Source organism: Silene latifolia, chromosome 4, assembly GCF_048544455.1.
Source record: "Silene latifolia isolate original U9 population chromosome 4, ASM4854445v1, whole genome shotgun sequence".
NCBI lineage: Eukaryota > Viridiplantae > Streptophyta > Magnoliopsida > Caryophyllales > Caryophyllaceae > Silene > Silene latifolia.
Window position 1 is genome coordinate 1,898,452 of NC_133529.1, and position 143,803 is coordinate 2,042,254.

The 143,803-nt window shown below is 38.9% G+C and overlaps 17 protein-coding genes and 2 long non-coding RNA genes across 20 annotated transcripts in view; 8 read left to right on the forward strand and 11 right to left on the reverse strand.

Annotated features, from left to right (window-relative positions):
• Window positions 1-16,793: 16,793 nt before the first annotated feature.
• Window positions 16,794-18,350, reverse strand: LOC141653890 (cytochrome P450 94A2-like). The gene has a single exon (XM_074461757.1). The coding sequence runs from the start codon at window positions 18,348-18,350 to the stop codon at window positions 16,794-16,796; it is 1,557 nt and encodes a 518-aa protein (XP_074317858.1).
• Window positions 18,351-23,638: 5,288 nt separating this feature from the next.
• On the reverse strand, window positions 23,639-24,532 carry LOC141653891 (cytochrome P450 94A1-like). Its single transcript, XM_074461758.1, has one exon. It carries the CDS (start codon window positions 24,530-24,532, stop codon window positions 23,639-23,641), a length of 894 nt encoding a protein of 297 aa, XP_074317859.1.
• Window positions 24,533-27,840: 3,308 nt separating this feature from the next.
• On the forward strand, window positions 27,841-29,709 carry LOC141652509 (cytochrome P450 94A1-like). The gene has a single exon (XM_074460024.1). It carries the CDS (start codon window positions 28,081-28,083, stop codon window positions 29,653-29,655), a length of 1,575 nt encoding a protein of 524 aa, XP_074316125.1. The 5' UTR covers window positions 27,841-28,080; the 3' UTR covers window positions 29,656-29,709.
• Window positions 29,710-30,401: 692 nt separating this feature from the next.
• Window positions 30,402-31,793, reverse strand: LOC141653892 (putative acetyltransferase At3g50280). Its single transcript, XM_074461759.1, has one exon. The coding sequence runs from the start codon at window positions 31,791-31,793 to the stop codon at window positions 30,402-30,404; it is 1,392 nt and encodes a 463-aa protein (XP_074317860.1).
• A 1,532-nt stretch (window positions 31,794-33,325) lies between these two features.
• Window positions 33,326-34,072, reverse strand: LOC141653893 (putative acetyltransferase At3g50280). The gene has a single exon (XM_074461760.1). The coding sequence runs from the start codon at window positions 34,070-34,072 to the stop codon at window positions 33,326-33,328; it is 747 nt and encodes a 248-aa protein (XP_074317861.1).
• Window positions 34,073-53,009: 18,937 nt separating this feature from the next.
• LOC141653894 (putative acetyltransferase At3g50280) lies at window positions 53,010-54,392 on the reverse strand. Its single transcript, XM_074461761.1, has one exon. It carries the CDS (start codon window positions 54,390-54,392, stop codon window positions 53,010-53,012), a length of 1,383 nt encoding a protein of 460 aa, XP_074317862.1.
• Window positions 54,393-56,050: 1,658 nt separating this feature from the next.
• On the forward strand, window positions 56,051-56,803 carry LOC141653895 (uncharacterized). Its single transcript, XM_074461762.1, has one exon. It carries the CDS (start codon window positions 56,051-56,053, stop codon window positions 56,801-56,803), a length of 753 nt encoding a protein of 250 aa, XP_074317863.1.
• A 705-nt stretch (window positions 56,804-57,508) lies between these two features.
• Window positions 57,509-61,477, forward strand: LOC141653896 (uncharacterized). The gene has a single exon (XM_074461763.1). It carries the CDS (start codon window positions 57,509-57,511, stop codon window positions 61,475-61,477), a length of 3,969 nt encoding a protein of 1,322 aa, XP_074317864.1.
• Window positions 61,478-73,053: 11,576 nt separating this feature from the next.
• On the reverse strand, window positions 73,054-74,439 carry LOC141653897 (putative acetyltransferase At3g50280). Its single transcript, XM_074461764.1, has one exon. It carries the CDS (start codon window positions 74,437-74,439, stop codon window positions 73,054-73,056), a length of 1,386 nt encoding a protein of 461 aa, XP_074317865.1.
• Window positions 74,440-75,274: 835 nt separating this feature from the next.
• LOC141653899 (putative acetyltransferase At3g50280) lies at window positions 75,275-76,519 on the reverse strand. Its single transcript, XM_074461765.1, has one exon. It carries the CDS (start codon window positions 76,517-76,519, stop codon window positions 75,275-75,277), a length of 1,245 nt encoding a protein of 414 aa, XP_074317866.1.
• A 2,491-nt stretch (window positions 76,520-79,010) lies between these two features.
• On the forward strand, window positions 79,011-79,537 carry LOC141651973 (uncharacterized). Its single transcript, XR_012546918.1, has 3 exons — window positions 79,011-79,055; window positions 79,171-79,300; window positions 79,449-79,537. It is a non-coding gene; the product is annotated as an uncharacterized LOC141651973 (long non-coding RNA).
• Window positions 79,538-79,669: 132 nt separating this feature from the next.
• On the forward strand, window positions 79,670-86,078 carry LOC141651974 (uncharacterized). Of its 2 annotated transcripts, XR_012546919.1 has the most exons (6): window positions 79,670-80,245; window positions 80,316-80,459; window positions 80,606-80,786; window positions 81,602-81,673; window positions 85,098-85,153; window positions 85,890-86,078. XR_012546919.1 is itself a non-coding variant. In XM_074459658.1 (5 exons), the coding sequence occupies exons 3-5, from the start codon at window positions 80,657-80,659 to the stop codon at window positions 86,010-86,012; spliced, it is 309 nt and encodes a 102-aa protein (XP_074315759.1). In that variant the 5' UTR covers window positions 79,670-80,245; window positions 80,316-80,459; window positions 80,606-80,656; the 3' UTR covers window positions 86,013-86,078. The 2 variants fall into 2 exon arrangements, 1 of the variants encoding a protein (XP_074315759.1); XM_074459658.1 differs by lacking the exon at window positions 81,602-81,673.
• Window positions 86,079-92,612: 6,534 nt separating this feature from the next.
• On the reverse strand, window positions 92,613-93,020 carry LOC141653900 (spermidine hydroxycinnamoyl transferase-like). Its single transcript, XM_074461766.1, has one exon. It carries the CDS (start codon window positions 93,018-93,020, stop codon window positions 92,613-92,615), a length of 408 nt encoding a protein of 135 aa, XP_074317867.1.
• A 1,993-nt stretch (window positions 93,021-95,013) lies between these two features.
• Window positions 95,014-96,393, reverse strand: LOC141653901 (putative acetyltransferase At3g50280). The gene has a single exon (XM_074461767.1). It carries the CDS (start codon window positions 96,391-96,393, stop codon window positions 95,014-95,016), a length of 1,380 nt encoding a protein of 459 aa, XP_074317868.1.
• A 12,327-nt stretch (window positions 96,394-108,720) lies between these two features.
• On the forward strand, window positions 108,721-118,392 carry LOC141652512 (uncharacterized). The gene is made up of 5 exons (XM_074460028.1): window positions 108,721-109,267; window positions 114,068-114,318; window positions 114,812-115,103; window positions 115,294-115,446; window positions 117,299-118,392. Exons 1-5 carry the CDS (start codon window positions 108,881-108,883, stop codon window positions 117,692-117,694), a joined length of 1,479 nt encoding a protein of 492 aa, XP_074316129.1. The 5' UTR covers window positions 108,721-108,880; the 3' UTR covers window positions 117,695-118,392.
• Window positions 118,393-125,633: 7,241 nt separating this feature from the next.
• LOC141652513 (uncharacterized) lies at window positions 125,634-129,133 on the forward strand. Its single transcript, XM_074460029.1, has 3 exons — window positions 125,634-125,886; window positions 126,079-126,148; window positions 126,606-129,133. Exon 3 carries the CDS (start codon window positions 126,655-126,657, stop codon window positions 128,935-128,937), a length of 2,283 nt encoding a protein of 760 aa, XP_074316130.1. The 5' UTR covers window positions 125,634-125,886; window positions 126,079-126,148; window positions 126,606-126,654; the 3' UTR covers window positions 128,938-129,133.
• A 5,578-nt stretch (window positions 129,134-134,711) lies between these two features.
• On the reverse strand, window positions 134,712-142,263 carry LOC141652517 (uncharacterized). Its single transcript, XR_012547215.1, has 7 exons — window positions 142,136-142,263; window positions 141,184-141,260; window positions 137,590-140,697; window positions 136,994-137,544; window positions 136,052-136,125; window positions 135,025-135,315; window positions 134,712-134,822 (listed from the first exon to the last, which is right to left on the reverse strand). It is a non-coding gene; the product is annotated as an uncharacterized LOC141652517 (long non-coding RNA).
• On the forward strand, window positions 135,323-141,003 carry LOC141652514 (calmodulin calcium-dependent NAD kinase). Its single transcript, XM_074460030.1, has 8 exons — window positions 135,323-135,949; window positions 136,083-136,306; window positions 136,411-136,475; window positions 136,940-137,173; window positions 137,658-137,784; window positions 138,716-139,038; window positions 139,797-139,941; window positions 140,373-141,003. The coding sequence occupies exons 1-8, from the start codon at window positions 135,697-135,699 to the stop codon at window positions 140,607-140,609; spliced, it is 1,608 nt and encodes a 535-aa protein (XP_074316131.1). The 5' UTR covers window positions 135,323-135,696; the 3' UTR covers window positions 140,610-141,003.
• A 121-nt stretch (window positions 142,264-142,384) lies between the features above and the next one.
• Window positions 142,385-143,803, reverse strand: part of LOC141652516 (uncharacterized) — a 1,521-nt gene continuing 102 nt past the window's right edge. The window contains exons 1-2 of the mRNA XM_074460031.1: window positions 143,499-143,803; window positions 142,385-143,245 (exon numbers count right to left, since the gene is read on the reverse strand). The exon at window positions 143,499-143,803 is cut by the window's right edge and continues 102 nt beyond it. Of these exons, the coding sequence (XP_074316132.1) occupies window positions 142,595-143,245; window positions 143,499-143,696 (849 nt within the window). The 5' untranslated portion in view covers window positions 143,697-143,803 and the 3' untranslated portion in view covers window positions 142,385-142,594. The remainder of the gene's footprint in view (window positions 143,246-143,498) is intronic.

Below are 143,803 nucleotides of genomic sequence, written 5' to 3' on the forward strand. Positions count from 1 at the left end.
CCATTTAACAGCCTTTATATGGGGGTACCACGGGCAAAAAAATGGAACCTCAAGGATACTATAGGCAGATTCTTAAAAGTAGGGGTAACGTGGAAAATCTGACAAAATTTAGGGGTACCACAGGAAATTTTCGTATCTCAATTATGATAAAAAAAAATGAAGAAAAACAACGACAAATATTAATGGGGAGTACTTGATCATATTATTAAATTTAAATACAACTATTAGATATAATGAGTAACAATTAACCGTATTCGGTATTCGGGATTTGGTGAATGTCGAACTAATGCAAAGAAGATGGTGTAATTCTGAGTATGTTATTTGTCCCACATTGAAAAACAATGCAAGTTTGATGATATACTACGTATAAATGGTAGAATTGTCCCACATCAGAAAAATAATCCAAGTTTAGTGAATATATTAGTTATAAATAGTAGAATTGTCCCACATCGAAAGATTAGTATAAGGTGGGGGTGATTATATGATTATAAATAAGAGTTAACCCACGTATATATTAATCTTTTATTTTTTTTGAAAGAAATATTTTAATAATATGTAAACAAATCATTAGACATAAAATATAAACATTAAACCCTTATGTTTTTTTTTGCATTATAAATAAGTTAATTACCCCGTTGCAACACACGGGCATTCAAACTAGTATCTATATAAAAGAGAGTTTTTTCGAGCGATTCTAGGCTGTCCACATCATCACAAATTAATTTAGGAAAGTTTTATAAATAATATTTATGATGTAAAAAATAAAGTGGTAAATCTTTTAATTACTATAATAATATATATTTCCTATTCCTATTTTATAGTAAAGCGATGTTTCTAATTTTTATATGAAAACTTTTACATTTCATTTGGCAAAATAATGTCACTAAAAAAATTATGAAAATAATATAATTAGATTCGTGGTAAGAAATGCTATCATTAGAGTATAAATTTCATATAATTTTCACATATTTAAGATTATGTACTTCTTAATATGTTATATGTTCTACATTGAACTAATAAATATTAGAATTCTCCCACATCGAAAAATTAATATAAGGTGCGCCGATCCTATGATTATATAATAATGAGCAAATACTATACTCCCTCGATTCAAGACCAAATACAACATTCCTTTTTTTACATTATTCATGAACGAATAGAATCTTTACGATTCCTTGCAATATGTAAGACAAAATATGGTCATGTAGGATCTTATTTGATTCACTTATAAAGTACAATGAGAATATCAAACTTTAAATTTTTTATAATGTAAACTTAAAGATATTTACGTTGTAATTTGTGTCTTGGCAAGTGTGTAAATGAAAATGTTGTATTTGGTCTTGAATGGAGGGAGTACTATTTATTAATATGCGCACGTTTTTTTTATAATACTTTTTTGGCAAATGAGATGTATAAGTTTTTATATAAAGATTATAAACATCACTTGAATATAATACATAATATAGAAAAAATATGTATATATATCATACTGTGAAGATAATGATATAAACTCTTAAGAGTTCTCCAAAACAATACTTAAGAGACTCAAAAGGTTTTTGGTTGGTATATAGGTTCCAATGATGACTTCTATTTATAATCATAGGATCACCCACCTTATGTTAATCTTTCGATGTGGGACAATTATATAATTTATACGTATTATAATCACCACACTAACATTGTTTTTCAATGTGGGACATATAACATATTAAAAGAAGTAGACTATCTTTAATACTCGTATGTGCAAATCATATGAAATCTATACTCTAATGAAAGCATTTTTTACCACAAATTTAATTATATTATTTTCATAATTTTTCTAACAACATTTTTTTGCCAGATGAAATGTCAAAGTTTTTATATAAAAATTAGAAACTTCTCACGAATATAAAATAGGAAATATAGATATTATAATAATTAAAAGATTCTCCACTTTATTTTTTGTATGGAAAATATTATTTATGAAACTTTCCTAAATTAATTTTTGATGATGTGGACACTCTAGAATCGCTCGAAAAAACTCTCTTTTATATATAGATATATAGATATAGATATATAGATATAGATATAGATATAGATATTGATAGTTTTCTTAATATTTGTGCATAAATCATATATGCAAAGTGGAGTTGAATGGAGGAAGTAATGTATAAATAGCCGAATTGTCCCACATCGGAAAATTACTATAAGGTGGGGTGAACCTATGATTATAAATAAGAGTCATCTTTGTAACTTTAATACCAACCAAAATTTTTTAGCGTCTTCTAAGTATTGTTTTATAGAGATCTCTTATTAGAGTTTCTATTCTATTATTATCTCTTTAATAGCAAAATTTATTTATTATTTATTTTTCTTGCATAATCAATAAACGATAGATGTGTATGTATTTATCAATTATTTTCTTTGAAAGAGATATTTTAATCATATGATTAGATGTAAACATTAATGTTTATAACATTTTTTTCATTATAACCAAGTTAATTAAACATTAATGTTTATAACATTTTTTTTCATTATAACCAAGTTAATTAACCCGTTGCAACGCACGGGCTTTCAACCTAGTTTTTGAGTATTAAGATAAAGTTTTTGAGTTTTAATCTAAAATTTTTGAGTTTTATTATAAAGTTTTATAAGCTCAAAAAAATTTGATTTTTGACATCATAAAACTAAAATGTAATTTTCCCACCTAAATCATATTTCCTAAAATAAAATGTATTATTTTTAGCATATATTATAGGTATGGTAGGTGATTAATGACACAATCTTTTAATAAATTTAATATTTAAAACATTCTATATTATTTCACATTATACATAAATTTATCTCCATTATTATATGATAAAAAAATGTATACTTTTTTTTAAATAATTGTACGATGTAAATTCATTTATTTTTAATGATAAGAAGTTGCACAAAAAAATGTTAATAGTATAAATATTCTAAAAAAAACATCATTAATTTTTCGGTAAAAGAAAATTTTCATTAAAATACTTATTTCATGACTTTTTACAATTTTAATTTTTTATTGCTCAAATTAAAATAAAGTGATCGACAATGATTTCAAAACCGTTAGGGTTCGAAGACGAGTGCTTAGTCACAGTTAGGTTCGGAGATGATCCAGTTTGAGCTACACTATTTCGAGATTGCGAGGTTGAGTATAGTGCTATGGATACAGCACTTGGACGATCCACAAAATAAAACCAGTTCGTGATAGACTATTGTATTGATACAAAATAAAGGATTTCCATAAATCATTAGGGCTAGTTTATTTCCTAATTAGATTATTACTAGTTTATTTATTTCCTAATTGCAGTTAGAATAAGTAAGGTAATTATATTAGGTTTAGAAAAGTCAATTTTAGGAAAAAATTAACTTGTGAGGTAAGGCAGCACTAGGTCGTTTATTTTCTAGTATAAATAAGAAGTCGTTGTATGTTATTTTTGATATCGATTGAAATTGAATAAAAATTAAAGATGTTGTTTTGTTTGTATTTGCAAGTTCTGTAAACATAGGATCGACGCGTTTCGTTCCAAAACGGTTTCTGTCTGACGCGTTTTCAGACTTAAACTAGATCGACTAGCACGCGCTTTGCTACATCGGTCACCATTGTTCGATCTATAGGTCTAGATCGCGCAAATATCCCATTGTTTCGATTTCAAGACAGATTTCGAAGCAAATATCCCTTTTCCATTATTGTTCGCTATTCATTGAAACCGCTTCCGCGCAAATTTCATAGATATCATAATGATACGAAAATTACTCAAAAGAATAAGATTCGCTAGAGTTGCAAATGAATTAACTTAATCGAAAAAGGTCAAGACTGTTTGATTGTCGGATTTATATGATTTGAACGGTTTAGTGAATGTTTGGATTAACGTGAACTTAGTAATTTTTATGTGTTTTTTTGTAATATAAACGAACAAGAAAATAAAAGGATATTTGTTTCGAAATATGTGAATAAATCGAACCAATGGGATATTTGCTTGAGCTAGACCTATAACTCAACCAATGGTGAACTATAATCAAGACCTATTGATTATAACTCGGGTTAATGCTTGAAAACGCGTCAAACAATAACAATTTGGAACGAAACGCGTCGATCCTATGTTTCTGTTAACTTGCAAACACAAACAAAGCAACATCTTTAATTTTTATTCAATTTCAATCGATATCAAAAATAACATACAACGACTTCTTATTTATACTAGAAAATAAACGACCTAGTGCTGCCTTACCTCACAAGTTAATTTTTTCCTAAAATTGACTTTCCTAAACCTAATATAATTACCTTACTTATTCTAATCGCAATTAGAAATAAATAAACTAGTAATAATCTAATTAGGAAATAAACTAGCCCTAATGATTTATGGAAATCTTTTATTTTGTATCATTCTCCCTTTCTTCAAAAGAATCGTCCCGATTCTTAGAACAATGGAATCCACCGGGATCGAATACAATCCTAGCAAATTCGGATGCAAAATTGACTAAGAACATGAAGTTATTCGTGAAAATCATTGCTCTCCTTTTCAGCTCGTCATCTTCAATGCAGTCTTCAAGCTTATCCATCTTTTCCCATATGAGCTCGTGCCTTCCACCCCACCACCCTCCTTGCACGACATCAAGCTTTAATCTTTTTGAATCACCTATGTCAACTACAGGAATGCGGTTCATAATATAATTATGCCCATCAGCATTACCAAATAGTTTTCCTTTGACGCACTTATTAACGAGATCTTGTTCATGAAAAATAACATCACCATCAACCTCAATTGTCTCCTTATCATTATAATCATCAAAAATAGGAGGTGATGTTGGATCAAACTTAACATTCTCCTCGTAGATGCTTTGACTTGAGAATACTCCCGACATGTCTTCTTCTTTTTGCCCCTTTTTATTCAGTTTTTTTTTTTTTTCGCGGATGAACAGTACCGCGTCGTGAACAGTAAATTTTTTTTTTTTTTTTTTTCCAACCTTCACGCCTTGAGTAGCAAGTTACTAGAACCGTGCTCCTTGGATCAAAACCGATTAACCCTCAAACTACCTGCTTGAGTTTAACCCTTGAACTCCAATCGCAATCAGAAATTCAACTAACAACTTGGTTTTGACACGCCTAGGACCGTCTAGATTTGAGGAAATCAAGAGCCGAAGCTCTGATACCACTTATGATAATAAAGTTGCTCAAAAGAATAAGATTCGCTAGAGTTGCAGCGGAATTAACTTAACTGAACAGTGCTGAAGACTGTTTGATTGTCGGATTTATATGATTTGAACGGTTTAGTGAACTGTTTGGATCAGAACGTGAACTTAGTAATTTTTATGTGTTTTTTTTGTAATATAAACGAACAAGAAAATAAAAGGATATTTGTTTCGAAATATGTGAATAAATCGAACCAATGGGATATTTGCTTGAGCTAGACCTATAACTCAACCAATGGTGAACTATAATCAAGACCTATTGATTATAACTCGGGTTAATGCTTGAAAACGCGTCAAACAATAACAATTTGGAACGAAACGCGTCGATCCTATGTTTACAGAACTTGCAAACACAAACAAAGCAACATCTTTAATTTTTATTCAATTTCAATCGATATCAAAAATAACATACAACGACTTCTTATTTATACTAGAAAATAAACGACCTAGTGCTGCCTTACCTCACAAGTTAATTTTTTCCTAAAATTGACTTTCCTAAACCTAATATAATTACCTTACTTATTCTAACTGCAATTAGGAAATAAATAAACTAGTAATAATCTAATTAGGAAATAAACTAGCCCTAATGATTTATGGAAATCTTTTATTTTGTATCATTCTCCCTTTCTTCAAAAGAATCGTCCCGATTCTTAGAACAATGGAATCCACCGGGATCGAATACAATCCTAGCAAATTCGGATGCAAAATTGACTAAGAACATGAAGTTATTCGTGAAAATCATTGCTCTCCTTTTCAGCTCGTCATCTTCAATGCAGTCTTCAAGCTTATCCATCTTTTCCCATATGAGCTCGTGCCTTCCACCCCACCACCCTCCTTGCACGACATCAAGCTTTAATCTTTTTGAATCACCTATGTCAACTACGGGAATACGGTTCATAATATAATTATGCCCATCAGCATTACCAAATAGTTTTCCTTTGACGCACTTATTAACGAGATCTTGTTCATGAAAAATAACATCACCATCAACCTCAATTGTCTCCTTATCATTATAATCATCAAAAATAGGAGGTGATGTTGGATCAAACTTAACATTCTCCTCGTAGATGCTTTGACTTGAGAATACTCCCGACATGTCTTCTTCTTTTTGCCCCTTTTTATTCAGTTTTTTTTTTTTTTTTTTTCGCGGATGAAACGATGCAGCGTCGTGACGATAATTTTTTTTTTTTTTTTTCCAACCTTCACGCCTTGAGTAGCAAGTTACTAGAACCGTGCTCCTTGGATCAAAACCGATTAACCCTCAAACTACCTGCTTGAGTTTAACCCTTGAACTCCAATCGCAATCAGAAATTCAACTAACAACTTGGTTTTGACACGCCTAGGACCGTCTAGATTTGAGGAAATCAAGAGCCGAAGCTCTGATACCACTTATGATAATAAAGTTGCTCAAAAGAATAAGATTCGCTAGAGTTGCAGCGGAATTAACTTAACTGAACAGTGCTGAAGACTGTTTGATTGTCGGATTTATATGATTTGAACGGTTTAGTGAACTGTTTGGATCAGAACGTGAACTTAGTAATTTTTATGTGTTTTTTTGTAATATAAACGAACAAGAAAATAAAAGGATATTTGTTTCGAAATATGTGAATAAATCGAACCAATGGGATATTTGCTTGAGCTAGACCTATAACTCAACCAATGGTGAACTATAATCAAGACCTATTGATTATAACTCGGGTTAATGCTTGAAAACGCGTCAAACAATAACAATTTGGAACGAAACGCGTCGATCCTATGTTTACAGAACTTGCAAACACAAACAAAGCAACATCTTTAATTTTTATTCAATTTCAATCGATATCAAAAATAACATACAACGACTTCTTATTTATACTAGAAAATAAACGACCTAGTGCTGCCTTACCTCACAAGTTAATTTTTTCCTAAAATTGACTTTCCTAAACCTAATATAATTACCTTACTTATTCTAACTGCAATTAGGAAATAAATAAACTAGTAATAATCTAATTAGGAAATAAACTAGCCCTAATGATTTATGGAAATCTTTTATTTTGTATCATTCTCCCTTTCTTCAAAAGAATCGTCCCGATTCTTAGAACAATGGAATCCAAGGGATCGAATACAATCCTAGCAAATTCGGATGCAAAATTGACTAAGAACATGAAGTTATTCGTGAAAATCATTGCTCTCCTTTTCACTCGTCATCTTCAATGCAGTCTTCAAGCTTATCCATCTTTTCCCATATGAGCTCGTGCCTTCCACCCCACCACCCTCCTTGCACGACATCAAGCTTTAATCTTTTTGAATCACCTATGTCAACTACAGGAATGCGGTTCATAATATAATTATGCCCATCAGCATTACCAAATAGTTTTCCTTTGACGCACTTATTAACGAGATCTTGTTCATGAAAAATAACATCACCATCAACCTCAATTGTCTCCTTATCATTATAATCATCAAAAATAGGAGGTGATGTTGGATCAAACTTAACATTCTCCTCGTAGATGCTTTGACTTGAGAATACTCCCGACATGTCTTCTTCTTTTTGCCCCTTTTTATTCAGTTTTTTTTTTTTTTTTCGCGGATGAACAGTACCGCGTCGTGAAATGAATTTTTTTTTTTTTTTTTTTTTCCAACCTTCACGCCTTGAGTAGCAAGTTACTAGAACCGTGCTCCTTGGATCAAAACCGATTAACCCTCAAACTACCTGCTTGAGTTTAACCCTTGAACTCCAATCGCAATCAGAAATTCAACTAACAACTTGGTTTTGACACGCCTAGGACCGTCTAGATTTGAGGAAATCAAGAGCCGAAGCTCTGATACCACTTATGATAATAAAGTTGCTCAAAAGAATAAGATTCGCTAGAGTTGCAGCGGAATTAACTTAAGCAACAAAGATCTTTCAAGACTGTTTGATTGTCGGATTTATATGATTTGAACGGTTTAGTGAACTGTTTGGATCAGAACGTGAACTTAGTAATTTTTATGTGTTTTTTTGTAATATAAACGAACAAGAAAATAAAAGGATATTTGTTTCGAAATATGTGAATAAATCGAACCAATGGGATATTTGCTTGAGCTAGACCTATAACTCAACCAATGGTGAACTATAATCAAGACCTATTGATTATAACTCGGGTTAATGCTTGAAAACGCGTCAAACAATAACAATTTGGAACGAAACGCGTCGATCCTATGTTTTTACGAACTTGCAAACACAAACAAAGCAACATCTTTAATTTTTATTCAATTTCAATCGATATCAAAAATAACATACAACGACTTCTTATTTATACTAGAAAATAAACGACCTAGTGCTGCCTTACCTCACAAGTTAATTTTTTCCTAAAATTGACTTTCCTAAACCTAATATAATTACCTTACTTATTCTAACTGCAATTAGGAAATAAATAAACTAGTAATAATCTAATTAGGAAATAAACTAGCCCTAATGATTTATGGAAATCCTTTATTTTGTATCATTCTCCCTTTCTTCAAAAGAATCGTCCCGATTCTTAGAACAATGGAATCCACCGGGATCGAATACAATCCTAGCAAATTCGGATGCAAAATTGACTAAGAACATGAAGTTATTCGTGAAAATCATTGCTCTCCTTTTATTTCGTCATCTTCAATGCGGTCTTCAAGCTTATCCATCTTTTCCCATATGAGCTCGTGCCTTCCACCCCACCACCCTCCTTGCACGACATCAAGCTTTAATCTTTTTGAATCACCTATGTCAACTACAGGAATGCGGTTCATAATATAATTATGCCCATCAGCATTACCAAATAGTTTTCCTTTGACGCACTTATTAACGAGATCTTGTTCATGAAAAATAACATCACCATCAACCTCAATTGTCTCCTTATCATTATAATCATCAAAAATAGGAGGTGATGTTGGATCAAACTTAACATTCTCCTCGTAGATGCTTTGACTTGAGAATACTCCCGACATGTCTTCTTCTTTTTGCCCCTTTTTATTGGGAGTTTTTTTTTTTTTTTTTCGGATGAACAGTACCGCGTCGTGAACAGTAATTTTTTTTTTTTTTTTTCCAACCTTCACGCCTTGAGTAGCAAGTTACTAGAACCGTGCTCCTTGGATCAAAACCGATTAACCCTCAAACTACCTGCTTGAGTTTAACCCTTGAACTCCAATCGCAATCAGAAATTCAACTAACAACTTGGTTTTGATACGCCTAGGACCGTCTAGATTTGAGGAAATCAAGAGCCAAGCTCGATACCACTTATGATAATAAAGTTGCTCAAAAGAATAAGATTCGCTAGAGTTGCAGCGGAATTAACTTAATCGAATCTTCTCAAGACTGTTTGATTGTCGGATTTATATGATTTGAACGGTTTAGTGAACTGTTTGGATTAACGTGAACTTAGTAATTTTTATGTGTTTTTTGTAATATGAACGAACAAGAAAATAAAAGGATATTTGTTTGAAATATGTGAATAAATCGAACCAATGGGATATTTGCTTGAGCTAGACCTATAACTCAACCAATGGTGAACTATAATCAAGACCTATTGATTATAACTCGGGTTAATGCTTGAAAACGCGTCAAACAATAACAATTTGGAACAAACGCGTCGATCCTATGTTTCTGAGTAACTTGCAAACACAAACAAAGCAACATCTTTAATTTTTATTCAATTTCAATCGATATCAAAAATAACATACAACGACTTCTTATTTATACTAGAAAATAAACGACCTAGTGCTGCCTTACCTCACAAGTTAATTTTTTCCTAAAATTGACTTTCCTAAACCTAATATAATTACCTTACTTATTCTAACTGCAATTAGGAAATAAATAAACTAGTAATAATCTAATTAGGAAATAAACTAGCCCTAATGATTTATGGAAATCCTTTATTTTGTATCATTCTCCCTTTCTTCAAAAGAATCGTCCTGATTCTTAGAACAATGGAATCCACCGGGATCGAATACAATCCTAGCAAATTCGGATGCAAAATTGACTAAGAACATGAAGTTATTCGTGAAAATCATTGCTCTCCTTTTCACTCGTCATCTTCAATGCGGTCTTCAAGCTTATCCATCTTTTCCCATATGAGCTCGTGCCTTCCACCCCACCACCCTCCTTGCACGACATCAAGCTTTAATCTTTTTGAATCACCTATGTCAACTACAGGAATGCGGTTCATAATATAATTATGCCCATCAGCATTACCAAATAGTTTTCCTTTGACGCACTTATTAACGAGATCTTGTTCATGAAAAATAACATCACCATCAACCTCAATTGTCTCCTTATCATTATAATCATCAAAAATAGGAGGTGATGTTGGATCAAACTTAACATTCTCCTCGTAGATGCTTTGACTTGAGAATACTCCCGACATGTCTTCTTCTTTTTGCCCCTTTTATTCGGATTTTTTTTTTTTTTTTTTCATGGATGAACAGATCAGCGTCGTGAAATAGTAATTTTTTTTTTTTTTTTCCAACCTTCACGCCTTGAGTAGCAAGTTACTAGAACCGTGCTCCTTGGATCAAAACCGATTAACCCTCAAACTACCTGCTTGAGTTTAACCCTTGAACTCCAATCGCAATCAGAAATTCAACTAACAACTTGGTTTTGACACGCCTAGGACCGTCTAGATTTGAGGAAATCAAGAGCCGAAGCTCTGATACCACTTATGATAATAAAGTTGCTCAAAAGAATAAGATTCGCTAGAGTTGCAGCGGAATTAACTTAACTGAACAGTGCTGAAGACTGTTTGATTGTCGGATTTATATGATTTGAACGGTTTAGTGAACTGTTTGGATCTTAACGTGAACTTAGTAATTTTTATGTGTTTTTTTGTAATATAAACGAACAAGAAAATAAAAGGATATTTGTTTCGAAATATGTGAATAAATCGAACCAATGGGATATTTGCTTGAGCTAGACCTATAACTCAACCAATGGTGAACTATAATCAAGACCTATTGATTATAACTCGGGTTAATGCTTGAAAACGCGTCAAACAATAACAATTTGGAACGAAACGCGTCGATCCTATGTTTACAGAACTTGCAAACACAAACAAAGCAACATCTTTAATTTTTATTCAATTTCAATCGATATCAAAAATAACATACAACGACTTCTTATTTATACTAGAAAATAAACGACCTAGTCTTTTCGCCTTACCTCACAAGTTAATTTTTTCCTAAAATTGACTTTCCTAAACCTAATATAATTACCTTACTTATTCTAACTGCAATTAGGAAATAAATAAACTAGTAATAATCTAATTAGGAAATAAACTAGCCCTAATGATTTATGGAAATCTTTTATTTTGTATCATTCTCCCTTTCTTCAAAAGAATCGTCCCGATTCTTAGAACAATGGAATCCACCGGGATCGAATACAATCCTAGCAAATTCGGATGCAAAATTGACTAAGAACATGAAGTTATTCGTGAAAATCATTGCTCTCCTTTTCAGCTCGTCATCTTCAATGCAGTCTTCAAGCTTATCCATCTTTTCCCATATGAGCTCGTGCCTTCCACCCCACCACCCTCCTTGCACGACATCAAGCTTTAATCTTTTTGAATCACCTATGTCAACTACGGGAATACGGTTCATAATATAATTATGCCCATCAGCATTACCAAATAGTTTTCCTTTGACGCACTTATTAACGAGATCTTGTTCATGAAAAATAACATCACCATCAACCTCAATTGTCTCCTTATCATTATAATCATCAAAAATAGGAGGTGATGTTGGATCAAACTTAACATTCTCCTCGTAGATGCTTTGACTTGAGAATACTCCCGACATGTCTTCTTCTTTTTGCCCCTTTTTATTCAGTTTTTTTTTTTTTTTTCGCGGATGAACAGTACCGCGTCGTGAACAGTAATTTTTTTTTTTTTTTTCCAACCTTCACGCCTTGAGTAGCAAGTTACTAGAACCGTGCTCCTTGGATCAAAACCGATTAACCCTCAAACTACCTGCTTGAGTTTAACCCTTGAACTCCAATCGCAATCAGAAATTCAACTAACAACTTGGTTTTGATACGCCTAGGACCGTCTAGATTTGAGGAAATCAAGAGCCAAGCTCGATACCACTTATGATAATAAAGTTGCTCAAAAGAATAAGATTCGCTAGAGTTGCAAATGAATTAACTTAATCAACAAAGTCTTTCAAGACTGTTTGATTGTCGGATTTATATGATTTGAACGGTTTAGTGAACTGTTTGGATCTTAACGTGAACTTAGTAATTTTTATGTGTTTTTTGTAATATGAACGAACAAGAAAATAAAAGGATATTTGTTTGAAATATGTGAATAAATCGAACCAATGGGATATTTGCTTGAGCTAGACCTATAACTCAACCAATGGTGAACTATAATCAAGACCTATTGATTATAACTCGGGTTAATGCTTGAAAACGCGTCAAACAATAACAATTTGGAACGAAACGCGTCGATCCTATGTTTACAGAACTTGCAAACACAAACAAAGCAACATCTTTAATTTTTATTCAATTTCAATCGATATCAAAAATAACATACAACGACTTCTTATTTATACTAGAAAATAAACGACCTAGTGCTGCCTTACCTCACAAGTTAATTTTTTCCTAAAATTGACTTTCCTAAACCTAATATAATTACCTTACTTATTCTAACTGCAATTAGGAAATAAATAAACTAGTAATAATCTAATTAGGAAATAAACTAGCCCTAATGATTTATGGAAATCCTTTATTTTGTATCATTCTCCCTTTCTTCAAAAGAATCGTCCCGATTCTTAGAACAATGGAATCCACCGGGATCGAATACAATCCTAGCAAATTCGGATGCAAAATTGACTAAGAACATGAAGTTATTCGTGAAAATCATTGCTCTCCTTTTCAGCTCGTCATCTTCAATGCAGTCTTCAAGCTTATCCATCTTTTCCCATATGAGCTCGTGCCTTCCACCCCACCACCCTCCTTGCACGACATCAAGCTTTAATCTTTTTGAATCACCTATGTCAACTACGGGAATGCGATTCATAATATAATTATGCCCATCAAAGATTACCAAATAGTTTTCCTTTGACGCACTTATTAACGAGATCTTGTTCATGAAAAATAACATCACCATCAACCTCAATTGTCTCCTTATCATTATAATCATCAAAAATAGGAGGTGATGTTGGATCAAACTTAACATTCTCCTCGTAGATGCTTTGACTTGAGAATACTCCCGACATGTCTTCTTCTTTTTGCCCCTTTTTATTCAGTTTTTTTTTTTTTTTCGCAGATGAACAGTACCGCGTCGTGAACAGTAATTTTTTTTTTTTTTTTTCCAACCTTCACGCCTTGAGTAGCAAGTTACTAGAACCGTGCTCCTTGGATCAAAACCGATTAACCCTCAAACTACCTGCTTGAGTTTAACCCTTGAACTCCAATCGCAATCAGAAATTCAACTAACAACTTGGTTTTGATACGCCTAGGACCGTCTAGATTTGAGGAAATCAAGAGCCAAGCTCGATACCACTTATGATACGAAAGTTGCTCAAAAGAATAAGATTCGCTAGAGTTGCATGAATTAACTTAATGAACAGTCTCAAGACTGTTTGATTGTCGGATTTATATGATTTGAACGGTTTAGTGAACTGTTTGGATTAACGTGAACTTAGTAATTTTTATGTGTTTTTTTGTAATATAAACGAACAAGAAAATAAAAGGATATTTGTTTCGAAATATGTGAATAAATCGAACCAATGGGATATTTGCTTGAGCTAGACCTATAACTCAACCAATGGTGAACTATAATCAAGACCTATTGATTATAACTCGGGTTAATGCTTGAAAACGCGTCAAACAATAACAATTTGGAACGAAACGCGTCGATCCTATGTTTGAGAACTTGCAAACACAAACAAAGCAACATCTTTAATTTTTATTCAATTTCAATCGATATCAAAAATAACATACAACGACTTCTTATTTATACTAGAAAATAAACGACCTAGTGCTGCCTTACCTCACAAGTTAATTTTTTCCTAAAATTGACTTTCCTAAACCTAATATAATTACCTTACTTATTCTAACTGCAATTAGGAAATAAATAAACTAGTAATAATCTAATTAGGAAATAAACTAGCCCTAATGATTTATGGAAATCCTTTATTTTGTATCATTCTCCCTTTCTTCAAAAGAATCGTCCTGATTCTTAGAACAATGGAATCCACCGGGATCGAATACAATCCTAGCAAATTCGGATGCAAAATTGACTAAGAACATGAAGTTATTCGTGAAAATCATTGCTCTCCTTTTCAGCTCGTCATCTTCAATGCAGTCTTCAAGCTTATCCATCTTTTCCCATATGAGCTCGTGCCTTCCACCCCACCACCCTCCTTGCACGACATCAAGCTTTAATCTTTTTGAATCACCTATGTCAACTACAGGAATGCGGTTCATAATATAATTATGCCCATCAGCATTACCAAATAGTTTTCCTTTGACGCACTTATTAACGAGATCTTGTTCATGAAAAATAACATCACCATCAACCTCAATTGTCTCCTTATCATTATAATCATCAAAAATAGGAGGTGATGTTGGATCAAACTTAACATTCTCCTCGTAGATGCTTTGACTTGAGAATACTCCCGACATGTCTTCTTCTTTTTGCCCCTTTTTATTCAGTTTTTTTTTTTTTTTTTTCGCAGATGAACAGTACCGCGTCGTGAACAGTAAATTTTTTTTTTTTTTTTCCAACCTTCACGCCTTGAGTAGCAAGTTACTAGAACCGTGCTCCTTGGATCAAAACCGATTAACCCTCAAACTACCTGCTTGAGTTTAACCCTTGAACTCCAATCGCAATCAGAAATTCAACTAACAACTTGGTTTTGACACGCCTAGGACCGTCTAGATTTGAGGAAATCAAGAGCCGAAGCTCTGATACCACTTATGATACGAAAGTTGCTCAAAAGAATAAGATTCGCTAGAGTTGCAGCGGAATTAACTTAACTGAACAGTGCTGAAGACTGTTTGATTGTCGGATTTATATGATTTGAACGGTTTAGTAAACTGTTTGGATCAGAACGTGAACTTAGTAATTTTTATGTGTTTTTTTTGTAATATAAACGAACAAGAAAATAAAAGGATATTTGTTTCGAAATATGTGAATAAATCGAACCAATGGGATATTTGCTTGAGCTAGACCTATAACTCAACCAATGGTGAACTATAATCAAGACCTATTGATTATAACTCGGGTTAATGCTTGAAAACGCGTCAAACAATAACAATTTGGAACGAAACGCGTCGATCCTATGTTTGAACTTAACTTGCAAACACAAACAAAGCAACATCTTTAATTTTTATTCAATTTCAATCGATATCAAAAATAACATACAACGACTTCTTATTTATACTAGAAAATAAACGACCTAGTGCTGCCTTACCTCACAAGTTAATTTTTTCCTAAAATTGACTTTCCTAAACCTAATATAATTACCTTACTTATTCTAACTGCAATTAGGAAATAAATAAACTAGTAATAATCTAATTAGGAAATAAACTAGCCCTAATGATTTATGGAAATCCTTTATTTTGTATCATGTATCTTACAAGTATATGTGATAATTAATACTCCGTATAATGGTAAAGTCATTTGAGAAATCTTTTCTTTTCATGAAGCATGAAAAATTACATTAATGCATAAATGAGACAATTAGTTAGAGAGACTTGCAGACTCGAAATTAGGGATGACAATGTATATGCCACAATCAGAATAATATCGATATTGTTATGATTACCATTATTAGGAGATACTAGGTTTGGTGTCCCGCCCCGCCCGAGCTACCTCTATTTATCGTCAAATTTTATTTTCAAGGAAATAAAACTACGTTATACTTGCTTAACTCATAGGTTTAATTACCATTTATACAGAAATGTAGAATTTATCAAAAAATTATGAGACACATCCACTACTCCCGCCATTAATATTATTACTTTCACGAAATATCATGTTAATACTATTACATTCATTACTCCTCCAGTTATTGTTGTTTCTTTGACTACTCACGCTATTTTTACGGCTATATCCGATCCCGTTAATTTTATCAAACTCATTTTTAAATAAATAAATTATTTCACATTAACTCTGCCCACTAGGCATAGGATAAGAAGCTCAAAAACGAAATAATTAAATGTATTTCATTTAAATAAAATTAAAAGTGACAGCATATTGCAATTTCCCATAAAAACATCATTCAATTATTTCCTTTTTGGGCTTCTTATCCTATGCCTGGTGGACTTCAGTTAGAAAAACCGTTAAAAACAAAACTCGAAAACTTTATTATAAAACTCATACCGTATTACTTACTGATTTTGCTATTGAACAACATAACAAGATATAGCAATTCAATTTGGCGGTCACACAATAAGCCTCTCTTGAGACGATTAAGAATCTCGATGTTTTCTATCAGCGAGGTGTTATATAAATGATTCACACCAATTACACCAATTCATGGACTATACAACCAGGTATTGTCAAGTTGCACAACTTGATGTATGTTTAATTAAACTTTTATTTTATTTATCACAATGGATGTTTAATTTGTTAAGTAAATCTAACCGGAAACCCGTCGTATTATTCGACTTGAACCCGTTCTTCAAATCTAACCGGAAACCCACCACGCATCTTCGCGATGGTTTCAGGGACGTAAACTGGATCGAACCCATCGTCTGTGGTGGGAACCACCTTAAACCTGCCCAAAATAGCAGAAACAATACTCTTCATTTGCAAGTAAGCCATGTCCTTGCCTAAACAAATCCGAGGCCCTGCAACAAACACGGGATACGCGCTTGAATCCCGAGCAACGAAGCTTCTTTTCGTTTCCCCGGTCGTGTTGTCCTTCTCTTCCCTTAACCATCGCTCTGGCTTAAACTCGGGCCAATCTTTACCCCATATCTTCTCTGACCGGCCCATCGCGTGGGCGAAACATCCAACCAACATACCCTTTTTCACTTTTGTTCCGTCAGGTAAAACGTCGTTGGTTGCCGCTTGTTTCGTGTTGACTGGCACCGGTGGGTACAGTCTCATCGACTCGCTAAGCGCAGCGTGAGTATACGTCATTCCCTTTAATTCCTCGACAACATTTTTTTTTATTATTTTCTTGTTATTAATCTCCTTAACGATTTCTTGTTCGACGTGTTTGTTTTTATGTAGGAGCCAAAAAAACCATGTTAATGCTGACGACGTCGTATCTTGTCCACCGAGGATGAACGTAATACACACGTCGATGGTCAACTTCTCATCAAATCGATACTCGTAAATAATTTTTGATAATAAATTCATCTTCTCCTGATTTACTATTTCCGGATTTTCTTTCATCGATTTTATCATGGTTTTGATGTATTCCCGGAGCGTTTGAATTGATTTTTTAAGCTTTTTCTCCGAACCAATGTTAAGAAATCTACAAACTTTCCATATGATTGGGAAAACCGCGTAAAACCTCTCGTGGGAAAGAATCATCGACTCATCCAAAGCCTTTATAAGTTTAGCATCGGGCAAAGAGGATGACACGTAACCCGGATTATACCCCAATGTTATGGTGGAAACATTGTCGTATCCGAATCTCTTAAGCAAGTCTTGAAGATCAATGACTTTGTTCTCCTTGGCAGCATCTGAGAGAAACGGAATTAATCTCTCTGAAATCTCGGGATTAACGACATTTTCAACGAAATTTTGTAACGATTTGTGGGTGAATTCCAAGCCAGCAAGGTGTCTTTGAGTCTTCCAAACGTCTCCGTCTTGGGTGAACAAGCTATCTCCGAACAGGTCTCCAAAGACGGTTTTGTAATGAGCACCCTTTTCGTATTTGAGAAATTGAGTCTTAAAAAAGTGTTCGGATGAAGCAGGATCACCAAAGTAGACGCTAGGCGTTCCAAACGGAGGATGCACGACAATAGTCGAGGTTGGACCGGTGGATATAATTTTTGAAAGCCAGTCGAAGATTTCCTGTTGCGTTAACCCAACGAAGGCTAACGAATGACCAATTATCGGGTATGGTTTAGGCAACTTATTAAGATTAGTAATCTTCGATTTGGTCGTTGTTGGTTTCGAGATCTTGACGACGAAAATTATAAGAGATGTAAGAAAAATTAGCAACAATGAAATTAGCAACATGTTGCTTAGCTCAAACATTGCTTCTTGCTAATCTCTGATTAGGAATTTATTAGTATTGTTTTTGCTATTAATTCTTAGCAATACCATATGAATATATATACTAATATGTTAATTATATGTACAATGGAACATACATTTATTAAGGCGGAAACATTAATTGACTACTATAACACAAAGTGATTAAGTATAAGCTTAATTCTTAACCATTAAAAAGGTTCATTAAAGTGATTAAGAATTTACACCATAAAAACTCCAAAAAATTCTATAATTTCATACATGTATCATCAATTAATAAATAGACACACATCCCTAAAAAAAAAAAAATATACACACGCATATATTACTTAGAAGAGATTTGTTTCCATTTCTTTGGTGTGTATTTAAATTAATAACATCGATTTACAATTTTATTTTTATACTGAGTATGAGTCAAGTCATTGGCGCTATTTGGTAAACGGCATATTGGCCAATTTTTAGTATATTCAAGGGTTTTAGCATGTTTGACCAATCAATATGCTAATTTTAGTGTTTGGTAAACAACATATTGAAACAGCATATTTGGGGTCAATATGTTGTTTTACAATATGCTGCTTACCCTAGCATATTGTAAAATAGGAAAATTTTCTCCATTTTACAAAGAAAACTAACAATCTACTAATCGTAATCTGCCATTTACCAAACACTCAAATTAATTCTGCTAATTATAATATGCTAGTCAAACCTTCTGATAAAATCTGCCATTTATAATCTGCTTTTGCAATCTGCTTATGCTGAAATTAATCCGCTGTTTACCAAACAGAGCCAATTATCTAATAATAGTATCAATAAAAAAATTAACAATTTATACTTTTATAACAATTTTATTTTATTTAAATTAAATATTATAGTTTAGAATGTACACTACAAGGAAAAGGGCAGTTTGCAACCAACCAAGTCGCAATTTCAATTGGTTGCTAAATTGGTTGCTAATTAGGATGGTTGTTGTAGGCGGTAGGCCCAGTCGCAATTTCAATTGGTTGCTAAATTGGTTGCTAATTAGCGACCATATTAAATTAGTCGCTAATTAGCGACCATATTTTATTGGTTAATTAATGGGATCTATTTACAATGTTGAAAAAATATGGAATAGGAAAAGGGAAGTGCGGCTACTGCAAAATGGGGAATTATAAACCCTGGAAATTGGTTTTATATGATGGCAAGAGTCTCACGCTTGGCGGAAAAAAAATGAAAATTTGGAACTAAATTCTCCCGCATATCATCATGCTATAGTGTACACGTATTTATACGTTTTGCGACCAATATTAGCTACCACTGAGAATCTGATTGCAAAGTAGCGACTAAGTTCCGATTAGATGCAAGTTCAATCTGGTTGCTAATTCGCAACCAATTGTTAATTAGTTGCTAATTAGCAACTAACTAATGAATGGTTGCTAGGGTTGGTTGCTAAATGGCCTTTTTCCTGTAGTGGTAGTGAAAACAATATTCCCTCCAATTTCCTAATATCTTCCTCTTTTATTTGGGCATAAAAAATAAGAAAGGGGGGAGAAAGAGGAAGTGTGACGATCCGCACACTTCGAACCCTTAGATTTATTTATGCTTATGTAATTTCATTTTCCTTGTACATTTGTAGTAAGTATTTTCTTAGTAGTTTTAGAATAGGTTTCCATAAATAGGTATATCGCTATTCTACACTAAACTTGTAAATTCAATGTTTCCTGCTACCAGGACCAAACTATCAAATTTGCCTCTATGAGAGGTGCTAGTCAATGAAAAACCGCTTCTCATCCAAAAGCTTGTTGTTGCTTGTTGCTTGCTTTCAATAATCGTATTGCTTACTTTTATTGCTTTCGTGTGCCGGACTTGATAATCGTGACTAGGATTCCCGACACACACCGACCCGAGACCCGAGTATCGTGCTAGTGGGCGATCCCTCACTAGTACGAAGATCATTGTCGCTTGCATCTTGCCTTGAGACGGGCAAGGGTGCGCGCCACGGTCCGGCAAAAGTAGCGGACCGTGACACTAGGGTTGGTTGCTAAATGGCCTTTTTCCTGTAGTGGTAGTGAAAACAATATTCCCTCCAATTTCCTAATATCTTCCTCTTTTATTTGGGCATAAAAAATAAGAAAGGGGGGAGAAAGAGGAATAAAGTATTGTTAAGTATTATAAATTGTAAAGATTATAAAAGAGAGAAAATAATAAAGAATGAATAATGAATAAAAGAATGGATAAAGTAGCGGGAGTTGTTGATTTTTATGCGAGAGAAAATAATAAAATAATGAATGAAACTTCCAAAAAAAGTAAGAGAAAAGATAATCAAACTTGTGTGAAAAAAAGGAAAGAGGGAAGATAATAATCATAGGAAATTGGAGGGAGTATAATTTTATGAAAAGATTAAATTTAATGAAGTAAATTGTAATTATTAGTTTTCTCATTTAGTGAATGCATTTAATTGACAGTAGTTTCCTTACTTTGTAGGAAAAGTTTTTGAGATCACTTAGCCCTGTTTGACAAGACATTTCAGGTACCTTATTTGGTCAAAGTAGCTTATTTGACCAAAATTTCAGTTACCTTATATTTTGCAAGTGTTTGGCAAGTAGCTTATTTGCCCAAATAAGCTAACTGAAATGAAATGCTGTCTTGAGTAGCATTTGGGATTAATTGCTCTTGACACGACCCAAACCATATCGAGTTACCGACTCGTAATAGCACAAACTGATAAAAGTGGCTAACCGAAATGAACCCGATAAAAATCACAAATAACATTATTATACCTCCAGTGGTACAATAGCATCAAACAACCAAATTATATCTTATCGAGCTTATGTGTAATTTTATTGAGCTTTCTTAAAGTTAATTTTTTTTATTTTTAGGTGAGTGAATTCAGAAATTTTATAGTATAGCTCAACTTCTTTAAAACAAAACTCGAAAACTTTATTATATAGCTCGGATTCTAGAGCATACAACTGGGTACAACTGGTTGTAGGATCTATTAACTGGTAAAAATCGACCCGTATCCAAAGCTAAGGTAAACCTGACTAAAACTGAAACGATTTAACCCGATCCAAAACTGAACCGAATTGAATGACCCGTTTGTCATTAAACAACATAACGAGATAGAGTAGTTTAGCGGTGACACAGTAAGTCTCTCCTAAGACGATTTACAATCTCTTTTCTATCAACGAGGTGCGATTCACAAAAATTATTCAATTAAATGCATGTTTAATTAACCATTTTAATTATTTAGATTGGAAAATTATAAACTTTCAAGCTTTTTTCAACTAATTGTTTGGAGCACAAATTATACAGCTCGTATTATTACACACTCTCACAATCATAATATTAGCATGGATAGAAGCGCTCCAAAGTGAGCAAGTGACTATGATAAATTCAATTCACTTCACTTGGTTCGACTCGAAACCGTTCTTCAATCTTAACCGGAAACCCGCCTTGCATTTTTGCTGTTGTTTCGGCAACGTAAACTGGATCGAACCCATCGCCTGCGGTAGGGACCACCCCCTTCAAGTCGTATTAGGGTGTCGTACTAATTGTTCGCCTTAGGACATGAATAAATAGATCGAACTCGTCCCATGGCACATAAAGTTTCTTTATGTGGAAACTTTTTATTGACTTTTCTTAAATCTAAAATAGGTTTATTAAAGTGACAAAGGATATACACCTTGAAAATTACAATGTAATTCAACAATTTCAGACGTATCGTCAGTCGATAAATACACACATACTAAATTGTCATAGATTCTACAGAAATAAAATTATGGTAATAATTGTATGCGTGATATTGTGGTTAGAGCTTTAAAAGAATTAATTACATCACTCCAATATAATCTCAACTAATAAGGCTATGTTGTTTTGAGCTGAGTTGAATGCCTGAATAAAGCCGAATTAAACTGAATTGATCTGAACTTAATAATACCTTAGGTGACAATATTTTTACTGAGTACTCATATTTTACTCCGTTTAAATCAATCATTAATATATTAGTGATAATGTTCTTTAAAAACCACTATTTGTGAAATCCAAAAGACATAAAACTAGATTTCACATTAATATATCACAAATACTTGTCTACGACAACATATACATTAATTTTGGTGGAAAGTAAAGCTTTGTTCTTTTCGGCTTATTAACGGTTCAATTTAGTTCAACTCGTTTTATTTCAGCTACATTTATCTCATTTAACTTCAATTCCTTAGTTCAACTTCATTCAACTCATTTCAGCTCACTTTAGTTTAGTTTAACTATCTTCAATTCATTCAACTCATTTCAGCTCACTTCAGTTTAGTTTAACTATCTTCAATTCTGTTCTGCTTCATTTAGCCCGAAAAAACAGGACCAAACACTATTTGACTATTTGCGAAGCCATTAAACATTCAAGAGGAATAAAATTCCAATTTAATTCCGAGGCCAAACCAGCCTCCACACCCATGGATGCTACAACAAAACTCAGCCTTCGTGATAGTGCTCCTCATGACAACCCCACCGAATATCGTGCCCTCATTGGTGGCCTTCAATACCTCTCTTTGACACGGCCAGACATAGCCTTCACCGTCAGTAAGCTCTCTTAATATATGCGTCAACCATCGGTATGTCTCTTGTCTCCTCTTAAGAGACTACTTCGTCACCTAGCTGGCACGGTCTCTCATGGCATTGTCATTCATCGTAATTCTCCTCCAAGCCTTCATGCCTACTCGGATTTTGATTGGGGTGGCAATCAGGATGATCTCACTTCCACTGGTGCTTACATTATCTATCTTGGTCAAACACCTCTATTTCATGGAGCTCTAAGAAGCATCGAATTGAATGACCCGTTTGTCATTAAACAACATAACGAGATAGAGTAGTTTAGCGGTCACACCATAAGTCTCTCTTAAGACGATTTACAATCTCTTTTCTATCAACGAGGTGCGATTCACAAAAATTATTCAATTAAATGCATGTTTAATTAATCGTTTTAATTCAGGGTTATGATAAATAACATGTAATACCTTTCTATATTTGGTATTAATTTAGAAATTAGAGGGTAAATTACACATAAATCAATGCAATTAATGAATATATTAACTACAGTATTTATTTCCTCTTTTAGTTGTTTAAATACAACCTACTGGGTTGTATTTATTATAACCCATTAATTATTTAGCTTGGAAAATGATAAACTTTCAAGCTTTTTTAAACTAATTGTTTGGAGCACAAATTATACAGCTCGTATTATTACACACACTCATAATCATAATATTAGCATGAATAGAAGCGCTCCAAAGTGAGAGCAAGTGACTATGATAAATTCAATTCACTTCACTTGGTTCAACCCGAACCCGTTCTTCAACCCTAACCGGAAACCCGCCTTGCATTTTTGCTGTTGTTTCGGCAACGTAAACTGGATCGAACCCATCGCCTGCGGTAGGGACCACCTTAAACCTGCCTAAAACAGCAGAAACCACACTCTTCATTTGCAAAAAAGCCATGTCCTTGCCTAAACACATCCTGGGCCCGGTGAGGAACACGGGATACGCGCTTGAATCCCGAGCAACGAAGCTTCGTTTAGTTTCCCCGGTCGTGTTGTCCTTCTCTTCCCTTAACCATCGCTCTGGCTTAAACTCGGGCCAATCTTTACCCCATATCTTCTCCGACCGGCCCATAGCATGGGTGAAACAACCAACGATCATACCCTTTTTTACCTTCGTCCCATCGGGTAAAATGTCGTTGGTTGCCGCTTGTTTTAAGTCGACTGCCACCGGTGGGTACAGTCTCATCGTCTCGCTAAGCGCAGCGTGCGTGTACGTCATTCCCTTCAATTCGTCTACGACACATTGTTTTTTTATTCTATTTTTGTTAATCTCCTTTAAGATTTCTTGTTCGACTTGATTGTTGCGATGGACGAGCCAAAAGAACCATGTTAAAGCTGACGATGACGTATCTTGGCCAGCGAGAACGAATGAAATTAACATGTCGATGACCAATTTCTCGTCATATCGACCATTTTTGATAAGTCTCGACATGGTACTATTCTCCTCGATTTCTGTTATCGAGTTTTGTTTGATCGATTTAATCTTGTCTTTTGCGAATTCTTGTAGCGTCTGAATCGAATCTTTTAGCCTCTTCTCGGAACCAACGTTGAAGAATCGACATGCTTTCCATACGATTGGGAAAATCGCATGAAACCTCGAGTACGATAGCATTATCGACTCATCAAAAACCCTAATAAATTTAGCATCGGGTAAAGAGGGCGACACGTAACCCGGGTTATACCCAAATGAGACTTCGCAAATCGTGTCGAATGTGAATCTCTTAAGTAAGTCTTGGAGATCAATGACTTTGTTCTCCTTGGCGGCATACGATAGAAATGGAATCAACCTCTTTGAAATCTCGGAATCAACGACATTTTCAACGAATTTTTGTAATGCTTTGTGGGTGAATTCTAAGCTAGCAGTTTGTCTTTGGATCTTCCAAACGTCTCCATTTTCAGTGAAGAGGCTATCTCCAAAAAGGTCGCGAAATACGGCTTTGTGATGAGGACCCTTCTCGTATTTGAGAAAGTTAGTCTTAAAAATATGCTCCACTGAGACCGGATCACCGGTGTAAACGTGTTCCAAAGGGTGGATGCACGACAACAGTCGAGGTTGGACTAGTGGATATAATCTTCGAAAGACATTCGAAGATTTCCTCTTGCGTTAACCCGGAGAAGGCTAACAAATGGCCGATAATCGGGTATGGTTTAGGCAATTTATTAAGTTTAGTAATCTTCGATTTGGTTATTGGTTTCGAGTTCTTGGTGACGAACAATAATAGAGATGTAAGAAAAATAATTAATAATGGAATTAACAACATGCTGCTTAGCTCAAACATTGTTTATTGCAAATCACGTATTAGGGTGTTGTACTAATTGTTCGCCTTACGACATGAATAAATAGATTGATCGCGAACTCGTCCCATGGAACCTAAATTTCTTTATGTGGAAACTTTTTTTTGACTTTTCTTAACCCTAAAATAGGTTTATTAAAGTGACAGAATATACACCTTGAAAGTTACAATGTAATTCAAAAATTTCAGGCGTATCATCAGTCGATAAATACACACATACTAAATTGTCATAGATTCTACAGAAATAAAATAATGGTAATAATTGTATGCGTGATATTGTAGTTAGAGCTTTAAAAGAATTAATTACATCACTTCAATATAATCTCAACTAATAAGTAGGCTATGTTGTTTTGAGCTGAGCTGAATAAAGCCGAATTGAACTGAATTGAGCTGAAGTTAATAATACCTTAGGTGACAATATTTTACTGAGTACTCATATTTTACTCTGTTTTAATCAATCATTAATATATTAGTGATAATGGTCTTTAAAAACCACTATAAAATAGTTCCGTGAAATCCATAGGACATAAAACTAGATTTCACATTAATATATCACAAATACTTGTCTACGACAACATATACACATTATACATTAATTTTGGTGGAAAGTAAAGCTTTGTTCTTTTCGGCTTATTAACGGTTCAATTTAGTTCAACTCATCTTATTTCAGCTACATTTATCTCATTTAACTTCAATTCCTTAGTTCAACTTCATTCAGCTCATTTCATCAGCCCACTTCAATTTAGTTTAACTTATCTTCAATTCTGTTCTGCTTCATTTAGCCCGAAAAAACAAGACCAAACACTATTTGACTATTTGCGAAGCCATTAAACATTCAAGAGGAATAAAATTCCAATTTAATTCCGAGGCCAAACCAGCCTCCACACCCATGGATGCAATTTAATTGTCCGCCTTACGACATGAATAAATAGACCGAAATCGTCCCATGGAACATACAATTTCTTTATGTGGAAACTTTTTGTTGACTTTTCTTAACCCTAAAGTAGGTTTATTAAAGTGACAAAATATACACCTTGAAAATTACAATTTAATTCAACTATTTCAGACGTATCATCAGTCGATAAATACACAATTGTCATAGATTCTACAGAAATAAAATTATGGGAATAATTGTATGCGTGATATTGTGGTTAGAGCTTAAAAGAATTAATTACATCACTTCAATATAATCTCTAATAAGGCTATGTTCTGAGCTGAGCTGAATAAAGCCAAATTGAGCTGAACTGAAAAATACCTTAGGTAAAAATTGTATGCGTGGTATTGTGGTTAGAGCTTAAAAGAATCGTCATTTCGAGAACTCCGATTTGAAAAAAAAAAAAATCAAGTTTGGAACTTGTGACCAAGAGATATGGTCACTCAAAGTTTGTTCGGTCAAAAAAACTTTAACATACAAAAACTCCTAGCCACGGGATCCAAATACGATAATTTTTTTTTCCAAATCGTAGTTCTCGAAAAGACGACCAGTTTGAAAAAAAAAAGTCACTTTCCGGTCTCGTAAACCCGAATTATGACCTCTTAATATTTTTCGGATCAAAATTTTGGGTATTTCATGCAAAATGGCAAACCTTAAGGACGTCATGGGCATTTTCCGAAAGTTAAAACTTAGAAGAGTTAATCTCTTAATTTAAGGCTTTTAAGCTAAGCAACATGTTGGCAATGTCAAATAACGTTCGCTTCAAATTGCTTACCAATAAAAATGATGACAGTATGTACGCTCATTATGAAGACATGTAACAACCAAACGTTGGTTGGCGCAGTGGTAGCATGGGGTTGCGCTTGGTAGGGAGGTCTGCGGATCGATCCCCCACAACTGCGAATGGGAGGGGTTTAAATACCGTAATCCTTGGACACGCCCCGAAATCCGGATTAGTCGGCCCAATGTGGTTTGGATTACCGGATGGTTTAGACCAAAAAAAATGAAGACGTAACAAATTAAATATCATCATATTTTGAATTATTAAAAGTTACAAAAAACATATAAAATGATGGAGACAATGTTGAAATTATCGACCATTATTACTGTTGCATGGATTTTTTTTTCTTCTTTGTCGGTCCGTTATTACGTAAAAACTTTGAATTCGGACATAGTAGAAAATGGGACCTCATATTAGTGAACATCAAGCATTAAACGTGGAAGAAGAAATTTTTCGAGGACAGTGTTTATTTGAAGAAAAAAATAGGTATGTAAAATTATTGTCAAACATTTCCAACTACACATTTATCATCAATCAATTGTCAAATGTATAGAAAATTATCAAGTAGTACAAATACCTAAAATGGTCACTCCGTTAGTTCCTCCTAATTGATATTAGAAACTATAAAGGTCGTTTTATTTATACGAAGTACTCCGTATATTCTAATATTTATTACGCTTATTTGGCTTCATGTAAAACCCGGTATGTCACTATTTTTTTTTTTTTTTTTTTTTTTTTACGTCTATACTTTTGTCGAACTCATTTCATAGTTACAATCGTTGATTAACCTGTTTATTATACATATATGATTGAGAAAAGTTATTCTGGTACATTTTTCTATTTTCTTCTCATTTGCTTTTTAGAGTCAAACTTTCAGAATAAATTAAAATGCTTGAACTAGTAAGATTAACCTATTTATTATACATATATGATTGAGAAAAGTTATTCCGGTACATTTTTCTATTTTCTTCTCATTTGCTTTTTAAGAGTCAAACTTTCAGAATAAATTAAAATGCTTGAACTAGTAAGATTAACTTGTTTATTAACCTGTTTATTAATACATATATGATTGAGAAAAGTTATTCTGGTACATTTTTCTATTTTCTTCTCATTTGCTTTTTAAGAGTCAAAACTTTAGAAAATAAATTAAAATGCTTGAACTAGTAAGATTGCTACTTCCATTCTTGCTTTTCATCCTTTCATTGCCCATCTTCCACTTCTTCTACAAGACCTCCATCTCGAAAAACCCGAAATCTTCCGAATCTAAAACAACTACCTTCCCTAAACCATACCCTATAATCGGTCATTTGATCGCCTTCGCTCAACAAAAAAGCGAGGAGACATTCGAGTGGCTTGCAGGCCATGTTGTCTCCTCACCCTCGTCGACCTTTGTCGTCCATCACCCCTTTGGTGGCCAGAGTATCTACACCGGCCACCCAGCCACGGTCGAGCACATTCTCAAAACCAATTACCCTATTTACTCTAAGGGTCCACAACACAAAGCCGCCTTTCGAGACGTTTTTGGAGATAGTTTGATTACTATAAATGGAGAGCCGTGGAAATTCCAAAGGCAAATTGCTAGTCATATGTTCACCCCAAAATCAATGCAAAACTTCATCGAAAACATTGTCGATTTCGAGCTCAACGAGAGACTAATCCCAATCCTCTCGAACGCAGCCAAGAATCGAGATGTCATCGATCTTCAACACGTACTTCAACGGTTCACATTCGACAATATTTGCTTGATTGCATTCGGGCATGACCCGGGTTACTTGTCACCATCGATGCCACAAGCTAAATTCTACGACGCTTTTGATGACGCCGTAACTATAGCTTTCTCGAGGTTTATTGCTCCATTTCCGATCATTTGGAAAATTCGTAAATTCTTCAATATTGGGGATGAAAAAAGAATTAGAGTTGCGATTCAAGAAATTCGAAATTACGCAAATAAAATCGTCGAACAGAAAAAACAAGGAATTCATTTATCCGAAATAGAAGACAATGACTTACTACAACGGCTTCTAAAATACGAAGAATTATTCGACGAGAAATTGATAATCGATATTGTGACTACGTTCATTTTCGCTGGTCGAGACCCGACATCAGCCGGTTTGACATGGTTCTTTTGGATGCTCCATAAAAACAAACGGGTCGAGACGGAAATTATAAAAGAAATCAAGAAAATCGATTACAACAATAATTCTGCTTTACAACAAATCAAAGCCATGACGTATACACATGCGTCATTGTCCGAGACGATGAGGCTATACCCGCCCGTCCCCATGGACTCGAGGCAGGTAGCTCGAGACGACATACTACCCGATGGTACACCCGTGAAAAAGGGTACAATAGTAAATTACATCATGTACGCAATGGGAAGGTTGGAAAGCTTGTGGGGCCCTGACTGGGCTGAGTTCCGCCCTGAGCGGTGGTTGACGGAGGTAGTTAGCGGCGGCGGTGACGTCGGCGGTGGCGGGGAGCGGGAGTGGAAATTTGAGTCACGTGACCCGTTTACGTACCCTGTTTTTAATGCAGGGCCGAGGAGTTGCTTAGGGAAAGAAATGGCGTATTTTCAGATGAAGAGGATTGCGGCGGGTATTTTGAAAAGGTTTGTGGTGGTTCCTACGGCGGAAGAAGGGTTTGAACCGGTTTTTTTGGCCGGTTTAACTAGTAAGATGCAAGGTGGGTTTCCAGTGAGGATCATGGAAAGGTGTTTGGACCATTAACATTTTTGGAAAATGGGATAGTGATATGGCGTCACCGGATGACGCCCAAATTGGCTGCCACCCTCTCACAACTATTCTTAATTGAAGGGGTTTCTATTCACCCCATGTGAGAGGGTGGCGCTCAATCTCACATGGGGTGAATGGGGACCCCTTAATTAAGAATAGTTGTGAGAGGGTGGCAGCCAATTTGGGCATCACCCGATAGCGCTCTATAACTATCAACATTTTTTAGCTCGAGTTTTATACGTATGGTGGTGGAATATGTCGAGATATCGACATAACAGAATAAATGAGATATTATAGAATAATAATTAGAATATTCTAGATTATATTCTAGGGTAGAGAATTCGGTTCTATATATATGATGAACGACTCATTGTATCCAGACACGAATGATTATCAATAATACGACAATTACTGTGTAATTCTCCCTATCTGATACTAATATATGGTGTTATTAAATGAAATTCGTAATATATATTTCTTCGTCTCAACGAGTATTTTAATCAGACATACACGCGTTAAATCACAAAATAGCAAAGAATAAATTACAAATGTATCAAATTTAAATGAATGGAGGGAAAAATAGCCATCGTGTAGAGTTTCATTATCAGTCTCTCGAATACACATGTTAAATCTCAAAATAGCCAAGAATATAAGACAAGAAATAATAATTTTATTATTTGAATGCTACATTTGTGAGATTTTCAACAACCTTATACATACGTGATGTAATGTTCCGATATTCAAGAAATGTAAGACACAAACTCATCATCATACTCCAATGCAGTCATTGTCTCAGACAATAGACATACTTGTAAATCGACACTTCCACCACCTTCACGTCCTGGATCGATTATTATCTTCCCATTCATCCAAGTAGAACACCCGGTTCGAGTTGTAACCGGTTTACCGAGTCCAAACTCAGGCCCATAAGCATCAAATCTCATTGATCCAGCAAAAACAAGTGGAGGATTGGTACCAAAGGAATTACGTTTCATTGGTATGGCCACGTGTGGTGACTCGGTACGGGCCTTCAAATTAGCCCGAATAAGGTTTTCATCCAGGCCCATAACTCCTTGGTGAAGCAACATAGCGGCCCAACATAGCCCATTCTTCATCAATTCATCCATTTTGGATGTTACCTTTATTAGATGAACAAAGTTCCCAAATTGGTTGGATGGTACAGGCGGGTCGTGTTTGGGTCGGGTGTTTGAGCTCACCCAGCAACCTATATCCGACTCGTCCGATAAATTTCTAGCTCGAGCAACGGATATCCACATAAATGCTGCTAAAGCTTGGAAAGAGGAGATTATGTTATTGTTGTTACTATTATTGTTATTATTATTCACCCTGGCACGTGCTTTGAGTCTGGCGATGGAATCGGCACTAAAATGGAAGACACGTAATCTTAATCGAGGATCTACTTCAAAACGGTGTATGAATTCACTCGAATCCAAATAAGGGAGTTTAAGAACCGGCCCATATCCATCAGCAATCATAGTCTTGAAAATGGGCTTCTCAACATCATCCCCCCGGCCCATAAATATTTTAGACAAGGTATTAATAAAATGCCATAACGAAGTACCATCTCCTATCGCATGGTTCATGGTAAACCCGATCAAAACTCCATCAACAAGATCTGTTACTTGAACGGATACAAGTGGTCTAGTATGACCATCATGGTTGACAATTTTCGGGTCATCACCCATATCAAATAAAGACCATATAAATCGAGAAATACTTTCATAACACGTGAAAATGTCAGATACCGTCACCTCATTTTCCTCCATAACACTAGCATGAATGAGCCTAGCACCAGGACCTATGTCAGGGTCAACATAGACCCATGAAGCATGCTCATCCTCGTACTTGATTGTCGAAAGACGACCACCTAACGGGTAAAAATCGACTAGGGCAATCGACATTGACTCCTTTAGATTGTCTACTAGAGAGTTAATTGATAATAATGAAGGTGGTTTAGAATAGAGTAGACCTCTATGCATATAAGGTGTAGACAATTGAGATAGATCATTTGCTGATAGATAATAAGGATGATTAGATTGTTTGACTTCATATTTTGGTTTGATAAAATACTCGGAGATTATCTTAACCTTGGGATTATTTTCATTAGACATTATTAAATTTTGATGTTTTTTTTGTTAATGGTGTTATGATTGTAGTTAAGAAATGGCAGCCACATATAATGAAATAAGATATTGTACTCCTGTACTCATCTATTTGTCTATTTGTCAACAAAGATTCCTTGTCGAAATTGAGCAAATTTCTTGAGAGCATATGCAAGCAAAAAGTAGTAAGTGGATTGTACATCTGTTTTTGAGAATCAATAATTTTAATCTAAAATTTTTGAGTTTTATTATAAAAAATTTGAGTTTATTTACTTAATCTTTAATTTCAAAAAGTTACATCATAACTCAAAAAAATTATATATAAGCTCAAAAAAAATTGATTTTTGACATCATAAAACTAAAATGTAATCTATAAACTCTACAGTAGTCGAAAAAAATACACAAAACTCAAAAAGTCATTAAGTATGATGTAGTACATCTGATGTACAATCCTTTTTCTCGGTAAAAAGGGATTACTTAGTATTACGTAACGGTGAATATCTCGATTTACATTAAAAAAAAAAAGATTATATTCCCTCTACAAATCGGCCATGACCATTGGCAAGCGACTATATTTTAAATCACAAAATCTCATTGAAGACGGACGATATTCCTCACAAACTTGTGACGGATATTGTTTTCTCTCACAAAATACCCATTGAGAAGTTAGTGGGAAGCACATGGGGGTGCCCCACCTTATCCCCTCTCCCTTTTTATGAGAGATCACAAACTTGTGACGGGATTAGCACGTCACAAGCAATGCTGATTTTAAATTACATATCCCGGCAACAAGAATTTTTTTTTGGATTTTCGTAGCATTAAATTATATTTTTATTTGGAATAATATGCCACTAATGATTTTATTACATTTAATTTTCCTTTCCCTTTTCCCTTTCCCTTCACTCCACAAGTTGACATGATACCTTTCCCACTTGCCCATTTTTTATTGGTTAATTGGTTTTCTTTAGAGACCGTTTAAACTGAAGATTTCTCACAATTCCCTTTTATTTTCAATCTATTTTAATCAAATGTGATATACGAAGTACATCTTAAACTAAAATAATCTTACACAATACTTGAATTATGAATACATGACAGTTATTCTAATTGATACAATCAAATATTGTATACAAACGTTCAAGATACGTAAGACATAAACTCGTTGTCAGATTCGAGAGCATTCATTGTCTCGGATAATAGACAAACTTCTAATTTCACACTTCCACCACCATCACGTCCCGAGTCGACCACTATCTTCCCATTCCTCCAAGCAGGATACCCGGAACAGATCGTAACCGGTTTACCGAGACCAAACTCAGCCTCATACGCATCAAATCTCATTGATCCAGCAAAAACAAGTGGGCTGGGACCAAACACATCACGATATTTCTTTAGTGAGGCCACTCTTGGTGATTCAGAAAAGTCCTTCATAGAAGCCCTAATTCTTTTTTCATCAAGGCCCATAATTCCTTGGTGGAGCAACATAGCGGCCCAAAACAGCCCATTTTTCATCAAGTCATCCATTTTGGATTTAACACTTATTAGTTGAACAAAGTTCCCAAATTGGGTCGGGTATCTGCAATCAACAAGCAATGCATATTGGACTCGCCTGGTAAATTTTGGACCCGGGTGATGGACAACCACATAAATGCGGCTAGAGCTTGAAATGATGAGATTGTGTTATTATTATTATTATTATTATTGCTATTGCTATTGCTATTGACTTGTGCTTTGAGCCTAGCTATGGTCTCGCCGCTAAAATGAAAGACTCGTAATTTCAAATTAGGATCCACATCAAAACGGGTAATGGACTCACTCTCTGAATAAGGGAGTTTAAGAACCGGCCCATATCCGTCAGCAAACATAGCCTTGAAAATAGGCTTCTCAATTTCGGCCCCTTGGCCCATAAATACTTTAGACAAGACCTTAATAAAGTGAAATATAGAAATACCATCTCCTAATGCATGGTTCATAGTAAACCCGAGAAATACACCATCAACAAGATTTGTTACTTGAACGGATAAAAGTGGTCGAGTGTGACCATCGTAGTTGACTACTCCAAGCTCACCCATATCGAAAAAAGACCATATATTACGAGAACTATTTTCATAACATGTGACAATGTCATTTACCGTTACCTTATACTCTTCAGTGCCACTAGCATGAATGAGTATAGCACCGGGCCCTTTTTCGGGGTCTACGTAAACCAAAGAAGATTGATCATCGTCGTACTTGACTGTCGAGAGGAGCCCCGCTAACGGGTAAAAGTCGACAAGGGCTATCGACATCGATTGCCTTAGATTTTCTATAAAAGAGTCAATTGATGATAATGAAGGTGGTTTTGCATAGAGAAGACCTGCATGCATAAAAGGTGTAGATAATTGTAATAAATCAAAAGCAGATAAGTAGTGAGGGCTTTTTGGTAGTTGGTCATTGTGTTTTGGTTTGATGAAGTATTGGGATATTATCTTCAACTTTAGATTATTTTCAAAAGACATTGTTTTGTTTAAGCTTTGGAAATTAAAGTTGTATTGTTGGAGATTTTCATTAGATATTATATAGTTGTTGATTTTGAAGATATCTTTTGAGAATAATCAATCAAATGTTAAGGAATAATTACTCTATATGGTAATGAAATATTTGTTTATGGAATGATATATTAGTTTATAGAATAGTATCATAATAATATATTAGTTCATGGAATAGTATTAAGATTTACCTTATTTAATATATTTTAATCCAAATTAGATATATTGAAATGAAACCTGAAATGGTAACTAATAAGGTAACTAGTTGAAAAGGTAAATGATTTTTTTTGTGAAATGACGTAGAAAGTTATGATACTTATTTAATATTATAGATTAAAGAGGTAAAAAAAGAAGATAAATAAGATAAGCTACCTTACTTCTAGCAATAGGTCTTGGTATAGACGGGTGGGGCGAACAGACGGGTAAAGACCTCTAATAAAATGGGTAGGGGGACAAGGTGGGGCACCCCCATGTGCTTCCCACTTTATGACAAATGGGTATTTTGTGAGGGGAAATGGTATCCGTCTATACGTATAGACGGATAGTGTCCGTCTATAATGAGAATTTGTGTACTTCTAGATTGTTATCCTAGGTAGCATTTCATTTCAATTAGTTTATTTGGTTAAATAAGCTACTTGTCACACATTTACAAGAAAATAAGGGGATTGTTAGGGGTCGTTTGGTTACCACTTGAAAAACATGGGCATTATGAAATCCCATGATTTTAAAAAAACAAGGTTGTTTGGTTGCCTTTTTTTGGGGAGAATGTAGGAATTGGAACTTCTCATGAACTTTCAATGCCTACATAATGTGGGAAGTGTCTTACCTACTGATAGATGAACCATCTCAACCAAACCTTAAGGTGATGGTTGAGGCCCAACTATTATAAATATTCCTATTACGCTCTCTCACTCAAATGCCCGTTGGGCTTGAAGAGTGGTTAGTTGTGCATCGGCTCCCCCATACCGTGTGCTGGGTTTCCATTCGGATAATATCCCTTAATTTCCGATAACCGATAACAGTTTATAATCAGACCACGTCATATACACTTAGCGAGTGATGGACCGGACCGCGAGTTTAAGTGAAGAGAAATTGAAAAGCCCATACGGGCTCCTCTCACTCGGTTTGGCCGAGAATCACCAAGACAAAAGGAGAGCTTTCTCCTCTTGTTTAAGGTAATTCATTCTTGCTAAAAATTTAGGGTTTCGAAGAGCATTCTCCTCTGTAGAAACCGAGATCTCACATCTCAAGCAAACTCACATCAGTTCTCCCTATATTGCAAGGCAATCGGAGAACACTGTTCTAGCACGTGGGCATATCTCGGACAAAGTCTTGGGTGTTACAGTTAGGAGGAAATCTGGTTTGATTTCTGTTCTTTACGCCGTTCAAACAAGGACCCGAGGTTATTTCTTGTTCCTTATCGTTTCCTTGTATTTATCGTTTTATGACTATAAATTGCATGTATACTACCCTTAAATTGCAGGACTATAACGTAAATTTAAACATGCAATTTATAGTCATAAAACGATAAAGATAATAGAAACGATAAGTGTATAGAAATCAACCTCGGGTCCTTTAAATTCGGCGTAAGAAAGAAATCTAAGCGATTTCCTCCTAACCGTTGCACCCAAGACTTTGTCCGAGATATGCCCTTGTGCTAGAACAGTGTTCTCCGATTGCCTTGCAATATAGGGAGAACTGATGTGTGTTTTGCTTGAGATGTGAGATCTCGGTTTCTACAGAGAAGAATGCTCTTCGAAACCCTAAATTTTTAGCAAGAATGAATTAGGTTAGACAAGAGGAGAAAGCTCTCCTTTTGTCTTGGTGATTCTCGGCCAAACCGAGTGAGAGGAGCCCATATGGGCTTTTCAATTTCTCTTCACTTAAACTCGCGGTCCGGTCCATCACTCGCTAAGTGTATATGACGTGGTCCGATTATAAACTGATATCGTTATCGAAATTAAGGCATCACTAATAATTCGGGTTAGTCTGAATTATTAATACGTGTCCGACAAAAAAAAGTATTGTATAATTATTTTAATATACATTTAATTAAATATAAATCACGTATATTTAATTTTACGAATTAACTGGTTAATTCGCCTTAGCCCATGATATTTAATCCGTATTAAATATAATATCTCAACATCACATATTTGACTAATTACTTAGTCAAATAACTCGGACTAACTGGTTAGTCAATTTTGCATCTACATGACAAGTATTTTCATACCGTCACATCTCTCGAACGTATCCTATAGGTGTGACTTTTAGGGACCAGTTGATCACCGCCATCAGTATGACAATAACGTCAAACTTATCTAGCAAGCCAACCGTTATTGATAAACGTGGATCAATTGATAATAATACCAAAGTATGCCCTTTGATCCTTTTAGAGGTTTATAAGTCCTTGCACTAACTGTTAAGGACACCAACCCCAACAAGCTCCCACTTGTCCGTACAAGTGCATGTGCAATGACGTTATCCGCACTAACTGGAGGACACAAGCTCCAACAAACTCCCACTTGTCCGTACAAGTGTATGTGCGATAACCGATTCTCATATTCATTTAAAATCTCTCCCACTCAATGTAAAACAATTTGCAGATCTGGATCCACAAAGGTCGTATTTTACAATCGATCTGTATCTAGAGTGGTTTCCCCGACTAGAGAGTAACTTAACCGATAAAACGAATCCGTATCCGAGCATGGCCATGCATTTCGATTCTGACTCCTCGAGTGGCCCGAGAAATATCGAGTACCTGATAAAGGCTGAATATTTCCTTCAACTCGACTCCTTCCGATCTAAGCACAAAGCATGAAATGACCGAAACAATCTACTTGGCCCCCTGTTACGGATGACCGTGAGAAAGAAACCAAAGTCACCCAAAATCTGCCGTAGTCTCAAGAGACAGTCGATAGTCAAGAGATTCGACTCTTAGAATCACTATGGAGGTCCTATCCACGACCGGGCAACGAATGTTATAAAACATTTAGGACTCCACGTCGATGTCACAATAGTGTCCTACGAAATATCCGTATAAATCGCCTCTGTGATTGGTCAGTCAACCGGTTGACTTATGGCTCGTTGAACCCACCATCAACCAACGTCACAGAATAATTGCCAGAGTTATCAGCTCATGTGGGCAAATAAGGACTAACAAGATATGATGTTTGTTCAGTTCACTTTGTGGTGTTCAAAATTGTCGTACAATTCCACATGAAAAAAACAAAATATATATAAAATATCAAAACGATGATGTTGTATAGAGTACAAAAGCGAATGAATCTGATCCATCAAAGAGTACTACAACTTAGGAACACGTTTTATTCCCATGGAATTGACGTGCCCTTCATGCTTATCTTGTCGTAATGCTTTAGTGAGAGGATCTGCTATGTTATTGTCAGTAGCAATCTTTTCTATCACTACTTCCTTTTGCTCCACGTAATCCCGGATTAGATGAGCTTTCCGTTGTACATGCCTAGATTTGTTGCTAGACTTCGGCTCCTTAGCCTGGAAGATGGCACCATTATTGTCGCAATAGATGGTGATCGGGTCATTCGAACTAGGCACTACAGAGAGCCCATGTAAGAATTGACGCATCCATATCGCTTCCTTTGTTGCTTCAGACGCGGCATAGTACTCGGACTCAGTCGTAGAATCTGCTGTAACAGTTTGTTTCGAACTCTTCCAGCTGACGGCAGCGCCATTAAGAGTAAAAACGAATCCAGACTGAGATTTCGAGTCATCTCGATCCGTTTGGAAGCTAGCATCTGCAGAAATTAGGTTGCGCATAGCGTTTGAGAGCCTCCATAAGTCAATGCCCAATCTTTAGTCCTTCGTAGGTACTTAAGAATGTTCTTGACAGCCAACCAATGTGGTTCACCTGGTTCTTTGTTGGAATCGACTTGTCATACTCAATGCATATGCCACGTCCCGACGTGTGCATATCATGGCATACATGATTGATCCTATAGCCGAAGCATAAGGAATCCGTGTCATGCGCTCTTTCTCTTCCGTGTGTCTACGGTGCACGAGACTGGCTCGGATGCACCCCGGAGCCATAGGAAGGAACCCCTTCTTGGAGTTAGTCATCTTTGAATCTCTCTAGGACTTTGTCTATGTAAGACTCTGATCGAGAGATAACATCCGTCGTGATCTATCTCGATAGATACGGATGCCTAGAATTCTTTGTGCCTCTCCCGGATCTTTCATCTGGAAATGGTTTTTCAACCATACTTTTACCGAAGTTAAGAGAGGTATGTCATTCCCAATCAGGAGTATGTCGTCAACATACAATATTAGGAAGACAATCTTGCTCCCACTCGACTTGATATATAGACATGGTTCCTCGACCGATCGAGTGAATCCATTGTCTTTTATCACTTGGTCGAAGCGATGATTCCAACTCCTTGATGCTTGCTTAAGTCCATAAATGGAACGCTTAAGCTTGCACACTTTCTTAGGATGTCTTTGGATCGATAAAACCTTCGGGTTGTACCATGTACAACTCTTCCTCCAAAAAGCCGTTTAAGAAGGCGGTTTTTACGTCCATTTGCCAAATTTCATAGTCATGAAAAGCGGCAATCGCTAAGATAATCCGAATGGAACGCAGCATAACTACGGGTGCAAAAATCTCATCGTAGTGCAAACCTGGCACTTGGGTGAAACCTTTAGCAACTAGTCGTGCTTTGTAGATATCTTCTTGACCTTCCACAGAATGCTTTATCTTGTAAAGCCATTTGCATTGAAGGGGACGAACCTTAGCGGGTAAGTCAACAAGATCCCACACGTTGTTCTCATACATGGAGTCCATCTCGGATTGCATGGCCTCAAGCCATAGTTTCGAGTCGGAACGGTCACGGCACCTTTATAGGTTGCGGGTTCACTACTCGTTAAGAGTAGAACGTCATCTATGTCATGTTCCTCGACCATACCAATGTATCTGTCCGGAGGAATAGAGACTCTTCCCGACCTCCTAGGTTCCTCGGGAATATTCACCGCAGTAGGGATTGAAGGAATAGGTTCCTCCAATGGTTGCTCGGTGTTTGGTTCTGGAATCTCCGACAGGTCGAAGGTTCTATCACTCTTTGCATTCTCGAGAAATTCCTTTTCTAAGAATGTCGCACTAGCCGCAACAAAAACACGTTGTTCGGTTGGCGAATAGAAGTAATGACCACGTGATCCTTTAGGATAACCTATAAAGTATGTCTTGACCGATCGCGGGCCGAGCTTATCTTCAGGTCTCCACTTGACATAAGCCTCGCAGCCCCAAACCCGTATAAAGGACAAGTTAGGGACCGTTCCCTTCCATAGTTCATATGGAGTCTTGTCAACAGCTTTAGACGGACTTCGGTTAAGTATTAGAGCGGCTGACAAAAGAGCATAACCCCATAATGAATCAGGTAAAACCGTGTGACTCATCATGGATCGAACCATATCAAGTAGTGTTCGATTTCTCCGTTCGGACACACCATTCAATTGAGGTGTTCCAGGTGGAGTTAACTGTAGGGCAATCCCACAGTCCTTTAGGTGTTGATCAAACTCGTGAGAAAGATACTCGCCACCACGATCCGAACGCAGTGTTTTAATCTTTCTACCTAATAGGTTCTGTACCCTATTTTGGTATTCCTTGAATTTCTCAAAGGATTCACTTTTGTGCTTCATTAAGTAGACATAGCCATATCTACTCAAATCGTCCGTGAAAGTGATGAAATACCTATAGCCTTCTCGTGCGGTGATTGACATAGGGCCACATACATCCGTGTGTATGAGTCCTAATAGGTCAGCAGCGCGCATTCCAACACCTTTGAAGGAAATACGAGTCATCTTACCGATGAGACATGATTCACACGTGCCAAATGATTGAAAATCAAAGGCCGAGATAGCTCCATGTTTGATGAGCTGTTTTACGCGTTTCTCATTAATGTGTCCCATACGGCAGTGCCATAGATACGTTTGATCTTTGTCACCAACCTTTAACTTTTTATTCATTACGTGTAATATTTCCGAGGTCTGATCTAAAACATAAATTCCGTTCATGGAGACTGCCTTGCCGTAAATCATATCGTGTAATGAGAAAATGCAAGAATTATTTTCTATTACAAATGAAAAACCAAGTTTATCAAGCGCAGAAACTGAAATAATGTTTTTCGAAAGACTAGGAACATAATAGCAGTCAAATAAAGACAACTCAAATCCGCTAGGAAGCTGGATCACATATGTCCCCTTCGAGATGGCAGCTACTCTTGCTCCATTTCCAACACGCAGGTCCACCTCACCCTTTACGAGGGGTTCGATGTTTCGGAGCCCCTGCACATGATTACACAGATGAGAACCACAACCAGTATCAAGTACCCAAGTTCCGTAACTTGCGTGGTTAATCTCAATCATATGAATAAAAGTAGAAGAGAGAGAAGACATACCAACAGGTTTAACACGACCTGCCTTTAAGTCCTCATGATAAACAGGACATGTGCGTCTCCAATGCCCAGTCTTGTGGCAATGATGGCATTCCATGTTTTCACTCTTGCCCTTTGTCATGCCTGATGAGTTGCTCGCCTCACCAGGACCACTCTTCCCTGAACCTGACTTCTTGAACTTCGCCTTACCTACTGTTAGGTTTGCCGGAGCTTTGCCCTTACCTTTCCCTTTGTTTGACACAACGAGAACATCCTGTTTCGAGCTCCCACTGAACTTCATGTCCTTCTCGGTCTGTACGAGGAGGGAGTGCAATTCATGGGGAGTTTTCTTCAAATCATTCATATAGTAATTCGCTCTGAATTGCGAATAACCATCGTGGAGTGAATGAAGAATACGGTCGATAACAATATTCTCACTGATGTTACAATTAAAGGTCTCCAGTTTCTCGACATTCTCAATCATCTTTGAGAATGTGTGGGCTAACCGGTTGGCCCTTTCGGGAGTCTCGCATCAAAGAAGCGAGTGGTATGCTCATAGGTCACGATTCTCGGTGCTTTCGAGAATTCCTTAGTGAGCGTGGTGAAAATCTTGTTTGCACCTTGGGCTATGAAGCGTTTCTGCAAATTGGGTTCCATTGCAAAAATGAGTACGTTCTTTACCGCTTTTGACTTCTAAAGCGAAATCGTTATACTCGTTGATTTCGTTAATTCCAGCCGTGGGGCCTGGGTTTAACGGCATGGGCTCAAGCAGATATCCGAGCTTCCGTCGGCGGCGGCGGCATTCCGAAATCCGCCTCCAGTCCGCGAAGTTGGATCCGTCATTCTTGATCGGGTAGACCGATTCATCCGACTCATGAAGATCCTAAGCCGGGACTCACGGTCCAATGTGGCACTTGGCATTGGGTTATCACTTGAACCAGCCATTTGTTGTTAAGCAGTTTAAAATCGTGATCTACACTGAAAAAGAAAGAAAAACAAAACGAAATAAGCAACTCATCGAGGTGATTTAAGTCTATTTTAAAATTCATTCTAAACATGTAGACTCTTGCACTTGCATAATTGATCTCCCTCAAGAAAGATACAAGTGATCCCAAGACTCAATTTCTGTAAATTGATAAGCCAACTGTTTAGCTAATTCTTCCGGAAGAACTCTTGGTCGATAGATTTCTGTAAATCCTATCTATAGTCCACCATAGTCACTTTACATGTGAATTTAAAGGTTAATATCCGTATACTACCCCTTTAATTGTAGGACTATAACGTAAAATTTACATGTGAATATTGTCATAAAACATAAAAACGATAAGGAATAAGAAATCAACCTCGGGTCCTTATTGTGCGGCGTAAAGAACAGGAATCAAACGAGTTTCCCTCCTAATTGTTGCACCCAAGACTTGTCCGAGATATGCCCTTGTGCTAGATAGTGTTCTCCGATTGCCTTGCAATATTGGGAGAACTGATGTGAGTTTGTTTGAGATGAGAGATCTCGGTTTCGATAGAGGAGAATGCTCTTTCAAAACCCTAATATTTTGTCTAATGAACGATTCGGTTAGACAAGAGGAGAAGCTCTCCTTTTGTCTATGTTTGGCTCGGCCAAACCGAGTCCATGGGGAGGAAATGGGCTTTTCCATTTCCTCTTCATTTTAACTCGTAGTCCGTACCCAATGACTAAATGTATATGACGCGGTTTTTATAAATCGTCATCGGTTATCGGCTATTAAAACATCAACTAATTATACGGGTTAGTTGAAATATTAATGCATGTCCGACAAAGACGATATTGTATAATTATATTCAATATACATTTAATTAAATATAAAACGCTTATATTTAATTTTACGAATTAACTGGTTAATTCGCCTTAGTCCATGATATTTAATCCGTATTAAATATAATATCTCAACATCACATATTTTGACTAACTACTAGTCAAATAACTCGGACTAACTGGTTAGTCAAATTTGGCATCTACATGACTGTATTTTCATACTGTCACGTCTCTCGAACGTATCCTATAGGTGTGACTTTTAGGGACCAGTTGATCACCGCCATCTGTATGACAATAACGTCAAACTTTTCTAGCAAGCCAACCGTTATTGATAAACGTGGACCAACTGATAATAATACCAAAAGTATGCCCTTTGATCCTTTTAGAGGTTTATAAGTCCTTGCACTAACTGTTAAGGACACCAACCCCAACAAGCTCCCACTTGTCCGTACAAGTGTATGTGCAATGACGTTATCCGCACTAACTGGAGGACACAAGCTCCAACAAACTCCCACTTGTCCGAACAAGTGTATGTGCGATAACCGATTCTCATATTCATTTAAAATTTCTCCCACTCAATGTAAAACAATTTGCAGATCTGGATCCACAAAGGTCGTATTTTACAATCGATCTGTATCTAGAGTGGTTTCCCCGACTAGAGAGTAACTTAACTGATAAAACGAATCCGTATCCGAGCATGGCCATGCATTTCGATTCTGACTCCTCGAGTGGCCCTTAGAAATATCGAGTACGATAAAGGCTGAATATTTCCTTCAACTCGACTCCTTCCGATCTAAGCACAGCATGAAATGACCCAGAAACAATCTACTTGGCCCCCTGTTACGGATGACCGTGAGAAAGAAACCAAAGTCACCCAAAATCTGCCGTAGTCTCAAGAGACAGTCGATAGTCAAGAGATTCGACTCTTAGAATCACTATGGAGGTCCTATCCACGACCGGGCAACGAATGTTATAAAACATTTAGGACTCCACGTCGATGTCACAATGGTGTCCTACGAAATATCCGTATAAATCGCCTCTGTGATTGGTCAGTCAACCGGTTGACTTATGGCTCGTTGAACCCACCATCAACCAACGTCACAAAATAATTGCCAGAGTTATCAGCTCATGTGGGCAATTAAGGACTAACAATATATGATGTTTGTTCAGTTCACTTTGTGGTGTTCAAAATCGTCGTACAATTCCACATGAAAAACAAAATATATATATATAAAATATCAAAACGATGATGTCGTATAGAGTACAAAGGAGAATGAATCTGATCCATAAAAGAGTACTACAACTTAGGAACACGTTTAATTCCCATGGAATTAACATGCCCTTCATGCTTATCTTGTCGTAATGCTTTAGTGAGAGGATCTGCTATGTTATCATCTGTAGCAATCTTTTCTATCACTACTGTCTTTTGCTCCACGTAATCCCGGATTAGATGAGCTTTCCGTTGTACATGTCTAGACTTGTTGCTAGACTTAGGCTCCTTAGCTTGGAAGATGGCACCACTATTGTCGCAATAGATGGTGATCGGGTCATTCGAACTAGGCACTACGAGAGAGCCCATGTAAGAATTGACGCATCCATATCGCTTCCTTTGTTGCTTCGGACGCGGCATAGTACTCGGACTCAGTCGTAGAATCTCTTTTATGCAGATTTGTTTCGAACTCTTCCCGGTGGCGACGGCAGCGCGCCATTAAGAGTAAAAACGAATCCGGACCGAGATTTCGAGTCATCTCGATCCGTTTGGAAGCTAGCATCTGCACAGAACCGGTTGCGCATAGCGTTTGAGAGCCTCCATAAGTCAATGCCCAATCTTTAGTCCTCCGTAGGTACTTAAGAATGTTCTTTGAGCCAGCCAATGTGGTTCACCTGGATCTTTGTTGGAATCGACTTGTCATACTCAATGCATATGCCACGTCGGACGTGTGCATATCATGGCATACATGATTGATCCTATAGCCGAAGCATAAGGAATCCGTGTCATGCGCTCTTTCTCTTCCGGTGTCTCTCGGTGCCTCGAGACGGCTCGGATGTACCCCGGAGACATAGGAAGGAACCCCTTCTTGGAGTTAGTCATACTGAATCTCTCTAGGACTTTGTCTATGTAAGACTCTGATCGAGAGATAACATCCGTCGTGATCTATCTCGATAGATACGGATGCCTAGAATTCTCTGTGCCTCTCCCAGATCTTTCATCTGGAAATGGTTCTTCAACCATACTTTTACCGAAGTTAAGAGAGGTATGTCATTCCCAATCAGGAGTATGTCGTCAACATACAATATTAGGAAGACAATCTTGCTCCCACTCGACTTGATATATAGACATGGTTCCTCGACGATCGAGTAAATCCATTCTCTTTTATCACTTGGTCGAAGCGATGATTCCAACTCCTTGATGCTTGCTTAAGTCCATAAATGGAACGCTAAAGCTTGCACACTTTCTTAGGATGTCTTTGGATCGATAAAACCTTCGGGTTGTACCATGTACAATTCTTCCTCCAAAAAGCCGTTTAAGAAGGCGGTTTTCACGTCCATTTGCCAAATTTCATAGTCATGAAAGGCGGCAATCGCTAAGATAATCCGAATGGAACGCAGCATGACTACGGGTGCAAAAATCTCATCGTAGTGCAAACCTGGCACTTGGGTGAAACCTTTAGCAACTAGTCGTGCTTTGTAGATATCTTGCTGACCTTCCACAGAATGCTTTATCTTGTAAAGCCATTTGCATTGAAGGGGACGAACCTTAGCAGTTAAGTCAACAAGATCCCACACGTTGTTCTCATACATGGAGTCCATCTCGGATTGCATGGCCTCAAGCCATAGTTTCGAGTCGAATCTGGTCACGGCACCTTTATAGGTTGCGGGTTCACTACTCGTTAAGAGTAGAACGTCATCTATGTCATGTTCCTCGACCATACCAATGTATCTGTCCGGAGGAATAGAGACTCTTCCCGACCTCCTAGGTTCCTCGGGAATATTCGCGGCGGGATTGAAGGAATGGGTTCCTCCAATGGTTGCTCGGTGTTTGGTTCTGGAATCTCCGACAGGTCGAAGGTTCTATCACTCTTTGCATTCTCGAGAAATTCCTTCTCTAAGAATGTCGCACTAGCCGCAACAAAAACACGTTGTTCGGTTGGCGAATAGAAGTAATGACCACGTGATCCTTTAGGATAACCTATAAAGTATGTCTTGACCGATCGCGGGCCGAGCTTATCTTCAGGTCTCCACTTGACATAAGCCTCGCAGCCCCAAACCCGTATAAAGGACAAGTTAGGGACCGTTCCCTTCCATAGTTCATATGGAGTCTTGTCAACAGCTTTAGACGGACTTCGGTTAAGTATTAGAGCGGCTGACAATAGAGCATAACCCCATAATGAATCAGGTAAAACCGTGTGACTCATCATGGATCGAACCATATCAAGTAGTGTTCGATTTCTCCGTTCGGACACACCATTCAATTGAGGTGTTCCAGGTGGAGTTAACTGTAGGGCAATCCCACAGTCCTTTAGGTGTTGATCAAACTCGTGAGAAAGATACTCGCCACCACGATCTGAACGCAGTGTTTTAATCTTTCTACCTAATAGGTTCTGTACCCTATTTTGGTATTCCTTGAATTTCTCAAAGGATTCACTTTTGTGCTTCATTAAGTAGACATAGCCATATCTACTCAAATCGTCCGTGAAAGTGATGAAATACCTATAGCCTTCTCGTGCGGTGATTGACATAGGACCACATACATCCGTGTGTATGAGTCCTAATAGGTCAGCAGCGCGCATTCCAACACCTTTGAAGGAAATACGAGTCATCTTACCGATGAGACATGATTCACACGTGCCAAATGATTGAAAATCAAAGGCCGAGATAGCTCCATGTTTAATGAGCTGTTTTACGCGTTTCTCATTTATGTGTCCCATACGGCAGTGCCATAGATACGTTTGATCTTTGTCACCAACCTTTAACTTTTTATTCATTACGTGTAATATTTCAGTGGTCTGATCTAAAACATAAATTCCATTCATGGAGACTGCCCTGCCATAAATCATATTGTGTAAAGAGAAAATGCAAGAATTATTCTCAATTACAAATGAAAATCCGAGTTTGTCAAGTGCAGAAACTGAAATAATGTTTTTCGAAAGACTAGGAACATAATAGCAATCATATAATGATAACTCAAATCCGCTAGGAAGCTGGATCACATATGTTCCCCTCGAGACGGCAGCCACTCTTGCTCCATTCCCGACACGCAGGTCAACCTCACCCTTTGCGAGAGGTTCGAGATTTCGGAGGCCCTGCACATGATTACACAGATGAGAACCACAACCAGTATCAAGTACCCAAGTTCCGTAACTTGCGTGGTTAATCTCAATCATATGAATAAAAGTAGAAGAAGAAGACATACCAACAGGTTTAACACGACCCGCTTTTATGTCCTCATGGTAAACAGGACATGTGCGTCTCCAGTGCCCAGACTTGTGGCAGTGATGGCATTCCATGTTATCCATTTTGCTCTTTGTCGCGCCTGATGAGGTGCTCGACTCACCAGGCCCACTCTTCCCTGAACCCGACTTCTTGAACTTCGCCTTACCTACTGCTAGGTTTGCCGGAGCTTTGCCCTTACCCTTCCCTTTATTTGACACAACGAGAACATCCTGTTTCATGCTCCCACTGGACTTCATGTCCTTCTCGGTCTGTACGAGAAGGGAGTGCAGTTCATGGGGAGTTTTCTTCAAATCATTCATATAGTAATTCGCTCTAAATTGCGAATAACCATCGTGGAGTGAGTGAAGAATACGGTCGATAACAATATTCTCGCTGATGTTACAGTTAAAGGTCTCCAGTTTCTCGACATTCTCAATCATGCTGAGAATGTGTGGGCTAACCGGTTGGCCCTTCTGGAGTCTCGCATCAAAGAAGCGAGTGGTATGCTCATAGGTCACGATTCTCGGTGCTTTCGAGAATTCCTTAGTGAGCGTGGTGAAAATCTTGTTTGCACCATGGGCTATGAAGCGTTTCTGCAAATTGGGTTCCATTGCAAAAATGAGTACGTTTTTAATCGCACCCGCTTCCATACAGAAGTCATTAAACTTGGTGACTTCTGCAGCTCTAGCCGTGGGACCTGGGTTTGCCGGGATGGGCTCCAAGAGATATTTGAGCTTCCCGTCAGCAGCGGCAGCATTCCGTAATGCCGCCTCCCAGTCCGCGAAGTTGGATCCATCATTCTTCAGTCGAGTAGACTGATTCATCTGATTCATGAAGATCCTAAGCCAGGACTCACGGTCCAATGTGGCACTTGGCATTGGGTTATCACTTGAACCAGCCATTTGATGTTTAGCAGTTTAAAATCGTGATCTACACTGAAAAAGAAAGAAAAACAAAACGAAATAAGCAACTCATCGAGGTGATTTAAGTCTATTTTAAAATTCATTTTAAACATGTAGACTCTCGCACTTGCATAATTGATCTCCCTCAAGAAAGATACAAGTGATCCCAAGACTCAATTTCTGTAAATTGATAAGCCAACTGTTTAGCTAATTCTTCCGGAAGAACTCTTGGTCGATAGATTTCCGTAAATCCTATCTATAGTCCACCATGATCACAGGATCGTACGAGTGACCATAGTGTTGAGATAAAATAGGTCAATCGGTTCCAACTTACCCGACGTAGAAGGGGTCATAGTATGCCTACCGACGAAGAAGGGACTCATTGGAGTTTGACCTATAAAGACTGTTCTCAATTTTTGTTTATACGAGGAAGATCCCATCAACTAAATTATAATTCATTTTAAGTGAACGAATAACTAGCGTCTGCGTGAATGAATTAATTTGGGTGATGGCTTAACATGATCGTGTGACATACGAATGTCAAAGAAAACTAACTCGTGACCTCTATATGTGTCAGTTTTCATGCAATTATTAGGTGGTTTGGTTTTTAGGCGGAATATGATGCATACTATCGTTACAATAAAATAAATAATTGAATGCAATACGTAAATAAAATTTCCTAGTGTGGCCTATCCTAATAAAAAGAACAAAATACAACTTTGGAATCCACCGTTGGACCCAAGAAGCTTGTCTTGTTGTTCCATCTTGATCCAAGTAGCGGGAGTGAGCATCTGGTCTCCGTCTTTGGTCTTCTCAAAAATTACAATTTAAAATTACAAAATATAAACCTAATTACATTCTAATAAAAACTGTAATTACAAGTGAAAAAATCCAAAACGGAGATACGAGATCTCAAAATACAACCAAGACCGTGTTCCATCATTACGGTAACACGTTCTACTAAGGCCACACTAAGTTACAACCGTTTGCAAATTAAAATAAATACGTAGTAAAAAGGCATTCACGGCATTCATAAATTAACGATAAATAAAAATGCATCAACTAAAAACAAATTCTTTCGGGACATAATTCCGTAATTATGTTAAATTTATCCAAACCACCTTTTAATGATTAAAATTCATGTGATAAAACCGCTTCTATCATTTAATTTTAATCTATTATAATCCGTTACTTTAAAAACGCTTTAAAATAACCTAATGGTACGTGTGTGAACCGTTTCACAATCATAGCGAGTGTACTATATCCGTATAAAGTACATATTATGTCCAAAAGAAAATTTAAATCAAAAGAAACAAATTTTCAAAGCTGTCAAAGACGAAATCCCTCGATCCAGGGACACAGGTGCTCGATCGAGGAACACACAGGGCTCGATCGACTGAACTGCAAGTCGATCGAGAGGGTGCCAAGCAGAGAGTGCTCGATCGACTAAACTGGTGGTCGATCGAGTACTTTTATTAGCACATCTGCTCGATCGAGTACGAGGACAACTCGATCGAGCAGTAGGGTTTTGAAAGGGGTCGATCGAGTACAGCAAGGACTCGATCGAACCAAAACAAGGCAGAAAGAGCACTCGATCGAGTAGAAATACGCTCGATCGAATGCAAACAAGGCTGAAAAACAAAACCCTCGTGAAACAGTTTTGACGAGACAAAACAAAACCAACTTTGATCAAAATCGCATCAAAACAATTTAACAATTTGACAAAACTTGACATATTGTTATAATCTCCGTATAAAACAACAATATGCATAAAACAAATTGATAAACAAGATGAAAGAACCGTGTAAGACATGTCACGGTTTCAAAAAAAAATTTAGCCGTGTAAACTGGACACGGTTTTCGAGACAAAGAAAAACGCAGCAACACAAAAAAAATTTTCGTGATGAAAAACCTGCTGCCTCACGGTTTTAAGCAACATCCGTGTAAACAAGACACGAATTTCGAGACAAACACAACCGTTTCAAAATCGTTTTATGAAAAACACATAGAAAATTTACGTGGCCTCGCTCTGATACCACTTGAGGGTTAATATCCGTATACTACCCCTTTAATTGTAGGACTATAACGTAAAATTTACATGTGAATATTGTCATAAAACATAAAAACGATAAGGAATAAGAAATCAACCTCGGGTCCTTATTGTGCGGCGTAAAGAACAGGAATCAAACGAGTTTCCCTCCTAATTGTTGCACCCAAGACTTGTCCGAGATATGCCCTTGTGCTAGATAGTGTTCTCCGATTGCCTTGCAATATTGGGAGAACTGATGTGAGTTTGTTTGAGATGAGAGATCTCGGTTTCGATAGAGGAGAATGCTCTTTCAAAACCCTAATATTTTGTCTAATGAACGATTCGGTTAGACAAGAGGAGAAGCTCTCCTTTTGTCTATGTTTGGCTCGGCCAAACCGAGTCCATGGGGAGGAAATGGGCTTTTCCATTTCCTCTTCATTTTAACTCGTAGTCCGTACCCAATGACTAAATGTATATGACGCGGTTTTTATAAATCGTCATCGGTTATCGGCTATTAAAACATCAACTAATTATACGGGTTAGTTGAAATATTAATGCATGTCCGACAAAGACGATATTGTATAATTATATTCAATATACATTTAATTAAATATAAAACGCTTATATTTAATTTTACGAATTAACTGGTTAATTCGCCTTAGTCCATGATATTTAATCCGTATTAAATATAATATCTCAACATCACATATTTTGACTAACTACTAGTCAAATAACTCGGACTAACTGGTTAGTCAAATTTGGCATCTACATGACTGTATTTTCATACTGTCACGTCTCTCGAACGTATCCTATAGGTGTGACTTTTAGGGACCAGTTGATCACCGCCATCTGTATGACAATAACGTCAAACTTTTCTAGCAAGCCAACCGTTATTGATAAACGTGGACCAACTGATAATAATACCAAAAGTATGCCCTTTGATCCTTTTAGAGGTTTATAAGTCCTTGCACTAACTGTTAAGGACACCAACCCCAACAGTTTCCACTTCGAGTTTTTGAGGAGTTTTGAGGTTGCCAGGATTTGAACTCGTGACCTTCGGTCACACTGGCTCTGATACCATGATAGATGAACCATCTCAACCAAAACTTTAAGGTGATGGTTGAGGCCCAACTATTATAAATATTCCTATTACGCTCCCTCACTCAAATGCCCATTGGGCTTGAAGAGTGGTTGGTTGTGCACCGGCTCCCCCGTACCGTGTGCTGGAATTCCACTTCGAGTTTTTGAGGAGTTTTGAGGTTGCCAGGATTTGAACCTGTGACCTTCGGTCACACTGGCTCTGATACCATGATAGATGAACCATCTCAACCAAAACCTTAAGGTGATGGTTGAGGCCTAACTATTATAAATATTCCTATTACCTACTCCCCGCCAACTTGGTCATTGGAAGTTCCGGTGGAATTCAATTCTTACATGAGCAACTAAACGATTTTGCCAAATTCACCCGAATTGGATGATGGAACTTATTTCCTATGAAGTGCAAGTTCTTAGGAAGTTGAAGTTCCTTGACCAACCAAACAACCCCTTAATTTGTTATACTTCAGAAATTCAAGATAAATAGGCTATTTTGGTCAAATAAGTTACCTCAAATGCTTTGCAAAACAGAACCTAAATTATATATTCTATCCTTATCATCAAGGTACGAATCAATAATACAACTATTCTCTTAACGGCGCCAAATAATACAACTATTATCTTATTCAAAGTCCATCTGGCAGCTTACACGACGCCAAATGAAGGGGGGACATATGGTGGTTTCTTGGTAGGATGGAGGTGCGGAGTTTGAATGGGGGGTGGGGACTCATGTGGGCATGGGATGGTAAACTCTCGGCCCATAAATATTTTATACGGGGTCTTAATAAAGTGACATAATGAAGTACCATCTTCTACCGCATGTTCATGGTAAACTCGATAAACACCCCCCAGCAACAAGATCCGTCACTTAAATCGATACAAGTGGACTAGTATGACCATCATGGTTGACTATTTTCGTGTCATCACCCATATTAAATAAAGACCATATAAATTCAAAGATACTTTCGTAACGCGTGACTGATACAAAATAAAGGGTTTCCATAAACATTAGGATTAGTTTATTTCCTAGGTAATTAATTACTAGTTTATTTTATTTCTTAATTTCAGAATAAGAATAATATGACAATTGTTCAGCCATATTCGGTTTAGGAAAGTCTATTTTAGGAAAAAATTAACTTGTGAAACAAGGCAGCAGTAGGTCATTTATTTTCTAGTATAAATAAGAGGTTGTTGTATGTTATATTTGAAATCAATTGAGAATTAATAAAAGTAAAAACTGTTGCTTTGTTTGGTGTTTATAAATTCTGCAAACCCTAGGATCGACGCGTTTCGTTCCATCCTCGTTATTATTTGATGCGTTTCAGACATTAACACAATTGATAGCAATATGTCTTGCGATTCAATCACCATTGTTCGATCTATAGGTCTAGATTGCGCAAATATCCCATTTTAAACACCAAACAAAGCAACAGCTTTTACTTTTATTAATTCTCAATTAATTTCAAAAATAACATACAACGACCTCTTATCTATACTAGAAAATAAACGACCTACTGCTGCCTTGTTTCACAAGTTAATTTTTTCCTAAAATTGACTTTTCTAAATCGAATATGGCTGAACAATTGCCATATTATTCTTATTCTGAAATTAGAAAATAAAATAAACTAGTAATTAATTACCTAGGAAATAAACTAGTCCTAATGTTTATGGAAACCCTTTATTTTGTATCAGTGACAATGTCAGTTAAGTTAATTTCATAAGCTGGTTGTTTGTTCTTAACACGTGACTTGTGTGGTAGTCAGCAGCAAACTCATCTACATTTGTCTTTTTATTGCATTTACAGTCAGAGATGCCTGGCACTAGTTCAACGGTGGCTGGGAGTTTCATGGCAGGGTGATTTAGTCATTTGGCTTATTGATTGGAGATAAAACAATAACATAAAACGACGGAGAGCTATCCTTTTGAAAGGATAAAATTTTCAAAATTTGGAAACGTCATACAATACATGAATTATGATTACATGACACTTATGAGTACATGACACTTATTCAAATAATTGATACAATATAATATGGGGTAGGGACGTTTAAGATACGTAAGACATAAACTCCTTGTCTGACTCGAGAGCATTCATTGTCTCAGATAATAGACATACTTGTAAATCCACACTTCCATCACCTTCACGTCCTGGATCGACAACTATCTTCCCATTTCTCCAAGTAGAATACCCGGAACGGATCATAACCGCTTTACCGAGACCAAACTCGGCCCCATAAGCATCAAATCTCATTGATCCAGTAAAAACAATTGGGCAAGTACCAAATACATCACGAAGTTTCTTTGGTGAGGACACTTTTGGTGATTCAGCAAGTTCCTTCATAGAAGCCCTAATCTGTTTTTCATCAAGGCCCATAACTCCTTGATGGAGCAATGTAGCGGCCCAACATAGCCCATTTTTCATCAAGTCATTCATTTTGGATGTTACACTTATGAGATGAACAAAGTTCCCAAAGTGGGTAGCGGGTAGTGGCGGGTCGTGCCTAGGTCGGGTATCTGCAATCAAACAGCAATGCATATCCGACTCGCCTGGTAAATTTTGGACCCGAGCAATAGATAACCACATAAATGCGGCTAGAGCTTGGAACGAGGAGATTCTGTTATTATTATTATTATTATTATTATTATTATTATTGGATTGTGCTTTGAGCATAGCTATGGTCCTGACACTAAAATGAAAGACTTGGACTCTTAATTGAGGATCCACATCAAAATGGGTGACAGACTCACTCTCCGAATAAGGGAGTTTAAGAACCGGCCCATATCCATCAGCAAACATAGCCTTGAAAATGGGCTTTTCAATTTCGTCTCCTTGGCCCATAAATACTTTTGACAGGACTTTAATAAAGTGCCATATTGAAGTACCATCTCCTAATGAATGATTCATGGTAAACCCGATAAATACACCATCAACAAGATTCGTTACTTGAACGGATAAAAGTGGTCGAGTGTGACCATCATGGTTGACTACTCCCAACTCACCCATATCAAAAAAAGACCATATAAAACGAGAGTTATTTTCATAACATGTGACAATGTCATTTACTGTTACCTTATACTCTTCAGTGCTACTAGCATGAATGAGTGTAGCACCGGGCCCTTTGTCGGGGTCTACGTAGACCCAAGAAGATTGATCAGCGTCGTACTTGACTGTCGAGAGGAGCCCCGCTAACGGGTAAAAGTCGACAAGGGCTATCGACATCGATTGCTTTAGATTTTCTATTAAAGAGTCAATTGATGATAATGAAGGTGGTTTTGCATAGAGAAGACCTTTATGTAGATAAGGTGTAGATAATTGTAATATATCAAATGCTGATAAGTAGTGAGGGTGATTTGGTAATTTGACATTTTGTTTTGGTTTGATGAAGTACTGAGAGATTATCTTCAACTTCTGATTATTTTCATTAGACATTGTTTGTTTAAGTTTTGGAAATTGAAATTGCATAATTGGAGAGTTTCATTAGACATTATATATAGTTGGTGATTTTGAAGATGTCTTTTGAGAATAATCAACCAAATGTTAAGGAAAATTACGTTATATGGTAATAAAATATTAATTTATGGAATAATATGTTAGTTTATAGAATAGTATCATAATAATATATTTGTTCATGGAATAATATTTAGAGTTACCTTATTTAATAGATTTTATTCTAAATTAGATGTTGTTTCTATTGTATTTTTAAGGTATGAAATATAGTTGGTGCTTTTTTAGATGTTTTTTGAGAATAATTGACAAAGTGCTGGGAAATTTTATTGTACTCCCTCCGTCGCGATTTTTTGTTATCTATTCGTTTTGATACGAAGACTACAAAAATATTAAAAGAAGAAAAAATAATAATGATAAACTAAAGAGTTATCACATATCCATTTGCCCACTGGTACTCCCTCTCATTATTTAGATACATATCATTTATTAAATATATGTCAAGTATATTTTAATCAAATGGTATGAATCTAAAAAATATGAGGGAGTACTAATTTATGGAATAAAATATTAGTTTTGAAATTGTATCGTAATAATATATTAGTTTATAGAATATTCCGTAATATTTAGAGGGGTGGTGGGGGGATGGTGGTTCCTCGGCAGGACGGAGTTCAAGGGGGGGGGGCATAGGGTGGTTCCTCGGCGAACGGAGTTCGAGTAGGGATGAAGAATGCATGTGATGGCTAGTGTGTTGTGCGCGCATGGGACAATACACGCAGGCTTTTCGGTAGTCGCTGCTCGAAGGTAAGCGGGTATGAGTCGGGTCACTTTTGATAGTTTCAATCGTTATAGAGTCATTTTTAAGTTGGGTCATTTTTAAGTTGGGCCATTTCTAAGTCGGGTCTTTTCGGGCCGGGTTGTAATATCTTCTTTAATAGTTTTGGGTCATTTCAGGTCACCATTTTGCCTGAAATAAGTCACTTTGGGTCCATCAGATCACATCGAGTCTATCAAGTCAAGTTCGAGCCACACTTTCGGGTTACTTTATATATGGTCTCGCGTTAAATTTTCAAATGTAGTCATTCGGATCGAGTCATCATTGTTGGGTCTAGTAGGGGACCAGGGGTCGCCAAAGTTGGAGTGTTGGGTGGGTACTGGGCAGGTGGTTTGGGTGGAAGGTTAAGTTGTATCTTATTTTTTATTAGAGCAAGTTAAATGGTTTAGTTTAGGGATTTGCTTACAATTTTATAAATTGGAATCAAGTGTCTAAATATTGAAGATGGCCATGTAGAATGGCTTGATTTAAGCAACTAGTCTCATGAAGCTAGTAGCTTAAAGTGGCCCACAACTTAAAATCAACCAATAGAAAAATTAGTTACATATTGTAATTAATTAAATAAAATTTTATAAAAACCTAAAAACGCGAAATAACCAAAGAGTAATAAGTCATGACACTATCCAAAATCGTCTAGGGTTCCTAGGGTTCTGTCTAATCGCTCTTAGGGTTTCTCCTCTCGCTCGGGGCTTTTCTCACGACTTCGATCGTGAGGGAGGGCTTTGTTGTTTCTCTTTGCTTTTGTTTCTCTTTGCAGGTACAGTCGATGAGCAACATACGGGACGCCAACCGAAAGGGAAAGGGGCCGATGACTGAGGATGAAGAGGGGTTTAGGGGAGATCGTGGTGGTTTCGTTTGGGAGGATGAACCAGTTGAATCAAACGGGAAATCGATGTTAGTAGGGAAGCTGTGGGCGTCGAGGCCGATTAACGTGAAAGCGGCTATCGATACAATGGTGCGATTATGGAATCCAAACAAACCTATTACCGGGAATGTGGTGGATGCTAAGGAAAAGATTTTTGTGTTCCGCTTCGAAGGGGAACGAGACAAGGCTAGGGTTTTGGAAGGCCAACCTTGGCACTTTGAGAAGTTTGTTTGGTGCTTCAACGAACCTAATGAATCAGGTAAGGTTACTGACGTTCCTCTCTATCATTTCCCTATTTGGTCGAGAGTATATGATCTCCCCATCTCGGGAAGATCAAGCGATGCGAATTTGCGACGAATTGGGGCGAACCTTGGTACCTTCCTAGAGGCGGATAAGAGTTCGAATTGCGAATTAAATAGGGCGATTCGTGTTCGTATTATTCGAGATGTCAGGCAGCCTTTGCAAGCCACGATACCTATCACAATGAAAGATAGTAAAATCGTTCAGTTTGATGTGAAATACGAGAGATTACCCATATTTTGCTACGGATGTGGGGTGATGGGACATGGAGAGAAAGATTGTGAACATGGCCCATATGAGGATGACGAGTTACAGTTCGGGGAATGGTTGAGAGCTTCTCCGTGGAGAAAGCGCGGGTACGGGGAAAGCAAGAAGGGACCTGAGCTCAGTCTTTGATAATGAGAAAAAACGGGAAGCTGAGCATGATATATCATTGATGATAGAACGACTCCAAGCTATTGCTCTAAATCTGAAAACCAAGAAGGGCACGGCTGGGTTGAGGCAAGAAGAGCAGGTTGGGACTGGTGAGACGAGGGAGCATGCGGTGGTAGTGGTTAATGCTGTGGAGGAGGATAGGGAAGAGGAGGGGAGAAGAGAGGGGGACATTGTGGAGGGTACGGGGGCGATAGCTGATGAGGGGTTCGTGACTGAATCTCAGGGGATAATGGGTGATGTCGTTATGGAATTGTATAGGGAGAACACGGAGACACGGGCTCCTGCTGGGCAGAGGGAGTTGGTGGAGGGGGGAGGCAGCGAGGGGAGCGTTGGAGGGAAGAAAAGAGAGTGGAAGAAGCAGGCACGAGTTGGAGGTGGGGAGAGGAGTGGGAATGCGTTGGTATGTATCAGTGGGGGCAAACGTGGCAGGGCGGAGGAGAATGATTTTTCAGGCGAGAAGCGAATCAAGGTGACTCTAGACGGGGGCGTCTTAATACCTGAGGCGGAGGTTGAGTGCACTCAACCCCGCCAGGCCCAATGAATCTCCTAAGTCTCAACTGTCGGGGTTTGGGCAACCCCGACACGGTGAATGCCCTGCGCACTCTAGTGCGTAGGGAAGCCCCGGCCATGATTTTTCTTTGCGAGACGAAACTTTGTGGTCGTGAAATGAGGAGGGTGAGGGAAAAGCTTGATGGGTACCGTGGTATTGATGTGGATAGTGCAGGATGGTCCGGTGGTCTCGCATTCATGTGGAAAAAAGATATCGACTGCTCTTTTGTGTCGGCATCTATGCACCATATGGATTTTCATGTTCGAGAGGGGGAGAAAGAGTGGAGAATAACGGGTTTTTATGGGTGGCCAGTTGTTTCTGACAGACATCTTTCATGGGATTTGCTACGTTTGCTCAATGAACAATCTTCACTACCTTGGCTTTGCATAGGAGACTTTAATGAAATCTTGTATTCTACTGAGATGAAAGGTGGAAGCCGGGCGCAATGGCAGATGAATAATTTCCAAGCAGCTGTTGATTTTTGTGGGCTGCGAGATGTGGCATGGGAAGGTTACGCTTTTACTTATGACAACGGGCAAGCTGGAGAGAATAATAGACAGTGTATGTTGGATCGCGCAATGTGCACTGAGGCGTGGCAAGATATGTTCCCGTATGCGAAGAATTTTCATCTTGATAGGGAATGGTCGGACCATGCCCCGCTAAAGCTTACCTTTGACAGACGTGAGATAGGAGGGAAGACGAGATGTAGGTTTCGATTTGAGCAAGTATGGGTTGGGGAAGAGGGTTGCGAGGATGCCGTGTGTAGGGGAGTGGTTAAGGGGCAGGGAGACTTGGTGTCTACGATCAAGGCTTGTGCTAAAGAACTTCAAGCGTGGAAGAAAATTAGCATTGGCAAAATTAATCGAGGCTTAGAAGTGAAGCGTAGACAATTGACTCGTCTTAATGAAGGAGATAGGTCGGAAGCCGCGGTACAAAAACGAAGAAAACTCATTCCGGAGATTGCAGCTTTATATAAACAAGAAGAGCAATATTGGCGGCAACGATCCCGAGCATTATGGTTGAAAGATGGGGATCGGAATACCAAGTTTTTCCACTCCAAAGCAGGTGAGCGCAGGCGAAAGAACTTTATACCCCTCCTAATTGATGATGAAGGGCGGGAATGGGTAGGAGAGGAGAAGATTGAGAGAGTGGCGGTGAATTACTTTGAGGAGCTTTTTCAGACAGCTGAGCCAACGAATTTTGATGATGTGCTATCGGGCTTGGAAGGGAGGGTCACAGATAGGATGAATGGGATGCTAAGAATGGACTATCACGAAGAGGAGGTAGTAGAAGCTCTCAACCAAATGCACCCCCTTAAAGCACCGGGTCCAGATGGAATGAACGGTCTCTTTTTTCAGTCCTATTGGCACGAGATTGGCCCCCAGGTCACTACTTCGGTTTTGGAGATTCTGCGTGGGAATGCGAGCCCTGCACGGCTCAATAAGACTAACATAGTGCTTATACCAAAGAAGAAGGCGCCCGATAAAATGAGGGATTTTCGACCGATTAGCCTATGTAATGTGGCCTATAAGCTTGTGTCGAAAGTCTTGGCTAATCGTCTGAAGATGTTCCTTGGTGATATTGTGTCGGAGAACCAGAGCGCTTTCACCCCGGGTAGGCTGATCACGGACAACATCCTCACAGCTTTTGAAGTGTTTCACTTTATGAAGAATAATAGACAGACGGATGGGTACATGGCTTTGAAACTTGATATGGCGAAGGCCTATGATAGGGTGGAATGGGTCTTTCTTCAAAGGGTTTTGATGACGATGGGGTTTGATGCGGGTTGGATCCAACGGGTCATGGCTTGCGTTACAACTGTTACTTTTTCGGTAATGATCAATGGGTCTCCCTCGACTGAGTTTCGGCCTAGTAGAGGATTGAGACAAGGCGACCCTTTATCCCCATATCTGTTTCTTATTTGTGCCGAGGCTTTATCGAACATGTTACGGAGAGCGGTCGAAAACCAATCGCTGCATGGGATTCGTATTTCAGCTACGGCACCGACCATATCCCATCTCCTCTTTGCTGATGATAGTATATTTTTCGTGAAGGCAACGTTACAGGAAGCTGATGGGGTGAACAATATCTTGAGACGATATGAAGCTGCTTCTGGACAATTGGTTAGTTTGGAGAAAACAACGGTTGCCTTTAGTAGAGGGGTTCCGAGGGGTCGAAGGAGTGAAGTGGCTGCCAGGTTAGGCGTGTTGGAGGTGGAGGAGCACGCCCGTTATCTTGGACTCCCGACGGTAGTGGGTCGATCTAAGAAGGTGATTACTGATATTATTAGAGATAAACTTAGCAAAAGATTACAAGGTTGGCGCGGAAAAATTTTGTCTAGGGCTGGTAAGGAGGTTCTCATAAAGGCTGTGGCCAATTCACTCCCTACCTATGTGATGAGTGTTTTTAAAATTCCGGCAAATTTTTGTGATGAGCTAAGAGCTATAGTAGCACGCTTCTGGTGGGGTCACAACGAGGATAAGCGAGGTATTCACTGGGTGTCATGGCGAAAGATGGCGCGGCCAAAGGGTGTTGGGGGAATGGGGTTCCGAGATTTTAGACAGTTCAATCTTGCTCTTCTTGGAAAACAGGCGTGGCGACTGATGACCAACCCGAACAGTTTATGGACCCGGCTCATGAAAGCGAAATATTTCCCCAATGTCGATTTCATGATTGCTGAACTGGGCTATAATCCTAGCTATACGTGGCGCGGAATCTTGGAAGCGAGGGAGGTCTTAGAACGAGGAATGAGGAGACGTATAGGGGATGGGCTGTTGACGAGAGTGTGGGGTCACCCGTGGATTACGAATACAAGTTCTGGCCGTGTTATCTCGCCATGTCCACACGGCCATGAGAATATGACGGTTGAGGAGCTGATGTTGCCGAACCTTGCGGAGTGGGATGGGGATAAGTTGAACCAACTCTTTCTTCCCTTCGAAGTGCAGCGAATCCATGACATTCGTATTAGTCCAAATAAACCTCCTGATATCTGGTATTGGGGACTCGAGAAGAATGGGTTGTATTCGGTCCGGAGTGCGTACAAGATGTTGGTCGGGGAACTAGGAGATATGGCTGGTGGTTCTGACTGGGCTAGTGGGAAATGGTTGTGGAATCGGCTCTGGAAACTTTCGGTTTGGCCCCGTGTGAAGCTCTTCTTCTGGCAACTGTGTAGTGAAGCACTCGCAACACGAGCCAACATTGCTGCCCGAGTTGGAGGTGAGTACTCTCTTTGTTCTTTTTGTAATTCAAATATAGAGTCTAGTCTTCACTTGTTTCGGGATTGTGGGGTGGCTAAATGGATTTGGGATGGCTTGAATTTCGGAGAGGTGACCGAAGGCATGGGTGGGGATGTGAAGGAATGGGTGGAGTGGTGCTGGAAGAGTCTGGGCATGGAAGAGGGAGCGATGTTGATGATTGGTTGCTGGGCTATCTGGGAACACCGCAATAAGGTAATATTTGATAATGCGATGGTGGCTCCGGAGGATGTCGTGAGAAGGGCATGGGATGTGGCTAGGGAAGGTGTGGGTGATGGGGGTGTGCGGCCTGAGGGGTTGGCTTACAAGCGGGGGAGTACTCGGGGGGAGGAGGAGTCGGGGTGGAGACCGGCGCGTGTGGGTTTCGTCAAAATAAATGTTGACGCAGGAGTGAAGGAGGGAGAGGGAGTGAGTACGGGTATTGTTTGCCGTGACAACAAGGGCGAGGCGATGTGGGGTGTATCGATTGGAAGGAATCAGAGCTGGGATGTTAAGTTTGCAGAAGCTACCGCAATCTTGGATGGTCTGGAAGAAGCAGCTGCACGTGGAATTCGCAAAGTGGAAATTGAGAGTGATTGTCTGTCTGTGATAGAAGCTATTCGCGAGAAGCAGCTGGGACGAAGCATGTTTCATCAATTATTAGATGATATTATTTCTTTTAGTTTCAACTTCGAGTCTGTTATTTGGTCTTATGTAAGTCGAGTCAATAACTGTGTCGCTCATGGTTTAGCTCATTGTGTTCCACGAGTCGTAGGTAAAGTGATATGGGAGGATGGGTTCCCACCTTCTGTAAACGCTGCTGTTACTTTTGATCGATTATTAATTGAGTAATGCCTTTAGGCATTTTTCTTCAAAAAAAAAATAAAATTTATGAAAACTAGCTAAATTATTGGAATAATATAGTAGCTTAAAATTGTTATGGCTTAAAATGTGATGTGGATTTGTCAAGCTAGTAGCAAATAGCCTACTATTGAACTTGCTCTTAAAGCTTCCTTTTAATCAATTTGTGATTGGGTTTATTTTATTTCAACTTCTTTTTGGTTAAATGTTTGTAATTAAGTTTCTTATTGTTTTATTTTCAGTTATGTTTTGAAAATATTTCTTATATTTATTTACAGTTGTAAAAGCTATATTTTCTTTATGCCAAATGTGCATTGAGATTTTGACTCACCCGTACCCAAGTATTTATAATTACGTTTACTATATAATAGCAAAATAAATAATGTAGTTGTTCCGGGTATGAATTCCGAAGCAGGTTTGCTTACCACGCTAGCTTTGTCGAATAATGCCTCTTCTAGCCTTGACTGCTCTCCTCGGCCTCTCCTGCAACAATGAGCAAACTGAGGGCTTGGCTTTGTGCCAAGCGTACTCACTCCGACGCTCAAGTCGTTGAATTTACTTGTGATTAAGTAGTATGTAGCTTGATGACGTGTATTTGTAGAGAGATGAGAGAGATAATACCAATTTAAGTGGTTCTTAGGTTAGATTCTGGATCCCTTCCTCAATGAGGATTGAGGAGTATTTATAGACTTTCACCTTTTGTCACGTAGTGGCCAAGTGGGCCAAGTGGCGTAGAAAGGTGGAAAGATCGATCTACCCTCGGCCGAGGGACCTATGGCAGCCGGCGAGCCTGGTTGACTCCATGCCGAGGGTTCTTGGATATGAGTACGCGGGTATGTGCCCCGGCTGGTAGGTTGCCATGCCGATACCCAGGCTGGCAGGCCGAAGGGATGCATCGGCTGGGATGTCTAAGTCATTGAATTGCTGTGGATATCTTTGACCTCGTTCAATATGTTGACTTGGTCAGCGGGTGCAGAATATGCCCCATCAATTTGCCCCCAGCGTAGTCTATGCCGTGGTATGGGCTCCGATGTATGTTGAGCGTATATTCTGCGCAAGTGAAAATTTTCTGCCCCGGCTTCTTCTCCCTCGGCTTACTTCTGTGCAGGCCGTACCATATCCCCCCTCCACATGGATGGGTAATGGACATCAAATGTGGAAGAAAAGATGTTACTGGCCGGCGGACTCAAGGTTGAGAGTGCTTGGGTGTACTTTTGATTGCCCTCGGCCGGTGCTACCTAGCTTGGTTAGTCATATCAGGCGGAGAAATGATACTTTAGGATTTCTTTGAGGAAGATGAATAGTCAAAGGGATATAAAGGGGCGTGTTGAAGACGCTTGTTCTTGTTGCATTGATTGACATTCCGTACGCATGCCCGACATGTGTCTCTTCGTTGATTGGTCGACGCTTTATGGGCTGCGTTTTGATTGGTCCTCCTTTATGGGCTTTTGCCTATAAATACGGACTTTTGAAGTGAAATTGGTTAGCAATTTCATTCATTCTAAAAATTTTCTTCTTTCCAAAATTCCAAGTCTTTCCCTCTCTTCCGATCTTCATAATTTTTACGTCGGCGTAGCACTTTTCTTCAAGGTAAACCGAAAAACCTTTTCAACTTTTTGTTTTGTTTAAGTAATTGTTGTGAACCATGTCTTCTGCTGATGCCGGTCCCAGACTCGTGCGCCGGGGGTTCCCCGTCGCGTCTTGATGAGGAGGAGGTGGTAGCCGCAATTCCGTTAAGGTCGAGGGGCCCTAGGTCTCCTTCCCCGGAAGTTGACCGCAGAGTTCTGGAGGAGTGGGAGGATGATGACGATGTGGATGACGGTGATGATGATGAGGAAAGGAATCCTTCCGGGACGGAGAGAGGGCGGCGATCTTGCATCATTACGATGCCTGTACTACCGGCGCCGATCGTGGTTTTATTGATAAGTTGGTCCGCTGCTCTGGCTCCGAATTTTTCGAAGAGCACTTCTTTTTTGGCAAGGGGTACAACATTGTCATCCCTGGGGAGGGTCAGGCCGTCTGTTGCCCTCCCCCGGGTCACATCGGCGTATATATGAGGCACCTGGAGTATGGTCTCCGGTTTCCTCTCAATATGTACGTCTCTTCCATAATTCAGGCGATGACCGTTGCGGCGGCGCAGCCTTCACCCTTTGGCCGTTAGGACTATAGTCGGCTTCGTGTGGTCGTGTCGTCGGGGGGGTGATCCCAACGGTAAACTTATTCCGCCGAATTCATTTTCTTCGAATGAATGTTCAAGGTGGCCGGGGGTGGTATAGCGTCCAGACTGAGCCGGGCTATCTCACCGTGCCTAAGCTCACCTCTTGCAAGGGCTGGAAGGAACGGTGGGTGTATGTCGAGGTCCCAGATGATTATCCGTTGCCTCGGTCTTTTGAGCACCATGTTAACTTGCGGTGCGAGAGCAAAGGGGAGCGTGAGAAGATGATCCCCAAGGGCAAGAATAAGATGGACGCCGGGAATGTCTATCTTAATGAGGACGAGAAGCAGGCACTGAAGCTTTTCGAGGTCGATGACGATGGGGCCGAAGGTTTGGTTGCCCCCGACGCAAGTCATCCGGATGGATGAGCCGCTTTGCCACGTCGGCCTCATACCGGCCCTAGCACAGGGTGAGTGGGGTCGGTGTGAGGCCCATTTCTGCTTTAATGTTTTTCGTTGTTTGTTTCTTGACATGTTCCTTTGTCTAAGTTTTGCTTTGTTTCTTTTACAGAGCACTTTGGTCCCGAACTGTCCGAGCAACTCCTCGAGAAGATGGGGCTGGACAAAGACGGAAACGTTAAGGAGAAGAATCCGAAGGTCGATGTGCATGACCGCCGTCCGTCGCCATCGACCTCCCGAAGGGCTTGGACGATACGGCGGCCCGTGCCAAGGTAGCCGCCGCCATTCCTCGCCGGGTCCGAAAAGCCAAGTCTACGGCGGCGACGGTGTCAACCTTTGTTCCGCCTCCACCAGAGGTGGAGGTCGTTGACATTGTCGATGGAGAGGATTCCGATGCTGAGGGATCTCCGCTTAGGCGTAAGAGGAAAAGATCTACCCATGCCACCGATGCTTCTGCTTCCGTCGCTCATGTTAATGCCAGCGCCGAGGAAACGGATCAACTGGCCAAGAAGAGCAAGCCCTCCGGTACAGGTCTAACTTGCGGCTCAGATTTAGCCGGCTCATTAGATATACCTGATGACCGGCTCTCTGGTATGTCCATGAACGTTGACGTGGACTCTTTGGTTGAATTTTTTGTAGATCAACCGGCGCAGCCTGTCCCAATTACTGAGCGGCGAGTTGAGAAGAGGCCTATGCAGACGGCGGGAAAAAATGTCGACTCCGTACTCGCGTCGATATCCAACGATCGGCTCATAGCGGAGGGTACAAAGCTGAGCAAGAAGGTTGGGATTTGGTCCGATCTGGTCGGCTCTCGTATTAGGGAGCAAGAAAAGGCCTTGGCCGATACGGGACCGTTGATAGAGCAGCTGAGGCTCGATGTTGTTGCCGCAAAGGGGGTGGCCGGGAAGGCTAAGCATGACCTCCTTGCCGCACAAGCGCGGGTCGAGGAAATTGAGAAGCTGCTGTCGGCCGAGAAGGCCAAGGTAGAGGCCGCCGATTCTCGCCGCCGCCAAGTTGAAGGAGGAACGGGACAGGTACAAGGGCGGCTACGACGTTGTTGTCGCCCAAAGGGAGGAGTCGAAAAGGGCGTATCGGCTCCAAGCTGAGTCGCATAGGGAGACTAGTGCTATCCTTGCCCAAAGGGAGAAGGATATTGAGACACTTCAAAACACGCTTCTCCCACGCATGTGTGCTCAGTATAGGGACCTGACCGAAGAAGCTTTCAGGGAGGTGGTAGATGAGGTCTATCCGGATGGCTCCTTTCTGTGGACAAAATTTGACGAGCTGTTCGATGATAGGCTCGAAGCTAAAGAGAAGGCTGCGGCAGATAAGGCTGCCGAGGATGCCAGGGCCAAGAAGGAGGAGGAGGCGACCGCTGCAAAGGCGGCCCTTGCAGAGAAGACGAGGGCGGCCGAGGAGGAGTCTGCTAGACTGAAGGCAGCTGAGGATGCTAAGGCTGCTAAGAAAGCTGAGGATGCTAAGGCTGCCCAGAGCGCATCTAAGTCGCTCACCGAGGGTAACGCTGCTGATGGCGGTAAGGGCAAGCAGCAACAGGCATAGGGAGACGGGCGGTCGTCACCGAGCTCACCGGCGTCTCGGATAGCTTCGCCTATTCGGGGCCAACTATTAAGCCTTTTCTCCCTGCCATCCTTTTGGCGCTTCAAAGAACCAGTCCGTAACCTTTTGCTTTACTTTTCCTTGTATTTTGTAAAACCTTGGTAGGTAGAGTCTTGGCTTATCCCAAAGGGGACGGCCGTCGTCTGTATTTCTCCTTCTTGTAACTTTGTTATCTTTTTCTTTAATGAGAACTCGCTTGTTTTGCCTCTGGCTTGGCCGAGGCCTTTGATTTATTCCTTCACTTGTCTTCTTGCGTTAATTAATTGAGCGCTTTTTCGTTTCTACCTTCGGCTTTAGCCGAGGCAGTTTAAGATGCGTGTCTCAACTGTGTTTAACGTCTTTAAGCTCGGTCTTAATTTGCCGAGGGCAGTTGCGTTAATTAATTGAGCGCTTTTTCGTTTTTACCTTCGGCTTGGCCGAGGCAGTTAGAATGCGTATCTCAACTGTGTTTAACGTCTTTAAGCTCGGTCTTAATTTGCCGAGGGCAGTTGCGTTAATTAATTGAGCGCTTTTCGTTTTTACCTTCGGCTTGGCCGAGGCAGTTAGAATGCGTATCTCAACTGTGTTTAACGTCTTTAAGCTCGGTCTTAATTTGCCGAGGGCAGTTGCGTTAATTAATTGAGCGCTTTTTCGTTTTTACCTTCGGCTTGGCCGAGGCAGTTAGAATGCGTATCTCAACTGTGTTTAACGTCTTTAAGCTCGGTCTTAATTTGCCGAGGGCAGTCGCGTTTCACTCGTCTCTTCCCGGCCAGTTACCGGGGCAACGGAGTTTACGTTTTGACCGCCGTTGAACATATGTTAGCATATCGGCTCGTCCCCCCGTCACTCCCGTTAAAGGCCGGGATGAGACGAGGTTTTGGCTCTGTCTGCTGTGTACATATGTTAGTATGCCTTCTGATTGGGGTGGATTAACACTTTGATGAAAAACTTGGATGACTCCTCATTAGATATGAATATGCATTGGGGTGCCAACAATTGTTTTGGGCAACTCCGCTGTTATACAAAGTATTTTCTGAGATTGTCGGTGTTCCAATGGCTCATCAAAGGTACATCTCCCATGTCCGTCGGCCCGGTATGTACCCGGCCTCATTTCTTCAACTACCTTGTAGGGACCCTCCCAGTTGGCCGTCAACTTGCCATGGATGTTTCCTTTGTTGGTGGCAGCTGACTTCCTTAGGACCAGATCTCCTACTTTTAAGTCCCTTTTGTGGACTCTTCGGTTGTAGGCCCTTTTCATTCGGCTCTGATATACTGCTAAGTTGAGGCGTGCCGTATCTCGGCTTTCTTCGACCAGGTCCAGGGAGGTTCTTAGGCCTTCCTCGTTTTCATCTGGGTTAAAAGTGGCCGTTCTGAATGTTGGCACCGTTGCTTCAATCGGCAGGACTGCTTCGGACCCGTAGACTAGGTGAAAAGGACTGTACCCCGTTGCTTCTTTCTCCGTGGTCCGGAGGGACCATAGAACGCCGGGTAGCTCATCGGCCCATCTTCCCTTGAGGTCTTCAACTGTCTTCTTCAAGCCGTTGAGGATCGTTTTATTGGCTGCCTCCGCCTGTCCGTTGCTCTGGGGGTGGCAGACGGAGGAGTATGCAAATTTGATGCCGAGTTCTTCCAACCAGCTCATTATTGTGTCACTCCAAAATTCTCGGCCATGGTCGAACACCATGACTTGGGGTAACCCAAAACGAGTTATGACATTTTCCCAGATCACCTTTCTTACGGCCGCCGCGGTTTTCGCAGGCACTGCCACGGCCTCAACCCATTTGGTGAAGTAGTCGACGGCGACGATTAGGAACTTTCTTCCTCCGGATGCCGTTGGAAATGGCCCTAGTAGATCCATTCCCCACTGTGCAAAGGGAAGGGGATTAAGCACTGGTTGCAGGTCTCGGGAAGGTGCGTGTATCACCGGAGCGTGCATCTGACAGTTGTTGCATTTTCTGGTTTTGTTTCTGGAATCTTCAAGCATGGTGGGCCAGAAGTAGCCGGCTCGGAGAGCTTTGTGGGCTAGTGTTCTTGCCCCCATGTGATGACCACAGATGCCTTCGTGTATTTTTCACAAGATTAGCTCGCATCGGCTGGACCGACACACTTTAGGAGTGGCCTTGTCACGGACCTCCCGTATAACTCTCCTTCAAACACCAAGTACCTTGTTTGCGATCCTCTTTATCTTTTGTGAGAGATTGCGGTCTTCCGGTAGCTCATGTGTCAGTTTATACCTCTTTATCGGAGTCATCCATGTCGTCTCGGCTTCCACGTTGCACACCATGCCGATGGTTTCGTCAATGCTTTTAGCGTTCCTGATGTCCACCAGCACGGTCCGGCTGATATTCTTTATGGTTGAACTGGCCAGCTTCGAGAGAGAGCGTCGGCCGGTTGTTCTCGGACACTGGGATGTGTCGCATTTTGAATGACTTCAATTTTGAGGTCTCGGCTTTTACCTTTCCCAGGTATCTTACCATCCCATCGTCCCGAGCTTCGTACTCTCCTTCGTATTGGTTAGTCACCAAGAGAGAGTCTGTTTTCAAAATGATGTGTTTACCCCGCGGCTCGGCTAACTCAACTCCGGTTATCACTGCCTCATATTCGGATTCGTTGTTTGAGGTCGAGAAGGTAAACTTCAAAGCGTACTCAAATTCGTCCCCGTTTGGGCTGATGATAAGGATGCCGGCTCCCGAGCCGTTCGTTGTGGAGGATCCATCGGTATATACCTCCCACGTGCCGGGACACGATTCTTCCTGATACGTGCATTCGGCCAAGAAGTCCGCGGCGCCGCCCCTTTATCGAAGGCCTCGGTTTGTATTGAATGCCGAAGCCGGATAGCTCTCTTCGCCCATTTGATAAGTCGCGATTGATCGTTCGAATTTTTCCAATGCTTTTTCCAACTACCGGTCGGTTAAGACCGTCATGGGATGCGCGTCAAAGTAGGGTTTCAACTTCCTTGCGGCAACAACCACGGCAAAGGCTGCTTTTTCAATCAGCGGGTAGTTTCTCTCGGCAGGCAACAGTGTATGGCTGATAAAGTAGATTGGGTGCTGCTGCTTGTTTTCTTCTCTGACGATTACGGCACTGACCGTGGCCGAGGTTACTGCTAGATATAGATATAGTGTTTCCCCCAGCGTCGGTCTGGACAGGGTCGGGAGAGTTTGCAGATGGGCCTTCAGTTGTTTGAAAGCCGTGCTCTGTTCCTCCCCCCAGCAGAAGTCCTTATTCCCCTTTAGCACTTTGAAGAATGGGGTGCTCTTGTCGGCTGACCGAGAGATAAATCGGGCAAGGGCCGCCATCCTCCCGGTCAGTATCATGACCTCTTTGCGATTCCTCGGCTCCGGCAGGTCTAGAATTGCTCGCACTTTCTCTGGATTGACATCAATTCCCCTGGCGCTGACAAGCACGCCGAGGAATTTGCCGGCCCGGACACCGAAGTTGCACTTTGTCGGGTTAAGCTTCATCTTGTATTTCCTTAGTGAACAAAATGTCTCGTGTAAATCGGCTAAGTGCTCGCCGTCAGACTTGCTCTTGACAATAGCATCGTCGACGTAGGCCTCAATGTTTCGCCCTTTTTGATTTTGGAATATTTTGTCCACCAGTCTTGTGTAAGTCGCGCCGGCATTTTTCAAACCAAACGGCATCATTTTGTACATGTAGGTGCCGTGTATGGTGATGAATGCGCATTTAGGCATGTCTTCCTCTGCCATGAATACCTGATGGTATCCTGAAAAGGCGTCGAGCGAGGCTCGGCATTTGTGTAGCCTGCCGTTGCGTCTATTAAGCTATCTATCCGAGGCAAGGGGTAGCAATCTTTCGGGCATGCTTTATTAAGTTGCGTAAAATCAACACACATCCTCCACCCCCCTGATGACTTTTTAACCATTACAACATTAGCTAGCCATTCAGGGTATGTACAAGGGATGATAAAGCCTGCATCTAACAACTTATCGACCTCGGCCTTGATGGCATCTTCCTTCTCGGCCGAGGAGTTTCTCACCCCTCGCTTCAGGGCGAGCGCTGGGGAGTACGTTCAGCTTGTGGACGATGACCTCCCGGCTTACACCTGGCATCTCGGCGGCCGAGTATGCAAAGACATCTTTGTTCCTTCTCAGCAGGTCTAGGAGATCGGCCCTGAATTTTGGTTCCAGGCCGACACCGACAGTTACGGTGCGTCCTGGATCAATCTCTATCTGCTCGGTCTCAGCCCCTTCGACCATGGCGACGTGGTTGGTGCTCATCGGTTCGTCCTCCTGTCTTAAGGATGGGTTCTTCCCTTTTTCCTCTTTCTTTGCCACTTTGAAGGATTGCATGTTGCATCCTCTGGCCGATATTTGGACGTTGACCACCTCGTCTTTTTCGTTCTTTGAGACGAGTTTATGAACCTCCCCGCGGTCCGAGACATACATCAGTGTCAGGGCCCGGATGGACATTACGGCATCGACCTCACTCAGGGTGACACGACCAATGAGAACGTTGTATGCGGATGAGCCGTCGATGACCACGAACTCGGACATCACATTCTTGGCCGTGTCGGACTGGCCGAACATCACTGGTAACTTGATAGACCCAGGGGACCAAGCTGCCCGGAGAAGCTGTATAATGGGTTGGTGCATGGGCTAAGGTCCGCAATTTTGGTGCCGAGCCCCGTAAAGCACTCCCGAACATGATGTTCGTGTAAGCACCCGTGTCAATCAGGCATCTCATGACCAGGTGGTTAGCTATGTCTAAGTGGACTACGAGTGGGTCGCTATGTGGGGCGATGACTCCTTCGTAGTCCTTCTTCCCAATAGTTATGTTCGGGATGTTGGAAGCGCGGGCCGCTGTAGTGGGCACGAAGTTGACGGCCCCGATACGATTCGTTGAGGTGCCTTTTGTGCCGTGAGCGGATCCGCCGTTCTCGTTTCCCCGATGACAACATGAATTGTTCCTATCCGTTGAAAGACGGATTTTTTATCCGAGCCACCGGTGTTAGTCTTTTGGCCTCCGGCAATATACTTGCCGAGGCTCCCTTTTCTCGATCGGCTCTTCAATGGCATTCTTCAAATGCCTAGTCGTTGGTTAAGTGGCCGGGTGTGGCGTGGTACTCACAAAGATGGGCTCGTGTCACCGTCCCCCTAGGTTTGGGGGCCTTTCCCACTTCTCGCCCTCGTTTCGCTCGGGAGAAGACCTCGGCGGCCGATACGACCGGGGGGGTGTGATCTTTGTACTTCTTATGGTAGTACGGACCTGAACTCCCCCCGTCCCGCCGGGTTCGCTTCCTGGCGGGCTGTCGGTCCGCGACCTATTATTGTCACGGCGCCCTTCATCCGGCTTGTCTTCCCGGTGGCTCTTTCTTTTCGAGTGCCGGCCTCGCCGTGGCCTACCCATATTTTGTGATAGTCTTCGACCTTAATGGCCTGGTCGCCAATTTCTGGCGGACTCAAGGCTCAGGCCACCGCACTTGATGAGCTCGTTTTTCAAGTCCCCTCTGGGGAGGCCTTTCATCAGTGCGAAGGCCGCTAGTTCATTGTTCGGCTCCCTAACTGCTGGACCCCGGCATCGAACCTCTTCACATAGCTTCGGAGTGACTCGCCTCCCTCTGCTCGATGGTCGGGAGATCCGATGTCTCAACGGCTCTCCTTTTATTGGTAGATCTTGCGGGCCAAAAACGCGTCTCTTAGGTCGGAATAGGAGTATACCGACCCATCGGGCGATCCCTTGTACCGGCTTTGTGCCATTCCAACCAAGGTCGTTGGGAAAACTCGGCACACGGACCTCGTCGAGTTGCTCCCACACCGACATGTGAGACTCGAAAGCCTCGGCATGATCGGTTGGGTCGCCCTCTCCTTTGTATGATATGGACGGTAGCTTTAGCTTTGGCGGCACCGGGGTCTCTAGGACGTAGGCACTGAGGGGCTGTCTGACCACGTGTCTAATGACACGCGGCGATCGGCTCCTCGCATCCCTAGTCCGACCCCTCTCCCCGTGGCGGGAAGGGCTTCTTCTCCGACTACGGTGAGTCGGACTCCTTCTTCGACTCGGTGAGTCGAACTCCTTTCGCTCGTCTGGGGCATGCCTCGTGGGTGTCGCGGCGACATCGTCCTTCCGCGAGTGCGGGAAGGGCTTAGTTCTACCACTGACACTCTGGGCTCTCCCGGCGTCTTGGCAGGTTCAGCCTCTCTTAGTGCTTCGTTTAGGTTTCTCGGAGTCACCTTTTGGGCCCTAGCTTCCTGGACGGTTTCCGCCGCTCTTATCGGTGTGACAGTGTGAGCGCGTACCGACAATCAGTCCGAGAAAGCGCTTCGGCTTTCTTTGCATCGACCACACGCCCCATGACGGTGACCTGGTCGGCGGGCAGCGGCGTATCTGGCATTATTGGCATCCCGAACTCCGGTTGAATTACCCGGCTGGTGGAGGGCTGCACAACTCCAGAATTGTGGACGGTATCACCTGGGTGGAGGGGCTCTTCGGTTACGAACACCTCTTGTTCTTTTGACATCTTCGTAGCTTTTTTGGGTGGGTTTTCTCTTTTTTTTTTGTTTGGGAATGACTAGCTTCTAGTATCTTGCTCCCCACAGACGGCGCCAATTGTTAGGGTATGAATTCGAAGCGGGTTTGCTTACCACGCTAGCTTTGTCGAATAATGCCTCTTCTAGCCTTGACTGCTCTCCTCGGCCTCTCCTGCAACAATGAGCAAACTGAGGGCTTGGCTTTGTGCCAAGCGTACTCACTCCGACGCTCAAGTCAGTGAATTTACTGTGATTAAGTAGTATGTAGCTTGATGACGTGTATTTGTAGAGAGATGAGAGAGATAATACCAATTTAAGTGGTTCTTAGGTTAGATTCTGGATCCCTTCCTCAATGAGGATTGAGGAGTATTTATAGACTTTCACCTTTTGTCACGTAGTGGCCAAGTGGGCCAAGTGGCGTAGCGAGGTGGAAAGAGCGATCTACCCTCGGCCGAGGGACCTATGGCGAGCCGGCGAGCCTGGTTGACTCCATGCCGAGGGTTCTTGGATATGAGTACGGGTATGTGCTTTGCTGGTAGGTTGCCATGCCGATACCCAGGACGGCAGCCGAAGGATGCATCATTTGGGATGTCTAAGTCATTGAATTGCTGTGGATATCTTTGACCTCGTTCAATATGTTGACTTGGTCAGCGGGTGCAGAATATGCCCCATCAGTAGTAAAATAATTGTTGTACATAAATAAAATTGTCGTATGTTTACTGCATTATAAATGGAAGTTGGGAGAAATTATATAAGAGGAATTAATAGGAGAGAAATGATGGTAAAATGATAGGAAAATGATAGGGGAAGAAAGGTCAAACACAAGATGTGTTTAAACATATAAAACCGGATGTAATGTTCCAATATTCAAGAAATGTAAAACTTAAACATATCGTCGGACTCAAGAGCAGTCATTGTCTCGGACAACAAACAAACTTGTAAATCAACACTTCCATCACCTTCACGTCCCGGATCGACTATTATCTTCCCATTCATCCAAGTAGAGCTTCCGGTCCGGGTCGTAACCGGTTTACCTAGCCCAAACTCAGGTCCATAAGCATCAAATCTCATTGATCCAACAAAAACAAGTGGTGAGTTACTTCCAAAGGAATTACGTTTCATAGGTATGGCCACATCTGGTGACTCGGACCGGGCCTTCAAATTAGCCTGAATTAGTTTTTCATCCAAGCCCATAACTCCTTGGTGCAGCAACATCGCGGCCCAACCCAGCCCATTCCTCATCAAATCATCCATTTTGGATGTTGCCTTTATTATATGAACAAAGTTCCCAAACTGGTTGAAGGGTAAAGGCGGGTCGTGTTTGGGTCGGGTATTGGCAAACAACCAACAACACATATCTGACTCCTTTGGTAAATTTCGAGCTCGGGCAACGGATAACCACATAAATGCTGCTATAGCTTGAAAAGAGGATATTTTGTTATTATTATTATTATTGTTATTATCAATCTCTCTGGCTAGTGCTTTGAGCCTAGCTACGGACCCAGCACTAAAATGAAACACCCGTAATCTTAAACGAGGATCCATTTCAAAACGCATTATAAACTCACCCGGATCCACATAAGGGAGTCTAAGAATCGGCCCATATCCGTCAGCAAACACGGATTTGACAATGGGCTTCTCAATATCATCCCCTTGGCCCATAAAATTCTTAGACAAGGTCTTGATAAAATGCCATAGCGAAGTACCATCCCCTACAGCATGATTCATGGTAAACCCGATAAATACCCCATCAACAAGATCTGTTACTTGAACGGATAAGAGTGGTCTAGTATGACCATCATGGTTGACTATTTTCGGATCATCTAAATCAAACAAAGACCATATAGATCGAGAAATACTTTCATAACACGTGACAATATCAGATACCGTCACCTCATTTTCTTCTACAACACTAGCATGAATAAGCCTAGCACCAGGACCCATGTCGCGGTCTACATAAACCCATGAAGCATGCTCATCCTCGTACTTGATTGTCGAAAGACGACCAGCTAACGGGTAAAAATCGACAAGGGCCATCGACATCGACTCCTTTAAATTGTCTACTAGAGACTTAATTGATGACATTGAAGGTGGTTTAGCATAGAGGAGACCTCTATGCATATAAGATATAGACAATTGAGATAAATCATTTGCTGATAGATAATAAGGATGATTAGATTGTTTGACTTCATATTTTGGTTTGATGAAATACTCTGAAATTATTTTAATCTTTGGATTATGTTTATCAGACATTGTTGAAGCTTTTGTGAATTGAAAGTAGTATAGTTTTGGTGATTTTTAACTCTAATTAACCAATTTCTTGATTAATTTGAGCTTGGATTGTTTCATATATGGCAAGGGTAGCCACATTATAAAATATTGGCCTGATCATTTGCAACCATACATGATACAGCCATGCTGGCCACAATATAAATTATGACAATTTTTTATTAAGACGGGTGTACGGTCTTAAACTTAATACGGATTAAATAGTATAAATAAGTTAAAATCAGAATATATAACGAAAACAAGGGATTTGCATTAAAGTTTAGGTGAGATGATATTTAACCTGTTTTATTATTAAGACTGATACCTCCATTTTTTAAAGAAGACTAACTAATCACATTAGCGTGTCCACAGACAACTCAAAGTTTGTACCCATTTGTTTGCTATTATCAACAATTATTCCCTCAACATGATAATATTTTTTAAACGATGCACATAATATAAAATCGATTTGTCATAGGTAAAAGTGATTTTATTTGATATTTTATGTCTGAATTCGAGTACATTATTTGGTCTTTCTAACCACCAATAGTTGATATTGATATGAATCATATGATGCCTTTCACGGTTTCACCGAGGAATCGTCTCTCACTAAATTATTGAAAAATCATATTTATCGTAGCTTTTTATGTACGTTTCGTACTCTTTTGATTGAAATTGAACGTAGCTAAAACAATAACAAAGAGTTTAATTTTAAAGATCAATATTCCAATTTTTAAAAATATCACACAAAACATGACTTTTGAGTAAATGACCAAGAGACTTATTCGAATTGATCAAATCCAATATGGTTTAACCACGTTCAAGATATGTAAGACATAAACTCGTTGTCAGACTCAAGAGCAGTCATAATATCAGATAATAGACATACTTGTACATCCACACTTCCACCACCTTCACGTCCCGGATCAACTACAATCCTCCCATTCATCCAAGTAGAATACCCGGTTCGAGTCGTAACCGCTCGACCGAGCCCAAACTCAGGCCCATAAGTATCAAATCTCATTGATCCAGAGAAAATAAGTGGTGGGTTGGTACCAAAGAAATTACGAAGTTTCATTAGTGGGGCCACATCTGGTGACTCGGAACGGGCCTTCAAATTAGCCATATTTGATTTTTCATCAAAGCCCATAACTCCTTGGTGGAGGAACATAGCGGCCCAAGATAGCCCATTTTTCATCAAGTTATCCATTTTGGATGTTACCCTTATTAGATGAACAAAGTTCCCAAAGTGGGTATTGGGTAGAGGCGGGTCGTATTTGGGTCGGGTATCTGCACTCAACCAACAATTCATATCCGAGTCACTCGGTAAATTCCGCGCCCGGGCGACAGATAACCACATAAATGCGGCTAGAGCCTGAAAAGAGGAAATTGCGTGATTGTTATTGTTATTGTTATTTTTCCTGGCTTGGTCCTTGAGCTTAGCTATGACGTCGGCGCTAAAATGGAAGACACGTACTCTTAATTGAGGATCCACATCAAAACGGGTTACGTACTCAGTCGGATCCAAATAAGGGAGTTTAAGAACAGGCCCATATCCATCAGCAAACACGGCCTTGAAAATGGGCTTCTCATTTTCATCCCCTCGGCCCATAAATATTTTAGACAAGGCCGTAATAAAGTGCCATAACGAGGTACCATCCCCTAAACAATGGTTCATGGTAAACCCGATAAACACTCCATCAACAAGATCCGTTACTTGAACGGATAAAAGTGGTCTTGTATGACCATCATGGTTGACTACTTTCAGTTCACCCATATCGAAGAAAGACCATATAAACCGAGAACTACTTTCATAACACGTGACAATGTCCGATACTGTCACTCCTTCTATGCCACTAGCATGAATGAGTGTAGCACCAGGACCTTTGTTAGGGTCTACATAGACCCACGAAGCGTGATCATCCTCGTACTTAATTGTCGAAAGACGACCAGCTAACGGGTAAAAGTCGACAAGGGCTATCGACATGGACTCCTTTAGATTATCTATTAGAAAGTTAATTGATGATAATGAAGGTGGTTTAGCATAGAGGAGACCTCTATCCATATAACGTGTAGACAATTGAAATAAATCATGTGTTGATAAGTAGTGAGGTTGATTTGATTGTTTGACATTGTATTTTGGTTTGATGAAATACTCTGAAATTTTTTTCAACTTTGGATTATTTTCACTAGACATTGTTTTATTTAAGCTTTGTGAGTTGTAGTTGTATTGTATGTGATTTTCATTACATTATATAGTTGGTGATTTTCACTAGACATTAAAATAGTTGGTGATTTTTGAAGATGTCTTTTGAGAGTAATCAATCAACAAAGTGCATGATTAATTTGATGTTCTCCTTCCTTAGCTTGGCTCATACTCCCTCTGTTGTCCCAGTCAATTGTTGTCCTTTAGTTTTGAGACAAAGATCAAGAAAAAAGGAGGGGGTCAATTACTAAATGATAAGTAGTGGACCAAATTGAGTGTGAATGATCAAATTGTTTTTCAAGTTTATTCTTAAAATAGAGAGTACAACAACTGACTGAAACACCCTAAAATTGAATAGAACAACAAATAACCAGAACAAATGGAGTATAAAGGTAGACATAATATTAATACGGAGTATTAGAGTATATAACACCTAGTGATGAAGTCAAAATTTGAACTTGGCAGCGTGAAAAATTTCAAAAGGTAATAGTTTGTCTTGAAAAGGGTTTGAAAATTTTATCCTCCATTAAGGACGAGCGTTCCTGTTAGCCCTTCCCTGACTCTGCCACTAATAATAACACTATCTTATACAATATGACATTAAGCAATTTTTCGCCTTTATCAAGGACGAGGGTCCCTCCTAACCCTTCCTTTATTCCTTTACTCTGCTACTGATAACACTGTCTCATAAGGAGTATATTAATACAATATGACATCAAACAAATTTAACTAACCCACCATAGATATATATATGACATATCCATTATCATGAACCATCTCACATAAGAATTGACATTGTTTATTTGCTGACGGTGGTGTAATGATCAGCCGAAAGCTAATAATGTCTCATATACAAATTTGGGTTGTGGGCAGTTAATTAAGCTGTAAACAAGAATATTTCAAGTTGCAACAACTCTATTTCAAATTATTTTTTCATTTGAACGTATCTTATCATCATTTTGCTAAACATGACATCTTTTAATGATCCATTTATATCATGACAAAAATCAAAAACATTTTACCAAATATGTTGTGTTATACTCCCTCCAATTCTATGTATTCTTCCCTTTGTTTGTGGGCACGAAAATTAAGGAGAAGAATAAAATAAGAGTAAAAAGTTGGGTGGGGTTTGGTAATTGGAGAGAGAGATGAATAATTATGAGTTAAATAAGAAATGGTGGGGCCAAAACATTAAGGAAAGTAATAAAATATGAGGAAAAGAGTTGGGTGGGGTTTGGTGATAGGAGAGAGAAATGAATAAAATCCTAAACTCTTAAAAAGTTTAAACTCCCTACTACTATTCATATGAATAGTACCAACTAAGACCCTCCTCCACCGTTGGATTCCCCCTCTAAATCTCATCCCTCCATTTCTCCTTCACTTACAGCCACACTCTCACAGTCTCACCTTTTCTTTCTGTCATTCTGCTCCACTCATTCTCACCCAACTCTCTCTTCTCACTCCTCAATACAAAAACCTAGCAGCTCTAATCGGAATCGGGATTCCTCTCAAAGGTATTTTATCTGAATTTCATTTTTCTCGTTTATTCGATTTGATTTCGTTATTATTGTTGTTAGAGTATTATAAATTTATAATGATCCCTTTGTTTGTTGGATATTGGTTGTTGTTGGTGTTGTGTGAAATTCGTTATCTCATCGTTACTGTTTACGTTTTTGGCTATTTTGATTTTGCCTTGATTTTGGCTCATTATTTCTAATGATTCAAATAGTTATAATTATTATTATTATTATTATTGAACTTTTCATGGTTTTTCGTTTAGGGTTTACGAGTGTGTGGTCACGGGGCGTGAGGTTGCCGCTGGTGAGGGGTCTGAGGCGGAAATTATTATTATCATAGGCGTGGACGCTTTTCTGGTATTACTCCGTGTTATTGCTATTACTCTTTTTTGCTTTTTACTCTGATACAATCAGAGTTGTTGCCTTCCTTTTAAAGCTTTTATATTTTGTTTGTCAGGGAATGTTAATATGAATAAGACAACAACGAATTTTGATGCGCTGCTCCTTATGGGTGACAGGATATTGTGCTTGGCTGGTTGCTCACCTACGTATACATCTGAGACTGATAATCCTGGTTGTTCTCATCCTACGATCAGCGTGTCTTTTCTCATGTTCTCAGTGGTGCGCATTCGTCAAACATAGACCTCTGTCCGGATACCATAGACCTCCATCCTTATTCCTTATGCTCATGCACATTCCCCACAGTGCTGTTTAGAAGGTATTCTTTTGTTGTTTTAGTGTTCTTGCTATGGTTCCCTATTATTCTCTGGTTTTGAATGACTTGTTTTTAACATAGATTAGCCATTATTCGATGCAATTCTGCACCCATTTAACATTGAGTTGGTTAGAAGCAACCTCTTTGTGATGTAAAAACAACGGTAAGGATGCTGCAAACATTCGACCCCTTACCCTGCCATTGGCGGTCTGGAGTAACGTTGTTTTATCTCAATGCTCATCTCTAAAGTTTAATGTGGATCTGGAATTCATGGTCAGGTACAGGTCAGGGCAGCTTCCAGCACCGCTCTTCATCGTTGTTTATTAATTTGGTGTCGTTTCCTGGGGTTGGATTTTATGGTGCTGAACATGTCTTGCAGCGCAGCCATGAAGTCTTGGCTGTTACTCGGTAATCGTCTCAGTCTGTTTTTGTGCGTTGAAATAATTTTAGTATCTTCAAACTGAACGTTGATGTACTTGTGGTTTCTTTGAGTCACCGGCCTTTGAATTTGTTGTTTATTACTTTTATTCTGATCTTCCTCGGTCTGAATTTACAGCTCCTGGCCATTGCAGTTCTGGCGCAGATGGGGGTGGCAGTTTGATCTCGACAGCGTGTTAAGGTTGACAATCGCATCGGTAGTAACAAAGCACAGGTGACTATTTTGCTGACCTAATGTCTGTTGATTTTTGTCCCTTTGCACCTGTTTTGTCCCTCTTATTTCATTGCGATTTCTATTGCTTACTCTGAAATAGTATTTCTGTAGTGGTTCATGTCAATTTCCATCATTTTTCACATCATTGTTCTTGGCTATTACATGTATTCCTGTAGTGGTTCATTTAATTTCCACTTTTATCTAATCGTTCTTGTACTGGAATTCTGAACTCTTATCCTTTGTCAATTGCTACAATGAGGTCGCCTACATGAGAAAGAGGGGAGAATATTCTCTTATCATTTTTTATAGCTTTTGTAACATAGGTATCAGCCGTCATGGCTTTTGACTTTCTTGAATTTATTCGATCCCAGATCTAGGTTGATAAGTAGCTCAGTGGCCGGGCTTAGGTGTTGTCAAGGGTGCTGCCTTTATCGTGATGTAGGGTTTGTAGCTGAGACATTACATGTTCTCACACCTCGATAATATGGATAGTTAAGAGTATCTTTGGATTTATCATAGCATTAAAAAAGAGTATGTAAAGGCGTGAGTGTTTGACCGTCATACTTAGACAATTGTTCATGTAGCTATTGGACGTATACTGTGGTTTTATCGTAAATTCTTTTGACTGACCTAACTCTCTTTTACAGCTTTTAAAGAGAGCATAGATTTTATGAAGAGTGCATTATTGGCAGCTTTTGAAGGTTAGTGTGGAAAACCTTGTGGTTCTTTTTCTCTTGATTATTGCTGATCTGGTTTAAATATATCTTGCAGCACTTTCAATGGGAGCACTATTAGGGTTGAATGCTGTGCAAGGGCCTGTTTCAGTCGTAAAGAATTTTTTTATACCTTCTGAATCAGATGGGACCATTCGAATGGAGCTTGAAGATGCTATACCTTTGTTTTCGTTCTTGACCAGTATGTCACCAACTCACCATTGAATCTTGTTTAATTGTTATTTTTTGGTGTTGATTGCAATCTAAAAACTTTTCCTATCTGTATTTAAGTCGGTCAGCTCGCTGTTGTGAGCATATTACCTGATGGGGGTTTGTGTCACTGCGTAGGTGGAGACATGTAAGGATCGAATTGCGTCTCTCATTGCAACTCTTAAACTAATGACCACGTGGGAGAGGCAACTGCTCGTCAAGTTAGATGGTGTATTACTTGGTGGGCGAGGTTTTGGCGCGGCAATGAAAGCTCTTTTTAGTTATCTTGGATCAGAATATGGAACCACTTTAACATTAGGTATTTTGATGCTTTATCGTTTTATTGAATGATTGCATGCTGCTTTCAAAATTAAGTGAAATGATTGCATGCTGCTTTGATTCGGTTTTATATTCTATTCATCATTGATTTCCTTAGACGCAAAAACCTGTAATATATAGACAATCTACTTCTAATAGGTCACTGAGTGGAGCTAAGTGAAATGATTGCATGCTGCTTTGATTCGATTTTATATTCTATTCATCATTGATTTCTTTAGACGCAAAAACCTGTAATATACAGACAGCTATCATAGAAGACGCAAAGGTAGATTAATCATTGACTGGAGCAACTCATGATCGAATTTCGACTCGATTTCTGCTGGCATTATACTTGATCTGTTCAGTGACCAATATACTTCTTATCTAAGTATCAATCTTCTGATGTGGATGTTGCTTATCATGCTTGGATGGTGAATTTCTCTTCTTTCCGTTTCCATCTGCATTGTCCTCATTTGAGCAAATCACTCAATTTGCCAACGACAAATGATTGCCTTCATTTTTGGACTATGACAGAACTCTTTCACCTATTGTTGCTAACCCCGACATGCCATTCATGTCTGAGGATGTTAGTTTTATCTTTCCTATGTTTATTTGGTCACTTCCCTTTTCTGTTTCTCAAAAATTTATAAGACAGTTTTACCTGTGAAACCAACCCATTATACATATAATTTAACGAGTTATACGTAGGGATATTGGTTGGTGTCACATGTGAGACCGTCTTATACCAGACTCACTGTTATAGTGAAATTCCTTTGATCGGCAGTACATGTGATGGCGACGTATGTTTTTCCTCAGATGCGTTCTGTTGTGAAAGATGTGGCTAAACATTTCCCAACAGCTATAATTAGTGGAAGAAGTCGGGATAAGGTGGATTTCTGGCTGCTTCTCAATATTTTTTTTTATTCACTGATATTAGTTGCAAAAAGCATACATATTACCATGTTAAATATTTATTTTCTGCTTTTATTTGATTATGGAATAGTCGTCATCATCGTCTTCGTGTGCATGAAGATTTATGAATTGTAGGACTGACTGAACTGTATTATGCCAACAGTCATGGGATGGACATTATGACCCCTGTTAAAGGCTCTGCCTTTAATAGGCACCCTAACTGTATCAAGCTAACTGATAAGCAGGTATTTTTTTTATGAAGTAACTATAAGAAACACTTGCCGGAATACCGTCATAAAGGCAGAATATTAATTTACAAAAGGAAGTTGTAATCAAATAACACTAAAATTCCTTTACTTCCGAGACTCTTAGCTAAGCCTCATCGAATTTTGACTCGATTTCTACTGGCATTATACTTGAACTGTTCAGTGACCAATCTACTTCTTATCTAAGTCTCAATTTAGGGTTTTGGTAGTTGCTTTTGCCTGTTTCTTCACGTACATAGTTAAGCCAGATATTCTAATTACTGATTGTGTGCTTGCTTTTTTTTTATGTATGTGTTTCTGTGAACGAAATAGTGATTGTTCGGCTTTTATTGCTGTTGTGAAAGGATATTTGTGGTTTGAGTTGATGTTTTTGTCGATTCGATTTGAGCGTAGCGTGCATTTGAAATAAATGTGATATATGTATGATAAGAGCGTATTGTGTATCGGATGTGGCGTATTTAGGATGCACTAGGTAATTTTTGATTGCGAAATTGTGTAACGTATAAATGAAATGATTTAGAATAGTGTCTGTGATCATTTTTTCCAGAATTTAGTCTTCTGGTTGTTCTTTTGATTAGGTTTTGTTTACAGTTCAATCGGAGTGTTAATTAAGAGCTTGCTTAAAATGGATGTAACATATGTATTATAAGAGCGTATTGTGTATTGGATATGGCTGGTTTATGATGACTTAGGTAATCCTTGATTGCGCGAGAGTGGAACATTTTAACGAAATGATTTAGTTATGAAGAGCTGTGATCGTTGTTTCGGGACTGTAACTGTTTGAAGTTATCATGGCAACGATGCCATATTTTGCTTGTAGTTGTAGTATGTATTCATGGTTTGGCAGTAGTATGGTGAGTTGGTGATTAGTTAAGGACCTAAGGTTGCTGGTTTTAAGGCAGTGGAGCAATTTTTGACGTAATTGATATTGTTGTATTCCATGTTTGGTTGAGCAATTTGGTCCTAAGCTTGTAATGGTTGAGCAATTTGGTCCTATATAGTTACTCTGACCTATTTGTTGCGGTCTCTATTCTTTTCCTTTTAAATAGAAGTATGAGTTGTCTACAACTCTTTGTTTTAAGCTGTGCATTCTTACAGGTATGAGTGAAACTTTGCGAATATTAGCTCAACTTATATGATATTAGCTCAACTTCCAGCGGCATGAAAATTGACGCTGCTTAGTAGTACATCAGAATTTTAAGTAAGAGAACATATTACTTGATGGATTGCTTAGCCCTCATTTTTCCCCATGTCAATAAAGTCCTGAAGCGTGAAGAGCTTAGGAGTTATGTAGTTATCTAATTTTATGTATTCATGTTTTCTGTCAAATATTGAGCATTTCTTAATTGATTTCTTTGGGTGGATGTAATCCTTATTATTCATGATTAATATATTGAGTATTTAATGTTGACTAAGAAAAAGGCAGTTTACGTTGCTATTTTGATATCTACTAATGAGGTCCGCTAGACGATTAGCCAATGAGATGATATCTACTAATAGGTAAGGGTTTATTCATCTCATTTTAATTTTACAGTTCTTCAAATAAGGGTTTGGCATTTTTTCTTCAGTATGAAGAACTTGCAAGTTTTGGTATGTAATGGTAAATTCGACTAATATTTAATTTTCTGGCTTTTATTTTATCATCTTCAGTTTTTTTTAAGACGCATTTCTTTTTACTGGTCTGAGATTTAGTGTGAATATCTTTGATTTATTATCAACTACCATTGAGTTTGGATGTTATGTAACTTTTGATTGGACTTTATTCTAATGTTGGATGACTTAGAAGGTCTTAGTATGGATATCTTTGATTTATCATCAACTACCTTTTTAAAATTAAATTTCTCTACTTCATGAATCTATCATGGTTTTAGTTGAGTCAAATTTAGTGAAGTGGGTGACAGGCTACTATATTATTCAGGAAAGATTATATCTTTTGGTGAAAGATTGTGAATTTCTAAAAGAGATTTAAACTTTAGTGTACAAGAGTAATTATCGTGTAATATCTGTAAGACGGTTGTATGAAAACACTCCATTATTACTAAAAAGACCGTCTCATATTGTAAGACGGCTGTATTTTATAATTTGTTATCTTCTAAAGGTGCTTGAAAGATAGGTGATTGAATTGGTTCATCTTGGTTTGAGTGGTGATAGGAGTGTTGTTCATTGCTTTCATGTTGAAGTTAGTGGCAGAAGTTGGAGTTTTGAGATGGTGGTAGGTTATTTTGATGGTGGTGATAGTGTTTCCGCCGGTTAAGTTGTTTCCGATAGAGTTGTGCCTCTAGCAGCATAATCACGGGGTCCAAATTTACTACTTTGTTAGCCCCTTGTACTGATGAATCCAGACATTGGGTTGTTGTCATAGCCTTTTTCTAACAGTATTCCTACATTGACTTAAGTAATTATAACAGCCACAACCATCTTGGAAAACTTCATGGATGTGGTGTAAATTCACATTATTGATAATTTGTGATGGTAGCGGGTTTTGCCGTTAGTATGTTTAATACTGGTTTATCTGGTATGTGTTGATTGGGTTTGTTATTTCCATTGCCGTCTTTCATCTTTTCTTGCGTAAGTATCATACGTATGTGTGTTCACAGGGCATGGGGTGCCGATGGTCATGGTCTTGGGCCGGAATTTATGTGCTGCATTAAGTTTTTCAAATGTTGAAGGTTTCGTTTATGAACTCGTGTAGTGCTAAAGCTGCAATTACATATAGCTAAATGCCTTTCCTATGTAGTTCGTTGTCACCAAAAGTGCTTTGAAGTCGAGTGGACTTTTGAAAAGTTCTGCTGGGATTGATTGGAACTTCAACAGAGGTGGTAAGCGAATATGTAATTGAAGCTTTACATACCACTTTTTACATCAAAGCTTTGATATGGTCGTATGATATAGCAAGCCGCATGCCGCTTATGAGTATGAGATGGACTGTCATTTTATTTGGTGGTTAGTATGTTGTTGCCAGTTGCATGTTAAGGATTTCAGTTGGGTAGTGCAAGGCAATATTTTGTGGAATTACCTGTAAATTGCGAAAATTCTAATTCAAATATACTGGCTTTATTTTCATTCCTTGATTTTTTTTTTTTAATTTCTTGAGCTGTGTCTATTCTTATTTTGGTACACTCTTATACTCCTAGGTGCTGATGGTGGCTGCTGTACAGATTGGAGTTGTGACATCCTTGTCGCTAAGAAGGTTAGTTTTGTTATGCAAAGCACTCTTAACAATAAAGTTAATCAGGATGCGATTGTTTTTTCTTTTCAAAAGATAGCCACTAGCTAAATACCATTCTGTCCATAGCCACATCGATAAGAATGTGTACTTCTTGATTAGCCCTAATTGAGCACATTAGTTTGCATTTATCTGTAGTCTGACTTAAGCCTGACCTACGCTTGATAGGTACAAGTTATTTTTTAAGGGGTCAGTTGACTTTGTTGATACTAAGGCCATGGCTCCGAAACTAAGCATGTGGCGTACTTATGATCAATGGCGCTTTCACTTCAGGATTGTAGAAGCATATTGTGTATTGTGAGTTGTGACTGACATAGGCCAATGAACACAATGACTTTACCCAAAGGAGTTCCGGTTTACACAAGCACACCCTTTGTTGGAATATTTAGGTGTTTCAAACTGGATCTTCGATTGTTCTTTTGGTTGAATTTTATATGGTCTTGGCACGATGCCTTGGAATTTTGGAGAACTTATGGGATGTATTTGCAGTAGTTGTTGAGGACGAGGAAGTTCGGGCTACAATTTAAAGTTAAATTTATTCTATTCGGTATGATTTTATGGCTGAGTGATTTGTTACTTTTTTTCCGCACATATTTGGTGTCTTGAAACTAATTGGAAAATGTTCTTGGTATAAACTTTAGGATATGGTCTCTTAGATGGGAGTCTCGTATTGACCGACATGTTTTTAATGTATATGCAGATAAAATTCTTCCGAAGATTGGAGAAGGCAACAGGCAGAACAACGGGTATGTGTAGCTATTTCATTTCATCATCTTGTAACTTTTCAATTACTTATTATTTGGTCAGGTTAAAGTTTTTTTGAGATGAGTTTCGTACAACGGAGAAAAATATTTGTGGGCAGTTTTGTATTCAAATAAGAAAGTGGAGCAAAATAGCAAATCATCATTCTCTTTACATAGTAATATTTTGTTCATATGAACATACTGCAACATTTTTGAGTTAGCATGTCGCTTCCTATGATGGCACGGCCCTGTCTTGACTAGAGAGTAAAAAACATGTATTCATTGGTGGTGGTATAGGCCGTATAGCCATATTGTATACGGCGAGTGATAAACAAGACGTGGTTAAGAAATTGGGTCACATTGTTGCTTGATGGACAACATTGGGTACCTTTGTGGACAGGGATAATGCCTACTTTATCGAGTATGTATCATTATTTTTTACATTTAAAAAATTAGGACTTTGTTTTAGTTTGTGAAAAAAAAGATACCTTTTCCTTCTTTAAGAGTTGATTCTTTCGATATAATAGTTGGAAGTTGATAAGTAGTATTCAGGTAGCGTTTTATCCCCTTTTTATATGCTTGTTTCGACTCTATTTTGTGTGCTTATCTTGTTTTATTGCCATCTATATGATCATTAAATAGTGGTTTTAATATAATTTATTACAAAAAAAAGTGTCATACTTGTAGAGCCTGGTACTGCTTTTGGTTGTTTTTATTTTGTAGAGATTAGTTCGTGAATTGAAGTTATCCGAGTTGTACCAGACGGGTCAAAGTATGTAAAGGAGAGGAGATTAGCAAGCAGAGAGTAAGCCCTTTGACCAAAAACAACATGAATCCCCCGGTCTCTCTATTTTAGTCGACAAACTACAATCAAATGGAGCACTATTTAGTATTTACCATTAACAACACACCAACTGGCTATCCGACTTGACACAGCAACAACAGCTTGCAATCAGAACCTGAGTTACCTTGCATCCACGAGAGCAATAACGTGGCAGCGAAACCAACCAACAGCAATCACCAACAACCGATGTATGATTTTGAAGAAAAGAAATGAAAAAAAAAAAGACTAGCAAGACAATGTTGCCCCTCATTTAATGACCTGACAGCAGTTCTTATACTTGCGTTTTATGTCTACAGGGCGTCATTTCATTGAGTTTGACTAATATAAAAACAAAGAAAGGAAAGTACCCAAGGCCCAAGGGGGTCCTTCACTTAGAAATCAGGCGTACCATTTGTAGTATGAAAGAAACAGGAGAGTAGCCTTAGAGTAGTTTAATTAGAAAATAAAATCCAACTCTCTTATTTGTTTTTCCCTTATAATTTGTTCTAGGGTTCATTTTTAGAATAGAATTAGTTATCAAATTACTTCAAGTTTTAATCTTTTTATAATTAAATATACTGGACCTATCTTATCTCATCTATGTAATTCTCTCTTCAAGTTGGTTCATTTATTTTCTCTTTAACTATGTAATTATGTTTTCGACATAATTACATAGTTGAAGTTTTATAATCAAGGATGTAACCTTTATATAATAAAGTCATAAAGGATCCAAACCCTTCAGACTATACAACATGTACAACAAGATAGCATACCTACCTAATGTCAACACTACATTCGGGATTACACTTTTAAAAACTGTTACAAAAAATGATTATTCAATAAAGGTACAAATACATACATTTATGTTTTAAGATGTCTAGAATATTGAAGATATTACTAACAAATCTCAAGCTTTGTAATCTTCTAACTTTAGCAATTATTATGTGTATCCATTAGAATTAACTCGGGATATTGCTTGTCCTTGACTGATTTTCTGAATGTTCACATCCCGAAGCCCACTCTGATTTACACTTTTAATGGACAATGCTTCGAATATATACCCTTTTTAATATCCATTTTATTGAAGTAAGACTTAAATAAAGATAACAACAATTGATTACTATCGTGGATTATTATATAACGCGTAAAGTCTTCGCAATTCGCCAAACCATATAGTTATGTAATACCAAGCGTTTCTGAACAAGATATTAATACTTCCGTGTGCTTTTAATGCTTAGATATTTCTTGGGTTCTTCAGTGTCAAAACTGCCCAACGCTTAATCTTATTCGGAAAATACAAGCGCGGTGGTCGTTAAATTTAGCATTACCACCGATCGTTGCACTTCCGCATTCAAGCTTGGACAACTGCTTAAAATAAAAATTCATAGCTACACTGAATAGCTAGCCACCAGGCACCAACCAACCCCCAACGGGTCTTTACACTTATAATGAGCCATCTTTTTTGTTGTGTACAGTTGCATATATGTATAGTTCCGCAACTAAATTTTCATTTCGATGCGTTCATATGTGCTCGCCTTTTCATAAGAATTTCCGTCGTATATGCAGGAACATGGGGGTTACCTTGGCTACATTGAAGACAAATTAAAAGCTACTAAGGTGTACACCGAGGTTGTGCTGACCACGGCTCTTACCCAAACTCAGGAGCTGAAGTAGGTGCTCCGACAGGTCTCTCACCAAAGGGTCCGTGGCAACATTTACAGCTTTAGGTCCACTTTTGTCTCCGATGCACGTTTGGAAGAATAAGAAGGAAAACGCTCCAGGGTTAGGCTTCCTTGAAACAGTTGCACGGACATTGGACATGACGCGAAACTAAATAGCTATATTTTTAATGAAGCGGATGCTTAGAAACATGCCAAATTGCCAACTATACAAGGCTGCATTTTGTGTATAAGTAATTAGCTATTTTGCAGAACTGTCTTGCTCATGACATGAATTTCTCATTTTGCCCCATTTGAGTCATATCGACTTAGTATCTAGGCGTTGTTTCCTTCCTCTATTATGCCTTTCCGGTGTTGCGGACTTTAACCGGACTTGTTATTCAACTGTTAGCCCGTACATTGTGGACCCGAAAATGTGCACAAGTAGGAACGTTAACCAGCCAATGTGTCTGAAATGTTTCGCAACAAATATGGTGTAGTAGTTAGAATGTTATTCTAAAGCCTTGCAGGTGATACCCACAACACAATCCTATAAACCTTTCGACAATGGATACCAAAATTCGGGCCTCCGCGCCCGGGAGGGCGCGGCGCAACGACTAGTAAAAGTAAAAGTTTCCAAAATAAGAAAGGGGAAGAAAACCTGAATAATCCGTTTTAGGAAATAGGGAAGAATCTATATATATATATATATATATAAAAGAGAGTTTTTTCGAGCGATCTGAGAGCGTCCACATCATCAAAAATCAATTTAGGAAAGTATAATTTTTGATGTAAAAAATAAAGTAGAGAATCTTTTAATTATTATAATATGTATATTTCCTAAATTATAATCAAGTGATAATTCTAATTTTTATATCAAACTTTTACATTTCATTTGGCAAAAAAATATCGTTAAAAAAATTATGAAAATAATATAATTAGCTTTGTGGTAAAAAATGCTATCATTAGAGTATAAATTTCATATTATTTGCACATATTAAAGGTGGTGTACTTCTTAATATGTAAAATTGTGTACTTTTTAGTATGTTTTGTCCCACATTGGAAAATAAGTAGGTGTGATGAATATACTACATATAAATAGTAGAATTGTCCCACATCGAAAGATTATTATAAGGTAGTGTGATACTATGATTATAAATAGGAGACATATTTGGAACTTATGTATCAACCCAAAAATTTGTGAGTCTCATAAATATCGTTTTAAAGAGCTCTCTTAAGATTTTTTATTATTATCTCTACAATATGATATAAAAAATAAAGTGGAGATTGATGATAACTACTCGGAAAAGAGTTAAGAACATGAACAAGAGAAGCAAAATGTCACTTAATATTGGTGTCACATAGACAACCTATAATGACAAAGAGTTTTACTAATGGTTGTCTCCTAACACAGTACAAAACTAAAGATTTACTAATGGTTGTGTCCTGAATGCACTAATAGAGCGTTAATGTGTCGTTATATGTACGATATAGAGATCTCTATCTAATGATCGTCGATCGAGACTAAGTAGTTTTACCTTCAAAGAAAAACAATACGTATACAATAATGGTTTTTTAAGAAGAGACATTTACTTCTTGGTATGTTATATCTTTCACATTTAAAAATAATGTAGGCATGATGAACATACTACGTCTAAATAATTAAATTATGTATCTCACATCGAAAGAATAGTATATAAAAAATATGTATTTTTTAGTAGGGTGAAATTTAAATAGGAGACATCCTTGAAACTTAGATATTAATACAAAAAAATTTATATATAAAAGATATGTAGTTTTTAGTATGTTATATGCCCCACATTGAAAAATAATGTAGGTGTAGTGAATATATAATGTATAAATAATAGAGTTGTCTCATATATATACATTTTCTATATTATATTAAAGTGATGTTTATAATTTTGATATAAAAACTTTATATTCATTTGACAAAAAAGTATCGTATGAAAATTATATAATTAGATGGTGACAAAAAAATGGTATCATTAGAGTGCAGATTCTATTGTATTTTCTCATTATTAAATCGAGTTGATGTCAAAGTAGGTGCGAAAAAATGGTGTACTTAGTATGTTATTTGTCCTACATTGAAAAGTAATGTAAGTGTGGTGAATATACTATGTATATATATTAGAATTGTCCCACGTCGGAAGATTACCATAAGGCAGGGTGATCTTTTGATTATAAATAGAAGTCATAGCCCAAAATCTTTTGAGTCTGTTAAGTATTGTCTTGGAGAGCTCTTAAAAGTTTATATAATTATTTTCCACCTATAGATTTTATATGTCCCACATTGAAAAATAATGTATGTGTGGTAAATATATTAAGTTTAAATAATATAATTAGAATTGTATTAAAAAAAATCTATTATTAGAGTATAGGTTCATATCATTTGCATATATTTTAATTATGATAAAAAAAAATAGAATACAAACGTATGAATATTAATAGATTTTTTTAATTTTATTTTTATTTTTTATTTTTATAATATAGTATTTGCTTATTATTAAATCTGGTTGGATGTCGAATTAGGTTAAATATGTTATTCGTCTCACATTGAAAAATGTGATACATATATATACTACGTATAAATAGTTGAATTGTCCCACATCAGAAGATTATCATAAGGTGGGGTGATCCCATGATTATAAATAGGATTTATCTTTGGAACTTAGGTATCACCCCAAATATATTGAATCTCTCAAAATATACTTATTATATAAGAGACTTTAAACATAATCTTGAATTAAATGTTAAATTTTTAAAGTTGTAACATTTTTTTAGGTGGGAGAAAGAGCGATAAAATGGTAAATATTATAACTGAAATTTTTCATTATACCCTCGAATTTTGGTAGAGGTTACCATGAGAAATTTTCAATATTATAATGATATAGTTAATTAAATTTTCATTTAAAAGAAAGAGATATCCGTACCAATAAAACAATAAAGGGGATATTATTCTTTAATTGTTATTTTATTGCCATGCCATCAAACTTAACGTCCATTTAACAGCCTTTACATTAGGGAGTAACATAGGCAAAAAAAATGGAACCTTAAGGGTACGATAGGCAGATTCTTAAAAGTAGGGGGTAACATGAAAAATATGACAAAATTAAGGGTACCACGGGACATTTCCGTATCTCAATTATGATTAAAAAAATAAAGAAAAACAACGTACAAATATTAATGAAGAGTACTTGATAAAATTATTAAATTTAAATATAACTATTATATATAATGAGTAGCAATTGTCCGTATTCGGTATTCGGGATCTGGTTGGATGTCGAACTAAGTGCAAAAAAGATGGTCTAATTCTGAGTATGTTATTTGTCCATATTGAAAAACAATGGAGATTTGATAAATATGTACTACGTATAAATAGTAGAATTGTCCCACATCAGAAACATAATCCAAGTTTGGTGAATATATTACTTATAAATAGTAGAATTGTCCCACATCGAAAGATTAGTATAAGGTGGGTGATTATATGATTATAAATAAGAATTAACCCACGTATATATTAATCTTTTATTATATTTTAAAGAGATATTTTAATAATATGTAAACAAATCATTAGACATAGAATGTAAACATTAAACTCTTATAACATTTTTTTTCATTATAAATAAGTTAATTAACCCGTTGCAACGCACGGGCATTCAAACTAGTATATAGAATAGGATGGAGTAATAAATAAAGTATGTATATTATTATACGAGTACTTTTTTTATCTCATTTGTGTTCCATTATCTTAACCTTATAGTAATAGTCTAACAGATAATGCATTTAACGTGATTTACACAATTGTTTACATGATTAATGCTATTTACGTACGCTCGAACCTAATTAGCTTAGGAATTTGATGGGGTTCGGGTGAATCTGATAACTGAGGTTTTCATTAGGGTTGTTTATTTATTTGTCTCCTGATCGCAATAAAATTTGAATCATTGCGAATTTTAAAATAAAGTATGTAAGCGCTTGTGTACGAGTTCCTCGAGTCTATCGATATGTAAGCGCTTGCGAGAAACATGACTATCCGAGTGTATCCGGCAGCGCTACTAGCTGTTCATGAATCCAAATCGAAAGCTAATACGACATTATTATTTTAGAAACATCGTCATAAAAAAAAAAAAAAAAAAAAAAAAAAAAAAAAAAGATCAAATATAAGCATGTGACAACATTCAAGATACGTAAGATATAAACTCATGATCAGACTCTAGAGCAGTCATTGTCTCTGATAATAGACATACTTGTAAATCCACACTTCCATCACCTTCACGTCCCGGATTGACTATTATCCTCCCATCTTTCCAAGTATTATGCCCGGTTCGAGTCGTAATTGCTTTATCGAGCCCAAACTCAGGCCCATAAGCATCGAATCTCATTGATCCAGCAAAAGTAAGAGGTGGGTTGCTACCATAGCCGTTGTTAGGCTTTTTTATCATTCGAGACACACCAGGTGTTTCGGCAAGGGCCTTCATTCTAGCTAGAACGAGTTTTTCGTCTACGCCCGTAACTCCTTTGTGGAGCAACATAGCGGCCCAACAAAGCCCATTTTTCATCAAATCATCCATTTTGGATGTTGCCATTATTAAATAAATAAAGTTCCCAAAGTGGTTGGATGGTAGAGGCGGGTCGTGTTTGGGTCGAGTATCTGCACTCAACCAACAATTCATATCCGAGTCCCCGGGTAAATTTCTTACCCGGGCAACAGATAACCACATAAATGCGGCTAGAGCTTGGAAAGAGGAGATCGCGTTATTGTTATTATTATTCTCTCTGGCGTGTGCTTTGAGCCGGGCTATAGACTCGACACTAAAATGAAAGACCTGTGAACTTAATTGAGTATCCACATCGTGACGTTTTATGAATTCACTCGGATCCAAATAAGGGAGTTTAAGAACCGGGCCATATCCGTCAGCAAACATAGTTTTGAAAATGGGCTTCACAAAATCATCCCCACGGCCCATAAATATACCAGATAAGACTTTAATAAAGTGCCATAAGGAAGTTCCATCCCCTAATATATGACACATGGTAAACCCGATAAATACCCCATCAACAAGATCCGTTACTTGAACGGATAATAGTGGTTCAGTATGACCATCATGGTTGACTACTTTCGGGTCACCCATATAAAAAAAAAAAAGACCACAAAAATCGCGATTCATAAGGCGTGACAATATCCGACATTGTTACCTTATATTCTTCAGAGACGGCACTAGCATGAACGAGCCTAGCACCCGGACCTGTGTCCGGGTCTACATGGACCCACGAAGCATGTTCCTCCTCGTAGTTAGTTGTCAAAAGACGACCTGCTAACGGGTAAAAGTCGACAAGGGCCATCGACATTGACTCCTTTAAATTGTCTACTAGAGAATTAATTGTAGATAATGAAGGTGGTTTAGCATAGAGTAGACCTCTATGCATATAAGGTGTAGATAGATGTAATAAATCATGTGCTGATAAATAGTGAGGACGATTTGATTGTTGAACATTGTGTTTCGGTTTGATGAAGTACTTTGAGATTATCTTCACCTTTGGATTAGTTTCGATCGACATTGTTGTATAGTTTTGATGATTTTTTGAAGAAAATCCTTATCTTGTTTCATACAAGGCCAGGGATATTAATAGAGCTGACAAGTCCGACCCGACCCGAGTGACCCGAGCAAACCCAACTCTACCCGAACCCGAAAATATTGTGACCCGAAACCTACCTGACCCGATGACGACCCGTAACCCGACACGATCCGATTAGCAGTGACCCGAATCCGACCCAGACCCGACCCGATAATTACCCGATTAAATTGATGACCCGACAATTATTAAGCTTAATTTTGATCAAAATGAAAGTAATTTTGTGTTTAGATTGATATGTTTGACTTAGTAATTGATTAATTAAACCAAATAATAGGTTAAAAACTAAATTTAATGGTAAAAAATTATAGTAATTCTATTAAGTTACCGTACCCGATAATGACCCGACCCAAACCCGACCCGACCCGATACATCATTTGACCTGAAATGACCCGACCCGATAACGACCCGAACACGACCCGACTCGGCCCGAAAGAGTATGCTGACCCGATATGACCCGAATCCGACATGACCCGACCCGACGTGACCCGACCCAAACCCGATCCGACTGACCTAATTGCCACCTCGGGATATATAACAATCCGCAAGTTATACAATAAGACAGTCGTATGGTGCGAACATATAAAAAGTGATTATTTTAAGTTCAAAAAATGACCAATTTCTTTATTATAACGTAAAATAATCACTGTTTTATCATAAAATGGTCACTTTTTATCCGTCATATCATAAGACGGTCCGCGCTATAACTACTAAATTGATATCAATTATTAGTGTTGAGTAAAACTATCTTCTGTATTATTGTAATGTGAGATCAAGATCTACATAGTTGACCGTAAATTACGACCATGCATGTGATGAGATTATTTTAAAAATCCCAAATTATCATTTAAGACGGTATTATGTGCCTTAAATTTAAGACGGGTCAAATATCAGAACTCGAAGGAACTATTCAAATTGATCAAAGATAACATAATATGACGACATTCAAGATATGTAAGACATAAACTCGTTATCAGACTCAAGAGCAGTCATTGTCTCGGATAATAGACACACTTGTAAATCGACACTTCCATCACCTTCACAACCCGGATTAACTACTATCCTCCCATTCTTCCAAGTATTATACCCGGCTCGGGTCGTAACCGCTTTACCGAGCCCAAACTCAGGCCCATAAGCATCGAATCGATTTGATCCAGCAAAAATAAGAGGTGGATTGTTACCAAAGCTATCAAGTATTCTGTTCATTGGGGCCACATCAGGCTTTCCAGAACGGGCCTTCAAATCAGCCATAACTAGTTTTTCATCAAAGCCCATAACTCCTTTATGGATCAACATTGCAGCCCAACAAAGCCCATTTTTCATCAAATCATCCATTTTGGATGTTACCATTATTAGATGAACAAAATTCCCAAAGTGGGTATTTGGTAGAGGCGGGTCGTGTTTGGGTCGGGCATCTGCACTCAACCAACAATTCATATCCGACTCCCCTGGTAAATTTCGGGCACGGGCAACGGATAACCACGTAAATGCGGCCAGAGCTTGGAAAGAGGAGATCGCGTTATTGTTATTATTTTCTTTGGCTTGTGTTTTGAGCCTACCTACGGACTCAACACTGAAATGAAAGACTCGTAAACTTAATCGAGAATCCACATCGGAACGGTTTATGAACTCACTCGAATCCAAATACGGGAGTTTAAGAATCGGCCCATATCCGTCAGCAAACACGGCCTTCAAAATGGGCTTCACAAAATCATTCCCTCGACCCATAAATATATCAGACAAGGCTTTAATAAAGTGCCATAACGAAGTACCGTCTCCTAAACAATGGTTCATGGTAAAACCGATAAATACCCCATCAACAAGATCCGTTACTTGAACGGATAACAGTGGTTCAACATGACCATCATGGTTGACTACTTTAGGGTCACCCATATCGAAAAAAGACCATATAAATCGTGAAATACTTTCATAAGGCGTGACAATATCCGACATTGTTACCCTATATTCTTTAGAGACGGCACTAGCATGAACGAGTCTAGCACCGGGACCTACATCCGGGTCTACATGGACCCACGAAGCATGATCGTCCTCGTACTTAATTGTCGAAAGACGGCCAGCTAACGGGTAAAAGTCGATAAGGGCCATCGACATCGACTCCTTTAAATTGTCTACTAAAGAGTTAATTGAAGACAATGAAGGTGGTTTAGCATAGAGTAGACCTCTATGCATATAAGGTGTAGATAGATGTAATAAATCATGTGCTGATAAGTAATGAGGATGATTCGGTTGTTTCGCCTCGTATTCGGGTTTGATGAAGTACTCTGCGATTATCTTCACCTTTGGACGATTAGTTTCATTAGACATTGTTGTATAGTTTTGGTGATTTTTGAAAAGTTTTGAATTTGTTTCATACAAGGCCAACCAACACATCATATATATACATATATGAATTTATTAGTAGATATGGAAATGTATAGTGTGTATATCTCTTATGATAGCATATCTTAGATCAAAGCGTCTTGCTTGTGACGGACAATATCTGTCACAAGCTGAAAACCTCTCACAATAAAACAAGTGGGTTGGCAAGTGAGAGGGAAAATAGAGCACCCATACATATTGCCACTTGCATCTTGTGAGATGGGCACTATCCGTCTTCAGCTTGTGACAGATAATGTCCGTCTTCAATGAGATTTTGTGATCTTAGATATGATTGATTGTATTCTGTATTTTTTGTATATTCGGTTCACTGAACCTAAACTATTGTACTCACCTATACATTGTACATTAATGAAAGGATACGATGAGGGATTCAGTTACTTTTATGAATTCACAAATTCTGCTATGAGATTGTTGTATGGTGCAACCATATAATAAAAAGTGATTATTTCAGGATAAATAGTGACAATTTTTTATTATAAAATTAGAAATTGTCAATTTTTAACATGAAAAGATAACTGTTATCATAAAATGATCATTTTTTTCAGACCATACGTGCTCGATTTTAGCTCGAACACAATAACCAGTTCATAGACTATACATCTGAGGTAGTACCTCTTATTATTTATTTTCTGAGTTTTCTTTTTAAGTTTTTGAGTTCTGCTTTAGTATAAAGTTTTAGAGTACATTTACTAAAATATTACACTAAAAAAATATAATATTGCTCAAAAACTATATTTATAAATGGTAATATGCTCAGAAAAAATGTGTATATGCTCAAAAACTACAAGATCTGAGGTACTACCTCAGATGCGTAATCCTTTTTCTCCACAATAACATCTAAATTAATCCTCGTATGAAGTATCGGCTAGTGTTGAATAAAACAATCTCCTCAATTGTTATATAACTAGCCCAAAAGGAGAGAAGCCCAAAAAACAATTAAATTTATTTATATTTTAATTTTATTTTAACGACCCGTCATTTTATGATGAAAATTAACATATCTAAATATAGAATTTATCAATATAAAATTTTAGGTTCCCAAAATAAAATATTTTTCCATAAGTTTATTAACTAATTTATTTGGTGTTTTAGTTATTAGTCTCGTCTTATAGATAAGGTGGTCTTACACAACAATTTGTGTTTTATTATTGGGGCCAGATCAGGTTTTTCAGCCAAGGCCTTCAAGTTTGCTTGAACTTGTTTTTCATCCAAGCCCACAACTCCTTTGTGGATCAATATTGCAGCCCAACATAGCCCATTTTTCAGCAAGTCATCCATTTTGGATTTTTCACTTATAAGATGGGCAAAGTTTCCAAAATGGTTGTAGGGTAGAGGCGGGTCGTGTTTGGGTCGGGTATCTGCACTTACCAGTAAATCATATCCGAGTTGCTTGGTAAATTTTGAGCATGGGCAATTGATAACCACGTAAATGCGGCTAGGGCTTGGAAAGAGGAGATTGCGTTATTGTTATTGTTATTGTTGTTGTCGTTCGCTCTGGCTTGTGCCTTGAGCCTGGATATAGACTCGGTACTAAAATGGAAGACCCGTAAACTTAATCGAGAATCCACATCGATACGGGGTATAAACTCACTCGGGTTCAAATATGGGAGCTTAAGAACCGTCCCATACTCCCATATCCATCAGCAAACACAACCTTGGCAATGGACTTCACATAAGTAATAAGGCGACATTTTGGTTGTTTGGCATCGTATTTAGGTTTTGATGAAGTACTTTGAAATTATCTTCACCTTTGGCTTTCAATCGACAATGTTGTATAGTTTTGGTGATTTTTGAAGGAAACCTAGACAATAAGGCCATACAAAAACTTTTGAGAGAAGTATATATCAATATAATTCTTTTATTTTAGAACATGTTTCTTCACAATTGTACCTTTTTTTTTTTTATCATACATGATAACCTTTTTTATTAGTACACCATTATGCATAACACATACCAATTATATTATTTTTTGTATCATTTTTAGTTCAAATTATAATATATCTCTAATAAATTTATTAAACGGCCGTCTTTTAGGAGACTTACTCGATCAAACACAAACATACGTTTAAATATACAATATCAGATTATACATCAGATGTACATCTGATTGTGTACTTTCTCAGTACTATTATAAAGTTTTTGAGGTTTGTTTTAAATTTTATGTGTTTTAGTATAAAACTTTTGAGCATGTTCACTTTAAACATTAAACTAAAAATGTACAATATTGCTCAAAAACTATATACGGTATATAAATTCAAGTATGCCCAAAAAATGTGCATACAAGGGTTTGAGGTAATACATCATATACGTAATTCTTTTTCTTGGATGAAACAGTCGCTTGCATTATTAACAATTATCAAACATGTTAACTGGTTCTCATGAATCCAAATAAACAACATGTTTCCTCTGTTTCATAAATATTGTTCAAATATACAAAAATTTTACATTTGAACGCATAACTACAAAATCAAAGTAAAAATATTTTTAAATTGCAATAATGATGTAACAAAAAATAATTGAAATGGGAGGATGTTATTGATGATTGTGGACTGAAGGATGTTACATGGGAGGGGTATAATTTTTCCTATGATAATGGGCAAGCTGGGGAGGAGAACCGGCAGAGCATGCTTGATCGAGCCTTGTGTACGGCTTCATGGCAAGTCTTTTTTCCTTTTGCACGGTTGTACTTTTTGGATCGCGAATGGTCGGACCTGTTGGAATAATTTGGTCCCTCCAAGTGGGGGCCATATACATTAACTAATAAAAGGACAATTGGGATTGTTGGTAGGAGTAGTGCGTGTAGTAGGTGCACATGGAATAATGGGATTGTTGGTAAGAGTAGTGCGTGTAGTAGGTGCACATGGAGTACTATAAATAAGCAAGCATGCAGGAGCAACAATCATCCCACATTCACAACAATCCCACAAAAGCCAGTAAGTAAGCATTAATCTACTTACTGAGGAAAATACAGAGAGTTTGAGAGTTAGTGTGGTACTGCTCAAATAATCCTGTCAGTACGGTATCCAGTCGGAAAGGCGTAAAATCTCCGACTGAGTCCCACACATTTAGAATATTATTTCTGAGGGTCCGAGTGTTTATCCGGGTAGTCAGAATAATATTTGTAATCTCCTAGTGGGTACTAGGAAAGGCTTTGTGCTCCCATTATTTTGCTTATAGTGGAGATATTAAGCGGCCTAAGGGTCCCGTGGTTTTTACCCTTATTCAAAGGGGTTTTCCACGTAGAAAATCGGTGTTCATATTCTCTATTTTGTTGACGTATTTATTATCGTCTTGTCCATTTTATAATTACACTCCCGCAAGAGGGTAATAGGTCCACACTTCCGCTCAATATTTACGCTTTGTTACCCAACAGAGTGGTATCGAGCTACGGTAGCTCTCGGTATACTTTGTGTAATTTATAAAAATGGAGGATACCGTCACAATTGGTGGCATGATAAAATTAACGGCGACCAATTATCCAATATGGAAGCCAAGAATGGAGGATATTCTTTATTGTAAAGACATGTACCATGTCGTCGCATCTTCGACGAAACCCGTTGATAAAACGGAAGATGCGTGGAATACAATAAATCGAAAGGTTGTCGGATTGATCCGTCAATTTATCGATCGAGTGTTTTTCAAAGATGTAGCCGGTGACACAGTGGCTAATACACTGGAATAGATTGGAGTCCATGTACGAACGCAAGACGGCTCTCAACAAAGCCTCTCTAGTTAGACGACTAGTGAGACAAGAGTACAAAGACGGTCGTAGCATGGTGGAGCACCTCAATGACTACCAGGGCTTGTTAAACCAGATAACAAGCATGAAGATAAGTCTCGCAGATGAGGTTCAGGCACTCTTACTTCTCGGCTCCCTCCGGACGGTGGGAAACGCTCGTAGTGTCTTTAAGCAACTCCGTTCAGGAAGGAAACCTCACAATGACAATTGTGAAAGATAGCTTGCTTAATGAAGAAGCTAGAAGAAAAGAATTTGGTACTTCCAACTCTGTGGAAGTCCATGTTGCAGAAACCTCTCGTGGAAGAGGTAAAAGCAAAGGGTCGCAAAAACGCGATCAATCCAGGGGGGGATCGAAGGCCAGAAAAGAAGTTACCTGCTACTATTGCGAGAAGAAGGCCACAAGCAAAATGAATGTCGGTTAAGGAAACGTGATCTAGCGAAAGGAAAATATCGCAACAATGATCACGAAAGCCAAGGTGAAACCAGTGCCGTAGTTGTCGGTGATGATGTATTTTTCATAGGTGACGATGGTTACCTAAATGTGGCATGTGAGGATAGTATGTGGGTTGTTGACTGCGCGCGTCATACCACATCACCTCAAATGTCGACTTCTTCTCTTCTTATCTTGTCGGAAAATACGGTAGTGTAAGAATGGGAAATGATGGTTCCTCCAAAATCATTGGTATTGGAGATGTCTGTTTGCAAACCAACACCGGGCATAAGGTGATCAAGAATGTCCGACATGTTCGACATCCGGTTAAACCTAATGTCTGTAGGGATGTTAGATGATGAAGGTTATTGCAGATCAACTCAATGATGGCAAGTGGAAGTTGACTAGAGGTTCTATGATCGTGGCGCGAGGAAAGAAGCAAAGAACACTTTATATGACTCAAGCGAAAGTGAGTCATGGAGAGGCAAACATTGTTGCACCAGATGCCTCTACCGAGCTTTGGCACAAAAGGCTCGGGCATATGAGCGAGAAGGGCCTACAAATCCTCGCTCGTAAGCAAATCCTCCCTGAAGTAAAAGGTGTGCCCCTAAAACCCTGTGTTGATTGTTTGGCTGGGAAACAACATAGGGTGGCATTTCAAAGAACGCCTCGAAAAAGGCGTAGCCACGTTTTGGATTTAGTCCATACGGATGTACTGTTCCATAATGAAAAAGTCACATGACGGTGCATTGTATTTCGTGACTTTCATTGATGATCATTCTAGAAAAATATGGGCTCGCTTTGGCGAACAAGTCCCAAGTACTAGAATCATTCAAGGTGTTTCATGCTAAAGTTGAGAGAAAGCGGCATGAAGTTGAAGAGCGTTAGAGCAGACAACGGCGGTGAGTATCGGGGTCCGTTTGAAGAGTATTGTCGAGGCCATGGAATTAGGCTCGAGAAAACGGTTCCCAAGACACCACAACAAAATGGTGTGGCAGAGAGAATGAACATGACAATCGGAGAAAGGATTCGGTCCATGCTCTCTCACGCAAAGCTTCCAAAAATGTTTTGGAAAGAAGCACTAAGGGCAACTGTCTACCTGATTAACCGATCCCCCTCAGTTCCTCTGGATGGTGATATCCCGGAGAGAGTCTGGACAGGAAAAGAAGTTTCCTACAAGAACTTGAGAGTCTTCGGATGCAGAGCGTTTGCTCATATCCCGAGAGACGAAAGAGCCAAGCTTGACAGCAAGACGAAGCAATGCATCTTCGTTGGGTATGGGGAAGAAGATTTCGGTTATCGTCTATGGGACCCGGTAGATAAGAAGATCTTCAGAAGTAGAGATGTGGTATTCTTTGAAGATCAGACGATAGAAGACTTTGAGAAGCCAAGAAAACCAAAGTCTGACCCCATGAGTCCAGCTAATGTGGACCCAAAAGCTCCTGAAGGGAATGATGATCATGGGGGAGAATATCGCAATGATGATTTTGACGGTGATGGTCCAGAGCCACCACAGGATCAAGTGATTCAACAGCCTCAACAACAACCTCAAGAAGTGAGGAGATCTGATAGGCATCGAAAGCCAAACTCCCTCCTTTCACCTGATATATGGGCATTGCTTAGTGACGGGGGAGAGCCAGAGTCTTTTAATGAGGCTATTGCGGATGTTCACCAGAAAGAGTGGAAAATAGCCATGCAAGACGAGATCAAATCCTTGCATGAGAACCACACATATGATCTGGTAGAGTTGCCAAAGGGCAGGAAAGCACTCAAGAATAAGTGGGTGTTCAAGTTGAAGACTGAAGAAAATAGCTCACAACCAAGGTACAAGGCGAGGTTGGTTGTGAAAGGGTTCAGTCAAAAGAAGGGAATAGATTTCGATGAAATCTTTTCTCCGGTCGTGAAAATGTCTTCGATCCGAGTTGTGCTTGGCATGGCCGCAAGCATGGATATGGAAATCGAACAACTCGACGTGAAGACAGCCTTCCTACATGGTGATTTGGAAGAAGAAATTTTCATGGAGCGGCTGAGGGGTTTGAGGAGAAGGAAATGAACACTTAGTGTGTCGGTTGAACAAGAGCTTGTACGGTCTAAAACAAGCTCCACGACAGTGGTATAAGAAATTTGAATCCTTCATGATAGATCATGGTTATCGAAGACGATTGCGGACCACTTTGTGTATTCGTGAAGAAGTTTCCGACGGGGATAATATTATCCTCTGTTATATGTTGACGATATCTTTGATCGTTGGTCGTGATACTATGAAGATCGCTAATTTGAAGAAGGCGATGACCAAGTACTTTGCTATGAAAGACTTGGGTCCTGCAAAACAAATCCTTGGAATGAAAATCTCCGTGACAGGGGAAAATAAGAAAATATGGTTGTCACGGGAGAGGTATATTGAGAAGTCTGTTAGAGAGGTTCAACATGCATAAGGCGAAGCCGATATGTTCTCCACTAGCTGGTCATTTCAAGTTGAGCTCTCGACAATGTCCTGAAAGTGAGGCCGATGAACAAGAGATGCAGAAAGTTCCTTATGCATCTGCAGTTGGAAGTCTTATGTACGCGATGGTGTGCACAAGACCAGACATAGCTTATGCAGTTGGTGTCGTTAGCCGGTTCCTCTCAAATCCAGGAAAAGCGCACTGGGAAGCTGTCAAATGGATCCTCGGGTATTTGCGCGGTACCTCCAAGATGTGTTTAGGTTTTGGTCAAGGCGACCACGTGCTAGATGGATATACAGATGCCGATCTAGCCGGAGATTCGGACTCGAAAATCAACTTCGGGATACCGATGACTTATGCAGGGGGAGCAGTATCATGGCAATCCAGGTTACAAAAGTGTGTAGCTTTGTCCACTACAGAGGCAGAGTACATTGCAGTAACTGAAGCTTGTAAGGAACTTTTATGGATGAAGAAGTTCTTACAAGAATTAGGTCAAGAACAGGAGAAGTATCGACTATATTGTGATAGTCAGAGTGCGATTCATCTCGCAAAGAATCCCACCTTCCATTCTAGGTCCAAGCATATAGATGTCAGATATCATTGGATCCGAGATGTGTTAGATTCCAATCTCCTAGAGCTCGAGAAAATCCATACCGACGATAATGGGTCGGATATGATGACGAAGACGCTACCCATGGAGAAGCTCGACGTTTGTCGAAAGAAGGCGGGTATGGCAGTGTCCCCACCTAGTCGGGAGGGGGAGAATTGTTGGAATAATTTGGTCCCTCCAAGTGGGGGCCATATACATTAACTAATAAAAGGACAATTGGGATTGTTGGTAGGAGTAGTGCGTGTAGTAGGTGCACATGGAATAATGGGATTGTTGGTAAGAGTAGTGCGTGTAGTAGGTGCACATGGAGTACTATAAATAAGCAAGCATGCAGGAGCAACAATCATCCCACATTCACAACAATCCCACAAAAGCCAGTAAGTAAGCATTAATCTACTTACTGAGGAAAATACAGAGAGTTTGAGAGTTAGTGTGGTACTTTGCTCAAATAATCTGTCGATACGGTATCCGGTCGGAAAGGCGTAAAATCTCCGTCGAGTCCCACACATTTAGAATATTATTTCTGAGGGTCCGAGTGTTTATCCGGGTAGTCAGAATAATATTTGTAATCTCCTAGTGGGTACTAGGAAAGGCATTGTGTTCCCATTATTTTGCTTATAGTGGAGATATTAAGCGGCCTAAGGGTCCCGTGGTTTTTACCCTTATTCAAAGGGGTTTTCCACGTAGAAAATCGGTGTTCATATTCTCTATTTTGTTGACGTATTTATTATCGTCTTGTCCATTTTATAATTACACTCCCGCAAGAGGGTAATAGGTCCACGCTTCCGCTCAATATTTACGCCTGTTACCCAACAGGACCATGCTCCGATAAAGCTTGTGTTGAATAGCAGGGAACATGGCCAGTCCAAGAAGCGGTGTTTCAGGTTCGAGCATATGTGGGTCGGGAATGAGGAGTGCGAGGAGGCTGTGGTGCGTGGGATTGAGAGGGGTAGGAGTTCTTTGGACCGTGTCCTGGGTGAATGTGCGACTGAATTGCGGAAATGGAAGGGTACCAGTATCACGCAGATGGGACGACAGATTGGGAATAAGCAGCGACAGTTGAGCAGGCTGAATGAGGCGGAGAGAACCGAGGCAAACGTCCAAAGACGGCGGAAGTTGATAGCGGAGTTGGCTGAGCTAAGAAAGAAAGAGGAACAGTACTGGCGACAAAGGTCAAGAGCTTTGTGGTTGAAGGATGGTGATAAAAATACCAAATTCTTCCACATAAGGGCGGGGGAGCGTAAACAAAAAAACTATATTGTCAAGCTTGTGGATGATGGAGGAGTCACAAGAGTAGGGGATGAGGATGTGGCGCGGGTTGCTAATGAGTATTTCCAGAACTTATTTCTTTCTTGCGATCCTGTGATACCGTCTGACTTGTTAGCTGGTGTTGCGGGAAGGGTTACCGAGGAGATGAACCAAGGCATGCGCCGAGAGTATGAGGAAGAAGAGGTGGTTGAAGCGCTCAATCAAATGCATCCTTTGAAGGCACCTGGCCCCGACGGTATGAATGGGTTATTTTATCAAACTTACTGGGGACATGTGGGTACGGAAGTTGTGCGGACTGTTTTAGCTATCTTGAGGGGACAATTATCTCCACGGTCCTTAAACAAAACTAACATTGTGTTGATTCCAAAGAAGAAAGCCCCGGACAAAATTCGCGATTTTCGACCGATCAACTTGTGTAACGTTGCTTATAAGCTGGTTTCAAAAGTGTTGGAAAATAGACTGAAATGCTTCCTTGGCGATATTGTGTCAGAAAATCAGAGTGCTTTCACCCCTGGGCGTGCTATCTCAGACAATGTTATGATTGCGTTCGAAATTTCGCATCACATGAAGAACTCACAGAGTAAGGAGGGATATATGGCGCTAAAGCTCGACATGGCGAAAGCATACGACAGAGTGCAATGGGTATTTCTTGAGAGGGTGCTTCTCGTGATGGGCTTTGATAGGGAGTGGGTTTCTCGGGTGATGGAGTGTGTGACGACGGTCTCTTTCTCCGTTCTCATAAATGGGTACCCTTCAGCTGAGTTTAGACCATCTCGGGGTCTAAGGCAGGGTGACTCTCTGTCACCATATTTATTTATCCTTTGCGCGGATGTCCTTTCTAGCCAGTTGCGGCGAGCTGTGGAAACGGTCTGCTTGCATGGTGTGCGAATTACGCATTCTGCCCCAGCTGTGTCTCATTTCAGTATATTTTTTACAAGAGCCCATAGTGATGAAGCCGATAAGATTTCCGAGATTTTACGTCGTTATGAGGAGGCTTCGGGACAGCTGGTGAGCCTAGATAAGACAACTGTCTCTTTTAGTAAGGGGGTGCCGATACAGAAGCGTAATAATCTTGCAACGCGGTTGGGTGTCACGGCGGTACCTGAACAATCCCGGTATTTAGGCCTTCCCACGGTGGTGGGTCGGTCAAAGAAGGGTTTGACTGATATTTTGCGTGATAAGCTGAGCAAAAGACTGAACGGTTGGCGTGGGAAAATTCTGTCTAGGGCTGGTAAGGAGGTTCTCATAAAGGCTGTGGCCAATTTACTCCCTACCTATGTGATGAGCATTTTTAAAATTCCCGTGCACTTTTGTGATGAGCTTAGAACTCTGATATCTCGGTTTTGGTGGGGGCACGAGGAAGGAAAGAAAGGGATCAGTTGGGTGTCGTGGAAACGTTTGTGTCGGTCGAAGAGCCTCGAGGGTATGGGCTTTCGTGATTTCCATATGTTCAATCTGGCGTTATTAGGCAAGCAAGTTTGGCGCCTTCTAACCGAACCTGACAGTTTGTGGGCGAGAATCATGAGGGCTAAATACTTCCCGGGGGGAGATGTCTTGTCTGCGGGGCTCAGTTACAACCCTAGCTACACTTGGAGAGAGATTATTGAGGCTAGGAACGCTTTAAGGAATGGTTGGAGAAGGCGAATTGGGAATGGGTTAACTACACGGGTGTGGCTTGACCCGTGGCTACCTAAGACTCAGACGGGTATGGTGCTTTCTCCCAAGGTTGCGGGGCAGGAGGACTTGCTAGTTTCGGAGTTGATGGAGGACGAAGGGGGTGGGTGGAAGAAGAGCTTGCTGAACTCGCTGTTTTTGCCGTTCGAGTGTGAGAGAATTAGAGATATCCGTATCAGTTTGACAAGGCCGGAGGATGCCTGGTATTGGTGGGGGGAAAAGGACGGTATCTTTACTGTTCGGTCAGCGTATAAGTGTCTTGCGGGGGATGCCCAGGATATGGAAGTGGGGAGTATGTCGGATTGGGAGCGAGTCAAATGGCTTTGGAAGCGGCTATGGAACGTCCCGGTATGGCCCCGTGTGAAGCTCTTCTTTTGGCAGCTGTACAACGAGGCCTTAGCAACAAGAGCAAATATCGCTACTCGAGTGCGAGGTGAGTCCTCTTTTTGTTCTCTTTGCAATTCCTTTTTTGAGTCGAGCTTACATTTATTTCGTGATTGTGCTGTGGCCAAGCGAGTGTGGGAGGGGCTTGGGGTTGAGGCAACCGGTGGGAATGAGGGAGATATCCGAGACTGGGTGGAGGCGGCATGGAGGGAGTTCGGGGGTCGGGAACATGCTCTCTTCATGATTGGGTGTTGGGCAATATGGGAGCACCGCAATAAGGTTATTTTTGATAACATTGAAGTGAACCCGTTAAATGTGATTCGAAGGGCGCGGGATGTGTTAGAGGAAACCGAAGGGAGTGGGGCTGTGGCAGCTATGCGTGAGAAAAGGAGGACGGGAGTGGGGAGAGAAGTGGGAGTGCAAGGCTGGGAAGTGCCGCCGGAGGGCTTTGTGAAGATTAATGTTGATGCCGGGGTTAAGGAGGGGGTTGGCTCGAGTTTTGGGATGGTGTGTCGCAATGACAGGGGTCGGGTGGAGTGGGGTTTGGCGGAGGTGCAGGATCAAGTTCTGGACCCTCATATGGCGGAGGCATTGGCGGTCTTTAAAGGGCTACAGGAGGCGTCACAAAGGGGTCATCGGCACGTGATTGTGGAAAGCGATTGTCTCGTGGTCGTGGATGCTTTGAAGAGGAAGGCAAGCGGACGAAGTGAATTTTCGCTAGTTGTGGACGATATTTTAACGTTTTGTTCTTGTTTTACTTCAGTTGTCTGGTCTTTTACGAGTCGAGTGAACAATAGTGTAGCGCATTCCTTAGCGCATTGTCAACCTAGAGTGCTTGGTAGAGTAGTTTGGTCGGATACTTTGCCTGAAAAGGCGAACGATGCTGTTATTTTTGATTCGAGTTTAATATAGCGAGACCTCGTGGTCTTACCTTCAAAAAAAAAAAAAAACAATTGAAAAAAAGGTATGTTCCAAACAGGCACATAGTGAAAAAATAGAGATATTTTATAGAGACTGATAAAGTATGGATTAATCTAATATTTTCTACAAAAAATATGCACATGCACAATTTATATAACCTATATTCGCAACTTTAGAATAAAGATGCAAAATCAGATCATGAAGGAATATTGATTTTGCATTTATGCCAAAGGAACCTAAAAAACACATTAGATGTAATATATTCTTCACATCTATACTTAGGGGTTGTTTGGTTCGCAACAGGAAAATACAAATGCCCGGGAAGTTGTAATTACTATGCTATTCTAATTCATGTGAATTTTAAAAAGTTGTTTGGTTGTATGTGAGAACTCTAATTCCCTAGGAACTAGGGGTGTTAGGTAAATAATATCCTCCATTATGGAGGAATTAAAATTTCTAGGAAGTTTCAATTCATGTGAATTGAGGCAACCAAACAACAAACTATTTTTAAATTTCTCATGAATTACAATTCATGTGTTTTGATGGGGCAACCAAACTAGTCTTTATTCTATAGTTAAGAAGTCAGAACTATACTGTGAAACGACTGAAGGATCCTCTCGTCTATTAAATGTCGTTTATCCGACTTGCAAATTAGTGAGTACGACGAATAAGGAATTTTCAAAATTTTATAAAAATCTATCTCGCTATTCCATTTCAAACCGATAATCCACTTACCAAAATAACATAAACCCGACTCGTACCCAAACGCATTTAATCACTGCAATTTGCAACTCAAAATCGGATTCCATTTTATTCCAATTGCATGAACAAAATAACGAATAACTACCCCAATTAATTCCAATTTTTATGCAACAAATTTGATTTCCATAAAATTTATCCACCAATTTTTTCCTCTCATTGTTCTTCCCCAATTTCTCTGAATGCATCACCTTATCTTATCCCCCAAATCCCTAATTTCAACCCCAAATGCATTTCCCTCCTTACCGTCCACAAACCCTAACCCATTTCACCCCTCTTCATTTTCCCAAATTTTACCCAATACCCACAAGAAATTATTCATCAATTGTCGAGCAATTGATGTTTCTGTTGTGAATAATTGTTCTAATTCGATTAATTTTAGTGAAAATGGGGGAATTATAAGTAGTAATAATGAGAAATTGGGGAATTTGGGGGTTAAAGATGTTGATATTGCAACACTTGGAAATCTGTGTGTTGACATTGTTCTTAATGTTCCTCAGCTTCCACCGAAATCGAAACCGGAACGCGAAGCTTATATGCTGAATTTAGCCTCTTCTCCTCCTGATAAGGTTTTGATTATTTTGTTTTTTTTCTGAGTTTTTTATGTATAATTTTATTAATTTGTTATAAAGTTTGTGTTTTCGTAGTTCTTTTTTTCTTTTAATATATGTTGAATTGATGTTTATATGTTATATGATCATAACAATTCACTATAAACCCTAATTAGTGGTGTTTTGTTCACCACTGGAAATTTAGAATTTGTATTTGTTTTGGTATAATGGGAGCTACTCGGTTGATATGATGCTGACGAGATTTGAACATAGGTTATGAGTCGTGACTTTACCAACTAAGTTAGCTCGCATCAAGTTGTTTGGTTGAATATGTGAAATGGTATTAGTTCACATGAACTCAACTAAGGGAACTAGGTAGGTAACTTCCTCCATCATGACGGAATTTCTAATTCTGATGTTTTATGTCAACCAAACACGATACTAGTTTAGTTATTCACTCGAATTAAAGTTTGAATTTCTAGTTCATGTGTTTTTGTGTGGGTGACAAACGATAACTTATGATCTCACTCAAAATTATATAAGAACCTCCGAGCTAAGTCTTGTTGTTGACAAGCTAAAATCGTCGCTAATTTTAACTACCAAATATACAATTTATGACTTCTCTTAGCGCTAATCAACAAACAAGAGTAATTGTAACAAAAGAAGCCATAAACAACAACATCAGAGCCTTAATCCCAAAATGGTTTGGAGTCGGCTGACATGAATCATCCTTTAGAACCGTCAAAATGCGAAAATATAGAAAAAGAAAAGTGAGAAACAAAAGGGGAGTGAAACATAATACAAAAGGGGGGTTTGAAATGATTCAAGTAAAGAAATTCAAACAAGAATGTAGAACAAGTGAATGAAGTATAAGATTTTCATATGACGATCGATCCTAGGCACAATACGATCTTTTCTTACTCTAATTGCCGTATTGTGGAGGAAATTTCCTAAATCTCCTTAAATAAAAGTCTAGCAACAATGAAAACAATGAATACACGATTAATTGATGAACAAAATAAAGATTTGTAGCTTCGATTACACGATTAATTGATGAACAAAATAAAGATTTGTAGCTTCGATTGCATAAGGGTCGTCTTCAAATGAAGATATCTTTAGTTCTAGAGCTCTAATCGACGCAAGGCCAATTGGAGGCGAAAGCTTATACTCTTAGCTCTCCAACTCTAAGCCGCATGCCTCATTTGTACAAAAACGAGAGAGATATGGCTTTCGCAAGCGTAGGGTGCGCATTTATTGCGCAAGCTAGGAAGAACTCCGGAATAAACCGGATGGTCTACACCAAAATGGCCTTGCGTAAATAACAACAACATCAGAGCCTTAATCCCAAAATGGTTTGGAGTCGGCTGACATGAATCATCCTTTAGAACTGTCAAAATGCGAAAATATAGAAAAAGAAAAGTGAGAAACAAAAGGGGAGTGAAACACAATACAAAAGGGGAGGTTTGAAATGATTCAAGTAAAGAAATTCAAACAAGAATGTAGAACAAGTGAAGTATAAGATTTTCATATGACGATCGATCCTAGGCACAATACGATCTTTTCTTACTCTAATTGCCATATTGTGGAGGAAATTTCCTAAATCTCCTTAAATAAAAGTCTAACAACAATGAAAACAATGAATACACGATTAATTGATGAACAAAATAAAGATTTGTAGCTTCGATTGCATAAGGGTCGTCTTCAAATGAAGATATCTTTAGTTCTAGAGCTCTAATCAACGCAAGACTAATTGGAGGCGAAAGCTTATACTCTTAGCTCTCCAACTCTAAGCCGCATGCCTCATTTGGACAAAAACGAGAGAGATATGGCTTTCGCAAGCGTAGGGTGCGCATTTATTGCTCAAGCTAGGAAGAACTCCGGATTAAACCCGATGGTCTACACCAAAAAAAAAAAAAAGCTAGGAAGAACTCCGATGACAAGCGATTCTGTTAAACGTTACGTGATTAAAGGAAAACAAAATTGGACAAAAGAGGAAGGCCGGTGACCGGCACCAGAAGGATTTCATATCGGCGTTCGTTTTTTAATGGAATCCTTCTACTGTCCTCTTTTGTCCAATTTATCGTTTTCCCTTTAACAGCAATGAGGTGTCATCGGTGTTCTTTGTAGCTTGCGTAATAAATGCGCACCCTGCGCATAACTGGCCAGCACGATCTTGCGAATCCACGTCTCTCCCTTTTCTTGTCTAAATGAAGCGTGGGCCTAATGTTGCAAGCTATGAGCATAAGCTTTCACCTCGAATTGGCCTTGCGTCGATTAGAGCTCTAGCATTAAAGATATCCTCATTTGAAGTCGACCCTTATGCAAGCGAAGCTTTCATATTGTTCTTGTTTTTCCACGCCAAGGCTTTGAACTTGATTACGCCGACTTGGGTTTGGACCTTATAATGACTTAAGTGATGGTTTTGGGGTTGGTACATGTTGATCATTGACCTTGACTCGTGTTAACTTTGGTTGACTTTCCCGATTTCTCTCCAAAACCGTCACCAACTCCGAACTAAATCATCTCCCGACTTCCTACACCCCACACTCTCATCATCTAATCAATAAATCTTCATTATTACGCACTTCAAACTACATCACGGAATAGGCAAAATAATATCACACTAATACCGTCACATTACTTCTCAAAAGTGTGTAAGTAATGCTTTTAAACCCATACAAATATCGTCTCATCAGTTGTGCTATCCTAAGTGCAAATCATTAGCACCCATCCATTCCTCGCTTTAAATATCCCGTATAAGGTTATTGAATAACAGTTGATAGATTGAAGAATAACAGTTGATAGATTGAACTCCCTTTTGAACTCGTTTGGAACCTAGTAATGGGATACTGTACAACCACATATGACTTGTGGGACAATGTGCTCAATTGTGTTGTGATGTTTATTAGAAAAGAAAGTTTATTGAACTGCTGTAAAATGTCTCAGTGTTTTGCAGGTTTGGTAGAATAAAGCAATCGGTTCAAATACTGCTCAAAATTCTTTAATTTTCGGATGTGTTATGAGGATAAGATAAAAATAGAAAATCATATAAGAAAATAAACTTTTAAATTATTTCTTAATGTAGTTAAATGCCAAAATAAAAATAAAAAATGCTTCCGAAACAGTCTGCATGACTATCCAACTGGTTGGTTTGGTGAATTGTCTGGCAACAATAAGCAGTTAAGTTCTATTGAAGAAATTTATCGTCAGTAACTGAAATGTGTTTTACTCGCACTGAAGTTTATTAGCTCTACTTGTTTGTGACTTTTTAGTAATAGGTTGTTGCTCAAAACTCAGAAGCCATTAATCGTACCTTCCACTAGAGAAGGAGGACATAACCGTATCTTACATTTCATTTGTTGCTGGGTCATCATTTTGTTATTGATTATTAGGGGGATGGGTATGATTTCTTTTGATATTCAGTTGAGTTGTGTCTCATTTCTTGTGATGTCCTGTAAACTAGTGTGTCAATTTACATTTGAGGTCAGCCAATAAAAAATCTTTCTCTGAATATAAGAATTGAAAATTTATAGTGCAACTTGCTATGTTGATTTTAATTTGTTATCTGCTTTCGAAATATGGGCGCCTTATTTTTTTAATAAAATGTTAGCGAGAAAATGTAATTTAAAGTTCAATTCCTCGAGTAAGATATCCTTTTGGATGACAGCTTGATAAGTTATATGGATTAATCTTTTCTGCGAAGATAGATGATTTTGTCAAACAATCGTCAAACAATTCGTTTTTATAAATTCCATAATGTATGTTGAAGTTTAAAGCGGAACAGAGTATGTGACATTGAATAAAATCTATTAATGAGTACGTATCTTTTTCGAATCATTTTTTAAAATAATGTTCAAAAATAAAATAATTATCGCTTCGGTTCGGAATGAAACTTATTTATCATATTGGTGTCCACCTAGGCTTGGTATATCCAAACCTCTTAACCTACCCAACACTTCTTTGATGACCAATCTCCCTCAACCTCTCACCTTACCCTATGGACCACCTTACCACCAGTCACCACCACATCAGCGCCACACCAACCTCCGCCATACGTCACCCAGGCTCCATGACGGGAGTTGCCGTACTCACCAAAATCACAACCCCAACTCCGAGTCTCCGACCACTGACATTCTTGACACAAACTCATCACCAGTTCACCACCACGTCACAACTGACCCACCACCACAGCGAACCCACCGGCCACCACCACTTCAGACCACCACAGCGAATCCCTCAAAATGGTGTCACATTCCCCAAAATCCGAATCCTACTCTACGCAGCCCCGCTCTCCACGCGACCACCACCCGTACCAAACCTCTGAGACCGCCCTGAACAACCACACCTTCACAAATAATTAAAGTAGGAACTCTGATTATTGCTTTTGTTGGGGAGAATCTAGAGAGAGTTTTTTTCTTCTTTTAATTTCAAGTTCGGGTCTCGGGGACGATGGTGAGGAGGATGAGGGGTGGAGGTGTGGATGGCGCCGGGAGGATCCGTGGCGGAGGTGCGCACCGACCACGGAAAGTGGTGGTTGGGGTGGTCGTAAAGGTGGGAGTAGTGGTGGTGCGAAGGTCTGAAATTAGGAGTATATGGATTGGTTTTGGTTTGGAAATTGTCCAATTCTAGTTGGACCCCATTTTGACAATTAACTCTCTCCAAACCAAAATGACAATTAATTTATTTTTCAGCATTATTTTGATAAAAGCTTCATCTTTTTCCTGGTTGGTAATTGGTAATATCTGGAATGTTGCTGAAGTACCGTATCATATAATTGTGTACTCGTTGACATTGGTGGTCATTTGATTTCACCTGTAGCAATATTGGGAAGCTGGTGGCCAGTGTAATACTGCTATTGCAGCAGCTAGATTGGGGCTTCAGTGCACCACGATTGGTCATGTAGGTAGTGAAATCTATGGCCAATTTCTACGTGATGTGCTTCATGAGGAAGGAATAAGTTTTGTTGAAATGGTTGATGATCCAGATGCTATCAGGAATGCTTCTGAAGCTTATAATACCCTGCTTTGCTGGGTTTTGGTGGATCCTTTGCACAGACACGGCTTTTGCAGGTGTGTATCTTGCCTTTTTCATTCTGGAATTTGGCTATTGTGAGGTGAAGGAGAGACAGAGTCGGTACTAGTAACAGTAGATGTTTTTTTCCTGTTAGTAGTTTCACTTCAAATAGAGCCAAAGACTCACCATTTTCTAGCTTTGGAATTTGATGGAACATCACAAAATGACTCACTGAATTCTCTTTGCATCTGGTATTGTGAAGTAGCCGAGTGTCAGATGCATTTTATGATGCAATTTTATCATTGATAGCCTTTGTTTAACACTGATGTTAGGCTGTGTAATTTCAGCCCCCCTCCTCCTGCCTATGGGCAGGAACCATTGAGGCACAAGGGTAATACTGGTATCGTTGACGTATGTTGTTTAGTTCGATATTCCACCTGTTCTCAGTACAATCTAATTTTAGTCAAATACCATTATAATTTGAGAGGTGAGAAGTTACATGCCTCCTTTGATTATTCTTGTTGACTAAATATGTGCTTTCTGCATCAGCCGAGCTGATTTTAGTGAAGATCCCGCTTTTAATTGGATAAAAGACCTGACAAGGAATGTAAAGTTGGCTATCAAACAGTCGAAGATTTTGGTGATCAACGGGTATGGATTTGATGACCACACCCCTGGTTTTATTGCTTCTGCTCTGAAGTACTCTGTGCAAGTAGGGACGTCTGTCTTCTTTGATCCTGGACCAAAGGGTAAATCATTGTCTGCTGGAACTCCTGAAGAACAAATGGCTTTAAATGAGCTTTTGAAGATGAGCGATGTCATTCTTCTAACTTCTGAGGAGGTTTAGTTCTTTTTGTCTTTTATCTGTAGTATTTCATAAAAATATTATTAACCCTTCATATATCTGTGTGAACATATGAAGGGTATCGGTGTCATTGTGTCTGTTTCTTGGAATTTGTTTCTTTATAACATTCCCTTTTTGTTTTGGTTTTCTTACTGTTGATAATCTGTTTGTGCAAATGATGTCATAGGCTGAATCACTTACTGGCATAAGAAATCCAATATTAGCCGGGCAGGAGTTGCTCAAGAATGGATTAAGATGTAAATGGGTCATCATCAAATTGGGCTCGAAGGGTTCAGTTCTTATCACAATGTCTGGAATATCTTGTGCCCCATCATATGAGGTATTTTCTCCAGTCTGGTGACAATGAACTTATTTTTGCTACTGTCGTCTATATTTGTTGATTATGTGGGAAGGGAGTTTGAGATTTTTTGATTCTAGCATCTTATTTCCTGAAGTCGGGTAATTAAAGTATCAGTGAGTACCAACGATGTCTTGGCCTAGTTGTAGAGAGAAAGGCCATGTGGATGATAGATCGGCAGGTTAGAATACTCTCTTCTCTTGTGTTGTACTACCCATGTGCCTCTTTTGACACAGAGACAAGAAAACATCAGGGCGTAGTTGATATGTATTCTCTTCTACTTGTGGCTTATCCTGTATACCTGTATATAGATTTGGTATCAGTCTAGTGTTAGGGTGCCGTTCTTTTACAATTGTTGAAGATTAAATGTGGATAACTGAGCATCTATTATGTGTTCAAACCTATGTTGCCTTCAAAACTTTGAGCCCTTAACTTGGAAAATTCTTATCCTCGAGAGTTGAGGATTTTTGGGTCCAGTACTCCAGTTACCATCTTATTGGCATTAATGGATCTCGATCCAAGGCTATAGAGGTTTTAGAGTATCTGAGTTGATGTTGTCAACCTAACTCGCTCTGGCACAGTCGTCCAGGGCGGTCCCTTCAAAAATTTGGAAGGCTACAAAATATGAATCTATAATACACGCTCGGGTTGGCTCAATAGAGCATGGTGTCAGTATTGTTTGGGAATAGTTGGAAAGCACATAATTCAATATCACTGTGGTAGAGACATGGAGGGTCGAGACACTGTCGGATGACTATATCGAGCAGCCATGTGAAAATATAGTGGTTTAGGTCGTGTATAAGTTCGTTTTGACAACCTTTTCCCATTTCGAGGTTGCCTCCAGGTGATTCTCGAAATCAGAATTTGACAGCTATTATACACGCTCGGGATGGCTTCACAGGGCATGGTGTTAGAACGGAATGCCAAATGTTGGTAATCTTACTTGGGCTATAATGGATGTTGTGATAGGAATTTACGTAATATCAAATAATAAACTGGTGTATGAAGCCATCTTTGACCCCCCCCCCTGGTACAGGAACAATGTGTTGAAACGCCACCAGATGGCAACTATCGGTCGTTGCGAGGATGACTATGCGTTGTTGGTGACAACCCCAACTCATCCTGTCAAAGTTCTCCATATTTTTTCAGAAAAGCTGAATTTGAAGGCTATTTATATAATTCCTACTCGGGGTGGCTTCCTAGTTCTCCGTTTCATTATAGATTAAAAATTGTTGGGGAGGGTCCTAAGAGGCTAAGAGCATGTGATGGAATTATGACACACTTTTGAGCGTATATGGTGTGATACACATGCCAAATGTGTGCACCATAGGTCCTTACTAACTAAATTTAATGTGTTCCGACTTCTGGGAGTGCAATTAACCATAATGAACTATGAGTGCAATCAACAGTAATGAACTATGAGTCTATAATATGATTATATGTCCAAGAATACCTATAAATTACACTAGACACTAAGGCAAGCATTCTCTGGAATAATTGGAATATTTTCCGGTGCATGATATATCGTTGAACGAAAATGTCAGAGGCCAATATCAAGATTTGGTTAATCCAGACGTTTGTATGAAAGTACGAGAACCTTCTAGAAGGCTGATATGGGCCTGATCAGTTGATGGAAAACATTTCTGTGATTACTTTTGTGATGAATTCTGTAAATGAGTGCTTTTACTTATGCTTGTGTTTTTACGGAACATCTTCAATCTTCTCACAGTATTTTGCAACTTCGGTAGCAACTGCTAGTGCTGTACTGCTGTCCCTTGCTACTAAATACCTCCACCATGATTATTTATTACTAATAGCTCAAGTGATTCTTCAGGTCAAGGTTATCGACACTGTTGGTTGTGGAGATAGTTTTGTGGCTGCCGTGGCCTTTGGTTTCGTGCACAGATTACCGAGGACCCACACATTAGCCATAGCGAATGCAGTCGGCGCTGCTACTGCCACAGGCTGTGGTGCTGGCCGGAATGTTGCGTGCCTAACAAAAACGACACAACTCATCAAGTCTGGTAATCTAAATGAAGATCATAAATTCTGGAGGGAACTTATTGATGAATGTATGATTGATCAGGAAGTTAGTTTGCTATCAAAGGAAGTAGTAAATGAATCTGACAGGAAATTCGGATACGTGCCTTTGGAAAGGGTAATCTCTGAAATCTCTGGACTGATTAGTACATTTGAAACATCAGAGATAGGTGCAGTTCCGACTTCATGAGAGAATATATTCCGTAATATCCACATTGTGTCTTCAGATTTTGGTTTGCCTGCCATTTTTATCACTGCGTGCAACACTGTAAATTTGATTCATGCACCCAACCAGTTAATTAGTCGAAGGTGAGAATGAAGGATGGTTTCAGAACCGAGGTTTCAACCTTCAAGATGACCTGTGCCTCGTGGAATTCTGAAATCTTTATTCATTTTTTGGGTAAGTAGCAGCAGTGAGTCTTATATGAGACGGTGATGATACGAGACCAACCAAAACATTTATGTATTCCTCATTTTCTTTGTATGGTTAATGGTTACTGGTTTGCTCAGTTGCTGGAAGATCCTTACCGTCGACATGAGCTTTGCCCAAGTCTTCTCAAGATGATACCATTTTTTTGGTTGTCCGTCTGCCCTTCTTCCCGGTCTCTTCTTTTTCAGCCCGGTGATGAAGGTAGGTTGCGTTCGGTTCACCATTTGAGATCGATCAATAGTATTTCTGCTGGGAACGGTTTCTTATTTTTTCACACATTGATAATGGAGAAAACAATGGAAAGATATGTTGAAATTTTGAAACTAGAATTGAGTATGTTTTGTAAAACACAATTGTAGCAAAAAATGTAATTCGCTATGATTTTTTTCGTGAAAATTAGACCGGTTGTTTTAGATTTGATCTATTTTGGCTGAACTTATATCGGGTTATTTGGTTATAGATTTTTTGCGTATTGAGTTTCGCACTGCGCAGATTACCTTTCGTTTTGCCCCAATTCCCCTTCATTTCCCCTCTTTTAAAAGTCCTCTCGTCTCTTTTCCAACTCACTCCGATCTTGTCGCCTGGTCATCTAAAATCTTAAAAGTATTTCTCGAACTAATGTCGGCCTTAAAAACATAATGTCTCTTTTCCAACTCACTCCGATCTTGTCGCCTGGTTATCTGAGGCTGAAATCGAGTAGGATAACTTCTGAAATGATCTCCGACGCCTGATAAAAAAACCGGGATAAAAAGAAAGAGGGTCTGGCACGACCTCCCGAACGGCTCAAATTGAAGTGTATAATACACGGTTTTTGGGGATTCCGGGGTACCGGAACAAAATTCTCCGAAAATCGCGAAAAAAGTTCCTTGGTTCAGATAAAGCGGTCATGCAAAATTTAAGCAGCAAGGGAAGACATTTGGGGGTTCCAGTATGCCATAAACCAGCATTCGTCGAACCTTGGATAATCGTGAAAAATATATTAATACTCGTTATCTGAGGCTGAAATCGAATAGGTTAACTCTTGAAATGACCTCGGTCGCGTGATAAAAAAACCGGGAGAAAAAGAAACAGGGTCCGGTACGACTTCTAGAACGGCTCAAATTGAATTGTATAATACACGGTTTTTCGGGATTCCAAGGTACCGGAACAAAATTCTCCGGAAATCGGGCAAAAAGTTACTCGGGTCAGATAAAGCGGCCACGCAAAATTTGAGTAACAACGGAAGATATTTGGGGGTGCCGGTATGTCATAAACCAGCATTCGTCGAACCTCGGATAATCGTGAAAAATGTATTAATACTCGTTATCCGAGGTTGAAATCGAATAGGTTAACTGCTGAAATGACCACGGACGCGTGATAAAATAATCGGGAGAAAAAGAAACAGGGTCCGGTACGACCTCCTGAACGGCTCAAATTAAAGTGTATAATACACTGTTTTTCGGAATTTCGGGGTACCGATTTTTTTTTTCCGGAAATCGCGTCAAAAGTTCCTGAGGTCAGATAAAGCGGCCACGTAAAATTTGAGTTGCAACGGAAGACATTTGGGAGTGCCGATATGACATAAACCAGCATTCGTCGAATCTCGGATAATCGTGAAAAATGTATTAATACTCGTTATCCGAAGCTGAAATCGAGTAGGTTAACTCCAGTAATTACCTCGGGCGCGCGATAAATAACCGGGAGAAAAAGAAACAGGGTCCGGTACGACTTCCCGAACGGCTCAAATTGAAGTGTATAATACACGGTTTTTCGGAATTCCAGGGTACCGGAACAAAATTCTCCGGAAATTGCGCATAAAGTTCCTCGGGTCAGATAAAGCGGCCACGCAAAATTTGAGTAGCAACGGAAGATATTTGGGTGTGCCGGTATGCCATAAACCAGCATTCGTCGAACCTCGGATAATCGTGAAAAATGTATTAATACTCGTTATCCGAGGTTTAAATCGAATAGGTTAACTGCTTAAATGACCACGGACGCATGATAAAAAAAACCGGGAGAAAAAGAAAAAGGGACCGGTACGTTTTCCCGAACGGCTCAAATAGAAGTGTATTATACACGGTTTTTCGGGATTCGAGAGTACCGCAACAAAATTCTCTGGAAATCGCACAAAAAGTTCCTGAGGTCAGATAAAGCGACCACGCAAAATTTGAGTAACAACGGAAGATATTTGGGGGTCCCGTTATGCCATAAACCAGCATTCGTCGAACCTCGGATAATCATGAGAAATGTATTAATACTCCTTATCCGAGTTTGAAATCGAATAGGTTAACTGCTGAAATGACCACGAACGCTTGATAAAAAGAACCGTGAGAAAAAGAAACAGGGTCCGGTACGACCTCCCGAACGGCTCAAATTGAAGTGTAATACACGGTTTTTCGGGATTCCGGGGTACCGAAACAAAATTTTCCAGAAATCGCGTCAAAAGTTCCTCGGGTCAGATAAAGCGGCCATGTAAAATTTGAGTTGCAACGGAAGACATTTGGGGGTGCCGGTATGCCATAAACCAGCATTCGTCGAATCTCGGATAATCGTGAAAAATGTATTAATACTCGCTATCCGAACCTGAAATCGAGTAGGTTAACTACTGAAATGACCACGGACGCGTGATAAAAAGCCGGGAGAAAAAAAAAAGGTCCGGTACGACCTCCCGAACGGCTCAAATTGAAGTGTATAATACACGGGTCTTCGGGATTCCGGGGTACCGAAACAAATTTTCCGGAAATCGCGTCAAAAGTTCCTCGGGCCTAATAAAGCGGCCACGTAAAATTTGAGTTGCAACGGAAGACATTTGGGGGGTGTCGGTATGCCATAAACCAGCATTCGTCGAATCTCGGATAATCGTAAAAAATGTATTAATACTCGTTATCCGAAGCTGAAATCGAGTAGGTTAACTCATGAAATGACCTCGGGCGCGTGATAAAAAAACCGGGAGAAAAACAAACAGGGTCCGGTACGACTTCCCGAACGGCTCAAATTGAAGTGTATTATACACGGTTTTTCGGGATTTCAGAGTACCGGAACAAAATTCTTTGGAAATCACGCAAAAAGTTCCTCAGCTCAAATAAAGCGGCCACGCAAAATTTGAGTAGCAACGGAAGATATTTGGGGGTCCCGGTATGCCATAAACCAGCATTCGTCGAACCTCGGATAATCATGAGAAATGTATTAATACTCGTTATCCGAGGTTGAAATCGAATAGGTTAACTGCTGAAATTACCACGGACGCGTGATAGAAAAACCGTGAGAAAAAGAAACAGGGTCCTGTACGACCTCCTGAACGGCTCAAATTGAAGTGTATAATAAACGGTTTTTCGGGAATCCGGGGTACCGAAACATAATTTTCCGGAAATCGCGTCAAAAGTTCCTCCGGTCAGATAAAGCGGCCACGTAAAATTTGAGTTGCAACGGAAGACATTTGGGGGTGCCGGTATGCCATAAACCAGCATTCGTCGAATCTCGGATAATCGTGAAAAATATATTAATACTCGTTATCCGAACCTGAAATCGAGTTGGTTCACTCCTGAAATGACCACGGACGCGTGATAACAAACCGGGAGAAAAAAAAAAACAAAGTCCGGTACGACCTCCCGAACGGCTCAAATTGAAGTGTATAATACACGGGTCTTCGGGATTCCGGGGTACTGAAACAAAATTTACCAGAAATCGCGTCAAAAGTTCCTCGGGTCAGATAAAGCGGCCACGTAAAGTTTGAGTTGCAACGGAAGACATTTGGGGGTGTCGGTATGCCATAAACCAGCATTCGTCGAATCTCGGATAATCGTGAAAAATATATTATTACTCGTTATTCGAAGATGAAATCGAGTAGGTTAACTTCCGAAATGACCTCGGGCGCGTGATAAAAAAACCGGGAGAAAAAAAAACAGGGTCCGGTACGACTTCTTGAACGGCTCAAATTGAAGTGTATAATACACGGTTTTTCGGAATTCCAAGGTACCGGAAGAAAATTCTCCGGAAATCGCGCAAAAAGTTTCTCGGGTCAGATCAAGCGGCCACGCAAAATTTGAGTAGCAACGGAAGATATTTGGGGTTGCCGGTATGCTGTAAACCAGCATTTGTCGAACCTCGGATAATCGTGAAAAATGTATTAATATTCGTTATCCGACGTTGAAATCGAATAGATTAACTGCTGAAATGACCACCGACGCGTGATAAAAAAACCGGGAGAAAAAGAAACAAGGTCCGGTACGACCTCCCGAACGGCTCAAATTGAAGTGTATAATACACGGTTTTTCGGGATTCCGGGGTACCGAAACAAAATTTTCCGGAAATCACGTCAAACGTTCCTTGGGTCAGATAAAGCGGCCACGTAAAATTTGAGTTGCAACGGAAGACATTTTGGGGTGCCGGTATGCCATAAACCAGCATTAGTCGAATCTCGGATAATCGTGAAAAATGTGTTAATACTCGTTATCCGAAACTGAAATCGAGTAGCATAACTCCTGAAATGACCACGGACGCGTGATAAAAAAAAACCGGGAGAAATAGAATCGGGGACCGGTACGACTTTCCGAACGGCTCAAATTGAAGTGTATAATACACGGTTTTTCAGGATTCCGGGGTACCGAAACAAAATTTTCCGGAAATCGCGTTAAAAGTTCCTCGGGTCAGATAAAGCGGCCACGCAAAATTTGAGTAGCAACGGAAGACATTTGGGGGTGTCGGTATGCCATAAATCAGCATTCGTCGAAACTCGGATAATCGTGAAAAATTTAGAGTATTAATACTCGTTATCCGAGGCTGAAATCGAGTAGGTTAACTCGTAAAATGACCTCGGACGCGTAATAATAAACCAGGAGAAAAAAAAAACAGGGTCCGGTACGACTTTCCGAACGGCTCAAATTGAAGTGTATATATAATACACTGTTTGGGGTGCCGGGATTCCAGGACACCGGAACTAAATTCTCCGGAAATCGCGCAGAAGTTTCTCGGGTCAGATAAATCGGCCCCGCAAAATTTGAGTAGCAACGTAAGACATTTTGGGGTGCCGGTATACCATAAACCAGCATTCGTTGAATCTCGGATAATCGTGAAAAATGTATTAATACTCGTTATCCGAAGCTAAAATCGAGTAGGTTAACTCCTGAAATTACCTTGGGCGCGCGATAAAAAACCAGAAGAAAAAAAAATAGGGTCCGGTACGACTTCCCGAACGGCTCAAATTGAAGTGTGTAATACACAGTTTTTCGGGATTCCAGGATACCGAAACAAAATTCTCCGAAAATCGCGAAAAAAGTTCCTTGGTTCAGATAAAGCGGCCATGCAAAATTTGAGCAGCAAGGGAAGACATTTGGGGGTTCCGGTATGCCATAAACCAGCATTCGTCGAACCTTGGATAATCGTGAAAAATGTATTAATACTCGTTGTCTGAGGCTGAAATCGAATAGGTTAACTCTTAAAATGACCTCGGTCGCGTGATAAAAAAACCGGGACAAAAAGAAACAGGGTCCGTTACGACTTCTCGAACGGTTCAAATTGAACTGTATAATACACGGTTTTTCGGGATTCCGGGGTACCGGAACAAAATTTACCGGAAATCGCGCAGAAAGTTCCTCGGGTCAGATAAAGCAGCCACTTAAAATTTGAGATGCAACAGAAGACATTTGAGGGTGCCGGTATGTCATAAACCAGCATTCGTCAAACCTCGGATAATCGTGAAAAATGTAGAGTATTAATACTCGTTATCCGAGGTTGAAATCGAGTAGGTTAACTCCTGAAATGGCCTCGGACGCGTGATAATAAAACCGGGAGAAAAAAAAACAGGGTCCGGTATGACTTCCCGAACGGCTCAAATTGAAGTGTATATCTAATAAACGGTTTTTCGGGATTCCAGGGCACCGGAACAAAATTCTCCGGAAATCGCGCAGAAATTTTCTTGGGTCAGATAAAGCGGCCCCGCAAAATTTGTGTAGCAACGGAAGACATTTTGAGGTGTTGATATGCCATAAACCAGCATTCGTCGAATCTCGGATAATCGTGAAAAATGTATTAATACTCGTTATCTGAGGCTGAAATCTAGTAGGTTAACTCCTGAAATGATCTTCGACGCGTGATAAAAACCGGGATAAAAAGAAAGAGGGTCTGGCACGATCTCCCGAATGGCTCAAATTGAAGTGTATAATACACGGTTTTTGGGGATTTCGGGGTACCGGAACAAAATTCTCCGAAAATCGCGAAAAAAGTTCCTTGGTTCAGATAAAGCGGCCATGCAAAATTTGAGCAGCAAGGGAAGACATTTGAGGGTTCCGGTATGCCATAAACCAGCATTCGTCGAACTTTGGATAATCGTGAAAAATGTATTAATACTCGTTATCTGAGGCTGAAATCGAATAGGTTAACTCTTAAAATGACCTCGGTCGCGTGATAAAAAAACTGGGATAAAAAAAAAAGGGTCCGTTACGACTTCTCGAACGGCTCAAATTGAACTGTATAATACACGGTTTTTCGGGATTCCGGGGTACCGGAACAAAATTTACCGGAAATCGCGCAGAAAGTTCCTCGGGTCAGATAAAGCGGCCACGTAAAATTTGAGATGCAACAGAAGACATTTGAGGGTGCCGGTATGTCATAAACCAACATTCGTCGAACCTCGGTTAATCGTGAAAAATGTATTAATACTCGTTATCCGAGGCTGAAATCGAATAGGTTAACTCCTGAAATGACCTCGGACGCGTGATATAAATTCCGAGAGAAAAAGAAACAGGGTTCGGTACGACCTCCCATATGTAGTTTTTGGGATTTTAGGGCCCGAAACAAAAATGTCCGTAAATCATGCAGATGGTTTCTCGGGTCAGATAAAGCAGCCACACAAATTTTGAGAAGGAACAACGAATTTTTTGAGGGTGTCGACAGTGATAAACGAGTTTCAGACGAAAATCAAGTACGCCTTAAAAATGGATAAATACTTCTTATTTATAGCTGAAATTCGAATACGGTAGCTCATGAAGCGACCCTAGACAAGTGGTAGAAAAATTGGTAGGAAAAGAACCATGACCCGACACGATCTCCAAAACGGCACAAATAAGTGTATAATATACAGTTTTCGGGATTTCAAGGTCCCGGAACAAAAATGTCCATAAATCATGCGGAATTTCTCGGGTCAGATAAAGCAGCCACACAAATTTTGAGAAGCAAAAAAGAACTTTTTGAGGGTGTCGGCACTCGATAAACGAGTCTGAGACGAAAATCAAGTACGCCTTAAAAATAGATAAATACTTCTTATTTGAGTTTGAAAATCGAATACGGTAGCTCATGAAGCGAGCCCTGACACGTGGTAGAAAAAAGTGGGAGAAAAAGAAACATGACCCGGCACAACCTCCGAAACAGCTCAAATTTAAGTATATAATACACGGTTTTCGAGATTTTAGGGTTCCGAAACATAAATGTCCGTAAATCATACGGATGGTTTCTCAGGTCAAATAAAGCAGGCACACAAAGTTTTAGACGCAATAGAGGACATTTAAGTGTGTCGTTACACGATAAACGAGTCTTATGCGCATTATTGTATTTTCATCGTTATCCATAAATAACTTCATAATAATCTGCCAGAAAATGATCCAAACCCGAAGCAACCGAATCCAGCCCAATTTACCCCGTTTACCATGTCTTCCGACAGTCCCAAACTCGGACTTAATCACCTCTCATAAAACTATTGTCACATGTTTAAAAAAAAAAAAAAAGGAAAAGAAAAATTGAGACCATATAACACCACAAAACTCAAAGTAGATGAGCAAGAAGGGTAAATTGGAGAAGCCATAAATAAAAAAAGAATAAAAACAAGGATAACCCAAAAATACCCTTTATCATTACATCAACATAGAATACCCTAAATACAAACGCAGTTCCAAAAAAACCCCCAATTTTTCTCAATTAGGGATTGCCCTTTTGCCCTTCCAATTTTCAATTTTTTCTTCCTTTTCTCTACCCTTTTCTAGGTTAATTGTTTTCTCTCTCCTCTTTCTTCTAATTTTAATTTCATACCCGCCAAAACCCATCTTTAAATAACTCTGTTACTCATATATATGCTTACCCTTTTAATTTGTTCAATTTTAAACAGTAATTTTCCAGATTTTCGATTATTGTTTGATTGATTGATGGCTAATTGTGTTTGTTTTTTGATTTTTCAGGTGTTTTTTGAGGTGGGTTTCCAAAAAGTGTGGATTTTTTGTAGAACCCAGATTGGAATTGGGTGATTTGGTAAGTTTTTGTTAATTAATTAGGTTTTAATGATTGAATGTATGTTGTTTTTGTCTTTTTGCTGATTTTTGGGTGTTTTGATCAATAGTTTATGCATCGATTCTCGTTTAAGACCGTCTTAACTTAAACGGTTCTCAAACCCGATTAGAATAGAGGTGGACATAAACCGGTTTGTAATTTTGACTGCTTAGATCATATGACATGATATAATTAAGTGGACTTAGTTCTTGAATTTGATGCTGGCATTTGATTTTTATTAGGGTTGTATAGTTTGATGAATCTTAGGTTTGACTTTGTTAGTTACTTGGTTGAGTAAATCATACAGTAAGTTTTTGTTCCGGTGTCGGAGCTAGAATTGCATTGCTTGATTGGCTTCTAAGTTTTTGAAGTCTACTTTCAAGAGGAAATGATGTCGAAAAATTTGTAATTTTTAGGAGGGTGCTTCTTGTATTTGCAGGGTTATTAGAATTAGTATACAAAATGTATTAATTTCTTTGAAGGTGATCATGGCCAATCGTGATCTAGTTCCCGGGTCGAGTCAGAAGCTCCCAATAGTGCAGAAGCAAGAGTATGGATTCTTTCATAATCACGATTTTATTCTGAGTCAAAATCATGATTTAGGACCAGGAAATAGTTTGGATTTAGGTGAGAATGATGAACTTAGTTTAGGAGGTCAAAATGGGGAAGAACATGATTTGGGATTAGCCCACGACCATACCCATCATTTGACTATTAGTCAGATTGATGAGAATGAAGCTAGACCTCTACGACAACTTAGGCCGGAATATGAGCAAGAGGGTGAATATATTAATGAGGATGAGGAGGAAGAAGTCAACCTAGGTCAACATAGTGATCAAGTGGTAGATAGTGAGAATGTTGACGATCATGATCATCAATTGGCTGATATACATGAGAATCATAAGTTAAATTTATCAGAAGCTCGGGATTTCGATTGCAGCCTTGAGACTCCCATTGTTACTTCTTCAGAGTTTGACATTCAGGGAAATGAGTTAATTTATTCATCTCCTTCTATTGTCCAATCACGAGCTCTTGTTCCGGCTCCTAACCATGATTTGCACGTGGGCCAAGAATTTCCTGATGTACAAAGTTGCCGTAGAGCCCTCAGAGACGCAGCGATCGCCCTTCACTTTGAGATTCAAACGGTCAAATCCGATAAAACCCGTTTCACTGCCAAATGTGCCACTGATGGATGCCCTTGGAGGATCCATGCTGCTAAGCTTCCTGGTGTTCCTACATTTACAATCCGAACCTTAAACAACCAGCACAGCTGTCATGGGTTAACCCATCTCGGCCATCAACAAGCAACTGTTCAATGGGTTGCGAATTCCGTTGAACAAAGACTTAGGGAAAACCCAAATTACAAGCCAAAAGAGATATTGGAAGAGATTCACAGAGTTCATGGGATTGCTTTATCTTATAAACAAGCTTGGAGAGGGAAGGAACGCATTATGGCTGCTGTTCGTGGGTCTTTCGAGGAAGGTTATCGCCTTTTGCCTCCATATACTCAGCAGATTCAACGTACAAACCCTGGAAGTATAGCTAAAGTTTATGGAAATCCCGAGGATAACTGTTTCCAACGATTGTTTGTCTCATATCAGGCATCGATCTATGGTTTTCTCAATGGATGCCGTCCTCTTTTGGGACTTGATAAGATTGCCTTAAAGAGCAAATACTTGGGGACTTTACTTCTTGCTACTGCTTTCGATGGGAATGGGGATTTATTCCCTCTAGCTTTCGGTGTGGTTGATGAAGAAACCGAAGACAATTGGATGTGGTTCCTCTCTGAATTGCATAATCTTCTTGAGTTAAACACTGAGAATATGCCGAGACTAACCATCTTGTCTGATAGAAACAAGGGCATAGTAGATGGTGTCGACATGAACTTTCCGACTGCTTTTCATGGGTTTTGCATGAACCATCTTAGTGAAAGCTTCCAAAAGGAGTTTAACAACGCCCTGCTAGTCAACCTCCTATGGGAAGCTGCTCATGCCCTAACTGTCATCGAGTATGAAGCCAAAGTTCTCGAGATCGAGGAAATCTCCCCTGATGCCGCCTATTGGATCAGACGGCTCCCACCTCGCCTGTGGGCCACAGCCTATTTTGAGGGAACCCGATTTGGCCATTTGACAGCAAATATACACGAATCCATTAATAATTGGATTTCAGAAGCCTCTGGCTTACCCATTATACAAATGATGGAAAGTATTAGGAGACAATTAATGACTTGGTTTAATGAACGGCGTGAGATTAGTATGCAATGGACAAGTACATTAGTTCCAAATGCTGAGAAACAGGTAGCAGAAGCTATAGAGCTCGCTCGAGGTTTTCAAGTTCTTCGAGCTAATGAGGCTGAATTTGAAGTTATATCCCATGACTCAACAAATATTGTCGACATTAGAAATCGTTGTTGTCTTTGTCATGGGTGGCAAGCATATGGGTTGCCCTGTTCCCACGCGGTGGCAGCATTACTATCTTGTAGGCAGAATGTTCATAGGTTTACAGAGAGTTGTTTCACAGTTGCTACCTATAGGAAGGCCTATTCTCAGACAATTCACCCGATTCCTGATAAGACCATGTGGAACGAGGGAAATGACAATAGTACCCCTGAGATTGTTATGAACCCTCCAAAGTCACTTCGGCCACCACCTCGTCCAAGAAAAAAACGGTCAAGGCCAGATGACCGCATTGTCCCTGTGAAGCGTATTGTTCATTGTAGCCGGTGCAATCAAACTGGTCATTTTAGAACTACATGTGCCACTCCTATTTAGATTTTAGATTATTATGGATATGTTTCATGGTTTTTTTTTTTAATTAATATGTTTAATGTCTCGAAATTACATCTCAAGTTCTCAATTTTACATTGTTATTACTGTATATTATTGCATCTGCTGCTCTTTGCTCTTAAACTAGGATGTTTGTTGATTCACAAATTCTCAAATAAGATCGTTGCCTCATTTATTGTTATCATCAAATGAGTTGCATACGCAATTAAGAATTCATTATACGATGTACACCGGTCTTACATGAGACCGTCTTTGATATGATTATTTATGAAACGTAACATCGTAGAAATGATGTTTCATAATTATAGTTCAAATCCTTTTTTTTTTTTTTTTTACCATGGTAAAAAATGGAGAAAATAGTTTGTATTTGGAGATAACATTGAAAGAGACCCAAAAAAAATGTTATGCAAAAATTAGTAAAGAAAATCAAGAATAGATTTCCCTTGTGCTACAATCAAGCTCTACTTGTATGGGCATGAATGGCTTTGTGCAATCATGGATGACACTGAAACCATGGCAACAACAACAATCCTGTTTATGGGTTGCTCATGAATTTTAGGATTTTCCAAACTTAATTATTGGGTGTTGAATTTTATGTGGGTCAAATAATTCTATGCATGGGCATTTTTTGTGTAAGTTGTGTATGGACAAATGGACAATTGGACATACTCATAATAAGACGAGACAACTCGCGAGTAATTTTTGCTTGACTTGATCAAAGCTTGCACGAGGTATGACATAGTTACGGGTGGTTATGAGACAAACAACTCGAGCTCGAGCTCTGTTCGGGAAAAGCTTGGTTCGTATTAGCTTAGCTAAGAACTCAACGAGTCAAATCGAGTAACGTCGGCTTGGCTTGAAAAGCTTGCGAGTGGCTCAAACTCAAGTTCGACTCAAGCTAGGGTTTAAACTCGTCAGCTTGATAATGAGCTCTATTTTTTAACCTCAGGTTAGCTCGAGATTGGTAACAGCTCGAGTTTTGCTTTATACTGTATATCTATTTGACTCGTTTTGTATTAAAATTTCATTAGGTTAATAGCTTCCCTTGACCTTGCTATTGCACATTTGGACTACACTTTACGTTTTGCAAACCTGAGGTGTGTCTCTATTTGCTAAAGGGGTGGATGGAGACACATAAGAATATCATGATAGGACAAGTAAAAGAGTGAAAATTAAAGGAAATTATAGGGCCCAAAAATGCCTTATTATTCATATAAATTTGCAAAGAGTTCCTAAATTCCAATACAATTTCGTTTTAGTTCCGTTTTAGTTCAGTTGTTGTTACTCAAACTCGATTAATTAGAATATTCGATATGAGTAATTAGGTGTATTGATTTAGAATGAAAATGTCGAATTGTTATTATTTATAATTCATAATATTGAAAGTACCTGATAGGCTGATATGAATACGAGTATTTAAAGTAATCTGAAAAATCGGAGTAATATTAATGGTGACCTACATGATATACGTATATGATTATATGAATCAAGCTTGGAAGTTAAGCTTGGCATCAAATTATATTCTGTTCAATTTATATCACATTATCTTCTGTCTGCACCTCTTTAGTATAGTGGGTAGGAAAGATTTATTCTTTACGTGAAGAATAACATGGTTTTTGATTCTCGAACAATGAACTATATATATGCTTATAATGCTTATATGCATGTAATCGTAGTGTAGATGCTATCTAACTTAATAATAATGTTAAGTGGTCATTAATGTCGATATTGGTTAGTATTTGTAATAATCTGAGTTCGAAATCCCTACGTTTTATGTGGTTTTGACATCTTAAAACGATATTTTATCAATAAAAACTTGTAAAAAGTTCCAACATACGGTTTTTTAATAAAACTGTCTCACACAAATTCACAGATTAAGTTTATTTATCAATTAGTATATGACACTTCGTATATATTCACCAAAAAAACATGAATTATTAACGGGATCAATAAAAGTTGAATTTTCTTATCGTTTTAATGCATTTACTAAATTCATTTGAAACTATTTATTCCAAATGGATATACAACATAACTTTCATTTTGTTTTTCAATTTTGAGGTAAAGCCGCTTAAAGCAAACAAAAATTAAACATGATTAGTAAGCATTGAGATGTATTGTCCAATTAAACATGATTTTTAAGTTGACCTAACATATATAGTTTAATTAGTCTATAATATTTGACTATTTAATACATATAATATAAAGTCAAACTAAAAAGCAAATTTGCCATGCAGAAAAATTAAATAATGCCAAAATATATACTTTTGTGTGTGAATACTGAATAGGGCATTTTTGGAGGTGCTGTACAAAGTAGACTTTATTCAATTTCATGTGACACAAATCAAACAACAAACCTTTTTTTTTATATATTCCATATTCTTAGTTTTACGTACATATAATTATATAAATAAATAAATATGTAAAATACTAAAGGGTTGGTCCCTCTATAAGTTGGAAGTTATAATGCATGAAAAAGAACTTCAAAAACTCTCATTTTCATTTCACACACTCATTCTCAATTTTGCTTCTATTCTTGATCTTGCTTGGTTCGTCTTAAGAATGGTTAAGGGGAATGTCGACTGGCACGATATCATTCATCAAATTATGTGGATGATTTCGGACCAGGCTTCATTCCCCTCAACGTTAACATGATTCATGAAGGTATATATTTTGTTATAAAACATTATATTTTCTCATATTATGGTTAGCATTCTACGCAATTGGCTCAATTGCTAACATCCATCTCATCAACAAGTGAATTCATATCATAATCTCATTCAGCCAGATAAAAGTGGTAAGATTGTGTATAATTTGATTAATTACCTTCTATATATACTCCATCTATCTCAGTTAACTGTTTACATTTAACTTATTTCGGTAAGTCTTACTTACAACTGTTGTACTCCCTTCTATTCACTCATTTTCTCTCTCTTTCCATTTTCACAATAGTCGGATTTTATTCCCTCTTTCCTTTTTTGGAAGGTTTTGTGTGGTTCAAATTCAATTGTATGTGGGGTAAAGTGTTTTGTGTGGTCCAAAATCATTTTTTTATTTCTTGTGAAAAATAGAAGGGAAAGAAATAAGTAAATATGAGGGAGTAAGTTACAACGAAGGGTGGAAAGTACCATCACGTTCAAAAAAAGGTGTTGGTTTGGATGTATTTATATTATTCATATAGTTGCAATCTCATCATATGAAGTGGTTGCGCTTCTTTCGATAATACAGTCCTTAATTCAATCCATCAGCTTTCAACGCAATTTTTATCTTAGGTCATTTAAAAACAATCTCTTTGTGGTGCGAACACAACAATGTTGGTGTAATGGTTAGTATGGTTTTCCTCAACCATTATTGTTTTACTGTTTTACTTGTTAGCTTGTAGATGTGTGAACACTTATCCTTAGACACCATTCTTTCTTTGCTTTTATGTACGAAGTATATATTTATTTATTGATTAACTTTGGTCTTTGCATGCAATAATATCCGGAAATGAGAACATTTGTTTGACAAAAAGTTTAAAATGCAATTTTTTAATTAAAAAGAAGTCAAGGTAATTAAAGGGCAATTAAACTTTTTAACTTTTTTTTTTACTTTGTTCAAATAGTTAGTCTTCAATCTTCACTACACATTGACTATCGAAGCTAAATCTTTGTAAAATGGCACTATTTTATTTATTTATTTATTTATCATGCCATGTTCAAGCTATTGAAGGCTTAATATATATGAAGTCAAAATAGATTACATATATATATGTGACACTTAATCGTTTATTGTTAAGTCATTCGAATTGGAAGTGATTATTACTACTCTCTCAAATTCTTTGGAAATTCTCCATATCTCGAATACATGTAAATTTACTCCGTATATTTTAATAAAATGGGACAATTTCAACTTAAAGAGTTAGATGGAGTAATATTTATTTGATTTATTGGAGTATATATATACCATCGGTGGAGTGGTAACTTGGTAAGGCTAATAGGAGTAGCCACGGGCCACCTCTCTTTGTTTTGAATAACAAATCTTACACAAATTATTACTCGCTACCTAATACGGATAAAAGCAGATTGTCTTAAGAGAAACTAACTATAATCTGGATAAAATTTGCATGAAAGTTTTTTTACCTAAATAATTGGTATTATTCGCATTATATTAATGCAAAATCATCTACTTAAAAACTAATAAATGATCACCTTAACAAAGCAAACAAAATTCGCACCAAAAAAAAAACAAAGCAAATAAAATTGAAAATTACTCGTATATTGTTGTTGTTTACAAATGTAAATTCAGCTAGTCTTGTTTCTTGTGACCTCTCACAAAAAGGGAGAGGGGACAAGGTGGAGCACCCCCCATGTGCTTCTCACTCACCTTTCAATGGGCATTTTGTGAGAGAAAACGGTATCCGTCACAAGCTTGTGACGGATACCGCCGTCACAAATGAGAATTTGTGATGTAAATTAGTATTTACTTCTAGAATCTAGACATGCAACATACAAATAAAAAATGAAAACAAGACTCCATTTATCCGGTCATTTCTCTACGTTTTGTTATTTAGGTGTCACATTTATTTATTTTATGTTACTATTTCTAATATGTGCAAATTGTTAATCATACCCGCGTGTAAGTTGCCTTTTCTTTGTTTACATGTCCTGGGAAAAAGCATAGATTTTATCCTCCTTTTAATCTTTGTGGCAAAAGTAAATGTAAAGAAATTACTAAGACAGAAGGAAGAGCTTAAAAACTTCATTACTAATCTTCCTAGCTTGGATAACTGGTTTTCGACTCGAGTAATGTTTTTTTCAAAACATATGAAGGCGTACGAAAAATCGACAAACATACGGAGTATAACATAAGAAGTAAAAGAGGGAGTTGAATATTGTTATGGTAACGACATGACATAAACTTTGGAAATACGAAGTATATTAATTATGACATTGCCATAATTTTTGAGAATATGGAATTCAAGTTGGTGTATATTTCAGGTAAAAGATTTAAAAACTAGTTTTTAATCATTGCAAAATTTAGGTGCTTGTTTTAACTTTTATGCATCTTTGTCTCTTCTCCTGTGGATAGAATCCCAGAGTATGGACTCATTCATCGTACACTTTGTACCAAAGAATTCTGAAAATCTTGTCATCTCATATCATGGTTGTTCAATGGAATAAATGACTTGTTGGATTTCATATTTCAAACGGACCGTCTTGTTTGTGACGGTCACAAGCTTGTGATCTCTCACAGCTTTTCGCCGGCCTCTCACCAGTGGCGGAGCCAGAATCTTTTACCTGTGGGGTCTATTTTAATGTAATTGTTAATCATTTTGTTATTACAAGGTCTTAAAGACAGAGAATTTTCAAAACGGACAAATTTTATGATAAAAAACGTTAATTGTCGAAAAGCTGTGGGATCTCAAGATCCCACAACCATATATGTGGCTACGCCACTGCCTCCCACTTGAGAGGTCACCAACTTGTGACGAAATAGTGTCATCACAAATGAGAATTTGTTTATTTCAAATGTGATTTCTAGATCACTTTGGTATTGTTGCCGAAGTCAGTCGGTTGGTGTGAGTTATAAGAGCTTTCATCTTTTAAACAATTTTTCAGGGCTCAGATTTTTAACTCTTGTGAATGAAAAATTCAAGGGAGGTGTCTAGTTGTCTAAACATTAAGTTATCTTTAGTATTCTGAAGGAGATTACTCCAACTATCGTTAAAAAATACTCTTAATCAATAACAAAAAGTTTAATCAAGAAAGGGAGTTGAAAATGACTACTGAGACGGTTATTGCATAATTAACAAGCACCAAATGGATCATAAAAAGGCGAATGGTTATTGCATAATTAACAAGCACCAAATTACATAACGCCATCAGGGATGTCTTATTTTTTACACAAATTCTCATTGAAGACATGACATATCCGTCACAAGCTGAAGACGGATACCATTTTACCTCACAATGTACCCACTTTTTCTCTCTCTGCAACACTATTCATGTGGTCCCCTTTCTCCACTAACCCATTTTGTTACCATTTTATCTCACAAAATATCCGTCACAAATGGTAACCCGTCACAAGGGAGACCAATTGTATTTTTTAAGTAAAAAAACTTCGAAAAAACGGTCTCTTCCTAAGTTACAAGGTAGGCATGATTCATATTGTACGGGTTCATGCACGCATTACTTATTAATTGACCAGATTACCCTACCATTACATTTTATCTTACATGTCGACTGCTGGCCTCGGAGAAGTTGGCCTCCCATTCGCTAGCATAAAAGCAAGGTGGAGGATAAACGTCATGACTCGGGGGTCCTCTCTCGCCAATCTCGGTCAATATTACTTGCCGACATTACTTCCCGTGGAGCAAAGTCGCCCCTGAAAATATGATTACCCATTAACAAATAATAAATCCAAAATAATATCAGAAAAATAAACAAAATGTCGAAAAAATAACAGAAACAACACACTTGTCACACATCTAAAAGAACATTTAACCCCAAAAGAATTACAAAGTATAATTTAATTTATTTATTTATCTTTGAGACAAATTACGGAGTATAATTAATTGGATGGCAAAGAGTGATCTTTTCCACTAATCATCTCAAATCCAACAATTTTGTCCCTTGGCCTATCATTCACAGAAATGCAGCAACGTAAACGTCCTCTCCAAACAAATTTCCATAACAGAATACATCAAATATATTGTTTCACCTCATCCTTATACTCGTTTCGTCTTGCAATGCATTTTCTTTTTCAATGGAAATATTCACACTGATCACAACCTGCATAAATGATACCCTTCCCATTAAGCCTAATCTGTCAGACGAACGACAATGTTATGGCACAATCGCCATCGCCCAAATCCTCATTGTTGCCACCGTTGGCTTGATAATTGCTGGTATGATATCGTTTTATCAACAACGCAATGTTCGGAATCAAAAACTCGTCCCTAAGATAAAGTTTGATAGCTCCAAAAGGGTAAAACTTGAACGTTTTGCCCATTATGTAGGTAATTTAATAATCTTCTACAATTTAGACCAATTTCAACGAAATTATTTTGTAGGTTCAATGACTCGTAAATGTGCATAAAATAGAGAAACAACTAACAAACCTGTGCGAAATTATTTTTTGTATATAAACAGCGAGGCAGCTGGGATTTTCTGACAGAAGACAATGCCCACAGATCTGCAAATTAGCATCTGATTACATAAACAAAAGAGAGGGATGTGAGGAAAATATATACGCTTTCTTCTCCAACGAGCCAGATGGAGATTCACTTTTCATCAAGCTTGTCGAAGAATTTGAACGTTGTATACTCAGTTACTTTGCCTTCCATTGGAGTTGCGCAGACATTGCACTTACACAGGTGCTAATCATAATCCAGATAATTTAAACAGAATAGATATAGTTCAGAAAAGAGATGTTAAATTATTTGAGAGGATGTTAATCCTGGATTGGTGTGTGTTTTAGGTGCTGTTAGGACCAGAACCTGAGCCTAAGAAGAAGCTCAAGAATATTTTGCTTGCGGCATCAAGGTATGTTACAAACAAGCAAGGATCCTTTCCATTTACGTGAAGATAATGGATATTCTGTTTCTCGTCAATGGAACTCATTAAATTCTAGGTGTTATCTAAGGGTCTAATTAGCTACAATAGGATAAGTCCTTTCGCATTCTTATTGATTTTAGAAGGTAACATTGCGACCCTTAGATGACATCTATAATTACTTGTAGTCGGTTGATGAGAAGCGGATCATCCATTTCTTGGAGGAACCAAGAAATGGAGAGGAATTCACCATCATCACCTCAATGACACTGAGATTCCCATTTATGGCGAGTCAGAGGTGTCGGATGTATCATGTATGTAATCTTACCCGTGTTGTAAACGGAATGAAGATGTTTTCAGATGACCCATAAAGAAAATAAATCGCGATTTGCTAATTTATAATTTCCAAAGACAAATAATTGATTTTCTTTTCTCCTGTGATATAATGAGATCAGGGAGCAAAGATTTGAAAGGGTAACCAAAAATTTGAAGGTAGCCAGAGTATTTACCACATTGGTTGAAGAGATGAAAGCAATAGGGCTGGCTCAACCTAAGCCAGAGATTGATGAGTCTGAATGCACTGATGTAATGGCCCCGGTCGCATTCAAGGACAGAAGCCCTGTACTCCTCTTCATGGGTGGCGGAATGGGAGCTGGGAAGAGCACTGTCCTTAAAGACATCCTCATAGAGTAAGACGCACTCCTCTTTTTATGCATGACCCTTGTAGATTATTCATTTACCTAGCATCAAAAAGTCAAGGAACAAGATGGATTGTGTTTAATCACTTATCAACGAAAAAAACATGAACAAACCACTTTACACAGCACTTCTACTGCCAATGAACAGCAGAATCAAATCTACAATCTAAATAACTTCTGATAAGTGAACGCTTAATGCCTTAATCCATGAGAGAAGAAAAAGGACAGATGATAGTTATCAATCAAATTCAGTACACTGTTTTGAAAATGACGAAAAACGAGAATGCTCCCACCATGTGGTACTCGAAGTTGAACAAAATCTTTTGAAACACATACATCATACTTTCAGAGTTTTAAAGTTACTACACTTGGGGCTAAAATGAGCATCGACACAGTTTTAAAGTTACTACACTTGGGGCTAAAATGAGCATCAACACAGTTTTAACTGACCTCATGATGTTGGTAACCCATGCAGACCATTTTGGCAAGAAGCATCAGGGCAGGCAGTGGTAATAGAAGCAGATGCTTTTAAAGAATCGGATGTCATTTATAGGGCTCTTAGCTCACGGTGCCATCATGATGCAGTCCACACAGCAGAACTGGTAATTGTATCTTCCACTCTTCCTCCCGCCATATATCTGTCATTGACCTAAGAATTAGAGGACACTACTCTTGAGGTGACACCTAGACTATGTGCCCTCAAACTCTCCTATGAATGGCGGTATAAAGGGGAGATCAGATATGCATGCTCTTACCCTGAGCTGACGAAAGGCTGTTCCCAGCACACCAATAATGAAAAATGTCTGTAAAATTGCATCGAATGACTAAAAGACTAAAAAGACAGTAATTAATGAGAACCAAACTGCTAGAAATCAGGAGCTTACTTATCTAGCATACTGGAGTAATTCAGGAGAACCTACTATTACACATGACATGGCGCTCGTCCTTCAAATTTTTGCACTACATAATAGATTTGCACCTGACAATATGAGACACAACCTTCAATTCCATATTGCACATTTTTGGCACTCAGGGAGGGAAAAAGCAAAAAGGTAGTCCCACAAGGCCACAAGGCAACAGATCAATTCTCACTGATCAACAAATTGGGGTGCATAAGAATCCTAAACTCCACCCTCATGGTTGGTACTCTGGCGATTTCCCACTTGAGCTCCCACAAGCCACAAGTCCACAACATCATTAGTGTTAACTTTGTGCATCAAGTATGAAGTCTAGATCTAGCGAGACAAGCTTTTGAAATTTTGACTACCTGCTAGGCTGCTACACACACTACACTAGGCAACCACCACCATCAACCTTGTTACTACCTACTTACCTAGGACTCAACTGGTTCTTTACATTTTTTTTTTCCAAAATCCCTCTCACGAAATTAAAAAAACAAACGTAAAGAACCAGTTGAGTCGGAGGGAGTATTTCTTAATTTATCTGTTAAGAGTATACTAGATTCAATCAAAAAAAAAAAAGAGTATACTAGATTCTTACAACAAGAATCTTATAAGATTCTATTTCAAATAGGTCCATCAATCATCTACAGACGCAGCATCGTCAGTACTTGTTACGGCACTGAATGAGGGACGTGATGTTATCATGGATGGCACCCTCTCTTGGCTACCTTTTGTTGTGCAGACCATAACCATGGCTAGGAATGTTCATCGTAAACGGTACCGCATGGGACCTGGATATCAGGTGGCTCCTGATGGTACGGTTATTGAAAATTACTGGGAACAAGTAGAAGATAGAGATGAAGAGCAAGCAACAACCAAGAAAAGAAGACCCTACAGAATAGAGCTGGTGGGGGTCGTATGTGATGCCTATTTATCCGTGATTAGAGGGATAAGGTAAGAATATCCTTTCCCATCATGTGTTATGATACTCTAGAAAGACAGAAAGAGTGATCACCAACCAGGAACACAATAATATTCAAGTAACTCAAGGACTCCTGCAAAACTGGTAGGAGGCCTGATATAAGCATCCTGAGTTAGCAACATAAAGGCTGTTCTCGAATGACCCATAATGAAAATTACGTCAAGAATCACATTGAATGGCCAGACTTGCACAATAAAAAGACATACAGCCAATTTAGCAAGCTATTTTGCTTTACTCCATAAATCATAACAAAAGAATAATGAGTATTGGCTCCATTGGAAATGGAAACAAAAGAACACTCAGTTACTATCACTAAATTTTTAGGCACACACATCATCAAATAAATCACTCCTAAAAAGTGGAAGTCTGCTTATATATGCAAGAGAAGAGAATTAATTTCCGAAAATGTGGAGAGAGAAAGATAAATATATGGCAGGAACACTGAGAATCCTCCAGGTTATAAGAGAGTAAGAAACATCTCTAGAATGCCAGTAAAACAAAAAAACAAAAAATGCAAAACGCTTAACTAAATGTACTTATAATGCTAAAGATCTATGATATGATTGACTATTAGGCTCTATAGTATTGTTTATTACATTGTTAGCAGAGATGTATCATCGCTCTGTACTTCTAGTCATCATTTTTGCTTTACGGTGCACAAGCAGAATACTTATCACTTATCAGGACTAATATATGCCAAGTAATATGGATGAACATTTTCCCAATGCAGGAGGGCAATCTATTGCAGAAGAGGTGTTAGGGTAAGATCACAATTAAAATCTCACAAAAGATTTGCAAATGCTTTTAACACCTATTGCCAACTAGTAGACCAAGCGCGGTTATATTGCACAAATGCTCTGGAAGGTCCGCCAAAGGTAACGTCACTTTCTTATAATCACCATGATCCAAAACTATGAATAAATTCTTTTCCAGCTAAAACCACAGCTGCAAACCATTGGAGCATATTAATATAATACTCCATGTGTGTGAGTGTGTATGATGCTTGTATATCTGGCAACTTTGAAAATGCAACAACTAAACAACTTTAACCAAGTTTACTTTAGACAGAAGTAAAGACATATCTTGCAGTCTAAATTTCAGATAGCAAGTATGTTAAGTAATCTATCTGGGTGAATATAATTATCAAGACAATTGGGCCAGGTTGTGTCATTTTCGGAAAGGGTAATATGACCTTTGTCGGGCCAAACCTGTTTGGTCCAGTCGGACCCAGTTATATGAGCCAGTCTCACGAGAGTGGGAGCAGAAGGGGGAGCAGATCAAGACTAACACCTTTGTTTTTCTGAAGTTGATAGGGTGGAAAGACAGAGAAAAAACCTTACTTATTGACCCCGAAGAGTACAAGTGTTTGAAGATGGTGGGAGCGTTAAATGAAAACGCAGACAACATTTATGAACTTTACACGAGCCCTAACCCAGCATGCCAAGATGGCTCTACTTGGAAAGACATTGTTACATCACCTTCAAGGGTGAACGTGCAACAGGAACTTAAATATTCAATCATGAGAATTGAAGGATCAAAATGATACCAGAGGCTTACAGCGTTTCACAATTCAACATATGAGAGCAGTTTTCCTAAAGGATGCAAAATGTGACTGCCTTGAGCTCCTCTTTCTGCAATTAAACCATTAACCATGGAACCTATTAGGCGAAGCACTATTAGAAGTGTAATGTATATCAAGCACAACCTGACTAGATTTAGATTTAACAGCTGTAACACCCTTTGAAGAGGTGTCTAGATTAATAACGCATGTTTAGTAGCGTGCTTTCCTAGTGCGATTGGACGAAATTGTAGGAGGCAGAAAGACAAGCTTTACTTGTGAATTGTGATAACGGACAATGGACTCAAGCTAAGCTCAGATGTCAATATTCTTAAAACTTCAGCTTTAGCATTGATTCTAATTTTCCAAATGATTCTAATTTTTCAAAATTCAGTACTAAGTTTCTAGGGAATAACCTTTTTGGTTCAGGGTACAGCATCACAAACTTTTAAATAAAAATCGAAATCACAAAGACTGAGAAAACCAGACAAACAAATCAGAATCTTAATATAAACCAAAGAATAACAAAATACCAGAGTAATCATGAATGGGTAACTACCTTCTCCCAAATCTTGTTGCTGTAATTCAAACATAGCCTGCACAACTTGTAAACAGCCTCCTGCAAAACATAAGGACCTATGAACAAAAAGAAAATACTTGATTAATAAGCATACAAACTACTTCAATAAAACAGTGCTCAGTTAATGTGAAGCGTCGAAGACATAAACACCTTCACATTAAAGTTTAATGCCTATGAAAGGTAATGGTGATTTTGACAAGTCATTATATGAACGGAAGCACGATTTTTTAATCAGATGGAACTGAGACAGGACGAAGTTGATTAGAGAAGGGAAACGAACATTGAAAGAAACAAACGAATGTGACATGCAACAAACAAAATACGATTGCCCATTAGGACAGAACTAGTTGCCTTCTTCGTGTTATACAGCCATATGAAGAAGTGAGCGAGGAATTGCTGAATTTAAAAGAAATAAACACTCCAACAAGTAAATGGAACTGCAGATAAACCTTCCAGAGACCACAACCAACAATGGAAAGCTTAATTAATGTGAAGATTTGTGTACAGCATTATCAGCAGGTTTCTTAGCTCTAAATCTCAAATTCTCTAAACTTCTTGATTCCAAATTTACAAACACGTAAACATACAAAAATACAACAAACTTAAGACACTGCCGGTACAAATAACATGAAGAGATATACGAGTATCACACATCAACAAGGCTAACCCAATGAACAACCATCTTCAACACTCACCTAACAGATAACATTAAGAGATATACAAGTATCACACAACATCAACGACATGAAACCAATGAACTGAGTACAATCAACTATTATAGGTAGTTAACATAGTTACATAGGCGTTCCTAAAACATAAAGTATACCACAATATTCGAGCACCGGTAACATCATGTTACATATCTAAATGGAATCACCAATTTCAGTAATGCCAACACCAAACATAACAAGATGAAAGGGAATCGCCTTACCACAATCGTATTTAGATAGTGATCGTCTAATCAATGCCTCCATCTAACTCCTCTGAAAAAGCCAGCAATTAAGTATTAGAACACATGCTTACATACAAAATCTCAATGAATTGTAACAAAAATAACAGGAGGATACATACAGATTGAATTGAAGCAACGAGTTTAATCAAACGCTTTGGTGCAGTGAATTCGAAACAGAGAATGCAGCAAAGAAGGAGATCGAGAAAGACAGGGATAATCAGACAAATGGAGAGTGAAACCCTAGAATTATATTATATCTCATAACTTGATTAATACTTATACATTGATACTAATCTCAGCCTAGAAACTAAGATCAATACAACACCACATTACAACTACGAATTAAAACTTCGAAATTCCGAAACCAGATCGAAAAATGTACACCCCTATCCTTCCTTCCAACATCAACAACCAAACCCTAGACATTCATCATCTCTTTTACTTCCTCCCTCTCCTAGGCATAGCTCTCTTCGCCGGTGACTTCACACTCTTCACACTCTTCGGTTTCACGCTCTTCGGAGCGGCTGCTTTAGCCACCTTAGCAACCTTAGACACCGGAGCCGCCTTCTTAGATGGAGTTGACTTGGCAGCAGTCTTAGCAACCTTAGCTGCCTTCTCCTTCGGCTTCACAACAACCGCAGCCGCCTTTCGCTTAGTTCCGGCGACCTTTGGCTTCGCAACCGCAGCAGTAACCTTCGCTTTTGTAGCCGCCTTGGTCTTTGCCTTGGCAGTTACAGCAGCAGCAGCTTTCTTCGGCTTCGCCTTGGCAGTTACAGCGGCAACAGCTTTCTTCGGCTTCGCTACAGTTGGAACTGCTTTCTTCGGCTTCACTGCAGCTTTCTTCGCCTTAACGACAGCTGGCTTAGCCTTGACAACAGCAGGTTTCGAGGCGGAACGAACCGAAGGAAGCTTGAAGGAGTTCTTGATCTTGACGAGCTTGCCGGAAGCAACAAGCTTACGTAAGTTACCGAGAAGAAGCTTCCTGAAGTTTGGCGGAAGGTTCTTGTGATTCTCTTCGATGAATTTCTGGAGCGCTTGTTGACTTGATCCGTTCCTCTCCTTCAATGTCGTCAATGCTTCCGTAATCATCTGAATTTCCGCCATTAAAATTACGTCAGCAACAATTTAAAATCAATCGTAAAAAACATAGTAAAAATCATCAAAATATCCAGAATTACATCTAATTAAGAACAATTAAACAAAAACTCGTAAAATTTAATCAAAATCAAACGAAAAAACATCGAAAATTTTCATATAATCAAATCAGAAGAAGTATAATTCGATTAATCACATACAAAATCAAGTGAAATTAATTAGTAAGATCAAAACTACAAGAATCTACCTCAAAGTAAGGAGGATGAGCAGGAAGACTCCTAACTTTCTTCACTGAAACTTTCTTAGGTTTCGCTTCCTTCGTCTTCTTCGCGACCTTTCCGGCATCTCCGGCGGCTTCCTCCTTCGCCGGCGATACTTCAGTTGCCGGAGCTGAAACAACTTCTTGCTCGATCGTCACCGGAATCGTTTCTTCAATTGCCGCCATTGTTTCACCTTCGAACTAAAGCTTAATTTAGTAAACTAGCTGGAAAATAGAAATTAGGTATTTGAAAAAGAAATTGATTTGGGGATTTTATGTTTTGGTGAAGAAAA

Excerpts from the sequence above, each read along its gene's own strand:
- LOC141653890 (XM_074461757.1), bottom strand. The coding sequence starts at position 18,350 with ATGTTTGAGCTAAGCAACATGTTGCTAATTTCATTGTTGCTAATTTTT.
- LOC141653891 (XM_074461758.1), bottom strand. The coding sequence starts at position 24,532 with ATGCTATCGTACTCGAGGTTTCATGCGATTTTCCCAATCGTATGGAAA.
- LOC141652509 (XM_074460024.1), top strand. The coding sequence starts at position 28,081 with ATGCTTGAACTAGTAAGATTGCTACTTCCATTCTTGCTTTTCATCCTT.
- LOC141653892 (XM_074461759.1), bottom strand. The coding sequence starts at position 31,793 with ATGTCTAATGAAAATAATCCCAAGGTTAAGATAATCTCCGAGTATTTT.
- LOC141653893 (XM_074461760.1), bottom strand. The coding sequence starts at position 34,072 with ATGTCGATAGCCCTTGTCGACTTTTACCCGTTAGCGGGGCTCCTCTCG.
- LOC141653894 (XM_074461761.1), bottom strand. The coding sequence starts at position 54,392 with ATGTCTAATGAAAATAATCAGAAGTTGAAGATAATCTCTCAGTACTTC.
- LOC141653895 (XM_074461762.1), top strand. The coding sequence starts at position 56,051 with ATGACTGAGGATGAAGAGGGGTTTAGGGGAGATCGTGGTGGTTTCGTT.
- LOC141653896 (XM_074461763.1), top strand. The coding sequence starts at position 57,509 with ATGAGGAGGGTGAGGGAAAAGCTTGATGGGTACCGTGGTATTGATGTG.
- LOC141653897 (XM_074461764.1), bottom strand. The coding sequence starts at position 74,439 with ATGTCTGATAAACATAATCCAAAGATTAAAATAATTTCAGAGTATTTC.
- LOC141653899 (XM_074461765.1), bottom strand. The coding sequence starts at position 76,519 with ATGGATAGAGGTCTCCTCTATGCTAAACCACCTTCATTATCATCAATT.
- LOC141651974 (XM_074459658.1), top strand. The coding sequence starts at position 80,657 with ATGACCACGTGGGAGAGGCAACTGCTCGTCAAGTTAGATGGTGTATTA. Across the intron at positions 80,787-85,097 it reads TGGAACCACTTTAACATTAG|GTGCTGATGGTGGCTGCTGT; the intron begins GTATTTTGATGC and ends TTATACTCCTAG. Across the intron at positions 85,154-85,889 it reads ACATCCTTGTCGCTAAGAAG|ATAAAATTCTTCCGAAGATT; the intron begins GTTAGTTTTGTT and ends ATGTATATGCAG.
- LOC141653900 (XM_074461766.1), bottom strand. The coding sequence starts at position 93,020 with ATGGCAACATCCAAAATGGATGATTTGATGAAAAATGGGCTTTGTTGG.
- LOC141653901 (XM_074461767.1), bottom strand. The coding sequence starts at position 96,393 with ATGTCTAATGAAACTAATCGTCCAAAGGTGAAGATAATCGCAGAGTAC.
- LOC141652512 (XM_074460028.1), top strand. The coding sequence starts at position 108,881 with ATGCATCACCTTATCTTATCCCCCAAATCCCTAATTTCAACCCCAAAT. Across the intron at positions 114,319-114,811 it reads CACAGACACGGCTTTTGCAG|CCGAGCTGATTTTAGTGAAG; the intron begins GTGTGTATCTTG and ends TTTCTGCATCAG. Across the intron at positions 115,104-115,293 it reads TTCTTCTAACTTCTGAGGAG|GCTGAATCACTTACTGGCAT; the intron begins GTTTAGTTCTTT and ends ATGATGTCATAG.
- LOC141652513 (XM_074460029.1), top strand. The coding sequence starts at position 126,655 with ATGGCCAATCGTGATCTAGTTCCCGGGTCGAGTCAGAAGCTCCCAATA.
- LOC141652514 (XM_074460030.1), top strand. The coding sequence starts at position 135,697 with ATGGAAATATTCACACTGATCACAACCTGCATAAATGATACCCTTCCC. Across the intron at positions 135,950-136,082 it reads ACGTTTTGCCCATTATGTAG|CGAGGCAGCTGGGATTTTCT; the intron begins GTAATTTAATAA and ends GTATATAAACAG. Across the intron at positions 136,307-136,410 it reads CAGACATTGCACTTACACAG|GTGCTGTTAGGACCAGAACC; the intron begins GTGCTAATCATA and ends TGTGTGTTTTAG.